Below are 144,179 nucleotides of genomic sequence, written 5' to 3' on the forward strand. Positions count from 1 at the left end.
TCTACCATGCTACATAGGTCTATGCTTTCAATGAGATTTACCTTGAAAATTCAGCATTTTTCTATAAATAGCATTAATATTTCCCATTAAACCAAAGCTGACAGAATCTCACTCTAGCCTTGGCATATAAAACAAATTTCTTATTCGTTTACAAAGTTTGGGGTAAAGAGGACTTGAAAGTACTAATTCCACCAAATAAAGATTTTTTTTTCATTTTCTAAAATTGAAATACTCTTCTAGAGTTTATGGCTGTAGTTCTAACTCAGGTTTAAATGTAGGACAAGTCGTCTGTGTGTTATGTGTTGTAGGTAGTTAGGAGTTAGGATATTTTTTCAGGAAAATATTGTAATTGTGGCAGATTATGCTGCAAGTTAATTTAAAATTGTGGATTTTGTGGGCCGTAGATTTAGTGCTAGCTACTTTAGTTTTAATTGCTCTAGCTCTCATTTCCAACCTACCTTCCTATGGTTTGCATAAAATTAGTTGAAACTTGGCCGCCCTCCATTCGAAGAAATTACGGCGTTGCCAAACTGTGTAAAATTGCAACTTTCTCAATTTAACAACAGAATTGTTTGTAGAATATCATCCCCAATATTCCAGTAGTGCTGAAAAATGTTCAGGGTTGAAGGATAAAAAGGATTTTTTTTTAGAACATCGCGAATATATGTTCTCATTTTGAATATTATTTCTCTCAGAATCATAGGGTGGTGTAATACGGGAGAATGTCTCCTTTCTATTGGTGTCTGTATCATTTCTATCCGACCCATAGTTATTTTTTAAATGATTTATTTATTCATATGGCTTTTATCGGCAGAGAGATCCTTTTAAATGTTCTGCCTTGCCGTATTACCCTATTTCATTTCTTATTCACACTCAAGTTTATAGGTTATAGTTCTTCTAGTTTACAATCTAAAATTTTACAATTTTTATGTTCGTCAATGTCGAGACATTTCGAGCAGAAAACATTAAATTTTCGACATGCCAGGAACTTTTTTGTTTTATAAGATAAGTAGATGGTGTAAGCGAGAAAGTTACTCAGAAATGATTGGAATTATTTGTCCATTTAGAAATTAAAAAGAATTCCCTTTTCATCATTCAACTTTTATGTTTAAAAATAGCGAAATACTGGTGATAAAGTTACTCAGAAATAATTGGAATTATTTTTCCATGTTGAAATTAAAAAGAATTCCCTTTTCATCCTTCAACTTTTATGTTTCAAAATAGCGAAATAGTGGTGATAGCGAAAAAGTTACTCAGAAATAATTAAAACTATTTTCCCTTTTAGAGATCAGAATTCCCTTTTTATACTTCAACTTCTTCAGCATCACTTGAATATCGGGAATTCTACAAACAATTCTGTGATCAAATAAGAAATTTGAGAAATATTCAATTTTACACAGTTTGGTAAGGCTGTAATTTCTTCGGTTGGAGGGCCAAGTTTCAACTTATTTTATACAGACTTTAGTTCTCGAGTTGTGAACAGATATGGTGCAACAGATAACAGACGGGATGTTTATTTTTTACACTCAAGATGAACGATATTTTTTATAAATACAAGTAGGACATATTGGCTGTGTTATGAATATATTTGCTAAAGTATTGTCAGCCTGACAAAACCTGAGAATGCTTTGTGACTTTTTTTCAAACTGTACCTAAATATGTAAATATACTGTAAAGTTAAGAACCTTGGCATACTATTCACTTTGTAAATAATGTGTATTTATATCAGTTTTATTGATATACTGTAGTTTTGTATAGTTTTCAGTTGTATCCAAATGTCATTTCTATTGTGAACGTTTTGTATAAATTGAGACTAAACTATGAAGCAAATTTTCCACTGACATACTACTCTTAGATATTATTATTCGATAAGAAAAGTCAATAAAGTACTTGAAATACGTGTATTACAATACTTGAATCTTGAAATATGAACTGGCAAATTCATGCCTATTAAATCCAATGATCAATTAATATGTCCATGCTTTGTAGCAATATTACAGGTTTCTTATGGTATTATTTGATATTTGTTATTTCTTCTCCATCAATATGTTTATACTTTAGTTCTTGAATGAATAAACTTGATCCATTTCTATACTGATGTTGAATAATAGCCTACTATAACACGCTTCAAGATTGAGATACACTTCTGGTTTTTTACTTTGTTATAAATATAAAGTACACTACACCTTAGCAATTCAGGTCACAAAATATTATTATTTCATGAACATGAAATAAATAAGCCATACCATAACTGAATTGATATAAAATAATATGGCATCAGGGCATCTTATTTTGTTATTTAATGACAAGAATTGTTCATTAATTACCAATATTATTAAAGTTTGCATTTAATGTAGTAAATAGTGAAATATGCCATATTATGCAAAAACTGATAACTCTCCACCAAAAACAGAAAATACTTCAGCTCTATAAATTCTGATATACGGTTTATAATTGAGAAATTATTTAGTAACTTCATAATGTGAATTTATGATAATGTATTTTGTAATTTGTGGTTAGTTTGTTGCAATTTTATTCATTCTTGGTTGAAATTCTCAGTTATGGAGTTGGCTACTGTTTCTTTGTTGCATTTAAATTTGTTATTGAAGTTCCAACAACTTTGATATAAATACACAACAATTATATTTTGAAATTATTAAAGACTGTCAGAATTTATTTTACTTTTTGAAATATTGGTATGCATTTTCTTTTATATGCTTTAATAAATACCATTGTTTATTCGTATGTTATTTCAATGCTCATTCATGCAATTTACTGTTTCTTGTAATAGTTTAGTTGTAAATTATTATTACTACAATAAATTGAAGTGATTGATACATAAAGATTATAAGGTTTTTTTTCTGTACCATGACATAAAAAACAATTAGAAGTTTTTAAAATACCGGGTCTTTGTAAATGATGAACCCATTTTCAAAAATTGGTATTTATTAAAGTAAAAATGCAAAATGTGAAAAGTTTTTTTTAATACCTTACAAGTGTTAAATGCGGCTGCTGCACGGCAAACATCCACGCGGTAGCCAAACTAGTCCCACACGCGAGAAAGCGTATCTGGTGTTATTGAGTGCACGGCAGCAGCGATACAGTTCCGCAGATCGTGCTGCAGCCGGAAGTCACATTGAACACTAGTAAGGTATTAAAAAAACTTTGAAACTTTCTCTTTCCATTGGTATAAAGGTTGTCCATTTTGCATTTTTACTTTAATAAATACTAATTATTTTTGAAAATGGGTCCATCATTTAGAAAGACTCAGTATATGAAAAATAGAACACTGACGTGGTAAAATATTGTTTTAAAATAGTGTTTATTCTATTCATTTATACAACTAATAATATTAGATGATAATTTAATTAAAAATAGACAACATATTAGGCTAGGCCACACCAGTTAGTCAAGACAAGTCATGATCAGACACGTTTAGTCACAATACTTCACATAGTTGCTTATGACGCAACTAACACTGATTAGTCATTACAATTCGACATGTTTTCATAAGCAACTATGTAAAGTATTGTGACTAAACGTGTCTGATCGTCTTGTCTTGTCTTGACTAACTGGTGTGCACCTGGCCTTACTGAGTTACCATTTTATTTTAATAAAATCCACTGAATGAATAATAAACTCAGTGCAAAATAATGAATAGCGTAATAAATTATTAAATGTTTAGTGCCGGTTGCACAAAAGCCGGTTAAATTTTAATCGTAATTAACTCCACAAGAACCAATCAGAGAAGCCGTCTTTTCAAAAAAGCCTTCTGTGATTGCTTCTCGTAAAATTAATCACGGTTAAAATTTAACCGGGTTTTGTGCGACAGAGCCTTAAGCCGCGTTTACACCAAAGTTATTAACAAATTATTGTTAATAACTTAATCCTTATAGATTCTATTAGATTAAACGGAACTTGACAAACACATTATGATCAACATGTGTACTTATTATAAGTTATGTTCAATCTAATAGAATCTATAAGGATTAAGCTATTAACATTTTGTTAATACCTTTGGTGTAAACGCAGCTTATTAATTTAATTTTTTTTAACTTACAAAGTTATAAAAATTTTGTAGTTTGCTGACTGACATGTGTGGTCAGACAATCTATAAATTTTCAATTTTATCATGTGATTTTTTCTGTATTAAAACGACGTAAATTACACCCCTCCATATGACATTGCAAACTTTCAAAATTTCAGTCACTACCATTGAATGAAAATTGGTATCATATCTTGAATGTTGTATCAAGACTAATAATTTATTTAAGTTTACAGACTTCCACTAATATTTCAGGTAAGCTTGATTGATTTCCAATATTGTTTTATTGCTGGTAGGAAAATTTATAAGCATTTATTTTTTGTAAGTCCAACCTATGTATAAGTCAGGCCTATTCAGCCATATGATGTATTAGTTGAATGCCTTTAGATACCGGTAATAATATTGTGGCATTAAGAGTAAATTGCCTTAAAAATGATCTAGTATTCATAATAATTTAAAACTGGTCAATCTTTTTACTTTCCTTGCCCTATTAACATAGGTAAGGAAAGTATTGCTTTCAGAAAAAATTAAGGTACCCCAATTTATAAATCTCTATACGTTTCAAGGTCCCCTAAGTCCAAAAAAGTGGTTTTTGGATATTGATCTGTATATGTGTGTGTATATGAGTTCATCTCCCAATTAACGGAATGACTTGAAATTTGGAACTTAAGGTCCTTACAATATAAGGATCCGACACAAACAATTTCGATCTAATGCAGTTCAAGATGGCGGATAAAATAGTGAAGATGTTGTCAAAAAGAGGGGTTTTCGCGATTTTCTCGAAAACGGCTCCAACAATTTTGATCAGATTTATACCTAAAATAGTCATTGATAAGCTTTATCACAAGTCCCAAATCTCTCTGCCTCAAGTCCCATATCTTTAAAAATTCCAGGAGCTCAACCCAATCTATGCAAAGTTTGATTTTAGATTCTCAACTATGAGGCTTCAGATACAATTTAAACAAAAAATTCCAAGTGGAAAAGATTGAGCATGAAAATCTATACAATTAATGTTTAGTAACATTTTCACCTAACATTTGAAATAAGCTCGAAATTCAAGAAAATGTTATATTCCAATTGCAAACTTGTGGCAACTGTTGATTTTATCAAATCATTAACTATGAAGAGATAGCAGACTTTGTGTGTCTCCAGCGTTATTGTCCGGTCACCAGCTGGCTTGGATCTTTGAATAGTAGACTTGAGATGCGCGTGAACACTAGCGTCAGGTGATAAATTTTCATAACGGCAAGGAAAGTTGTGTGAGTGCGCCACACCAGATTTTCGTGATTTTAGATGATTACGTTTTGTTTTGAAACCAATAGTTTTTTAAGTACAATACTTTATAAATGTTGTTGTTACTTGATATACTCCAGTACAATTATAAAAAGTTCAAGAACGCCAAACAAAATGTTATTACTCTTATTAGAAATTTTTCCCTCATTTCTATATAATTCGACTGATAATTTTCTAGTTATTGACGTTTTTCAAAAATATCAAAAAATTTTAGCTGTTACAGCGTTTTTGGGAAACTCTGTATATATTGGGCTATAATTTTTGACAATATTGTAAAATTGTCCTTGTTGCAAATATTTGCTTTCAAGTGTAGAATTGACTCAAAGTACCTCAATTTCATTTGTGCTTCCAGATGCTGAGACAACTGTTTCACAAGCCATGTTTCCTGATGAGTCAGACGGCGTTTGTGTCACCTCGCCTACACTCGGCCACCCATTTGCTTCCAGCCTCGCACCACACATGCTTCAAGCGTGACACCTGTGTGGTGAAACAAAACAAGCAGCGCTCCCTGCATACGGCCAACACGAGTCTCAAGCAGAAGCTCGACTTGCTGACACTCGTGCAAACGGCTCGCTCGAATGTGGGCGCCGTGCAGATGCGAGACATCAAGAATGCACCGTTGCCGGTCTTTTGGTGCGGTGTTGCCGGATTGATTCCCTACATGGCGCCGGTTGTAGTGCAGGTGATTACTGATTATCAAATGATTCGTTCTTTTTTTATTTGTTACTTGAAGAAAATAAAAAGGTAACTAGTAATTCTGTATAATGAAACTATCAAGTAACCCTATAGAAAAAATATAAAAAATAAAATATTTTATTAGCCAACAAAAACATAAACTGTAGAAAGCTGATTCATGACAGATATAAATTTCGATAAATTTCTCAATAGAAGAAGGAGCGTACAAAACTAATTGCTCTGAACTATAATGCATCAATCAGGCTGAAAATATTATTACTGGGTGTTTCAAAGAATCCTTTAAAATAATAATTAATAATAATTTCTCTGATTGCCAATGAATTGCAACCAGAGGAGTTTATTGACAAAACATATACATAGTTGTTATATTATACATACAAAATTGCTAATACTAAACTTAGTTCTAATTATGATACCCCACTATAAAAATCTGGTGTGGTCCACTCACACAACTTTCCTTGCTCATTGAACTATAAGCCTCAATATCAAACGAGAATAATTTAGGGGAATAACATAATGACGATTGACGGCAACATATTTGCAACTACGATCAGACTACTGTATATGTGTATGTACAAATTGTTTTCAGAGTACTTTTTCCTTTATGTAAATTGTGAAATTCGATGATTTTTTTGAAATTCGTCAAAACAGCTGTTCTACAGATGAAATATCCTGACTATGACTGTGTTCTTTTTATAAACTGCTCTACCTACCTAGCTTATGCACGAGAAGGAGGTTACAAAGTCTATTTCTTAAGGATTGGGTGGACCCCCATTAGTACCCCAGGAAAAAGACTCATGACAGTTGATAGAGCTAATAAATAACTATACAGGGTATGGATTTGAAAAAAATCGTTAGAGCCGTTTTTGAGAAAACCGTGAAAAACATGGCTTTTTAGTCATTATCCGCCATTTTTCTCAACAATATTACGGAGCTCCTGAAATTTCCCCTGAAATGAGACTTAAGTCAGTTGATAGGGCTTATAAATAGCTATCCATGGTATAAATTTGAAGAAAATCGTTAGAGCCGTTTTTGAGAAAACCGTGAAAAACATGGCTTTTTAGTCATTATCCGCCATTTTTCTCAACAATATTACGGAGCTCCTGAAATTTTCCCTGAAATGATACTTATGCCAGTTGATAGGGCTTATAAATAGCTATCCATGGTATAAATTTGAAGAAAATCGTTAGAGCCATTTTCGAGAAAAACGTGAAAAACATGGTTTTTTAGTAACTATCCGCCATGTTTCCTGATGAGTCAGACGGCGTTTGTGTCACCTCGCCTACACTCGGCCACCCATTTGCTTCCAGCCTCGCACCACACATGCTTCAAGCGTGACACCTGTGTGGTGAAACAAAACAAGCAGCGCTCCCTGCATACGGCCAACACGAGTCTCAAGCAGAAGCTCGACTTGCTGACACTCGTGCAAACGGCTCGCTCGAATGTGGGCGCCGTGCAGATGCGAGACATCAAGAATGCACCGTTGCCGGTCTTTTGGTGCGGTGTTGCCGGATTGATTCCCTACATGGCGCCGGTTGTAGTGCAGGTGATTATCAAATGATTCGTTCTTTTTTTATTTGTTACTTGAAGAAAATAAAAAGGTAACTAGTAATTCTGTATAATGAAACTATCAAGTAACCCTATAGAAAAAATAAAATATTTTATTTGCCAACAAAAACATAGACTGTAGAAAACTGATTCATGACAGATATAAATTTCAATACAATTCTCAATAGAACAAGGAGCGTACAAAACTAATTGCTCTGAACTATAATGCATCAATCAGGCTGAAAATATTATTACCGGTACTGGGTGTTTCAAAGAATCCTTTAAAATAATAATTAATAATAATTTCTCTGATTGCCAATGAATTGCAACCAGAGGAGTTTATTGACAAAACATATACATAGTTGTTATATTATACATACAAAATTGCTAATACTAAACTTAGTTCTAATTATGATACCCCACTATAAAAATCTGGTGTGGTCCACTCACACAACTTTCCTTGCTCATTGAACTATAAGCCTCAATATCAAACGAGAATAATTTAGGGGAATAACATAATGACGATTGACGGCAACATATTTGCAACTACGATCAGACTACTGTATATGTGTATGTACAAATTGTTTTCAGAGTACTTTTTCCTTTATGTAAATTGTGAAATTCGATGATTTTTTTGAAATTCGTCAAAACAGCTGTTCTACAGATGAAATATCCTGACTATGACTGTGTTCTTTTTATAAACTGCTCTACCTACCTAGCTTATGCACGAGAAGGAGGTTACAAAGTCTATTTCTTAAGGATTGGGTGGACCCCCATTAGTACCCCAGGAAAAAGACTCATGACAGTTGATAGAGCTAATAAATAACTATACAGGGTATGGATTTGAAAAAAATCGTTAGAGCCGTTTTTGAGAAAATCGTGAAAAACATGGCTTTTTAGTCATTATCCGCCATTTTTCTCAACAATATTACGGAGCTCCTGAAATTTTCCCTGAAATGAGACTTATGCCAGTTGATAGGGCTTATAAATAGCTATCCATGGTATAAATTTGAAGAAAATCGTTAGAGCCATTTTCGAGAAAAACGTGAAAAACATGGTTTTTTAGTAACTATCCGCCATTTTTTCCGCCATCTTGAATTGAATTTTATTGAATTTCTTATTGTCGGGTCCTCATGGTATAAGGACCTTAAGTTTAAAATTTCAAGTCAATCGGTTAATCAGGAATGGAGTTATCGTGTTCACAGACATACATACACACACACACACAACACACACACACACACACACAACACACACACACACACACACACACACACACACACACACACAATACATACATACACACACACAGACCAATACCCAAAAATCATGTTTTTGGACTCAGGGGACCTTGAAACGTATAGAAAACTTGAAATCGGGGTACCTTAATTTTTTTTGGAAAGCAATACTTTCCTTACCTATGGTATTAGGGCAAGGAAAGTAATAATATGTGTCGAGGTCGAAAGAATAATATGGTCGAATATGTGTAGAAAGAATAATATTCTTTTCTAAAACATAAAACAAAGAGAGTTCCCTAGAAGCTGTTTTATAAAATACATGTTTCCATGATTAAATAATACATTTTCATAATATTTCTATACAGTCTACAAACAGTTTGGCATAATTTGGTGCGGAATTAGATAAGTATAGAGCTATCTGCTTTGTCTGATGACAGACAAGGACAGCAAACCAGTGTCAATCAGGTGCAACCTTTATAACGTGAATCTCACTATAGAGTAGCAAAGGCCCGGTTGAATTTTAATCATGATTAATTTCACGAGAACCAATCAGAGCAGTCTTTTTTGAAAATACGGCTTCTCTGTTTGGTTCTCGTAGAATTAATCTACCGTTAAAATTTAACCGACGTACGTACAACAGGCACATTTTATGATTCAATGATTTTATTCAAGCCAAAGTACATCAGTAAATAAGCCAGGTCACATACAACATTCATTATAAATAAAATACAATATACAAAGAAACACATAGTATTGGAATTGGAATCAACTTATTCATTGCCAGTTGATTGAAATCAACATTAGTTGCTGTAGTGAGGCTACGTTTAGTGGCAGTAGAGAAGATAAGTGTGATTCTCTGCCGATTCTCTGTCTTGCTATATCTGATGTAATATCAACTGTTCATTCTTGTCTAAAATAAACAATCATATTTTATTTGTCAAGAGAATATATTTCTCAATGATTAAATAATAAATTTTCATAATTGAGGTAAACATTTTGTTAATTAATTATATCTATACATTGCTTGAGAACGATCTGGATAGAAGCTAGAAATGGATTGCACTAACTGCTTTTTCGAATGATATACAAGTATAGGAACACCAAGATCAATCAAATAAAAAAATAATATAATTAATTAATATAAATAATCATGAAGTGGACCTCACTAAGGTACCATAGTAGCAAAAAGGATAATAAGAATAGAATACATTTTCCTATTAAAATACACTCAATTTTACAGTTTTTAATGATGAGCTTTCTATCTTTTGCCACTGTCATTATAACGTGGACCTCTGTTGACAGGTGTTCACCGGTTACATGCCGTTGCTAGGCACCGCTCAGCTGATGTACAGCGGCACAATCCTCTCGTTCCTGGGCGGACTGAAGTTTGGCAGCATGATCCACTGCGACAAGGCCGACTGTTCGTGGGCCAACATTGGCCTGGCAACTGTGCCGGCCGTGTGGGCGTGGTCAGGCCTTCTGCTGCCGGTGGGCTTCGCCCTGCCAGTGGTCGGCTCAGGCCTGTTGGCCTCACTCGTCATAGACCTGGCAACTAGCAAGTATCCGCCCTGGTTTGTGGCGCTCAAATGCGCGCTTACGCTCACTGCCACCCTCTGTGTGCTCCTGTGTCTCAAACAGTTCATCTTCAATAACCCGCATTACTATGAGGCAGTCGATGCTGACTAAATCACACGATATAAGTCGAAACAATTTAGTACCTTTATTCGTTAGTTTCTGCTACAAGTCGGTGGATGTGATGAAGAAAATCTATACTGAGTACTCAACTTTCTTAATATCGTGTATAATTTCTTAATGTCAAGTATATATCTAATGTTGGAATAAATGTAAGTTTCGTCTACAACAGTTCAACTCAATTTTAATTTCCATTCAGTCATTAATTTCTATTTATATCTATGAGGTGATTATGCATGTTAGAAGAAAGACAATGACTAGAAATGCTGATTTGCATGGATACCATACTAGAAATAGAGGAGACTATGCTTCACTGTATCACAGAACAGCTCTTTTTGAGGAAAACCTACATATATGGGCCTTAAATTTATTAGAAAGCTTCCTACTCACTTGAAAAATTGTGAAGATGTCGATATTTTTGAGGAGTTAAATTTTTTTTGATGGTTGGAGTATTCTATACCACAGAAGAGTTTGTGTGTTGTCATGGTCATATGGGACATATATATGAATCATATATTTATCTCATATTGATCAGGATTTTAGAGTTTTAAATTAAAAAGTTTAATGAACAGTGTTTTTGTCTTTGAACAATCTTTGTCATCGACAGAAAGATTGTTTATTTCATTTGTTGTCAAAATTAACGTAGCTTCTCTTATGTTTTTAATAACAAACGTGCCGCTTGTGCGACAGATAAAAATATGTACTTGAAATGGCTTTCATGTTTGGCATTGACTGAGTTTATATTTAATACCCAAAATTTATTTTTTGGTCAGAGTGAGCTCGTTCGATAGGACTGAAAGTTAAGTCCGGCTGATCCAGTGAAAAAGGCTAGATTTCGGTTCGTTTAATAATACAGTTATTCTGTCACAGATCGGGCAGTATAAAAATAATTGTATTGTTAAGGGAGACGGGTTCTGAGCCTATCCATTGGTTCAGTTAATATTTGTTCTTTTAATATACTAAAGTCGCGATTTAAAACAGTGGATGCCAAAGGGGGAAGCCATTTCAAAAAGGTAGGTGACTACTGAATCATTGTTCTTAAATTTTCATAACCACAAACATTGAATCATCATTAGCTGCAAGCGAGTGTTTTCCCCTTTAATTCATATCAATCATGTTATTATAATAAAATTAATCTTGTTTTGTTCAAATGTATATATGTTAAAGATTCATTAATTAAAGTTCTAGTTATTCTGTTCTTTTTTTGTTATAATAGTTTTTCCCCTCACAAAAGTTATCATAGTTCTTTTCCCCCTTACATATTTGGTGGAGGCTTCTCCCGCCGTTCCTCAGCCTGCTTACATATTTGGTGAAGGCACATCCTGCTTACAGTGTAGAGAGGGTTCCTTTTCGTGATTTTTTCTTTTTTTTTGTAATACTATATGTATTATGAATTTTTGATAATTCCTATACTCTGATTAGAGTCTCTGGGAAGCTTCAAAAACAAACAAACAAACATATACCAGGCGCACACCGACGCGAATATATTGCGAAGTTTTGTTGCGGTGCGAATTCAATTCGGAGAACTTGCCGTGCGGAAATTTAATACCATTGCGTTGTATGTGCTGACGCAAACCAATGCGTTGCGAAATATTCGCAACTTTTGCTACACACAGCATTTGCAGCGCTTTTCCGCGATGCGAATTTTGTGGTGAGTTCTGGAACTACCGTACACTAGTTTTGTCTGCTTTTTAAACAGTAAGAAACATTGCACCACCACAAGTAGGAAAATTGTGAACACAAAACAATAGTCGGAGATTATTTATACATATCCAATATTGTATGATCTAAAGCTGCGTTTACACCAGAGTTAATAACACGAGTTATTAACTTGACTGAATCGTCAAAAATTTCTCTTGACAAAAGTTAATAACTCATGTTTCTAACAGAAAATTCCTTGTTATTAACAAGATCTTGTTATCAATATAATTGACTTCCATATGATTTCATTTAACGAGACTATTCATATGATAATTATAACAGCCAGAATAAAAAGCAAAAAATTGTCTTCAAATTTGAATTGAAACATGTGTGTGATCATTAAAATAATGATCTTCATCTGATCTAATGTAAATAAATTATAATGCGTTTACACCAGAGTTTAAAACAAACGTTTTCAACATAAGTTAATAACATTTTCTTTTGGCTGCTAGTTTTGTTATCAACAAAAGTTAATAACTTTGTCACGTGTTTTGTCTGCAGCTGTAGTTATTAGGGAACAGCTGTTGTTGTAGGGTAGGGATGCTGGGCGAGCGGGTTGCGGGGAAGATAGTAACCTGTTATTAACAAAAGTTACCGACTCTCGATGGATAACATAAATCTTGTTAATAACAAGGAATTTTCTGTTGAAAACACGAGTTATCAACTTTTTTCAAGAGAATTTTTTGTCGATTCAGTCAAGTTTGATTAATAATAAAACTTTTTTTTAACTTTTGATTAAACAACTCATGTTATCAACTCCGGTGTAAACGCAACTCAACATGATGTCCTTCCTCAATTGTGGTACAAGAGTATGGTATTCTCAGAATTAAAGTCTATCTTTATTAATGGCATGCACCCACATTTTTTTGGCCTTTCATCTTTTTCAGAGTCTGCCGCCACAGCAAGTAATAATAGGGCTTCTGATGATATCATGATGAACCTCAGTAAATTGAGATGAAGTAGCCTACAGTAGTACCGTAAATTTTAGATGATAAAAGTGCTGAACTGTTTGGTTAGGACAACTCGAATATTCCCGCGCTCCACATTGCGATTATTTTGCTTCCCAGTGTGCGTGCCCCAGCGTTGCGAATATTTCGCAACGAAAACTTCGTTTGGATACCGCAGTCTGAATTCTTGAAAATTCCGCAACGAATTTGTACGCATCGGTGTGCGCATACCTTTAGTCTATTTTTTTACAATGCTGCGGAAAATTTATGGCCCAGTACGACAGGGGTTGGAATGGCGAATCCGTTCCAATTTTTGGAAGGTTCATGCCCTTGACCAATAGCAGTACTCGCCTACTAGTATAGCTTCTGCTGCTCTTGTATTTAGTTCCAGTTTATCAGAGATTGACAATGGTGTAACAACCGAAACCGGTCTTTCTAACATTCAATAAAATCTGTGGTTTTTGACAATTTCTTGGTATTTTTATTCAATCCGTTCCAACAAGGAATTGGAGGACAGACCATGGTTCGATTTATAAAGGCTCAAAGAATCCTGTGGTCAGAATCCCTAAAATTGTGATGCGGGAAAGGCTTCACAATACGAAACACAGATGTAGACCCAGGAAAAGATGGCTGGTTGAGGTGCTGAATGATGTTAGGAGTCAACGATAGAGATGCGTGGAGGTTGATAGTTGCGGAGGCCAAGGCTCACCATGGGCTGTAGCGCCATACAAGAATATTTATTCTTCTACAATATAGGAAGGGTTGATTTTGATTATCTCACCATTAAAATTTACTCACCTTGTGGAAGTGACTATTGTCTTCTTATGACTAATACTGAGATGGAACAATCCTACCATAAAAATCAGCTTCAATAGTAAAGCTAAAATTCAAACTTTACTGCCTATAATAAAATATTTAAATTATGTCTACAATAAATGTCGTTGGTAACGATTTTACTTCGCTATTTTCAAAGATTCATACATTTTACAATAATTGTTGATGTTCTCTAGTAATTCATGTTCAAAGTACATGTAAATTATTGTCATGTGATAAATCAGCCATTAATTTACTAGCATCTTGATGATATTTAAGCGATTTAAAAAAGTAGTATTACTAATTGATCTTTTTTGCAGCTAGTTATTCTTCATCAAATTGTAGGTAGATAACAGTATATTTCTATCTTCTGATGAATGCTAGGCTGTTTGTGTGATTACAATTCATTTAGATCTTTTTTACTGTCTAATAGATTGTATAACAAAATTAATAATAGTTTATGTTAGATACTAATTGCTAATAGAAAATTCAACCATAGAGAAAAGATAGCATAAGAAGATTTCACATGGTATAAATGGTTAATGTTCCAAATTTCAAGCCGGATTACTGACGACAACTGTCTTATTATTACTGTTTTGGGCGGGTGAGAGTATAAGAACGGCACAGTATGAGAGACTACCAGCGTCACCATTGCTTCACGAAAAAATCTGGTGTGGCGCACTCACACAACTTTCCTTGCCGTTATGAAAATTGATCACCAGACGCTAGTGTTCCCGCGCATCTCAAGTCTACTACTATTCAAAGATCTGAGCCAGCTGGTGACAGGACAAAAACGCTGAAAACATACGAGGTCTGCTATCTCTTCATAGTGAATCATTTAATAGAATCAACAATTGTCAACAGTTAGCAATTGAAATAATCACATTTTCTCGAATTTCGAGCTTATTTTCAATGTTAGGTGAAAATGTTATTGAACATTAATTGCAGAGATTCTCATGCTTAATCTTTTTCACTCGACATTTTTTGTTTAAATTGTATCTGAAGCCTGATAATTGGGAATCTAAAATCAAACTTTGCATAGATGGGGCGGAGCTCCTGAAATTTTTACAGATATAGGACTTGTGGCAGTTGATAGAGCTTATCAATGACTTCTTTAGGTATGAATTTGATCAAAATCGTTGGAGCCGTTTTCGAGAAAATCGCGAAAAACCCTGTTTTTGACAACATTTTCGCCATTTTAGCCGCCATCTTGAATCGCATTGGATCGAAATTGTTCGTGTCGGATACTTATAGTGTAAGGACCTTAAGTTCCAAATTTCAAGTCATTCCGTTAATTGGGAGATGAGATATCGTGTACACAGACGCACATACACACACACACACACACACACACACACACACACACCACACACACACACACACACACACACACACACACACACACACACACACACATACAGACCAATACCCAAAAACCACTTTTTTGGACTCAGGGGACCTTGAAACGTATAGAAATTTACAAATTGGAGAACCTTAATTTTTTTCGGAAAGCAATACTTTCCTTACCTATGGTAATAGGGCTTACGCTCACTGCCACCCTCTGTGTGCTCCTGTGTCTCAAACAGTTCATCTTCAATAACCCGCATTACTATGAGGCAGTCGATGCTGACTAAATCACACGATATAAGTCGAAACAATTTAGTACCTTTATTCGTTAGTTTCTGCTACAAGTCGGTGGATGTGATGAAGAAAATCTATACTGAGTACTCAACTTTCTTAATATCGTGTATAATTTCTTAATGTCAAGTATATATCTAATGTTGGAATAAATGTAAGTTTCGTCTACAACAGTTCAACTCAATTTTAATTTCCATTCAGTCATTAATTTCTATTTATATCTATGAGGTGATTATGCATGTTAGAAGAAAGACAATGACTAGAAATGCTGATTTGCATGGATACAATACTAGAAATAAAGGAGACTATGCTTCACTGTATCACAGAACAGCTCTTTTTGAGGAAAACCTACATATATGGGCCTTAAATTTATAAGAAAGCTTTCTACTCACTTGAAAAATTGTGAAGATGTCGATATTTTTGAGAAGGAGTTAAATTTTTTTTGATGGTTGGAGTATTCTATACCACAGAAGAGTTTGTGTGTTGTCACCTGGTCATATGGGACATATATATGAATCATATATTTATCTCATATTGATCAGGATTTTAGAGTTTTAAATTAAAAAGTTTAATGAACAGTGTTTTTGTCTTTGAACAATCTTTGTCATCGACAGAAAGATTGTTTATTTCATTGGCTGTCAAAATTAACGTAGCTTCTCTTATGTTTTTAATAACAAACGTGCCGCTTGTGCGACAGATAAAAATATGTACTTGAAATGGCTTTCATGTTTGGCATTGACTGAGTTTATATTTAATACCCAAAATTTATTTTTTGGTCAGAGTGAGCTCGTTCGATAGGACTGAAAGTTAAGTCCGGCTGATCCAGTGAAAAAGGCTAGATTTCGGTTCATTTAATAATACAGTTATTCTGTCACAGATCAGGCAGTATAAAAATAATTGTATTGTTAAGGGAGACGGGTTCTGAGCCTATCCATTGGTTCAGTTAATATTTGTTCTTTTAATATACTAAAGTCGCGATTTAAAGCAGTGGATGCCTAAGGGGGAAGCCATTTCAAAAAGGTAGGTGACTACTGAATCATTGTTCTTAAATTTTCATAACCACAAACATTGAATCATCATTAGCTGCAAGCGAGTGTTTTCCCCTTTAATTCATATCAATCATGTTATTATAATAAAATTAATCTTGTTTTGTTCAAATGTATATATGTTAAAGATTCATTAATTGAAGTTCTAGTTATTCTGTTCTTTTTTTGTTATAATAGTTTTCCTCTCACAAAAGTTATCATAGTTCTTTTCCCCTTACATATTTGGTGGAGGCTTCTCCCGCCGTTCCTCAGCCTGCTTACATATTTGGTGAAGGCACATCCTGCTTACAGTGTAGAGAGGGTTCCTTTGTGTGATTTTTTCTTTTTTTGTAATACTATATGTATTATACATTTTTGATAATTCCTATACTCTGATTAGTCTCTGGGAAGCTTCAATAACAAACACATACCAGGCGCACACCGACGCGAATATATTGCGAAGTTTTGTTGCGGTGCGAATTCAATTCGGAGAACTTGCCGTGCGGAAATTTTAATACCATTGCGTTGTATGTGCTGACGCAAACCAATGCGTTGCGAAATATTCGCAACTTTTGCTACACACAGCATTTGCAGCGCTTTTCCGCGATGCGAATTTTGTGGTGAGTTCTGGAACTACACCGTACACTAGTTTTGACTGCTTTGTAAACAGTAACAAACATTGCACGACCACAAGTAGGAAAAATCGTGAACACAAAACAATTGTTGGAGATTATTTATACCTATCCAATATTGTATGATCTAAAGCTGCGTTTACACCAGAGTTAATAACACGAGCTATTAACTTGACTGAATCGTCAAAAATTTCTCTTGACAAAAGTTAATAACTCATGTTTCTAACAGAAAATTCCTTGTTATTAACAAGATCTTGTTATCAATATAATTGACTTACATATGATTTTATTTAACGAGACTATTCATATGATAATTATAACAGCCAGAATAAAAAGCAAAAAATTGTCTTCAAATTTGAATTGAAACATGTGTGTGATCATTAAAATAATGATCTTCATCTGATCTAATGTAAATAAATTATATTGCGTTTACACCAGAGTTTAAAACAAAAGTTTTCAACAAAAGTTAATAACATTTTCTTTTGGCTGCTAGTTTTGTTATCAACAAAAGTTAATAACTTTGTCACGTGTTTTGTCTGCAGCTGTAGTTATTAGGGAACAGCTGTTGTTGTAGGGTAGGGATGCTGGGCGAGCGGGTTGCGGGGAAGATAGTAACCTGTTATTAACAAAAGTTACCGACTCTCGATGGATAACATAAATCTTGTTAATAACAAGGAATTTTCTGTTGAAAACACGAGTTATCAACTTTTTTCAAGAGAATTTTTTTGTCGATTCAGTCAAGTTTGATTAATAATAAAACTTTTTGATTAAACAACTCATGTTATCAACTCCGGTGTAAACGCAACTCAACATGATGTCCTTCCTCAATTGTGGTACAAGAGTATGGTATTCTCAGAATTAAAGTCTATCTTTATTAATGGCATGCACCCACATTTTTTTGGCCTTTCATCTTTTTCAGAGTCTGCCGCCACAGCAAGTAATAATAGGGCTTCTGATGATATCATGATGAACCTCAGTAAATTGAGATGAAGTAGCCTACAGTAGTTCCGTAAATTTTAGATGATAAAAGTGCTGAACTGTTTGGTTAGGACAACTCGAATATTCCCGCGCTCCACATTGCGATTATTTTGCTTCCTAGTGTGCGTACCCCAGCGTTGCGAATATTTCGCAACGAAAACTTCGTTTGGATACCGCAGTCTGAATTCTTGAAAATTCCGCAACGAATTTGTACGCATCGGTGTGCGCATACCTTTAGTCTATTTTTTTACAATGCTGCGGAAAATTTATGGCCCAGTACGACAGGGGTTGGAATGGCGAATCCGTTCCAATTTTTGGAAGGTTCATGCCCTTGACCAATAGCAGTACTCGCCTACTAGTATAGCTTCTGCTGCTCTTGTATTTAGTTCCAGTTTATCAGAGATTGACAATGGTGTAACAACCGAAACCGGTCTTTCTAACATTCAATAAAATCTGTGGTTTTTGACAATTTCTTGGTATTTTTATTCAATCCGTTCCAACAAGGAATTGGAGGACAGACCATGGTTCGATTTATAAAGGCTCAAAGAATCCTGTGGTCAGAATCCCTAAATTGTGATGCGGGAAAGGCTTCACAATACGAAACACAGATGTAGACCCAGGTTGAGGTGCTGAATGATGTTAGGAGTTTGGCAGTGAGGGGATGGAGAGGCATAGTCAACGATAGAGATGCGTGGAGGTTGATAGTTGCGGAGGCCAAGGCTCACCATGGGCTGTAGCGCCATACAAGAATATTTATTCTTCTACAATATAGGAAGGGGTTGATTTTGATTATCTCACCATTAAAAATTACTCACCTTGTAGAAGTGACTATTGTCTTCTTATGACTAATACTGAGATGGAACAATCCTACCATACAAATCAGCTCCAATAGTAAAGGTAAAATTCAAACTATACTGCCTATAATAAAATATTTAAATTATGTCTAAAATAAATGTCGTTGGTAACGATTTTACTTCGCTATTTTCAAAGATTCATACATTTTACAATAATTGTTGATGTTCTCTAGTAATTCATGTTCAAAGTACATGTAAATTATTGTCATGTGATAAATCAGCCATTAATTTACTAGCATCTTGATGATATTTAAGCGATTTAAAAAAGTAGTATTATCAATTGATCTTTTTTGCAGCTAGTTATTCTTCATCAAATTGTAGGTAAATAACAGTATATTTCTATCTTCTGATGAATTCTAGGCTGTTTGTGTGATTACAATATTCATTTAGATATTTTTTACTGTCTAATAGATTGTATAACAAAATTAATAATATAGTTTATGTTAGATACTAATTGCTAATAGAAAATTCAACCATAGAGAAAAGATAGCATAAGAAGATTTCACATGGTATAAATGGTTAATGTTCCAAATTTCAAGCCGGATTACTGACGACAACTGTCTTATTATTACTGTTTTGGGCGGGTGAGAGTATAAGAACGACACAGTATGAGAGACTACCAGCGTCACCATTGCTTCACGAAATCTGGTGTGGCGCACTCACACAACTTTCCTTGCCGTTATGAAAATTGATCACCAGACGCTAGTGTTCCCGCGCATCTCAAGTCTACTACTATTCAAAGATCTGAGCCAGCTGGTGACAGGACAATAACGCTGGAAACACACGAGGTCTGCTATCTCTTCATAGTGAATGATTAAATAGAATCAACAGTTGTCAACAGTTAGCAATTGAAATAATCACATTTTCTCGAATTTCGAGCTTATTTTCAATTTTAGGTGAAAATGTTATTGAACATTAATTGTAGAGATTCTCATGCTCAATCTTTTCCACTCGAAATTGTTGTTTAAATTGTATCTGAAGCCTGATAATTGGGAATCTAAAATCAAACTTTGCATAGATGGGGCGGAGCTCCTGAAATTTTTACAGATATAGGACTTGTGGCAGTTGATAGAGCTTATCAATAACTATTTTAGGTATGAATTTGATCAAAATCGTTGGAGCCGTTTTCGAGAAAATCGCGAAAAACCCTGTTTTTGACAACATTTTCTCCATTTTAGCCGCCATCTTGAATCGCATTGGATCGAAATTGTTCGTGTCGGATACTTATAGTGTAAGGACCTTAAGTTCCAAATTTCAAGTCATTCCGTTAATTGGGAGATGAGATATCGTGTACACAGACGCACATACACACACACACACACACACACACACACACACACACACACACACACACACCACACACACACACACACACCACACACACACACACACACACACACACACACACATACAGACCAATACCCAAAAACCACTTTTTTGGACTCAGGGGACCTTGAAACGTATAAAAATTTAGAAATTGGGGTACCTTAATTTTTTCGGAAAGCAATACTTTCCTTACCTATGGTAATAGGGCAAGGAAAGTAAAAACAGAAAAGGCAAATTTCCCAGATTTGGTTGATATTCGGGCTATGGATAGAGGTTGACCTAACAAGTGCCATGCTATAATCTGTTATTCACTGAAACATAAAATGTTTCCTCCACTCTCAGATCAGAAAAATCACTCATCCGCAAATGCTTATAACTCAAGAATAGGAGTGAATTTTGCCAATGTGATGACATATTATTGTTCCTCTGTTCAAGTACTATCATTCCTGAGAGTTTGAGCGATTTTAATTTTTGACCATTTTCGCAAAAATCTATGATGGATTTGCATTTTTGCAAAAATTCATGGATATTATGAAAAGAACTATCTGCTTGAAAAAAGTCATTAGAAAAACTATCATTGAAAATTGTAACATAAACGCCCGATACCATGGAAAATTTATGGGTTATTTTTTTATGCTACCTTCCCTCTATGATTCAAGACATAAATAAATTCAAATCGATGTAGTCTTTTCAGTCATAGAACTAGAAGCAATTTTGAGCTATTAAAACACAAAAATCTTCACATTTTACTATTAGGGCCAGGTGTGTACCTATAGATTTGGAGTGGTCATAATATTTTATTCTTATTTAAAAGACAATATTATTGCACTGTCTAATGCAAGCAATAATAGATTATTCTTCTCTCCTTATCAAGACACGATAATCCCCCAATAATTGATAGATTCAGAACGAATTATTAGTGTTTTTTACATAAACAGCAATCGCAGCGGTTCAATGTGTAAGATTCACGTTCAAACTGTCATCAATCCTCATATAATAATATCAATGCGTCCGACCTAACTAATACTGACAGTCTTCAGAAAATCTAAAACTATAGTGAGGTCCACGTTATAATGGCAGTGGAGAAAGATGGGAGAAAACGTTGCCGATCCTCTGTCCTGTCAATGCCTTCTATAGACGGTAGCTGATACAGGTTTATAGATTTACTATTAACTGTTCATTCTCGTTTAAAATTATCAATTATATTTTATTAAGCAAGAAACTATATTTTTTAATAGTTTTCATAATGAAGATGAAATATTTTGTTCATTAATTTTCAATTCTAAATTGTTGAAAGACGATCTGGCAACAGAGCAAAGCGAGAAAGAGATAGCGCTATCCGCTTTGTTGAATGATAGACAAGGATAGCAATACTATTGCCAATCAAACACTGCCATTATTATGTGGACCCACTATATAGTGTTTTCCTCGTGTTAATATTTAATACTCAATAAAAATGAAGGCAAATTCGCAAAATAATAATGTGATACGAGGTTTTTATCTGAAGAGTCACTTGACAAATCGAACACTTATTGCCTACTGAAAGAACACTTGATGTTTTCAGTTTTGTTGTAGAATTCCTATCAATATCTGATGATGTAGCTGAATGAGTGTTCAGTTCACACGTTGGCATTTGAACAACATTGTTAGAATCTTTCTAAATATTGTGTTTTCCCAGTTATGTCATTGTTCAGTATAAAATTGACTAAAGTTTATTGTTGCAATGGAAAGTGCTGAGTTGCAGAACTTGGAATAGAAGCTTCAGTCACCTTATGAAATGTTGGGATTGCTTTTTGTGATATTCCTTATTCCATCCTACTTCACGTGTGAGTAGCATATTTTTTCAGTTTTTCTAATCAAATCAAATTTTATTCTCTTCAGAAACAGTTTACAAGATAATGTAAAAATACATCACATAGCCCATTATTTTCCCATTATTGTTACCATAGGGAAAATAATGACGTTGGTCATTAAATTATGTTGAAAAAATATTATGTTGGTCATTTCTCTCCGATTTCAAGACATTATTTCATAAATTACGACAATATCAATTTCTCAACTACACAAAAAGTTGTTGAATACATATCAATTATGTTGAACTTCTCTATAATATTTTTTATTCATTTATACAATTGGCTAATTGCCGTTAAGTCTGATGAGACCCATAGTGGTACAAAAATAAAATATCACTAATATTTTAAAGTGTTCTAAATTATTTATAAATATTTTTATCAGTTCTTCATAAGAAATAGAAGATGATAGGTATTTAATATTTATTCCAAACACCGGTGCTTTTTGGGTGATTTTTATTGCAACTTGGGCCTAAAATTCAATTAATTTTGAAGATTATTGGATTGTTTTTTCAAATTTATTGACATTTGTTTTTTAATATAATTACAATCTGTTTTTTATTTCATAGTTTTACTATCAAGAATTGAAAATAAGAATATAAGTACTGTACTCTTTTTATTTACCCTTAAGATGCGTTTACACCAAAGTTATTAACAAAATGTTTATTTCTCCGTCCTTAATTTATTAATTCTATTAGGTTAAACAGAGCTTGTCAAACAATTATTTTCATCATGTGTATGATAAGTTATGTTCAATCTAATAGAATCTTAAAAGGACGGAGAAATGAACATTTTGTTAATAACTTAATCCTTATAGATTCTATTAGATTGAACATAACTTATCATACACATGATGAACATATATTATCATACACACATATGTGTTTGTCAAGTTTCGTTCAATCTAATAGAATCTATAAGGATTAAGTTATCAACATTTTGTTAATAACTTTGGTGTAAACGCAGATTAACTAAGAATAGTCCTAACCAAAGAGTTAATATAAATAGTTTCATATAAATGGAAATAACGGATTGTTATGGAGAATTTGTTTTATGTTTCTTACAATGCATTCTTCAGTTACAAAAGAAACTTACTCACTAATAGAGAACAATCTTCTAGCTCTTGAGATGTCGTAGTAAGTACCGAATCTCAAGTAGGGGCCTATGTCATATTATATAATAATAAAGTATTTCATAAGTTGTTAAAGGTCAGTTTGCTATTCATTATTATTGTTATCATTTCCTATAATCACCGAATAATTTTAATTTTACAATAATTTATTTCAATTCATTCAATATGGTTGTACTTCTTTCACTACTTTGAAATTTGATTGACTATGACAATAGTTAATTATGACAAACTATGACAAAATTAACTACCTCACATATGATTTTTTTCAATCACACACAGATGCAGTTGACAATGAGCTTTCTTATGACACTTCCTCGGCATTTATGGAAGATTTCTACCTGGAAAGTATACGTCATCAACTTATGACTGATGAAGATGCATTCCTCAAACGGTGTCTAACTATTTATGACCCAGGAGACAGGGTTCAGTTCATGCTGTATACGCGGTAGGTAAGTTTTCGCTTACTGAAAACAGTTATTATAAATTAGAAAATGAGTTCATCCATGATATAATAGAGAAAAGAATTGGCTTATACGGGATATGAAATTCACAAATTGACGCATATCATCACGGTATTAACATCGACGTGTTATTCTTTCAATTATGAAGAAATACGACTACATCTCTAACCATACAATCAAATTATTCTACATTGTTTAATTATGTACGGTATTTCAATTATAATTATATTATATTCTGATTATAAATTGAAAAAAACTGAAACTTGTCTCACCCAAATATTTTTGAAACCTTCAACAGAATATTTGTTTATGCCGTTGTGCCAAACTATTTATTTTCCATGGTTCACTAATTAATGATCTTATATTTTTCAATAAGTTTTGTCATTTGTATGCTGAATGAAAAAGACTAAGAAATTGTCAATTGTCTTTTTCATTTAATATGAATAATTACCACAATATCAACTTCTCAACTACACAAAAAGTCATTTGTATGCTTTGCTATTGCAGAGAGTCGGTCACTGTTTTCGAAGAGTTATTCCCAAATATTTTTTAAAACCTACAGAATAGTTCTTTGTACACTGTTTATTTTCCATGATTCATCAATTAATATTCCTATATTTTTTATAAGTTTTGTTAATTTATATGCTTTGCTATTTGCAGAGAGTCGGTCACTGTTTTCGAAGAGCTATTCCCAAATATTTTTGAAAACCTTTTACAGAATAGTTCTTTGTACACTGTTTATTTTCCATGGTTTATAATTAATGATCTTATATTTTTTATAAGTTTTGTTAATCAGTATGCTTTGTTATTTGCAGAGAGTCGGTCACTGTTTTCGAAGAGCTATTCCTAGGGAACCTGACGAGCATAGAAGATTCCAAGTTCAACAAATCCAAGGAAACAAAAATAGTCGTTCATGGTTGGCTGAGCAAGGGATACATGAGGTTCAGTAGAGACATACGGATAGGTAAGATATTCTAGCTGGCAGCATCCATTTCACAGTAGAACCTCGATAACTCGAACCTCTATAATTCGTAGTGGAAGCGCGGTCCCTTGAAAAACTCTATAGTTCGTATTAAAGCAATATATTTCGGTCCCGTCGATAATTCGCAGTAAAATCGAGCGCTGGCTTATCGTCAACCTCTATATAATTCATAGTTTTGTAGAGAACTCTCTATAATTCGTATATCCTGGGATTCCCACCCGATTCCTCACCCACACTGTTGCCAAATCGTTTGTTGACTATAAAATATATCACACTGTTGCCAAATTGTTTTTCAACTATGAAGAAATATAATGAAATACCTACGAGAATATTTCATCTTAATTATGAAAATGAACTATTAAATCATGAGAAAATATTATTTGAGATATCTTTGTTAATTTCTAACAAGAATCAGCAATTAATATCACATCAGGTATACCGGAATAAATTGAATCACAGTGATTTAATACAAGGGTGAATGATAATGTTATGTATTTAGGCCTATTGTTCACCACAAGCCAATTTCAGAGTTTTTATTGAGAGTCTTGAGAATCTTCTTGTTCATTTCAATCTTAGAAAGAATCGGCAACCATGAAGTCCTATCTTCACCACCGGCTTCATAATGTGAATCTCAATATAGTTGAAATAATTTAATTCGGATTTTCGTTATATAGTCTAGTTATCAGGTATCCTCATAGAGAAAAGATAGCATAAGATTAAGATATCCATATGATATAGGGCGGTTATGTTGCAAATTTCTCTGTTAACTGAAGCCGATTGTTCTAGTAGATATTTTTCGTGAAGCTTTGTGATATGCTGGTGGTCTTTCAAAAGCCAGTTACATACACATCGATTTTTGAAAGTAGCCGTCCTTATGAATTCTATTAGATTAAACAGATGATGCGTATGTCAAGTTTCGCTTAATCTTGTAGAATTCATAAGGAAGGCAGGAAATTGAACGTCCAAAAATCGACGTGTCGTCCGTAACTGGCTTTACTGAGCCGTTCTTACATTCTCACCCGGCCAAAACAGTAATTATAGACAGTAATTGGCATAAGTTAATAGAAAATCGGCTAGAAATTTGGAGCAGAAACGACCTATAAAATGGGATGTATCCTTATTTATTTATAACTTTGTTGAAGTTCTGACATTGTGTTACTAGTAAATATTTGAGAAAACACTTACTTTTTTTGGGCTGATGAAACTCCTCTTCAGGAGTGAAATGCATTCCTCAATACTCCAAAAAAAGTAAGTGTTTTCTCAAATATTTACTAGTAACACAGTGTCAGAACTTCAACAAAGTTATTATATAGTGTTTCGTCATGGAAAGCAACTTCAACTTATTTATTTATTGGATAGAGCAAACAATAGTCGGAAAAGAAACAACAGGCTTCTGCCCAAAACTTCATCAATTTCCTAATTTTGTCTCAAATTGTACAAATATTATGTAGGTTATGTCCATTTCAATTTCTACACAGAATCATCAATCTGAAACTACCGTATGAATTAGAATAAAACATGTTTATGCCATCTTTATGGTATACTGGAAAAAATGAATAAAATAGTAGTCTATAGTTCGCACCTAGAGCACAAAATGAGATTTTTCCGGCTCGAAATCGATTTTCAAGTCCGAGGCCATAGGCCGAGGACTAGAAAAGATTGAGAGCTGGAAAAACATTTTTGCCCGTGGTGCGAACGCTATTTTTCGCCACACACAAAAATAAACAATACATATATGAGAATAGTTGTTTACTAAGCACTTCCGAAAGCAGAAGTGGAAGGTGATAGCTCTAGCAAATCTGAGGTAATCTGAATATCAGGAAATTGTCCAAGTATTTTTATTTTTATTCTGATTTGTCTAAATAACCTAAAAAATGATGTTCAATTATGTGGGAGGTTGAGTTTATACGTTTTTATTCTTTCAAATGACAATAAGATGATATTATTATAAATGTTTTAATTATTGAATAATGAACACAAATAATGAAAAGTTTTTTGATCAGCTGTTTTTTGATCACCTTTCTTAGTTCCATGTTAGCGGCTGGAAAGGGTTCTCTTTCCGGCCTAGGCCGGAAAGATGCATGTTCTGACGTCAGACGAGAGTCGTCTGCAAACAATGTCTTTCAGATCTACGTAGGGACTGGAAAACATCTGCTTTCTGTGCAGTGTGGCGAAAATGTAATATAATTTGAATTTAATCTATTCAAAACTGTAAATATTTGTTTGAATTTTCTAGCATATCTCCAGGCCCAGGACTGCAACGTGATAAGCGTGGACTGGCCGAGTATGACCCTGTACACGATTGCTAGGCTGAGTGTTGGCAGTGTGGCCGAAAAACTGTCGCAGTTTCTGAAATTCGTCATCAACGAAGTGGGAGTAGACCCGCAGACCATCCACCTGCTGGGGCACAGTCTGGGAGCCCATATTTGCGGCATAGCGGGCAGTAGTCTGCACAATATTACTCTCCCAAGAATAACAGGTTTGTGATTTTGTGCTTGAATTTATCAAATAAGTGAAATATTTCTCGATTTTTGGTTTTCTGTGGTTCATTCATTCTATTTATTTCTTACAGACGAACCTCTGCTCTGCAAGGGTCCAATTGAAAAACTTGACAAACTGAGAACTTTACCTACTGAAATATTGAAGAATATAAAATAGGCCTATAAACCATCCTCAGTAAATCAATAATTAATATGCAAAATTTCAAGTTAATCAGTTGAGTAGTTCAGACATGATGATGCGTCATCATGAATTTCCTATCCCTACGGCTTTAAAACTGTTCTTTTCCCTATTAGATAACTAGCAGATAACCCGTGCTCCGCAAAGGTCTAATAAAAAATTGATAAACCAAAGACTTCACCTCCTGAAACCTTGTAGAATTGAAAATAGGCATATAACCATCCTCGGGAAATTAAGAATTTATATGCAAAATTCCAAGTTAATCAGTCCAGTAGTTCAGACGTGATGATGCGTCATCCCTGAATTTCCTATCCCGTACTTTGTATAAGAATAGAATATAATTTTATTAGTCTTTCAATATTTACAAAAAATACATCGACTTCGTAAAATTACAATCTTTTAAAATCATTATAATTCATGAGTCAGACTTGATAAGCACAATCATAAAATTAACAAGACATAAAACTTAATCAGTCCAGTTTCAGACGTGATGATGTGTCATTCTTGAATTTCCTACCTCGTATGTGTATAAGCCAATCCTTTCATTTATTATATTATAGATGTCTACCTTAAAAATACAAAATTTTAAAATAATAATTCTTGAACCGAAAATTGAGTGGTGAAGCAGTGATATGTAATTTCATAACCTTTGGAAAACATCAAATTTTTATTAAAATTTTGGAGAGAAATGGTACAGGCTCAGCCTAGTTTTTGCACCATGGTAATAATTCATATTATTAATATAGCCTTGTGTTTTGTACAATAAATGGAATAAATAAAAATATAAATTAACAGGTAACTCTTGAATATATATGGATGTGAAACTCTAAAGCTGGGTTTACAAGTTATTAACAAAATGTTAATAACTTAATCCTTATAGATTCGATTAGATTGAACGGAAATTGACAAACATATATGTTCATTATGCGTATGATAAGTTATGTTCAATCTAATAGAATCTATAAGGATTAAGTTATTAACATTTTCTTAATAACTTTGGTGTAAACGCATCTCATAATTATCTGCCTGTTTTTATTAAGACTTTGAGCAAGACATCTTTAATTAAAGTGAAGAAAATTTTGATAAACGAAACACCATAATAAAGTAACTGACTATTTCTCTATAAATTGGAAAAAAATTATACATAAACAGTATCAAAATTAATGTATGTACTGTATTATTTCTATATTATTATTTATTACCTTGATTTTATTATGTGTAATGGGGTATTTAAATTTGGAATTGGTGGGGTTATATTATGTATGGTATTGTGATGGTATTATAAGGTTGTGAGAACAACCCTAGGGGAATCGCTTGGCTTGCGAGAGGTTAAATTGATCTAACTCTATAACTCATGAGAAAGGAACTATATTTTAAAATAATAAACAAACAGTTATATTTTGGAGAACTAAGTAATCGATTTAATCAAATTGTAACTCAAAATGAAACTGGAAACTTAAATAAAAATAATATTGAGAAAACTTTTTAAACAAACAATAGAATAATTACAGGATTTGCCTTCAATAAAAAAGATGAATAATATATAATAATAAAATTGATAATATTAGCTCACTGAACTCACTGAACCAGGAAAATGGTGTCTCGGAAAAGAAGGGTAGAGCCGGCCCGATTATCTGCAGTAGATAGCTCCAGGTCCCGTCCTCGTAACCGACTGACAGAGCCTCTCATTTTTTCCATAATTTTACTTGTCATGAATTTTCACCGTCGTCAGCAATTTATCTATTCATTGTGAAAATGCATGACAAATAATAAAAATTATGTAGCTCTATTACATCCCCGGGTCCCCCTAAACTTCGACCCGAAGTTATCGAAAAAACGGCATCTCTCTAAGTTAATTTTTACACATTTCAATAATATTTCAAAAATTAAAGTCAAAATTACCGCAAGCTAAAATTATTATTATTATTCACAATATTATTCTAATTGGATATTTATATGTAACATAACTTTCAATGAATACCTTAAATCTATGTGAGTGCCAATTCATAAGCTAAATGCAAGTGATATAAATTACATTATAGTGAACTAATTCATAAAAAATCAAACTTAGCCTAACACATCAATCAACTTCAAATCAACAATTCAATACATTCATATCTGAATAAGAATTGAATGGAAAAAATTTCAATTATATTGATGAATAAAATTAAACCTACAAAATCTACGAAAGTAATAAAATTGAATCATAATGCAAAAATTAAACATCAAGTCCGAATAGTATTCGAGTAAGCAAAATAATATTGTGGACCTTGAAAATAAGAATAATAATAATAATTGAAATAGTTTATCTTCTAATCTGGGAAAATATTTGAATCGATAGCATAAAAGAGTAAATGGATACAATAATAGTGAATAAGTAATTATTATTTGCATAGTTTCCTATATCCTAACCCATTATTTTAATGATTTCATTACATACTACTTTACTAAAACACAATATATTCTTAAAGCTCCTGTGGGTAGTCCACAATTGGAGTACGTTTCGGGACTCTCAGTTGATTGCTTTCTTCTTAATATAATTTTGAAGACATAAATACAAGAATATAACAGTTATCAGTGTTTGCCAGACAATAATAATATAAATGATAATATTAGCTCACTGAACTCACTGAACCAGGAAAATGGTGTCTCGGAAAAGAAGGGTAGAGCCGGGCCCGATTATCTGCAGTAGATAGCTCCAGGTCCCGTCCTCGTAACCGACTGACAGAGCCTCTCATTTTTTCCATAATTTTACTTGTCATGAATTTTCACCGTCGTCAGCAATTTATCTATTCATTGTGAAAATGCATGACAAATAATAAAAATTATGTAGGCTAGCTCTATTACATATGATTTAAGTCAAATCTAGACGTTTTGTATTGTGACTTTGAAATCTTGCACCATGTATTGTTGAAAATGTCGTTGTCAATAAAGCAATTTCTATCTTCTATTTCTACTATCCATATAAATTCTTTTTTTTATTTATTCATAAGGCTTTTATCGCCAGAGAGATCCTTTTGGATGTATCACCTTGCCTTATTACCCAATGTCATTTCCTAAAAGCTAGGCTTATTGTGTTTGTAATTGTCATTATTATGTTTTTGACAATAAAAGATTTATTGATTGATTGATATTTACACTCAACTCTATCAATCAACTCTATCAATCAACTCTATCTACAGAAAGCTGTATTTGTTAGAGGTGGCATCTACAGACATATAGAATATTATTGTTGATTTGTTATTATTTGTATAGGTATTATTATTGTTAGTGTGTTTAAAAACGTTACCATACTTTCATGTATGGTACAACGTTCAACGTATAACGTTCATGTATTGATGAATGAAGAATGTTATAAATTGTAAATGTACCTGACCTTGTTATACAATTTGTTTTGTAATGACAATAAACAATTTTGATTTTGATTTTGATTTTCTCAGTCATCAAGTTTTCTTTATGTAAAGTTTTCCATACATCAAGTTTTCAGTTTTTATAGTTTTCAGTTGATAATGTACTTATTGTATAAATTAATGAATAAATAAAGAATAATGTTGTTTATTTGTGATTAAAATGATGTTTATTTGGCAATGTAGGTTTGGATCCAGCCAGTCCTTTGTTCAGCAGTAAGCCGCAGTATCGGATAGATGCCTCGGACGCCGATTTGTGGACATAATCCACAGCAACGGCCATTGGCTCGGTTACTATCCGCCCATTGGACATGTCGACTTCTATCCCAACGGCGGAGCTTTTGTGCAGCCGGGCTGTGGCTACGAACTAGGTAATTTACATTGATTCTTATGCGAGTCTTCACACATGAACACAAAACGATTACCGTTAGCTCTTATGGCAGTGTTCACACATCAACACAAAACGATTACCATAGGAATGTCTTAAGAGTAGAGTAGAGTAGAGTATCTGAGAGTAAAGTGGAGTATCTGAAAGAGTGACAAAGGGTACAGCCGCGTTTACATTAGTCAAGTTTACTTGAATTCAGTCCAGTAGTTCAGAAGTGATGATGCGTCAATCGTGAATTTGCTATCTCGTAGCCTACGTGTATAAGCATAGCCACCTCTAGTACAAGGCCCTGGCCTACGGTATTGCAACGTCGCAGTGTAGGCCTAGAATATAATGCATGATTGGTGAAAAAGATCAGCTGGTATTTTTTTAAATCTTTTCACCAATCATGTATTAGATTCTAGGCCTACACTGCGACGTTGCAATATCGTAGGCCAGGGCCTTGTATTGGAGGTGGCTATGGTATAAACCAATTATTCTTTCCTTTATAATAATAATTATAGACTAGCAGCTAACCCGTGCTCCGCAAGGGTCCAATTGAAAACCTGACAAACTAAAAACTTGACCTACTGAAATCTTGAAGAATTTAAAATAGGCCTATAACCATCCTCGGTTAATTAAGAATCTATATGCATAATTTCAAGTTAATAAGTTGAGTAGTTGAGACGAGATGATGTGTCGAACATAATTTACCTATCCAGTATTCGTTTAAGCCAATTCTTTCCTTTATTATATTTTAGGTTATCAGGTTGCAATCTATTGGAATTGTATGCAATTTTCAGGTTGTAATCCATTGGAATTGCGACCTCTAAGCTAAGCCAATTAATTGCTTCTCACTTTACTACCTAGTAGTTCTGTGAGCAGTACACCTCGCGCAGTTATGAATCACAGCCTACTCTTATACTGTCCATCAGAGTAAATCCTGTCTGTATGTCGTGTCGGCGAGATATCGGTGTGAAAACGGCTAATGGCTGTTGGGGTTGGTGTATCAAAAATGCAAACATCAAAAGCTTATCTCCTTCAAGACATACTGGCAACAGGTCAGCCCGAGTTCAAAGCAGAGAAAGGTCGAGAGACAATAGGCTACTATGTTATTTTAGTTATTAATTGCATGCGTTATAGCTTGCAATCAATAGTTCATTTAATACTGCATAAAAATTGCATTCAATGAGGCATGCAATTAGTAGTCCACACAGCAGCTGATATTTTACCAAGTTACATTGAGATATTGAATTGCATGCGTCATGGCATGCAATTTATAATCCACTCGACAGCTGATTTATGATAAATAATTATTCTATAGTCTGATTTTTACGGTAATATTGGCGTTAGGAGGAGACCTTTTCTTTTTGCATTATCCTTAAAATGCAAAATTTCAAAAAACCCCATATATACGTCGACGCGAAATTCAAAAAGGAACATACATGTTAAATTTCATGAAAATCTATTGCTGCTTAATCATGAAATTCTATAGTCTGATTTTTACTCTAATATTGACGAAGGAGGCTCCTTCCCCTAATATTTGCGTATGGCATATTTCGGTTTATTCCACAGTCTTCTGTCTTATGGTATCCTTCACTGGGCTGGAAGTAGTCATGCTTCTGATGTTCCTTTTCTCCAGATAAAAGTTGTGAGGATAATGTGGGGGCCACATTCAGGGAACATTGTAAACCGTTATTTGTTTTTCTTGGTATACTAGTAGTTCTGTGAACAGTAGACCTCACGCAGTTTTCTAATCCTCAAGTAACTGATGTCACCTGTTTGAAATGTTAACTAACTCAGTCCACGTTTGAATTTGTATTCCATATGATATAATTCATCCAGTTCCGTGATAATCTTCCACCTGATGAAAATTAATTTCACACAATAAAAAATATTATTATAATATTATTATAATATTATAATTTCTTCAGCATTATTTAGTTCATTTGATTATTTTTAATAACCTATTAGATTAGCTTTTTCAAATGTGAAAAATCGAAAAACCTTAAAGATGCATACCTCTTTAAGGTCTTAGATTGAAACTATAGACCTTATAGAAATAGACACGGCTTCTCCAGACATCTGTGTAATCCACTTGTCAGCTGATTGATTATGAATAATTTTAGTAGTTCTGTGAACAGTAGACCTCACGCAGTATTCTCATCCACAAGTACCTGATTGAAACTATAGACCTTCTGGAAATAGAGCAATTAATAGACTGGCTTCTCCACACATCTGTGTAATCACTTGTCAGCTGGTTTATGATGAATAATTCTATAGTCTGATTTTCACTTTAATATTGTCGAAGGAGGCTCCTTTTCCTTTTATATTATCCTTGAAATTCAAAATTTCCAAAAACCATGTATATACGTCGACGCGCAATTTAAAAAGGAACAAACCTGTCAAATTTCATGAAAATCTATTGCTGCGTTTCGCCGTAAATACGCAACATATAAACATTTAAACATAAAGAGAAATGCAAAAACGTCGATTTGAATCTTAGACCTCACTTCGTTCGGTCAATTATTCAATGAATCATTTTAACCATAGTATTAATTGAAGAGACTTGAGATCTTGTCAATATTCCACTTTATTTCAATAAAAATTATTATTTCACAGGAGCATGCTCTCTCAACTCTCTTCAATTATGGAAAAGTTCCACAACATCAATATTCAAACAAACACAAACTTTATTAATTGAATATTTTTCATCAATGTCGGTATTTTTCAGGCTACTGTTCACACTGCAGATCATACAGGTTCTACATTGAAACAATAATCAACCATGGGCCTGGCTTCCTTGCAGCCAAATGTGATGACTACGAACATTTCAAAGATGGAAAATGCTGTTCGGATGTCACCCAAATGGGAGAAAACGTTGATCGCAAGTGAGTTTTGTGAAATACCTTTGTATCTTCTAAATATGCCATAATAATTGGGGGGTCCGGTCTCACAAGATGTCAAATATATAAAGTTAAAATAAATGACTTCATAATGGCATCATGTAGCCGAAACATGTTGCGAGTAAACAATTTTAAAAAATGTTACTTTTGGATTTCTATTTTTATTTATATTGAAGAGTAGCCCTAACAAAAAAAAGACAAAGTTTAAATATAATTATTTTCCTCCACCTACTGTCTAAAGTACTTGCTTTACTCCCTGAAACATAATACTAAAGTGTCACTTTTTCGCTCTCGGTAGTAAAAAACAGAAAAACTCCCTAGGGAGGAAAAGTGACTCCATTTAAAATAACATGGAAGCATCTCTATTTCAAAAACTCACATTGTAAAAAGGTCTAAGCTCAGATGAGAAAGCGTAATAGAGGTGTATGTCATTGAGTCAACTGAATTCAATACCACAACAAGAAATTGATCAACTCATGAAATATAGGTTTGTATGATATTATATTCTTAATATTAGTAGACGATAAAAATTTATAGAATTTTTAAAATATTTTATTGTATTCAAAATACCAGCAAACAAATATTTTTGATCTGCAATTCAAATCTGAAACGCGTTATCTGGAGTCAGCCGTTTTTGGTAGCCGCTCAGCTGATATAATTGTTACAACTTTAGCCGATAGATAGCGCAATCGGCAGTGCCAATCAGCCGACCGGTTTTTAGGTTTTAGATTCTAGGTTATGTTGTTAGGAAACATTGTCACCAATACGTAAGTTATTAAAATGATTTTATTGCAGTTTCTATAAAAAAATGTAGATGGAGGAAAAATGTTGTGTACATCACAAGCGAAAAATACTTTTTCTCCCTCAGGAAAATTGTTGCCCTCGGCTTTGCCTCGGGCTTCAAACTTTTTCCCACAGGGAGAAAAAGTCGTACTTTTCACTCTAGATATACAAATAACTATTGCAATTAATTTGACAAGAAAATAACTATTATACACATAATTTGACAAGACAATAGTGAGTAGCAAGTAGGTTCTTAGTATAGATTTAACAGGTAATTCAGGTTTCATTTCTCTCTCATTTTATATCAGTTGCATAATATCTCAAGTTTCATTTTAGCTATTCATCATCTCTCTATTGATCCATTCATGAAATCATCACAATTAGAAACGTTTGTACTGTATTATCATTCATTCCCTCATCATCACCTGGGCTTAAAATACTTGTGGAGAGTTGCCTTTGTAGATTAATAAATAAATTATCATATTAAATAAAAATACTCATAAATTGTAATTAACCACAGATTTTATCAAAAGTAGAAAGACCGGTTTCGGTTGTAACACCATTGTCAATCTCTGATGAAAAGAAATTGAGAGAGATGTTCAGAGAGTGATCACAGAGTGTGATCTCTGATAAACTTCAGAGAGAGTTTATCAGAAATTGACAATGGTGTAACAACCAAAACCGGGTTTTCTACTTTTAATAAAATCTGTGGTTTTCGACAATTTATTAGTATTTTTATTTAATATGAATAATTACCACAATATCAACTTTTCAAATACACAGAAAGTAACAATAAATTAGCATGTGGTAAAGCTTTAGCATGTAATTTTAACTGTGATCTTTCCATTGAATAATAATTATATAATGTTTTTAATGCGTTCAATCCAAACAAAGCTGACCGTTTGAGAGTAATAACTAGGCCTATATATGTAGGTCGGTGTCTCAATATTTCTCAAGCTCAACAAACATGATTATCACAATATAAGAAATATAGTATAGAATTGTGGGATAAATTATGGGATAAATATTATATAAGAAAATATCCCATTGTGCAAGGCGTCCATATTCCAAATTTGAAGCCGAATTCTTGTTAACTCGAGTCGACTACTGTCTATTATTACTGTTTTGGCCGGGTGTGAGTATAAGGGCGGCACAGTATGAGAATTTACCAGCGTTACATAGCTTCACTAAAAAGAACTACGTGGACTATCGGCTTCAGTTAACATTGAAAATTGAAACATAAACGACCTATAACATGGGATATCTTCTTATGCTTTTTTTTCTCTATGTTATCACTCAGAATAAAAAAAAACATTATACCTTGAAAGAGGGTGTGGCAATAAAACATACCTACTTTTTAAAATAAGGTTACAAAAACGTCTGGAAGATACAAACAATAAAATGATTTTCCTCCACCTACTGTCAAAAGTACTCACTTTACTCCCTGAAACATGATACTAAAGTGTCACTTTTTCGCTCTCGGTAGTAAAAAAACAGAAAAACTCCCTAGGGGGTAAAAGTGACTCCATTTAAATAGCATGGGAAGCATCTCTATTTTAAAAACGTACATTTGGAATAGGTCAGAAGGTCTAAGCTCAGATGAGGAAGAATATAGAGTAGTCATTAAACCAACTAAATTCAATACCTCAACTGGACATTTGATCGATATATAAAATTTATGTTTGTATGCTGAAATTATTATTACAAACTTCATATCACTATACTAGAAAAAATGTATTTTTTTCTTTTAATCCATGTTATTTAAAATACCAGCCAACGAATATTACTTATTAACTAATCAAATTTGAAACGGGAACTTCATCATAGTTGTAGTTGTGGCTGTCATTGTTGTTACTACTTTAGCTGACAGTTAGTGCTGTCGGAGGAGAACTGTGATTACAAGCCAGCTGTTTCTGTTTACTTTTTAGATTATGTTGTAACACATTGTTTGGTCACATACGGTTTTAAAAATTATTTTATTTGCAGTTTTTATAAAAATGTAGGTGGAGGAAAAATGTTGTGTATGAAAAATGTTTTTTCTCCCTCAGGAAAATTGTTGCCCTCGGCTTCGCCTCGGGCTTCAAACTTTTCCCTCAGGGAGAAAAAACAGCACTTTTCACTCTAGATATACAAATAACTATTACTAAACCATTTATAATTTCTTGATGTGGCGTCAAATGATTTAATACCGTGACATGTTCAGGCTTGGCCTGAGACTGATATTTAATTTTTTGAAGACTGGGGTCTAAAACCTGATTTTTATTTCCTAAAAAAATAAGGCTGATGTTGGCATCAAAACCCTAAGATTAAATCAATTGAATGAAAATGCCGTGACAAGGATAGCCATGTAATAGAGCCATAGCCATTGTGATATAGTATTAATTATAAAATTATTGAAATTAATGAAATAATCACGTTTGCAGGGCCAGAGGAATGTATTTTCTATTCACCAAGGATGAGATTCCTTACGGATTGGGCAATCAGAGCATACCAGCACAATGTTGGAACCAGTCACACACAATTTTATGATCACTAGTCTTATAATATTGTGCTTATATCCTTAAATTACCATCTAAGATTTATGTTTTTGTTGTAATATTGTGCTTATCAATAAATTATCATCTAAGATTGTATGCTTTTTTCTAATAGTACCATAGACTTATTATTCTTCATGTATTTTTCATTCTTTATCCTATACTATTAAACGAGCAATTTATGTTTAGATATATAATATCGGGGACCGAGCTTCGCTCTGGAGTACAAAAGCATAAAAAATGTATTAAGAAAGAAGAAATTATAATAACAATCATACAGAAATGTTCTATCTAATCACAGTAAATTGAGATTATAATTCCCAAAGGGAAGGCAAAAGTTTCCCTCACAAAGGCCCAGTTGCACAAAAGCCGGTTAGATTTGAATCCTGATTAACTTCACGTGAACCAGATCAGAGAAGACAATTCCAAAAAGATGGATCTACTGGAATTAATCAGGATTGAAAATAACCCGGCTTTTTTGCAACCGGCACTAAGTACCTGATTGAATGATTACAAAAGTTCAACAGCTGAATCATAATTTTGACACAGTCCACCACACATGAACATTCCATTCACTCACTTCCATCACCAACAGACGACGAAATAATTATTATCAGCTGTTTTTCCAAGGATGATTAATAATTATCCTTTTAATGTCCTTTAGCGAGTTTTCCAAGGGATGAGACCTAGTTCAATTGAATCTTTATATTATAAACCTACACTATGTTCTGAATCTCGTGAGAATCGTTAGAGCCGTTTTCGAGATCCGGTGAAATACAAACATCTAAACAGAAGTTGCTCGTTTAATAGTATGATGTGCCCGGATCTTGAAAACGGCTCTAACGATTCTCACGAAATTTGGAACAAAGTAGGTTTATGATATGAAAATTCGATTCCACTAGGTCTCAACCCTGGGATAACTCGCTGAAGGACATTAAAATGACAAATACGTCCTTGGAAAAACAGCTGGAAATTTTGTCGACTGTTGATGATGGAAGTGAGTGAGCGAGTGCATGTGTGTGTGTGGAACTGAAACCAAATTATGACTCAGCTGTTTAAATATATGGCAATCATTCAATCAGGTACTTAGTGCCGGTTGAATTTCAATCCTGATTTATTCTAGGAGAACCAAACAGAGAAGATTTCTTTTTAAAATGGTTTTCTGTGATTTGGTTAACGTGAAATTAATTGAGATTAAAATTTAACCGGCTTTTGTGCAACCGGGTCTTTGTGTGAGAGATTTCTGCATTCCACTGGGAATCAATCTCAATACACTGTGATTAGATAGAACTTCTCTGTATAAACTATGAATATATTTGACCGAGAGAAGTGAGGTCTAAGATTCAAGTCGACGGTTTGGCATTTCTCTTAATGTTTGAATGTTTAAATGTTGCGCATTTACGGCGGAACGCGATAATATATTTTCATGAAATTTGACAGGTATGTTCTTTTTTTAATTGCGCGTCGACGTATAGCCTATACAAGTTTTTTGGAAATTTTGCATTTTAAACATAATATAAAAGGAAAAAGGAGCCTTCTTCATACGCCAATATTAGAGTAAAAATCAGACTATAGAATTATTCATCATAAATCAGCTGACAAGTGATTACACAGATGTGTGGAGAAGCCAGTCTATTGCTGTATTTCCATAAGGTCTATAGTTTCAATCAGGTACTTGTGGATGAGAATACTGCGTGAGGTCTACTGTTCACAGAACTACTAGTTATTCCTCAAGAAATAAGTCAGCCGGGCGCATGTAGTTTCTCAAAATATAAATCAATAATTACAAATTGGATAAAAACGCTGAATGAAGATTAATGTGAACGGCTACTTCAATCTATTTATCAATAGGATATTGGTTACTTCTAATCTTTGTCCCAATCAATATATCTTTTTGCCTAGCGGTTCACCTTGTGATGACCAACGTCTCTGTGGTGTGTGTGTCTGTGGTGTGTGTGTGTATGTGGTGTGTGTGTGTGTGTGTGTGTGTGTGTGTGTGTGTGTGTGTGTGTGTGTGCGATTATGAAATTGAAAAAACTTATTTCTCTTAAGTTCAATCAGGAAAAAAATGTATACTTTAATCACACAGTACTGGACTCATTGACCCACGAACAGGCCAAAAAGGTCTATGTGGGCTCTTATATTTCATTAAATAGAGTGAATCCACTTGGGATAGGTGCAATAAGATAAGTTATACCACAATAAAATATGCTAAAACATTGTTGAACTGGATTAAACTAGGAATATTATTATCATAAATATAATATAGATATATATGATAGGGAATAGGATAAGGTATTAATAGTATTATTTGTATTACATATCTCAAGTTGTGTATTTGCTCTGTTGAAATATTATTGTAAATTGTGTAAAATTTTGCTGGAATAAATTCAATTCAATTCAATTCAATTCAATTAGGCTATATAATTTCCTCTTTCGTAATAAATTTTCGATGCTTTTGTACTCCAGAGCGAAGCTCGGTCCCCCGATATTTGATATTATCCCACCTACAGTAAACTTTTCTACAGATCGAAATAAATTGAAAATTGCATTCGTTCACAATAATGCTAATTAATGAGTAATTATTATTAGACGAAGATCCCAATTAAATGCTGTAAATCAACCCGAAGACTTCCGCTACAGAAAATTTTGACAACAGGGTCGAATTTGCATCTAGCTGTTTACCCTGTTGTCAATATTTGCAGTAGCAGAAGTCTTTGGGTTGATTTACATAATTCAATTGGGATATTCGTTCAATAATAATTAGTAAACTTTTAATCAGAGTACTAAATTCCCTTTAGTAGGTAATGAATGATGTTGTCGATGAATACAAAAAATCATAGTCTGAGTAGAATATCCAATTGATATTCTACATCCAATTCTGACGTTGAATTGGGAATTTGAAAAGTTGCAATTTTACACGATTTGGCAACCCTGTAATTTCTTTGGATGGAGGTCTAAGTGTCAACTTTTCTCACACAGACTATACATACAGAATTGTTTCACTAAACAAGAAGCATATTTATACAATGTAACCTTCTTCTCTCAATAAGAGAATGGATTGATTAGGATCAATAAAAGACTGACCCGTAAATAATATATTTATTCCACTTTTTTCAAAAATATTCCACAATCATCAAAATAAAGTTACAATTCAATAAGTAGTAATTTGACAAACGAATGGTAACCAATTGACTAGAAATTGTTTCATCTAATTACCTATAGTTTACCTACACATTAAGTCTCCTAACAATTAACTAAGATCTCGCCAGCAAGACCTTTTTTAAACAATAAATTGTTTTTTTTTTCATCAAAAGAATAGAATGGAAAAATGTAATTATTCAAATAAGTAGCCTCTAAAAAAAATATTAATGAATTTTATCAAGGCTGTTTTCCTGAGTTTGTAAAGTTACTCATGAATGTTTCTCTAGGAATCATTTTTTTTTTTTAATTTCCAACTCACCTATCACAAATTACCTTTATCACAGACCAATAATTATCGGCAATCTAAAAGCTACCAATAATATTCAAAACTTCAATTGTTTCTTAGAAATGATAATTCTTCAACATACCTTTCAAGTAACTTACAAGCATTTATAGTCTGAATATTTATTATGAGATCGTCCCTTTGAAAATTAAGAAGTACAGTTATGGGAATCGAACAATAAATGAATTAATAATTCTGAATATTTATCATGAGATAGTATCTTCGAGAATAAAAACGTAATGAATGAATTCTATAAACTTTTAGAAAAGTTTAACAATAGTCTGCAAGATCAAGAAAACCTTTTTGTAACAAATTTACACAACTTCATAATATCAATAAATAACAATTTCCATGAGCTAGGTACTTATAAATATATTATTTACACCAAGTTTATATAAAAAAAAAATATTGAGATATGAGTTGTGAAGTTCTAAAAAAAACTCTATAAAAGCATCAATGCTATTATTTTACAGCAATTTTTTTTAATTGAAGTACTGGACCCAGTATTTAATTAAAAAATATTAAGTTGTAAACATAAGTTTTTGGCTGATATCTCTTTACAAGATTAGTTTTGAGAAATTTTGATTGTTTCAAGTATGAAATTAAAATAATTATTCTGATTAGCCAGAATAAAATTTGAGACATGTGTATGAATATAACAATAAACTACTTCTAATAAAATAATGTGTTTTCATAATGTAATGGTCCCGGTAGTTTAGTTTTACATGATAACATTACATATTTATGTACAAAAGTTGATATGACTAAAGTAGTATTAGGCAGTGAACCTTCAATGTTCCTAAATACATAATTTATATTAAATTTATTCAATTTCAATAATAGTTGAATTGAGAATACTTTGAAAATAAGAAGGGTAGATTTAGTCAACTCCTCAATGCTGGAGACTTTCAAATTTGTCAACCCATTGAAAATAAAAATATATTTGATAACTTAAATTACAAAAACGTTGTCTACTGCTAAGTAAAATCTCACACTAGCTCTGAAGTGATGATTGGAATTTTAATAGTTTATCAGCTTCCACTTATTTTATTATTTCTTATTCCTCTTTAAGTTTACTTGTGAAAACTTTCTTTCCTGTTCGTTCATGTACTTGGAAAGCAGAGTTTGAGCTTGTGAAAACATATCCAAAGAATCGGATAACAGTAAACAACGATAATTATAATAATGTACAACAAACAATCAATTCAAATAAACTTATTAATATTCTAGACTAGACTTTTATCATATCAAGTACCAACCAAAGTTTTCTCTGAATAAATCAGAGAATAATTTGTCTAAATCTTTAGGTGACAACAAACATAACTACTTTACAATATACAAACATTATAAAATTAACAAATCTCTTACAACATTTTGGTTCACTTTTGAAAGGCACAGTTTAATGTCTTTATATATAGTGCTTCTGCACTATGGATTGGGGGTTTGGCAATCATAGCATGTCTATTAATGCGTCGGTTTAATGAAACGAACAATTTCCATCAAATTCAATACAAGTGAAGGACTTCAATTTGATAGTCTACCGTGTTAATAGACTGAAAAACATCAGTTTCCTCTGTTTCACTCGACCATTGACCATTGTTCTTGATTTTTTTCAATGTCCTGAAAGAAAGTTTGAACCTTGCTTAGGCCAGCTTGATCATCTTGTAAAACCTCTTTGTTACCTCTTGTTTATGTCAAGTAAACTGTAAATGGGTGTTGCTGGGTTATAGAATATTTTATCTCAAATATGAAAATTGATTATCAAACCATTAGAAAATATATTTTCTTGAGAGTAAAAGATGTTATTTGAGATAGAGCTGATAACAAGAATCAACAACTCATATTGCATGAATTTTTAAACGGGTAATATTGTAGTCTATAATAAGGTCCACGTTTTAATGGCAGTGTTTGATTAGCAATGGTATTGCTATCCTTGTCTATCATTCAACAAAGCGGAGAGCACTATCTCTTTCTCGCTTTGCTCTGTTGCCAGATAACAATGTAGAATTATTAATTTTTAACAAGATATTTCATTTCAATTATGAAAATGAGAACTGCTGTAATAATAATTAGAACAGCTGTGCTAATAGTGAAGTTGTATTTCTTTTCTGGCTCGAAATTTTGCAAAATTACTCAAAAATTTCCAATTTGTAGAGATTTGAGTGGAATATTTTTGTTTTTGATTAGTTTTTAAATATAAAATCTTAAAATTTTTAGTTTAGTCATAAGTTTCAAAGTGGAAATTGGACTTTTTGAAGGGAAAAGTGAAATCTTAACCTAATTCTTTTTTGAAACTTTTATTTGTAAAAATTTGGGAGTAGACAATTTTGGGCTACCTATGCCTGTTGTCCCAATCATATTATTATAATGTAATATGATCTGTGATTGTCAATGGAATGAATAAATAAGTAAAAAATAAATAAAATGCATTATAAAATAAAATTCCTTGCTTAATAGAATATTATAATTGATTATTTTACACGAGAATGAACAGTTAATATAAATCAATAAACCTGTATAGCTACCGTCAAGAAGGCATTGACAAAACAGAGGTTCGGCAACGTTGTTCTTCTATCCTTCTCCACTGCCATTATAAGGTGGACTTTACTATAGAATCAAATTATTGAATTTCTACATGTTTGAGTCCATAGGATAGTGTTGGTTGACATGATTAGGCACATGGCCGTTAGGTACAGCTGTAGTGCCACCCTTATTATAGGCGGCGAATGTTTTGCTGATGTCGCTGATACCGCCGCTGGGGGGTCCGTACCCGTTTGCCACCCCTTTGGGTGCACCCCCTTTGGCCTTGTGGTGCACCGGTGCTGGTTTGTGGTGTTCTGGTGCTGGTTTGTGGTGCTCCTCGTCATCCAGCTCGAGGTCGTGTATGGTGGTGTCCTGTTCGTGGTGGAGTGGTGTCCTCCCCCTCGGCAGCACCCCGTTGGGGAGTGGCTCGTGGGCGGGTGGCGGTGCAGGGGCGAGGGTGTCGTCGGATGACAGGCGCTCGATTTCTTGCAGCAGTTTCTGGCAGAATTCGTCCTGTACTTGGGGGGAGTCTGTGTCACCGTCCACCTGTCACAATAATATTATCATTTTATTAAATTAACTAGCTTACCCGGTGAAGTTCGTACTGCCAAAAAGTCAATGTAATTAATTCATGTAACACTTGAATTTATATGGTGAATCGTGAAATTTATCTGACAATCAATATTTTCATTTACATCTGAATACGGACTTCCTATGTGCTTAGTCAGTCATGCAGCATTCCGAAAACATATTCTTCTCAATCAATTGGTAGTAATATCTATCAGTAAAGTGTTAAATTAAAAAAAATATAGATAGGTTAAATCGTTGTTTCAAAGATGAATTTAATGTTTTCATAGTTGTTGATTGTCAATAGATGGTCCAGGAAATATGCGATGTACAATGAATTACACAGAATTCCATATTCTTTCTATCTTCTATTTCAGGATGAATATAAGTTGAGCTAAATTCAAAAAGAAAATGTAAATTAATCTGTCATTCTTCAGTAATTGAATGCAATATGAACAACTCTCTTCCATGAGGTGAACAATTTTTTCCAACATTTTCCAGTTTCTCAATGATAGGGGAGTGATAATTTTTTGTATAGATCTTCTAAGTAACGATTAATCTACAGCTGGTACCAATCAACTACACTAACTTCAATTCCAAACAACCGTTTTAATACCAGTACACAATTTATCACAGGGTGACGTGTTTATTATACAGCTAGCAACTTTAGATGCTAAATCATATTATCACAATATGATCTTGAATCATGATTATCTTTCTGTTCTTTGGTAGCCGCTCGTCCGAAAATTTCAAAAACATAGGTCTGTAAAATGGATTATAAATAATTATTATTAGCACCCCTATTAAAGTTTCTGGTCAGAAACCATCCCCAATATTCACACAACATATTCCCAAAATTTCATGCCGTTCTGTCAAGTAGTTTTCGAGTCTATAAGGAACAAACACAAACACACAAAGAGACATTCATTTTTAAATATATAGAATATTAATTATCTAATGAATGTATTGAGTGGATTATTATTGGGAAATTACAGTTGTATTGGGCTGGCCACTAACGACAGGAAATGCTTCACATAAGTTACGGTCCGGGTCCTGTAGCTTTGTCTATCGGCGGAGGGCCACTAGACTACCATACTACCCAAACAAAAACATTCAACATTTTTGAAAATGTATCTTTCCATAAGCAACAGTTGCTCTTCTGTATCTTCTCAAAAGCAACGTGTTGCATCCAAGCAGGAGCTTTTTGGAGTCACATCCTTTCAGCACAACACAGCCTATCAGCTGACATTCGTTCAACAAGCTCTTTCCATTGTTGGTGATACTTTGCAGCTCTCTCATTCGTGAAGAATCTCTTTGTGTAGGGATGAGCTTCCTCCATCCAGGGATCTAGGGTCTCTAAAGCCTGATGTTTTTGCAAGGCAGTGAATATTAGGTACCCTGCGAACTGTACCTTGCCTATATGCCGTTTAAAAGTCACGGAGCTACGGGCAAAGCTACGGGACGCGTAATGTACACATTTTTCTAGGACAAAATGTCTCGTTTTAAGACGGTTTGTCGGGCAGCCATAGAGAACATACATTCATTTATACAGAGTGTTCTGAAAAAGGTGCCCATAAGTCAGGGCGTGAGATTCCTCTCATCAAACGAAGGAAAAAAGTTCTAATCAACATAGGTCTGAAAATGCTTGGTTTCAAGTTATACAGGGTGAAAGAGTTCGTCTGAATTTCAGTTCCCCGGCCGAAAACGAAGCCCTGCGGGTATTTGTTGGCTGTTAATTAAGATGTACAATTCAGCGTACTTTATGTAAAATGAACTGAAAATTTGAATAAAACCGTTTCCAGACCTGTAGCTACAGTAATTTTTAAGATATGTGACGAAATACGCGAAATTTGGTCCCGATATACGAGTTCCTTTAAGGTTTGAAGCAGATTTACTATGTTAAATGTACAATAAACACAAAATATTTCTTTACAGAACTTGTAGAAAATTTAATTTCGAAGAGAAAGATGTAGAATAAGTCCATAATAGACAAATACAACCTTAAAAAATAATCCGTAATCACATTATACAAAACGCATGAGAAGTAGAGAGCTTAACAGATTTTGTATATTCAATTTTCTAGTTGATTTTACATAAAGTACACAAAAGCTGCGTTTACACCAATAATTCTTATAGGTTATATTAGATTGAACATAACTTATCATACACATGATGAAGATGTGTGTTTGTCAACTTCCGTTCAATCTAATAGAATCTATAAGGATTAAGTTATTAACATTTTGTTAATAACTTTGGTGTAAACCCACCTTAAATTGTACATCTTAATTAACATCCATCAAATACCCGTAGGGCTTCATTTCAGCAGGGGCACAGAAATTCAGACGAAATCTTCCACTCTGTATAACTTGGTAACCAAGCATTCTCGGACCTATGTTAATTAGAGCTTTTTTCTTCTTTTGATGTGAGGAATTACGCCCTGACTTTATGGAAACCTTTTTTCAGAACACTCTGTATATACTATTACTTTTTATTTAAACTATTTTCAACTGTAGACATAGAGTAGTGGAGTGAATAGGCCTACTGACAATGACAAGGCGTGCATGGTCGTCGAGTGCCTTGAGCATGGGCAGGGTGCACTCTCTGAACAGATGCAGGCGCCGGCGGAATGCGGCTATACTGTCGTCCAATCGGCCACGCCCCAGCTGCAGTTTAGAGCAGTCCAACAGCAATAGGGTGGGCTGTTGCTCGTACTGAAACACAACAACAAATCATCAATTGTCCGAGCGAATGAGGTCTATTCAATCAATCATTCGGAATTCTAAGATTCAAGTTGACGGTTTTGTAATTCTTTTTATGTTTGTGTATATACAGAGTGAGTCATATGTATTAGAACCCTTCAATAAGTTGGAGACTGTTGCAGATATAATACTGTAACTTTCGGGATAAGTTATTGGTCAAATACTCTACCTTTTGACGTACAACTGAATTTCAACCCCTCGTAAGTGAATGACTTGGGGGTTGTAACTCGAATATTTTAAAATGTAAACACCCATTGTATGGTAAATTATTTTAAAGACCTTTTTGAAACAAGGAAGATGGCATCAAGAAAAATGATTTATGATATCTGTATCCAAAATGTCCATTGATAGAAAAGGATAATAAACTTTTCTAAAATTACCTTTCCTTTAACCCTCTTCCAAGTGAAGAAGAGAAGAAGGAGTGGAAAAGAAGTAAGAAGAAGTGAAGCAGAGAAGAAGTGAAGGAAAGAAGAAAAAGTGAAGAAGAGAGAAGAAGAAGTGGAGCAGAGAAGAAGTGAAGAAGAAGAAGAAGAAGTGAAGAAAAGAAGAAGAGCAGAAGAACAAGAGAGAAGTGAAGAAGAGAAGAAGAAGTGAAAAACAAGAAGAAGAAAAAAGAACAAGTAGAGAAGAAGAAGAAGAGAAGAAGAAGTGAAGAAGAGGAGGAAAGTGAAGAAGAGAGGAAACGACAATTTTGAGCTGATGATTTTGAAGAGAAGAAGAAGAATTTTGGGCACCGGCAATGCCAAAATTGAATTCTTCAACTATTAATGGAAATACTAATGCTTAGTGAAATTAACTTTGGCTGAAATAAATTATGTGGAACAGACAATATCGTTTTTATTTCACCTCAATATGGAGAAATTCTACGACATCTCTGTTCATAGTGTAAATTGAATTACCTTTTCTTCAAATCCTTCGACCTGAGCAATGTCCCTTGGATATCCATCGAGCAAAACTCCTGCCGCTGTGCTATTAGAAGCTATCTGCTCATCAACTATGCGCTCCACCATCTCCTACAAATTAATGCAAAATATTAATATTCGCTCAACTCAAAGATGCAAAGGGATGCAAAGTTGTAATTGACCGAGCGAAGTGAGGTCTAAGATTCAAGTCGACGGTTTGGCATTTCTCTTCATGTTTAAAAGTTTGAATGTTTATATGTTGCGCATTTACGGCGAAACGCGGTAATAGATTTCATGAAATTTGACAGGTATGTTCCTTTTTTAATTGCGCGTCGACGTATATACAAGGTTTTCGGAAATTTTGCATTTCAAGGATAATATAAAAGGAAAAAGGAGCCTCCTTCATTTGCCAATATTAGAGTAAAAATCAGACTATAGAATTATTCATCATAAATTAGCTGACAAGTGATTACACAGATGTGTGGAGAAGCCAGTCTATTGCTGTATTTCCATAAAGTCTATAGTTTCATCAGGTACTTGTTGATGAGAATACTGCGTGAGGTCTACTGTTCACAGAACTACTAGTAGCAGAGAGCCTTAGAAGATTTATAAATAAATATTGTAACTTCAAATCTGGGACAATCCTCGTACGATGCTTGAGAAAATAAAAATATCTTCTGCTACAGGGCAATTTGCACCGTCAAAGCTTAAACTGAATTTAATCAGCTGTTGGCTTAAACTCAAAATGAAACACATTATAACAAACGATAGGCAAACTTGATACGGATCTTATCCAGTTTAAAATGAAATTTAGTTTAAACTGCCACTGTGCAAACAACCGATTTAAAAAAACAATTGCAAAGTTTGTTTTTAAAACTTTTAATAAAAAACACAACAACTATGTGAGGTCCACGTTATAATGGCAGTGGAGAAAGATAGGAGAACAACGTTGCCGATCCTCTGTCTTGTCAATGCCTTCTATAGACGGTAGCTGATACAGGTTTATTGATGTAATGTTTATTGACTGTTCATTCTCGTTTAAAATAATCAATGATATTTTATCAAGCAATAAATTATATTTTTCAATAATTTCATAATGAATTTTTATATTTAAGATGGAATATTTAGTTGATTATACATTGTTGAAGACGATCTGGCTCCAGAGCAAAGCAAGAAAGAGATAGCGCTATCCGCTTGTTGCATGATAGACAAGGATAACAGTACCTACCATTGCAATCAAACACTGTCATTATAACGTGGACCTGACTATAGTTTTCGAATTTCCTTGAAGTTTTTCTCAATTTTTTTGCTTATTTGGGAAGTAGCTTCTTATTAGCTCAGCCAGAAAATACCCATATATTATACAATATTGTTCAATTCTATGGCTCAGCCTATTATAATCAACGTTATTGTCAAAATTTGTTTCCATCAACTATTAATGAATTACATATCAGAATGTTGTTTGAAAATTCCAAACTGAATGAATGTTAGTGAACCCCAAATCGAGGTACAGTTATACCGTAGTGCAAGAGTGATGAAGTCTTGTATTGTGCTGCGACCACTCAGATTAATAAAAAATACGCCCAAAAAATCAATAAAACCATTGATAATCGTGGACAAAGTTCAAGGCTTTACTCGTCTTTACTAGGCCTTGTTCTAGTTCACAGTTCACGCACTACAAAACTTTGCTCCTAACTTCTAAAAAAACAATAAACGAATTATTATACTAAATTAATGATGAGAGAACGATTATGTTCAATTTAGAAATATTCACTGAATGTTTACTGGGAAAATATTGGGAGACTCACCCTTATTATCTGACTACAATAATAAAACGAAATTAGCGGCCGAGTGGTTGGTTGCTCTCCGATCTTCAACCCCAATACAACTGACAGTTGCGTCATTGGAAAATAATATCCAAATCACCTTTCACCTGCTATCTAGCGGCCAAGTTGGCAACCAACCGATAGGGGAGGGGACAAGACTCTCCCTTCCACAGCTAATAATGTTTCACCGTAAATAATTCAGCTTGAAACTCAGTACAAACTCGACCTAAAAGCATTTTAATAATTCCAGATCTTGAACTATTATAGCTCATTACAATGATGATCGAAATAAGTTGGAATCCGATGCGTTGAAGGACTTTCTTTTAATTACCGTTTTGTGGCCATGACTACGCCCAAAAAATGGAAATGACTTTTCCAGAGTTCATTAGACCGCGATTAACCGGTGCGGTAATTTGAGACAAATGATTTGACATTGAGTAAACTGAGTAGAAATAATGAACGTTCAAGCGTAGAAAATAGAAGCCACTGGTTACAAAATATAAAAATAGTATAATATCCTTTTTGGCTCTAGGTACGCCAAAGTGAACTACATAATACCTAATAATAAAGTAAATAAAACACTACCAGTTCTCAGCCAAAGTTGAGATAAAACAGTAGTTGATTGAGATCCACTAAGGCTTCGTGTTCTCAAGCGAATAAAATAGTTATTTGTATATCTAGAGGGAAAAGTGCTGTTTTTTCTCCCTGAGGAAAAAGTTTGAAGCCCGAGGCGAAGCCGAGGGCAACAATTTTCCTGAGGGAGAAAAAACATTTTTCACTCATGATATACCGTACACAACATTTTTCCTCCATCTACATTTTTATAAAAACTTCAAATAAAATAATTTTTAAAAACCTACGTGACCAAACAATGTGTTCTAATCTAAAAAGTAAACAGAAACAGCTGGCTTGTAATCACAGTTCTCCGCCGACAGCGCTATCCGTCGGCAAAAGTTGTAACAACAATGGCCGCCACAACTACAGCTATGATGAAGTTCCCGTTTCAAATTTGATTAGTTAATGAGGAATATTCGTTGGCTAGTAGTTTGAATAACATGGAATAATTTTTTTACATTTTTTTAGTATAGTGATATGAAGTTTGTAATAATTTTAGCATACAAACATAAATTTCATATATTGATCAAATGTCTGGTTGAGGTATTAAATTTAGTTGGTTTAATGACTACTCTATATGCTTCCTCATCTGAGCTTAGACCTTCTAACCTATTACAATGTAAGTTTTTAAAATTATTTATAAAATTATGAATAAAATTCCTGAACAAATTATTAGCTGTGCCAAGATAACAAAAAAAAGTAAAAACAGATATCAATGCTTGGATCAAAATTAACTACTTCTTCTACCTTTGAGAACTATAATAAGTTAACAGAGAACTTTTCTGATTAGTGCGCTCACTTCCCCTACTTGTGCTCTATCATATCCCTTTCCCAATCCTTTCCAAAAATTCCAAGGATCAAAAGCCTTCCTATGACATGGATAGCCATAGTTGGAAGAACTTTTGATCCTCTACCCTTCTTCACCACATAACATGTATAAATTGCCTTCTAAAATTGTAATGTGTCCTCATATTTATGTTATTTATTTTATACTGTAATGTTTTTTTATTGATGTAATTAATTTTTATTTCATATTGATGTATCTTATGTGTGTGTGTGTGTGTGTGTGTGTGAATAAATAAATTGAATTGAATTGAAAAAATTGAAAATAGAGATTCTTCCCATGTTATTCAAATGGAGTCACTTTTCCTCCCTAGGGAGTTTTTCTGTTTTTTAGTACCGAGAGCGAAAAGTGACACTTTAGTATTATGTTTCAGGGAGTACTTTAGACAGTAGGTGGAGAAAAATGTAATTTTAACGAAAAAAATAATGAATTTAGTAGACTACTAATGAAACGACATGTATTCATCATTCTAGTTATGATGCTCTGATCTTAGATGTTTTCTTTTAGTTGAATGCAGGACCTTGACTTATTTTACTGACTAATAAAATATATTTGAGATGTACTACTTGATCATTATTAGGAAGAATCAACAATTAAGGCCAGAAGACCACATTGGGCGTTTTTTCAAGCGTTTCATTCAGGCTCCAACCCAATCAGCCAATCGGAGAGTTTCCTGTCCCGCCGACTCTAGAAACGCCGTCTGAAAGCGCTTAATATGGTCTCGCCCTAAAAATGATATCAGATGAGATTTTATTTGTAAAATAGAATAATTATAGTACCTTTTGAAATTAATTAAATACGAGATTAGGAATACTCATAACCTTATTGAGTTATTAATCTTATCTTATTGTATTCAATTGAAATGGTACTATAATTCTATTTTATAAATAAAAGAAAGGAGCCCTGTATTCATACATTTTAAGCAGAAGAGATTCACCGGGATGAGTTTAAGGCTGTTCGGTAGGCCTACACCTTTTTTCTTATTTAAATTGAATAATCTTTTTCAATGTGATTGTTAAGATCATTATAAGAGTGAGAAAAAGTGGCAACTAAAATTTTTAAGTGGTCTAATAAGCGAGTTATAGGTTGTTGAAGAGCTAAACTCCGTTCTCTTTCCAGATCATAAACGGTTTCGAATTTTCCATTGGAGTTTTTTTATTACATTCAATATATCATTGGCTTTGTTATAATATGCGTTTTTTCCGCGATTAATGCCAAAATAAACAAGAATTTGCATAAAATGTTACTTTTTCATTTATGAACGATATGGGGAATAAAATGTTTTAGTTTGGAAAGATACATTTTTTGAATTTTCAAGAGAAGTTCTAATGATATAGTCGAAACCGTTTATGATCTGGAAAGAAAATGGAGTTTATTTATTCGTGGACAGAATCACAAATCATAAAAATATGATTAGGAAGGAACAACAGGCTTGGCCCAAATCTATTCCATTCCCAAATTTTGATAAATTAATAAAATGTCCAAAAAATAGGTCATGTTTCTTCTGTAAAACGTTCAAGTTCAATTTTCGTCCAAAAATATATAATAGCTAATAATTTTAGCACTTCAACAAGCCATATAACTCGCTTATTAGACCACTTTCTCTCACTCTTACAATGATCTTAACAGTTATATTGAAAAAGATTATCCAATTTAAATAATAAAAAAGTGTAGTGAACAGCCTATAGAAGGTCGAAGAAAGAAAAGTGGAAAGAAATATGCCTTTCTATCATGTTCACAGACTTTATACCGTGAAACTCGCTATAGATTCTTGAATAATGAATAGAAAAATTAGTGAATGAATGAATAAATAGTAGAAATACTAACAGCGGGCGCCATTTCTCCATTGGCAATTGCCTGCCTGAGTTGAGTGAGCTCCTGTTCGTCACTGATGAGGGCCATCAGCTGTTTATCGGCGGCGGCGCGCAACATGCGTCCCACGCTGATGTGCGTCCATCCGCGTGCCTCCTGCGCCACGCGCCCACACAGCGCCGCCTTGTTGCTGCCTGGACCGCCTAAAATAATAATATTTATTTTCAACAAAAGTATAGCAAAACAATGTAATACAGTTGAAAAACGTCACAGATAAATAACAGGAAATATCTTTATATATATTTATAAAAGCGAAATGGCACTGACTGACTGACTCACTCACTCGCAGAACTAAAAATCTACCGGGCCAGGAACGTTCAAATTTGGTAGGTATGTTCAGTTGACCCTTTAGAGGCGCGCCAAGAACGGATTTGGAAAAATTTCCAAAGATACGCTCAAAATCTACGTTTTCCAGCGTTTTTTAGCGTTTTCTCAGCTTTATCGAGAACAAATGAACAGAAAATGATCAAATTTAGTACAGAAGCTCAGCTAGGGCATAATAATTATTAAGAAATTAACAAATTGAAATCTTAAAGAATTTAAAAAAGGCTTATAACCATTCTCAGTATATCGAGAATCTATAAGCAAAATCCCAAGTTAATCAGTTGAGTAGTTCTCAGACGTGATGATGCGTCATTTATGAATTTCCTATCCCGTACGTGTATAAGCCTGTTCTTTACTTGATAGCCTACGGTATGACTCTACTAGCTCGAGTCTGTTTCCATTAGCACAGTAGTGTTAGAGTAGAGTGAGAAGCGGTGGTGGGGGAGGGCAAGTGGTAGAGTACTATCCCACGGTGCTATCTCACTCTACTCTACTAAAAACTAATACTCTACCATGAACGTTTTCATTGGGAGAGTTCACAAGATAGTTAATACTTGCCAAGGAAACTCTACCACTAACTCCACTAATGAAAACCAGGCTTTTGAAGTCTTACTATTCTATACATATACATCCTGATATACTGTCTGTAGTTGCTAATCAATAGATGGCCGTACTTAGAACTATAGTGAGGTCCACGTTATAATGGCAGTATTTGATTAACATTGCTGTTGATATCCTTGTCTATCATTCAACAAGGCGGATAGCGCTATCTCTTTCTCGCTTTGCTCTGCTGCCAGATCGTTTTTCAACAATGTAGAACTGATGATCAATAATTAACAAAATATTTTATCTTAATTATGAAAATTTTTAATATATATCATTAAAGCAGTTAATGGGCCATACGACTGTCATACATCAGCCGGGACCTCATTTTAATTTCTTGCTTCATAGAATATAATTGATCATTTTAAACGAGAATGAACAGTTAATACTACATCAATAAACATGTATCAGCTACCGTCTATAGACGACATTGACTATAGTGAGGTCCACGTTATAATGGCAGTGAAGAAAGATAGGAGAAAAACGTTGCCAAGTCTCTCCATTTTGCCACTGAGTGTACACAGCTGGAACTCAATTCATCCCATTAAATTTGATCTGATAATAATTATCATTTCCTTAGTAAAATAATCAATTTAATGTCAAATTAATCAAAAATATTTATTTTTTCATAATTTTATTCAAAAATTTGCTTTCATAACAGATCAGATTTTTCACAACAGAAATTAAGTTATTTGGTAGGTATTCTATTCCAATTTCTTTTAAAAATAATAGAAAACTAGAAATCCTATTAATTTGAAATAAATAATTCCAATGAAAATAATTTTGAAATAACCTTTCAATATTATTTATACCGGTACGAGAAGGTCTAACCTATACGTGTAGGCTAACTGAAGCATGGATGAAGTTTAGGATGGTTGGTTATCAACTTTTAAAATGTCATTTCAGGTCTTTGTGTTTCTCATACGGTAATGTCTAAAAATTATGTCATTGTTTCAAAAATACATTTTAAATCAATTATACGACTTGTGTACTAAAGTATTTTGATAGAATGAAGAAAAAAATGGCGGCTGAGAATTTGTTTGTCCACTTTTGTACAGTCACTGTCAAAAGTAAAAATAAAATATTCTGGCAAACAGACAACATTGCAAAGCTAGAGAGAGATAGCGCTATCTATTTTGTTGTATGATGGAAAAGGACAGCAACAGTATTGTCAATCCTACACTGCCATTATAACGTGGACTTCACTATAGATAGACGATCGGCCAAGTTGATCTCCTATGTTTCTCCACTGTCATTATAACGTGGACCTGATTAAAGCAGTTGTCATCACAAAGAAAAACGTAAATGAAGAAAATAAAAGTAAGTGTTTTGTGACCTTGATCATTGCTTCAAACGACCTTGTACTACTTGGACTGTCTATTTTTAAGTACAGGGTGATGCCGTGTATTAGACAATCGATCTGGCGACAGTCTATGAGCAGCAATCCTCGAGAGTCGACTACCTACTTAATAACTGTAATTGAAGAATCGATATTCTGCAAGGCAAAGGGCCCACGCCAGTCAATAATAGATACCCCGAGAGACATTGAAAGATTTTCTTTCGGCAACAGATAGAATTCGTCAATCCTAAACAAGTCTATCGTCACCTTGAACCTCTTCCACTATGGAGAAATACTTTTCTATTCCAATAGAGCCTTGGATCACTTGAGTTAAATGCGTCAATGTTGGACGAATTTAGTGTAAAATAGTTCTACTATAGAGTAAAGATACCGTTTACTTGTAGTATGTCCATGCTGCATGAATGACAAATGTTTATCTACCAATAGAGATTAAATATAAGGATACTTATATACCTACTTATATAAGGAACAAGGAGACTACTTCTTCTATATTTCACAGTACAATGGAATATTCAGTTTTCATTTAACACATAAATGAATAAATAATCATTTGTTTCTGGTTCTTTGTTTTTGGTTGAATTTTATCAATAGTCAAGTACTTGATAAACAAAATATAGATACACAGAAAAATGATATAAAAATTGTCAAGTTTTAATAATTTTTACACAATAATTAATATTGCCAAAAATTGTTGATTCAGCCAACTCAATTCTCAATTTTAACATAATAGTTCTGATTTACCCACGATCTTATTAATCTCAATTTGGTTTTTGTTATTTTATCCTTAATGAAGTCTTCTGGAATTTTATTTACTAGTTTATTACTCTGATATTCAAATTGGTGTTTACTACATGTTAAATCTGTAAGAGAAGGCCCAAAAACAAGTAAGACGCTAAGCGGGCCGAAATTGATGGAGAAGTTTAATTGGGATAAAAAACTATTTCTGGAAAGTTATTATTTTGGGAGTTCCTGATGGAAGTTACACCACGCCTGAATATATCATTCAAGCCGTCACTGGGCCTCACGACTGTCATACTTCAGCCGGGACTGACTGTTTAACGTGCCCATCCGGTAACACGGGAGTGACTTGGTCAAAACATTTTGGTGATGAGCGGGTTTGAACCGGGGATCTCAAGGCTGCTACACAAGTACTCTATCCACTAGACTACGGATCACTCCTATTTTATTTTTATTTGGATTAATTCAATTCTGAATATAGTTTAGGTTGAATTTTACCGCAATGACCATGCCGCGCTGGTCGAAATAGTCTGCGACCGGCATGACGTTCTTGAAGAAGTTGGCCAGCTCCATCCGGGCTAGACTAAGCACCACGTGACCCAGTTTGGCTCCGTAGTCTATCTGCCTCTCCAGCACCCGCTGCCTCCACGCCACCACTACTACGCCGTTCACTGTCTCTATCTACAAACAATCAAACAACACTAAATTAAATACACAAAAATTCAATCATACAACAATCTTCACCATCTCTTTCTAAGCAAAACAAGCACAAATTTTCTCTTGTTTTTTTCTCAATCAATTCATTTATTTCACAAACAAACAAGATACAAAAAATGCGCTTGTTTTGATTAGAAAGAGACGGTGACATTGTTGTAATATTGAATCGCATTTGAAAACCAAAAACCAATGCAATAGTTCAAAAGTATAGTATAGTAGTTATAGTACAGTATCTACAATGTAGATACTATAGACTCTGTTCATAGACTCAACTATAGACTCTGTTCATAGACTCTGCTATAGTTCAACTATTTCGAGCCTACTAAATACAAGCTAATTTTAGACTCTGGTATTTATCAGATAATGAATTCGAAGCCAGGCAAACCTATAAGAATTGAATAAAAACACAAATATGTTATCAAATTCTACACAGTTTTATTCTACACGATCATGGTTTCGTGACCACACCGGTCACATTTCCAAGTTGACTGACTCGGTCAGTCAACTGAGTCATGGTCGTGTACCGAATAAAACTGTGTAGAATTTTACAACATATTTGTGTTTTTATTCAATTACGGAACAGTTCTACAATATTGACAATGACTCAGTCGAAACCTATAAGAGATCCCTTGATGTTGTATCCCATGACGAAACACTAGATAATAACTTTGTTTTAGTTAAGGCATTGCTAAGAGTTATCTTTTTGCTGATGATCTTTGTGTGTTTCTGAGCACGCCAACAGAGGCTTCCCTGAATGCTGCTGCACAAGAGGTGACTCAGTCAATTGAGAGGTGGTGCAACTCAAACTTGCTGTGCGTGAACTCCAACAAGGTTCAACATTTGAGATTCACTTATAATAGGAGACTGCTGGTGGTAGATGCGGAAAAGAAAGCCAAATTTCTGGGATTCACTCTGGACAACTGTTTGAGTTGGTCCAGGCACATTGATAAAACCACTGGAAAGTTTAATAGAGGAATATTTATATTAAGAAAGTTAAGGACTTGTGTCAGTGTTGATGTTCTAAAGGTAGTTTACTTTGCTCACATTCAGTCACACCTGTGACTTATGGTGCTGTACTGTGGGGGTCAAAGGCATATAGCTCAAAACTATTTCGTATTCAAAGAAAGGCAATCAGGCTTATTAGTGGTCTGCCAAAACGCGCTCAATGCAAAGAGAGCTTCAAAGGATTAGAAATACTGACATTTCCCTCTGTTTTTGTTCTTCAGTGTCTGACCTATGTGAAGGAGAATTTGAATGGTTTTGTTGAGCAGGGAGTATCCCATGAGCATCAAACTAGAGGCAGGAATAACTTGATCACCAGCCGCTACGAGTATTCTAGCACGCAAAAAACATTTCTATTCATTGGTGTGAAGCTTTTTAATATGCTCTCTGAACAATTTAGAGGTTTGCAAAATCTGGTTTTCAAGCGGAGGCTGAAGATATCCCTAATCAGTAACCCCATTTACACTTTCCAGGAGTTCTATGAACTGGCTAGGACTTTGTAAAGTTATTAATATTATGTTGAGGTACCTACATTAAGTAAATACTGTATCAACTACTGCTACTTTTCATTTTTGTTTTTCGTTTTTATTTGTGTGACTGCATTATATTTCAAGACCAGAATATCTTATATTTGAATATATATATATATATATATATATATATATATATATATATATATATATATATATATATATATATATATTTTTAATATCTTTCTTTGTTTGGACATGATATTAATATATCATGATATTGTAGTTCTTTTAGAATAGTATCTTTCCAATTATTGTATTGTATGTGTGACATTTGCTGTACATTGTGACGCATCTGAAGACCTCAGAAGCGGTTACATTAAAACTTATTCTATTCTTTTCTAAAATATTCTATTCTATCTTCGTATTTTGAACACTGTGTATCTTTGCATGTTTGTACAAAGTAAATTTTTTAGTTTGTCTAAACCACGAACTATTCATCTAAATACCGTGGTCTAAACTTCTACCAACTCTATTCATTCAATCCAGAAAGTGAAGTATTAGTTATATTGTTGCTAGCTTATATTGTATTGGAATGTATTAATTACCCATTAGTTACACTTATGTATGTCAATGTAAACCTCAATACTCTTTCCTGTAAGCATGTGCTTGAGTTGAATCAAATTAATTTTATGACTATATAAACAAATATGAATATACTATATGAATATGCAAATATTATGAATATTCAGTTATTTTAGCAATAGGTAACCACCTCATCATAAATCATCCCCAAGTGGTACAGTAGGAGTGTTTGTTTTGTTCATTTTCCTATTATAAATGTAAATGAATAATGCAAACTGTACCATAGAATAATAAACAAAAAAATTGTAATGAAAAAATAAGTTAAATAAAATAAGATTCTATTGCCGTTAAATTCTTAGAACAATAGACAAAGTCAAATATTGAATACATTACAACAAAAGATAGTTTTACAGCAACTGTACACACAAAATTTCATTAATGAGTCTTTAAAATAATACAGTGAGTAAACTGTAAGTCAATTGAATTTTTCAAATACAGTAATACAAATCAATAGTTATTTGTGCAACTAGTGCGCAAAGTGACAGTTTGCTGCACCGAAAGAAACGTTTACGCCCGAGCCGTAGGCGAGGGCGGAATGGTTTGTTGAGTGCAGCAGAGGAACTTTGCGCACGTATTTCACATTAAGTTTTTCCTACAGTTACCATTGAATATGAAAAGTTGGTAATTATGGGTAAAATTGCCTGAAATGCATCAAATGCTTTTCTGTGTAATTTTATTATTGATAAAAACCTTAATCCTAAAATCCTAAAGTCCTCGTTGTCCTTGGTTATAATATATAATGAATAATAATTAGCGCGTTGTGCTTCGTTGCACCTCTGCTCACTATAGCAGCCACAGCAGTCACTGTTACCAACTTCATTTCGATTTTGCTGCACTGTTGCTCCATATAACCTACTAAGTATTTTGCGTTGCCATGTTGCAAATCTGGAGTGCAGAAAAATTTTTCCCGCACTAGAGCGGAAAAGTGATTCTTTGCGTTCTGTAATCAGTGCAGCAATGGCCACTTTTCAACGTAACTGTAGGAAAAATATATTCCTTACAGCACAACTTGAGCCTTTCTAACAATACATACAAAAATAGAAACCTCTTAACTCTAAGCAACAATTATTTCACTCTCAAAGAACTCTTCAACACTATAAAAAGAATTTATCACAAGCTAATTCAATAACCTCGTCTCAAATTTATTTTCTGTCTCCAATATGTCTCCAATGTCTCCAAATGGGTAATTTATTGTAAATTTTTATACCAAAAGTATAATAGCTTTTTGGATAATCTCTGATAGGGAATATCAATCCTATGACAATTTCTTGTGTTATGGCTATGAGTCCAATGTCTTAATTTTAAATTGGATGAGTTTTTTAACATGCAGTAATACTGTATTTATATAGAAATTCACTATTTTCATTATTCTAAGCTGGACAAAAAGAGGCTTACAATGTGCTAGTCTATGAGAATCAGTTGAAACTCTGACCACCTTCTTTTGCAATAATAAAATATCATTATTATTATTATATAAAATCAGTGGATGATGAAGTCAATGGAAAAGATTGAGAGAGAGAGAGAGAGAGAGTAAGAGAGTTGAGGTAAGTGCTTGAGATGGAGTACCAATGATATTGCCGATAAAATTGATGGATCAGAGGTGAATTTGATAGTCACGCAACCTTGTATTATTCAACCTTCATTCACAGAACACCCACAGTTTTTCCTATCATCTTTTTCGAATGATTTTCAAGGAAATAATATAAAAATCTTGGTGAATCACACTGTTGGAAATTTACTTTCTGGAAAATGTATGTATTAAATGAAGTAACTCATACCTAATAGCTAGTATTGTTATTAATAAGACTACCAGGGTCACATATAGCTTCACGAAAACAACTACTAGGACTATCTGCTTGAGTTAACAGTGAAATTTGCAACGAAACCCCCTATACCATGGGATATATTCTTATGCCATCTTTTCTATATGGTTAAACAGCTTAAAACAACTTAATTTAAACAACTTAATTAACTTTACAACTTAATTAAACAACTTAATTTAAACTTACAACGTGTATCACCTACAGGTAGAATAGAATAGAATATTATTTATTGTCATTAAACACATAGTGCTATAGACATAGTCATCAAGAAACTACATTGGATTAAATTGAACGGGATAGATCGCCGGAAGTTTTGTGTGGAAAATGTGAAAAAAAAAGAAATGGGGAATCTAACTTTGCAGAACATCTGATAACAAATAATCACAAGTTCAAAGTTAAGGAGAATGTTGAGTTTCTGCATGATAATAACAAAGGAAGATCTTTGAATATTCTAGAGGCTTTAGAAATAACAAGAGTAATTAAGGAAAATTCCCAGTATAGTTTAAATGACCATATTCATTTCAACCAATACAACACTACGAATTTAGTTTTATCATAAAATTGTAAGCATACATTAGTTAATAGTTTTTCCATTTACATATTTGTTTTATTATCTTTCACACTTTTTTTCTCGGTTCTTATTTTGTACTGAAAGTAAATTTTGTTATTATGGCGATTCTGCTGCTTGAGCCGCCATTTTGTCACACCGTTGTGGGGGAGGAGACTGTCTAGCTGGGCCAATGGCAGGCGTTCATGCCCTTGACCAATAGCAGTACTCGCCTACTAGTATAAATTCTGCTGCTTCTGTATTTAGTTTTAATTATCAGAGATTGACAATGGTGTAATAACCGAAACCGGTCTTTCTAATTATCAATAAATCAGTGGTTTTTGACAATTTCTCAGTCTTTTTCATTCAATGTCATATTTAGTAAGGTCGAAGACGTATGACTCGCTGAAAACGGCAGAAGAGTTGAACATTGATCTGTTTAGTAACTTGAGAATAGTACAAATAAGTAAATTTATTACCGAATCAGAAGGCTACGACGAAGAGTTTACCAAGAATCTGTTGGGAGAGTAAAGACATATAGAGAAAATGATGAGATAAAGGAATGTGAGAAAAAGGAACATGAAGAGAGACGAGAACGTAAGGAAAAGGAACGTGAAGAGAGACGAGAACATAAGAAAAAGGAACGTGGAGAGAGACGAGAACGTGATGAAATATTTACTTTGCAACTTAAGCAGCGATTTGAATTGATAAATTTGAACTTCGAAACAGAGTTCATGTTAACTATTATCACAATCAAGAAGTTAGTCTTGATGTGGAGTTGGTTTCTAACCATGGTAAGTTGGAAAATTTTTCAAAACCTAGATTTGAATACCGAAATCAATCTAAAAATTTACAAGTATTTGATCTAATTCCTTGTAATGATAACTTGTCAAATCCTTGCAATGGAGAATTATTGAAAATCGATAAACAAAAACTTGAAAGTATTAATGGTTATGTCAGTTTAAAATCTGTAGCCTACAATCATCTGTACATTGGAAATGGTGCAGAGAGGAAGGAAGAGGGTGATGATTAGGTGGAAAGGGAACTTAGATGGAATAGTGGAGAGGAAGATGGAATTGAATCACATAATGAAATCAAGGAAAAACTTGGAGAACGGAAAGAGAGTGTACAAAAAATGAGGAGAGATGAGAAAGACGTGGAAATGGAAGAAAGTCAACGTATGAGTTTGAAAAGAAATGAGGAAGAAATATTGGCTAGTATTAGAAAAAGTGAAATTGATAAGAACAATCATAGATTGAAGAATATGTATGAATTGATGTATACTCGAAACAAAATACGTACAATAGTCACACTCATAAATACAGAATAAAGCAATTCACACAAATCAATATGAAGTCTGAACACACATAACAATAAGCTTACACGAAATATACGAGTTCAATACATGAATAATACTTGAATAGATATTAAAATTCAAATTCAAATTTATTCAAGTAAGTCACAATACATTCCGGTCTATACTCGAATCTACAATAAATTACAGTACAACAGCTAATTATGCAACAAATTTCACATATTATGAAAACTTATTAATTACAATGAAGATTGAATGCAACATTAGAATATTGATAATATAGTATTGTCATGTAACTACATACATCAGCGGTGTTTCAACAATGAATAAATGATAACTTCAATGAATAAATATACACCCCACTATGAACTATATGTGTTGGGGTATAAGTAATTAGTTGCTTATTGCGTGTTATAATTACTATTTACAAACTTCATTCACTGATATAGGATTAAAGTTTTTTATAATAAAATTAGTAAAAATTTATAATACAAACAAAATTATGAAATTGGTAGATAAATATTAATATTCTACTAAGGATAATAATAAGAAAGGTTATTTTAGAAAAATGAAAAACAGTAAAGAGAAGAATGAAGAATAAATAGTTTCAATATTTACAGTCTAACTAAATTTTCACAATTTTCCACCCTAATATCAACCAACCAGGAAAATAAACTTTTCTTGAACCTGTATCTATTGAATTCTGCCCTAATGTAACTTGGTATTGAATTGTAAATTTTTGGTCCCAAATATATGTAGTGTTCATCCTTGGTACTATTGAATGCGTGTTTCTCTGCCTTGTTTGATGGTTATGATCTGCCAGTCTTATGTGTTCGTTGTTTCTCCTCATTCGCGTGATGTTAGCCTGGATGTAGAGTTGTCTTACACTCAGTACTTTACTGTCCTTGAAAAGAATGTTCGTGGGGAATTGATTCTCCTTGAGGCCTATTATTTTTAGTATTCGTTTTTGAAGTTTATAGAGAGGTTCAACATGTATAAAATTCGTAGCTCCCCAGATAATTATGACGTATCTTAAAATTGATTGCACTAAAGAAAAATAAACAGTTTTTAATGTCTCATAGTTGAGGATTTTACGGAGTTGATAGAATTTGTAGAGAAGCTTCCTGATCCGGGTAATTGATAGATTAATGTGCTTGTCCGATTCGAATTTGTTGTCCACTATTGTTCCTAAATATTTTATTTCATTGACTTGTTGAATTGAAGGGCAATCACACGGGTTGTTGGTGCTTCCACAGTGATGAAGGATTATTGAAGAATCCGGTGGTCTCGTCCGTTCTGTCAGAGAAAAGGCTAAAAATTTCGTTTTTGTTGCATATACTGTAAGCAAATTTTCTCTTAACCATTTATCGACTTTCATCAATTCTTCCTGTGCCAGATAGCCTATAATTACATTTAAACAGTGAAATAAGTCATGAAAAAGAAAGACCATACTCAGATCATGCCATTCTTGAAGTGAATAAAGTGGTTTGGCTTTCAGGAACTTGAGCATTTTAAATTTAAATTTTCCTAGCATCTAGTGGTAACTTATTAAATATTTTTATACTCATATAATCAAAATTTATTTCAGTCCAAGTTGACTATCTATGCGTTACCTGCAGCTGATACCTATTTATTGTGACATGACTATGAATATCACTTCTTTGCATTAATTTATCAAGATTGCCTTTAGCAAAAAGCAAACAAGTGGATATTAATCGATTCATCAATTAAAAAGTCAATTCAAGTGAAGTTTGTAACCGTTCTTATTAGAGCTTTTTTATTCAATTTGTTTTTTGTAATATCTACTTCTAATGCTATTTCATGGGTGGTTTATTGATTTAATTTTATTATTTTAGTTGCCTGTCGCACTCTTAGATGTAGGCTATACACAGATGATACAATAACAATTGGAAGAGATACAGTTTTTGGGCATGGACCTGTTGTACCTTTCCTAAAGTATATTAACTGTACATCTTAAATTGAATTTATGAATGAATTAGCAGGTAACCCGTGCTCCCCAAGGGTCTAACTAGTAGTTTTGCGAACAGTAGACCTCGCGCAGTTATAAATCACAGTCTCTTCTAATACTGTCAATTCTGTCCTGTCCTGTCGTGTCGGCGATATATCGATGTATTTAACGACTAATGGCTGTTTGGGTTGTTGTATCAACAATGCTAATAATTTGATGTAAACAGCTATATGCTACTATCATCAAAAGCTTACCGAGTTGAAAGCAGAGAAAAGTCGGGAGAAAATACTATGCTACTTCAAGTTATCAATTGCATGCCTCACTGCATGCAATTAATATTCGACACAACAGCTGTTTCCTCACTGAGTTACATTAAGATATTGAATCGCATGCGTCATTGCATGCTATTTATGATCCACTCGACAGCTGATTTATGAAGAATAGTCTGATTTTTACTATAATATTGGCGTATGGAGGAGGCTCCTTTTCCTTTTATATTATTTAATCTTGAAATAAAAAATTTCCAAAAATCTTGTATATACGTCGACACGCAATTAAAAAAGGAATATAACTGTCAAATTTCGTAAAAATCTATTACCGCGTTTCGCCGTGAGTGCGCAACATATAAACATAAAGAGAAATGCAAAACCGTCAACTTGAATTTTAGACCTCACTACGCTCGGTCAATAAACATAAAGAGAAATGCAAAACCGTTGACTTGAATCTTAGATCTCACTTCGCTCGGTCGATTAAAAACTTGAGTAATTGAAAACTTGACCTACTAAAATCTTAAAGAATTCAAAATAGGCCTGTAACTATCCTCGGTAACTTAAGACTCTATACGGAAAATTTCAAGCTAATCAGTCCAGTAGTTGAGACGTGATGATGCGTCATTCGTGAATTTCCTATCCCGCACGCGTATAAGCCGATTCTTTCCTTTATTATTTTATAGATTATATGTTCAAATAATTACCTTATCCGAATACTCGACAACATCCCTCATGTTCCGGGGATATCCTGACACGAGGTAAGTTTTTGCAGCCGGCGACATTTTCATTTCAAGCATTAGCACCTCCGTTACCGTCCGACTCGACAGCTGACTGAAGTCTTTCATATCTGCAAACACAACATTCCATCATTGAATCGCACAAATTTCTTGTAATTTATACAGGGTGTCCCACGAAAAGCATAAGAGCTGGAGAACATAGAATGTACATGAAATTTGCAATAAAAATGTGTAGTAACATTTTCTTTATCGACATTTGTTTTCAAGATATAGGCCTATCAATTTTTCGATATTTTTACCTAGAAAACAATCATTCAGAATCCAATTCTAAGGATTTGGTTAGGGAGAGGAAGGAATTCCTAATAAGATTCAATCAATTTCCTTCTTTGTTTGACGTTTTTGAACTTTTTATGAGCACTCAATGGTGAAAATATTTATTTGTCGAGTTCAAAGGAAAATTTCAAACAGTTTGAACGCTCATAGAAAGTTCAAAAACTTCAAACAAATGAAAAATTATAGTCAATTCAAGAAAAATATTCCATATTTATTATAAAAATTCATTATAAAATTATTCAAAAATATAATTTTTGCTTAATATAATATTGATTGTTTCAAACAAGAATGAACAGTTGATATTACATCGATAAACCTGTATCAGCTACCGTCCATAGAAGGCATTGGATCGGCAATGTTTGTCTCCTATCTCTCTCCACTTCCATTACAACGTGTACCTCACTATAATTTGAAGGTTTAGAGATAAACAAAGCAGGGTTGTTGGATGTGGGAGTTGGCATTTGGAGCATCGCACGCAAATGTTGTCATTGACCTTATAGGGCTTATGGTGCTAGTGCTCGTGTGTCTCGTGTGAGTGCTCGTGTGTGGTCGTGCGAGAGCCATCACAACTCCCATTCATCAATTGTCACAGATTCGATAACTTGATCACTCGGTCAATTACGATTGCAAGCAATTGCTGAGTGTCACTTATATTACGTGTTATGATTATGAATGAAAATCGCTTCCTGGAATTGTGTATTGATTTTGTATGTAGACGGATATTGATTTCTGTGTTAGCAATAGTTCTGTTTTAATACCACATACACGCTATTCTAAATTGTTCGAAATACCACATTGAAAACTTTCTATTTAAACATTTTTAAGGAAGTTATACAGAGTGTTCTGGAAAAGGGTGGCTATAAGTCAGGGTGTGATTCCTCACATTAAAAGAAGAAAAAACGTTCCAATTAACATTGATCCGAAAATGCTTAGTAACCAAGTCATACAGGGTGGACGATTTCGTCTGAATTTCAGTTCCCCTGCTGAGACGAAGCCCTGCAGGTATTTGTTGGCTGTTAATTAAGATGTAAAATTTAGCGTACTCTGTGTAAAATGAACTGAAAAATTGAATAAACCCGTTTCTAGACCTGTAGCTACAGTAATTTTCAAGATATGTGACAAAATACGTGAAACTTTGTCCCAAAAAACATAGTGAATCTGTTTCAAACCTTAGAGGAGCTTGTTTTTCAGGACCAAGTTTCCCGTATTCGTCACATATCTTGAGAATTACTGTAGCTACAGGTCTGGAAACGGTTTTATTCAATTTTCCAGTTCATTTTACATATGTACATCTGAATTAACAGCCAACAAATACCCGTATGGCTTCGTTTCAGCAGGGGAACTGAAATTCAAACGAAACCTTCCGAATTTTATGACTTAGTAACTAAGCATTTCCGGATCAATGTTAATCGGAACGTTTTTCCTTCTTTTGATGTGAGAAATCATACCCTGACTTATGGCCACCTTTTTCAGAACATTCTGTATATTTAAAGAGTTATTGCATTCATTCAGTAGGGTTACAGAAACTACGATTAATGAGTATTTGTAAGTGTGGATTGTACAGTGTAACTTGGTTATTGCTGCTTCGGCCACGGATATAACGTCATTCATTCATAGGTCCTGTCAAACTACAAGTAATTCACATTGCGAAAACCTCAGATTTATCGTCAGTAAATTATAAAAGCTCTTATATATCGTCAAGAAAATTGGGCCGAGAACTAAATTTTTTCTGAGAGGACTGTTCAAAGGAAATCATAGACTTCTTTATGCAGTAGGTACCTGTTGCACAAAAGCCGGTTAAATTTTAACCGTGTTTAATTCCAAGAGAGCCAATCAGAGAAACCGTCTTTTCAAAGAAAACCCCTCTTCGATTGGTTCTCATGAAATTAATCACGCTTGAAATTCAACCGGGTTTTGTGCAACTGGGCATTATGACTTCCTATGATCATGCTTATAAGTTGTGCATTGTCATTTCCATTTTCGTACTTGAACATAAGGACTTGTTTGTTTATTCATATTTTGATTTTTAGATGTGAGTTTTTAGATGAGATTAAATTTCATGTTGAAGTATAAACTTCCCAAATTACCATTATGGAAGTGTTTTCCATATAGAACTATGTTTCTTAATGTATGCTCGGTTTGAAATAATCACGATTTTGAAACCTCTTTTATGGTGGCATTCTGTTACAGCGTCATTAAAAGTTCGGTTCCTTGAATAACCTTTCAACCAAGTTTCAATGTATCACGCACACAGCTCAGTGGAACACATTAACGCGGACCAATTCCATGAATCAATCACTATTTTTATTGATCAATGAATCGATTGCTGTCTATCGGTCATGTGAAGTCTCCATCAATCATGTTTCTCTACGAATTATTTGGGACAAATGTCATTCATATATGACGAATATTCATTTGGGACAGATTGAACATGAAAATTGAACTAAGGCATACTTACGCGACTCAAGTTGAGAAAAGACTGCTAGTCTCTTCTCGACGCAGCATATGTTTTCAAATGGTGAGGTCGCGGAGACTAGAATCGACTGGTCTGAGTGTCACCATTTGAAAACACAGACTAGAGTCGCAGTCTCTTCTCGACTTGAGTTGCGTAAGTGTGATTTGAGCCTTAAGGTGCGTACACATATACGCGCCGCGAACATGAGCAATTCACTTTTAATCAGCTAATGCCAAGCTTTTTATATCTGCATCTTACCGTTTCTGTAAAAATATAGATATAGTCAGCTGATTAAAAGTGAATTGCTCATGTTCGCGGCGCGTATATCTGCACCTTAAGATGTACGGCGGGTTGCCAAAAAAATGTACCCCTATAGGTATATGACTCACTAAGTGCCGGTTTCCGAGCTCGAGATTCAGCTAAGCTCTAGAATTTGAACATCTGGAGTCATAGAATCGGCTTTCCAAAACGGGGTCCTGGTCGTATTCCACGTTCAAATTAAATTCGGCAAAACTAGAAAATTTAACACGAAATAAAATAAAGAGAAAATAGTGTAAAATTTCAGCTAATTTTTAATTATTTAGAAATGTTTCATTCCGTCAAGGAAAAACGTTTCCAATTATAGAAATGAGGAAATAAAGCGTGAAAATATAAATACAAAAACTGCGACTACGGCCCGCTTCGGAAAGCCAATTCTTTGACTCCAGCTGTTAGAAGTCTTGAACTTGGCTAAATCCCGAGCTCGGAAATCCGGCCCTTAAGTGAGCCGTCCACTAGAACCGTTTTCGTCCGAACTAGCATCGGCCGAAAACTGTCGAACGATCCCACAACAAAGAAACGAATAGATACTCGTCCATTGCATCAGGTTCATACGGCCGTCTCCGGCCGATCAATTTTTCGATCCAAATTGAATGGGATATTCCAGCTCTATCCGGCCGTACTAACTAGTCGAGCTAAGACAACAAAGTGTTACTAACCTAAAATTGTTTCACAGTCTTGTTTTTTTTATGTTGTTCTGTTTTATAAAGTTGTAACTATGGACAATGAAAAGTTGATAAGTTTGTTTCAAGAGAATGTTCCATTGTGAGATGTGAGAGACAAAATAGATCATTGTAAAATCTCAATATAAACATTGTTTATGAAAAATTTTGGTGGCTATGATAGTAATTAATTTAATAATTTTGGCAACTAGACGGTTCCAATGGACGACCATATTCCGTTGAATTAACGGCCGGCAGATTCGTCCGAGTCAGAGTTGGTAACAAGTTGAACCAGAAACGTAAGCAATGATGTACGACGGGTTGCATAAATCATCCCCTTAGAAAAATGATTCACTTTATTCAGTCAGCAAGAGTTGGGGAGTAAATATACATTACTCTTCATCAGAAATGCTGACAACGTAAAATTTGAGAGCTTTGATGTACGGCGGGTTGCCTATATTACTCCGTTTGGGATAGCATTCAGAATAGTTATAGTACTTTTTAATGTTTTTTTTTTGAATGGTAACTATAATGAGGTCCACGTTATAATGGCAGTGAAGAAAGATAACAGAGCAATGTTGCCGATCCTCTGTCTTGTCAATGTCTTCTATAGACGGTAGCTGATACAGGTTTATTGATGTAACATTTGTTCATTCTCGTTTAAAATAATCAACTATATTTTATCAAGCAAGAAATTATATTTTTCATTATTTCCATAATGGAGAAGAAATATCTTGTTGATTAATTATTACTTCTACATTGTTAAAAGACGATCTGGCAACAGAGCAAACCGTGAAAGAGGTAGCGCTATACGTTTTGTTGAATGACAGACAAGGATAGCAATACCATCACCAATCAAACACTACCTTTATAACGTGGACCTCACTATAGCTCTAGTAACCCCCTGGGTTGGAAAACTCGCTCATTAAACTGTTGTTTTGTAATCTTTAAACCAGCAACATTTAATATCATACAGAGTTGGTGAACATTGTGGAACAGCTTATTGTTTCTTCCATAAGAATAAATTGACAGTCGGTTTCTTCGGGGATCCTATTTGAAATGAAAATAGCTATTTTCAAAATAATTACTCTGACGCTCCAACATTTTTGTCCCTCATATCAATTCAAATTCATTCTTTTAATGAAAAGGTGGTCATGTGATACATGATTTCGATACAGACTTTCAGGAGAAAATAAATGGCGAAAACCGTACATTGATATCTCAAACCGTTTCAGTTTGTTGATTCAGTTTGTTGACGTGAAAGTTGTAAACTATGTTGCTGAATTAACCAGCTGAAATGTTATGAATGAATGAATGGAAATACTGTAGTAATTGCATTCAATTAATTCCAGCTGACTGAATGATATATCACAACAAAAATTTTTCATGCACTTTCAATGCTATTATATCCTGAGAAAGGACGGAGGAGTGTGTCAATTTTTTTGTCCAACGAACTTGACCTATAAAAAGGTTCGAAGAGGCTTCAAAATTTGAAGCTGATTGATCAATTCTTTCTAAAGTTATTGTAGAGCATACAAGCAGACGGACAACGACTTTGGCCTTCAGTAAGTCAAAAGTGAGAACTCACTAACGCTCGTTCAATTATAGACCAGCAGGTAACCCGTGCTCCGCAAGTGTCTGATTAAAAACTTGACAAACTGAAAACTTATTATATCTTGAAGAATTCAAAATTGGCCTGTAACCATCCTCAGTGAATTAAGAATATATAATTATATACAAAATTTCAAGTTAATCAATTCAGTAGATGAGATGTGATGATGCGTCATTCGTGAATTTCCTATCCCGTACGTTTATAAGCCATTTATTTCCTTCATTATGTTATAGATAATTGAGTAAATTAGCTTACCATTCCCTATAGTATACTGTTGCAATAAATCAGTCATATTGATATGCACGATTCCGCGCTTCTCCTGGGTTAAATTATCACAATGGGTCACCTTTCCACTGCCGGGGCCACCTATCAACAAAAATCATCAATTATTTCAATTCTAAATAAATTATTTATAATGATAACCGTAATCGAAAACGATTGTGAAACAAACATAATATTGTAAACACCAGATGGATGGAGGCCCGGACAAGATATTTTTCTCGGACCCATCCCGTGTGTTCAGGACACGTTTAATAGTCGGTCCCGGCTGCACGAAAAGCAGTCGTTAAGTCATATCAGAGGCCCTGAAATTGATCAGCTGCGACCTGAAAACTCGGACACCAGACCTACATCACTCGATATTGTTATTGTTATACCATTGTCATATTCCTTGTCCAACTATTTATTTATTTATTCGTGGACAGAATCACAAATCATATAAATATGATTAGGAAGGAACAACAGGCTTGGCCCAAATCTATTCCATTCCCAAATTTTGATAAATTAATAAAATGTCCAAAAAATAAGTTATGTTTCTACTGTAAGTTCAATTTTCGTCCAAAAATATATTTGAGCTTTTTGAATATTACCAACTATTTTTTTTTTATCTATCCTATACTATTGAACGAGCAATTTCTGTTTATATGTTTGGATGTTTAGATGTTTAGATGTTTATATGTTTGTATTGCACCGGATCTCGAAAACGGCTATAACAATTCTTACTAAATTCAGAACATAGTAGGTTTATAATATAAAGATTCGATTGCACTAGGTCTCATCCCTGGGAAAATTAGCTGAAGGACATTAAAAGGATAATTATCATTCATCCTTGGAAAAACATCTGATAATAATTATTTCGTCGTCTGTTGGTGATGGAAGAGAGTGAGCGCGAGTTCATGTGTGTGGGACTGTGTCAAAATTATGTATCAGCTGTTGAACTTTTGTAATCATTCAACCAGGTACTTAGTGTTGGTTGTAAAAAAGCCGGGTTATTTTCAATCCTGATCAATTCAGTACATCCATCTTTTTGAAATGTTCTTCTCTGATTTGGCTCACAAGAAGTTAATCAGGATTAAAATTTAACCGGCTTTTGTGCAACGTGAGGGAAATTTTTGCATTCCTCTGGGAATTAATCTCAATTTACTGTGATTAGATAGAACATTTCTGTATGAATGTTATGAATGTTATTATAATTTCTTCTTTCGTAATAAATTTTTCATGCTTTTGTACTCCAGAGCGAAGCTCGGTCCCAGATATTGAATATAATTGCTGTACGAAGAACGGCATTTAGTGGACAATTAGTATAGTATTCTGGTAAAACGAGGTAAGTCTAAAAGTTGTAGAGGGGAACAATTAATTATTGCCGTTTTCCGACGAGAAATCGCTTTTCTTTGCTATAAATAATTGAGTCAATCAGTGGGGCAGAATTATATTGCACCACTTCTCATCAGACCAAGTCTCAACAAAGACAAAAGTCGAGTATTGAGTCAATTAACAATCGATAAAAAGCTTTAGCTGTGACATTAGAAAGAGAAGAAAAGAGAAAGACAATTCAAGAAGGGAAGGATGGAAGAAAGAGAAGGAAAGAGGAGGAAGGAGGAGAAGGAAAGAGAAAAACGGTTGACACACTGATAGTGAGTTTCATTCTAGAATGTCAGCTACCAATATATGAGAAGCATCGATATATATATTTATGAGGACTGCTAACAACTCGAATATCATTTAAAAAACAGTAGATGGTAGTTTTATCAGTTTTTGCAGCTAATTAGTTGACATTTCTGTGCCAAATGTTCAGGTGCATTGGAGAATTAAAACGGTTTGAGGTTGAGATTCAAACGAATCCGTCAGTATTGAATGAATATGGAACATTGTTGGTGTCTATTAGGAATGCTGACACCGGAAAGTTTGAGCGTAGGCGTCTGCCAATGTCGAACTCGGCTTCTGTTTTATTTCATAAACTCTAAACTAGTACCAAAGCAAATTGAGTGTATTCTAATAGGAAAAATGTATTCTATTTCTACCAACCTCTTTGCTAGTATGGTACCTCTAGTGAGGTCCACGTTATAATGCCAGTATTAACATTAGTGTTGCTATCCTTGTCTATCATCAAACAAAGCAGATAGTTCTATCCTTTTGTAGCCCCGCAATGCTGCGAGATCATTTTTTGACAATGTAAAAATCCTATTATATTAAGCGAGCAATTTCTGTATATATTTTATATTTGGCTATTCATATTCTTTTTTTTTATAATTGGTTATCTACTGAGCCACAAATGGCGACCTCGTGCTCTCCTAAAATTTGAAAATTGTAGATTTCTGTTATTTGTTGTAACACGTGCTCTGAAAATATTGTATTGTAAGAATATGGACACTCGAAGAGCTAGAATAATAAAAAGAACCGTTTCTCGAAACTATTGAGAATACATTTGAATAGCCTACCTAGCCAGACGACAGTGGTATTCTTTCCAGAATAGTTTGAAACAAAATCAATTCTTTTCATAGAAACTTGCTAACAGTATTCTAAACATTATTCACAGACACGCTTACAATAGAAACCACATGGCCTACTGTGTCTTGTGTTAACCCTTGCATATAGCTATAGCATAAGTTGATGGCAGGTAAATGTAGATTACATATAGCAATATAGATATATTATAGTTAGGAGAGAAGTGAAATATAGATATTATGTAGTTTACAATGTAACCACGTGGTTAGCATATGAAGTAATTATATTATTATTGAAGCAATTATTTGATGAGCAATTATTTGAATAAACATGATATGAGTAGATGTCTTTATAAATTAGGTCATGAAGTAGGTTAGGCTATGTAGAAATTATTCAAATAATATATGTTGTACAATGAATTATAATGTAATAATTATTATAAGCTAAGTGAGTTAGTTGAATCCGATTTCTTATGCTAAAGGTAAATTTGTAAAAAGAATTAGGTATCTTTGATTGAAACATGTTTACAATTAGTATAGTTATACAATGAGTATGAGAAACCTGCTTAATTAATTAAGTATCTTATTAATTTGATTTATTCAATTCAGTTGTAATGATGTACTGTATGACATTTTATTTTGTTCTTCATTTCATGTATTTATTAGTGAAGTATTTTTCATATTAGATTTATAAGATTGATCACTGTATTAATCAAATTCGATGAGGATGTATTCAATTGTCAGTATCCAAACTTCAGAGTTTAAATATTGGTAAAATATATGATATAATTTGTTTTAATAATGAAGGGGAGCCATAGTTTAAAATGATATATCATAATAAACATTATAGTAAATTCAAATTGGTATTTGAATTCAGTTTGTAAGCAGAATATTAGGCTGAAGAGTTTGAGTGTAGGCGGAGCTAGAGGGCGAAGGGTGATGAGGGGTGGAAAATCGTGGTGCTAGTATATATGCAGGCAGACCATGTCTTAAGAGTTTAGTCTCTCTTTGTCTCTTGGATTTTGGACAGTGTTCAGTGTAGGAGTGAGTTTTTGGTTTCAGACTCCAATTATCCTAAAGGGAATTGACTGAGCCAGGTAAAGTTTGTATTTAGAATTTTCAATTCTCCTTATTTCAAATCCACACCACCCCACCCTAAAAAGCCCAAATAAGTGCATCAAATTTCATAGCATCATAGTAAAGAGCAAACTTAATTATTACTTCTTTTTAGATTCATATCTATAGACACAGTCTTAATTCATTTATTGAAGCTTATAGTTGAAATTTTCTTGTAAGCACAAATAATATTTTTTTAAAGCAAGGCTCCCCTAATCACAATCATTCTTAAAAATTTATTAATTCTTTTTATTTTTGACTGTAATCATATTTTTAACTAGTGGAATTCAATATTTTAATTTTATATTTTACTCTTCAACTAATCTGATAAATAGGAACTGTTTGTTAAATTTTACTGTATAAAACTAAACTTGAACTGAAGTACTTTCAAAAACTCAATCATCTTGTATATTTTGAATCATTACTATACTTAAATCAATTTTATAAATTCATTTCAATTTAAATTTTATTAATAAATTTATAATTAACCTTTGTTTTGCCTTTCACTTTATAAATTCCCTTACACACGACCCTGATCTATCTCTTTTTATCTTTTTCCTCTATACTATTATTAGTTCAGTGAGTGAAGTATAAGTATCCACACAGTGAGTGAAGTTATATAGTACAGTGTATTTTATCAATTCATAGTAATTGATTGGCGCCGGGCAAAATTCCGTATAGAGTGAGGGAGTTCCAAACCCATTCTGAACAAAAAACGACAGTGGAAAGAGTTCACTACATTTATTTATGGTTATTTATGTCCAACGGATCTCGTAAGCGGCTCTAACGATTTTCACGAAATTTGGAACATAGTAGGTTTATGATATAAAAATTCGATTGCACTAGGTCTCATCCCTGGAAAAACTCGCTGAACGACATCAAAAGGATAATTATTCATCCTTGGAAAAACAGCTGAGACTTTCGTCGTCTGTGGATAGTAAAAAAGTTTGTGAGACGCACTCAGTCTGTAGAAAATCAAAATATCTCATCCCCGAAATTCATAAGCTGACATATACCCAGCTGTAAAATATAAACACGATCATTTTAGAGAATTATTGTGTTCTGTTTATCAATAAATAAAAATAACGAGCGAAGCTCGGTGCCTCGATATTATTATTAATTGAAAAAAAAATCTAATCTCAATCATGGAAGTTTACTATTAAAAAAATCTGGTGTGGTACACTCACACAACTTTCCTTGCTCATTGAACTAACTATAAGCCTCATTCTTAAACGAGAATGATTTAGGGGAATAACATAATGACGATTGGCGGCAACATATTTGAAACTACGATCAGACTTCTGTATAAGTTATGTGTATAGTTGTTTTCAGAGTACTTTTTCCTCTGTGTAAATTGTGAAATTCGATATTTTTTAAAAGTCGTCAAAACAGCTGTTCTACAGATGAAATATCTCGATGTGTTCTTTTTATGAACTGCTCTACCTACCTACCTCATGCACGAGAAAGAGGCTACAAAGTCCATTTCTCAAGGATGGGGAGGATCCCTCATTAGTTTCTCAGAAAGGAGACTCATTCCAGTTAATAAAGCCGATAAATAACTATACAGGGTATGAATTTGAAAAAAATCGGTCAAGTCATTTTCGAGAAAACCGTGAAAAACATGGTTTTTTAGTGATTATCCGCCATTTTTCTCAATAATATTACGGAGCTCCTGGAATTTTTCCAGAAATAAGACTCATGTCAGCTGATAGGGCTTATAAATAGCTATCCATGGTATAAATTTGAAGAGAATCGTTGGAGCCGTTTTCGATAAAACCGTGAAAAACATGGTTTTTTAGTGATTATCCGTCATTTTTCTCAATAATATTACGGAGCTCCTGAAATTTTCCCAGAAATGAGACTCATGTCAGTTGATAGGGCTTATAAATAGCTATCCATGGTATAAATTTGAAGAAAATCGTTAGAGCCATTTTCGAGAAAAACGTGAAAAACATGGTTTTTTAGTAATTATCCGCCATTTTTTCCGCCATCTTGGATTGAATTTTATTGAATTCCTTATTGTCGGGTCCTCATGGTATAAGGACCTTAAGTTTGAAATTTCAAGTCAATCGGTTATTTAGGAATGGAGTTATCGTGTTCACAGACATACACACACACACATACACACACACACACACATACACACACACACATACACTCACACACATACACTCACACAGACCAATACCCAAAAATCATGTTTTTGGACTCAGGGGACCTTGAAACGTATAGAAAACTTGAAATTGGGGTACCTTAATTTTTTTTGGAAAGCAATACTTTCCTTACCTATGGTAATAGGGCAAGGAAAGTAAAAAACGAATTAAATATATTTCTATAGAAGGCCAGTGGCAAGGCAAAGAATCGGCGACGCTGTACCCTATCTTTTTCCAATGCCATTATAACGTGTACCTCACTATAGTTATGTGAGCAGCAGACTTCACGCTCTTATCACTAGACACTTATAAGATATTTTTGTACTATATAACTCAAATCAGATATCAAATCTAGATAGCTCAAGTGGCTTAAAATAAGTTATGACAAGAATAAATTAAATACAAGAATTTAATAGTGCCAAAAAATAGGCTGAAGTAGGGAAAACAAAAAAACTGAATAATAATAGATAACAGTACAGTTTCAAATTCGATTTGATTTTATGAGTTCAGTTTCTTGCTCACATAAGGTTTTCATAAAATAAGGTTTTCGTGAACGTTGCAGACTATTGCGCAAGCCGTTTTTTCAAACAAAACTTTGAATAATGTTAACGATTTGCCAACAAAATTCAATTTTCAATATAAACAAGAAAACTGTCCAAATTCATCAGATAGAAGTTTGCGATCACGTTGATGAATGAATATCAAAGTATTGTTTTGAATGGGATAGCTCACGTATATCAAATTTGTAAATTAACTCCTGTCAATGCAAACCTGAATCGAAATCCATTTAGATGTTATCAAATAATACAATTTCAGTCATCCAAAGAACTTTATAGCGGATTCAGTGGTCAATTCCCTGAAGGTTAACGGTCAATAAAAAATGATCAAAGTTTAACAGTTTGTCTTGTTGTTTTTGCTTATGTATCTAGGTATTATCTATACAGAATGGATTGCTGATTGCTTTTGCAGTAGGTCAATTCCAATATTTTCAATTTCTGTGGGTGGGAATAGTTTCAATGTTATTCAAACAGAAGGTTTGGAGTAATGTGAACTGGTAAACACTCCCACAGTTAATTGAACTATGGAGTAATTATTATATTCTAACAATAATTTTTAGAACTGGTTTTCCATATTATATCAATAAAAGCAATCTGCTTCCTATTGAAAATGACAGAGTGAATTAGAATATTTTGACTTTTGGCTGGATTTTTAAGAAGTTTCCTGTGGATTTTATAGATGTTAAAAAATTACCGGCCAAAGGGTCTCGCAATTGTATTGATCTCCCTTGACAGTTCCATGCATTACGATAGGTTTAATCAATTAAAAATATTAATTAGGACAATTTTGAATATAGTTTTTGTTTAACTTTAAATTCTTCATTCTTTATTGATTCTTACAATACGTAAATCATCAAAATGATAGGGAGAGAAAAAATAAGGTAACCTTGTGCTATTCCTCTCCCAAATTTATATAAAGTTACACATTTCAAGTGTATATTTCTTGTAGTTGCGTAAACAAGATTTATATTTGACTCGCATTGTTTAAGCAACTACAAGAAGATGACACTTGAAAGAAGGTTTCGACGAGTAGGCTACTTGTTGAGTTAAGGTTACACATTATACCGAAATAGGTTACTGTGCATTTAATATAATTATATGTTTCGTATAAATAAATTATTACTTTAACACCAACATGATGAAAGTATTCATAGCCGAAACATGTCTTGTCACAAAGATATGAGTTAAAAGGTGCTTAGTTAATTCATTTACTTAATTTTAATTCTTTTATTTTCATTTTATAGTCTTTTCTCTGCACTTTTGTTTGATGTTTTATGATTCTTCTGTTATAAAGTTTCGATTGTAATTATTAGTTGAATTTAACCTCAACTTTCTGCATTATTTCGAAATATTATGTTTTTCTTTTACTGTTTTGCAACTCTCACCAGCGGGCAAAGATTTTCTTTTTGCTGGTAATGCCTAGATTTTATATTTTATTTCAATTTTATTCAATAAATTATATGTATGAGTAATTATGTTTATTTCATTATATTTTTAACGATATGTCATATTATAAAGAGTTTGTAATATTTTTTTAATATTCTAATTGGCAATAAATAAATTTGAAAAAATATCAAGCTCACTTACTAATTTATTGTATTTATTGTATTAATGTAATGAAAAAAGTGTACTATGATGTTAAATAATGATACACTGTAATCAAATAAATGTTTTAGAATTTTCCATGATTTAATAAAGACACATAACTTGTCTTTTCACTTTTCTAATAAAAGGTTTATACTTACAAAAAACCCTTGGCATTGAGAATCGAATCTTTTTCTAGTAAAAAAGACAACTTATATTGTGTTTTTATTTCATTTCAAAATAATTGTGATTACATTATTTACCCATAGAAATCATTAATGCATTATTATTATCACGGAATTAAACTTCTTATTGTACCTGAATATACGAACAGTTGTTGGGGAGAGCAAAAAAAATCTGTTTCCGCCCAGGATCGAACTGGGGACCTTCTGCGTGTTAGGCAGACGTGATAACCGCTACACCACGGAAACTTGAAAAACTACTCTGTTAAGCAGCTATTTGAGTGAACTGTATCATAGTATAATTTTTAAAGATTCTAAAGGAGAGATAATAATATTATTTTATTATTAAAACTTTAGTAAGTAGTATGTCAAATTTACAGATTGAATTTCTCATAATGGAATAATGATATAATTGTGATTTCAATTATTGATAGCTGTTGAAAAGCAGAAGACAGAAGGACAGAACAGATTGACAGTTTTTGCTTTTTGGTTATGTCTGTGTATGCAATCAAGTACTTGTCTTTTTAGACTGATATAGCTACGTATAGCTGTAGTGATGTTCACGTTATAATGACTGTGATGAAAGATAGGAGAGCAGCGTTACCGATACCGATTTTCTGCCTAGCCATTGCCTTCTATAGAATAAAGCTGATTCCGGTATATCTGATAGTCCATAAAGAAACAATAGTGTAAACAATACGGTACGCTATTGTTTCTCTAAGGATATACGTTCTCAAAAATAATCAATCGTAATATTTTGTTATTCAGGAAAATATATTTTTCAATGATTCAATGATACATTTTCATAATTAAGATTGCATAGGCCTATTCTCTTAATTAATTTTATTTCATTGTAAGGATGAGATATTTCATTGGAGATATGACCATTTAAATATATTGAAAAACGCAAATTGGTCAGTGTATCATTTTTCTCATTTTTTCGGGAGAAATAAAATCATTATCAATTCTGCCTTCTTAAACTTGAATCTGCAAAAGGATTAGCAAAATTCCCTCCCGTTCAGGAATTATCACCACTTAATATATTGAAAAACGCAAATTTGTCAGTGTATCATTTTTCTCATTTTTTCGGGAGAAATAAAATCATTATCAATTCTGTCTTCTTATGCTCCTTGATAGGAGAAGCTCGAATCTGCAAACGGATTAGCAGAATTTCTCCCTTCCAGGAGATATCACCACTTGATATATTGAAAAACGCAAATTTGTCAGTGCATCATTTTTCTCATTTTTTCAGGAGAAATAAAATCATAATCAATTCTGCCTTCTTATGCTCCTTGATAGGAGAAACTTGAATCTGCAAACGGATTAGCAAAATTCTCTCCCTTCCAGGAGATATCACCACTTATTATTTTGAAAAACGCAAACTTGTCAGTGTATCATTTTTCTCACTCTTTCGGGAGAAATAAAATCATTATCAATTCTGCCTTCTTATACTCCTTGATAGGAGAAACTGTAATCTGCAAACGGATTATCAAAATTCCCTCCCGTTCATTGAATAAAATATCACCACTTAATATATTGAAAAACGCAAATTGTCAGTGTATCATTTTTCTCACTCTTTCGGGAGAAATAAAATCATTATCAATTCTGCCTTCTTATACTCCTTGATAGGAGAAACTGTAATCTGCAAACGGATTATCAAAATTCCCTCCCGTTCATTGAATAAAATATCACCACTTAATATATTGAAAAACGCAAATTTGTCAGTGTATCATTTTTCTCATTTTTTCGGGAGAAATAAAATCATGATCAATTCTGTCTTCTTATGCTCCTTGATAGGAGAAGCTCGAATCTGCAAACGGATTAGCAGAATTTCTCCCTTCCAGGAGATATCACCACTTGATATATTGAAAAACGCAAATTTGTCAGTGCATCATTTTTCTCATTTTTTCAGGAGAAATAAAATCATAATCAATTCTGCCTTCTTATGCTCCTTGATAGGAGAAACTTGAATCAGCAAACGGATTAGCAAAATTCTCTCCCTTCCAGGAGATATCACCACTTATTATTTTGAAAAACGCAAACTTGTCAGTGTATCATTTTTCTCACTCTTTCGGGAGAAATAAAATCATTATCAATTCTGCCTTCTAATACTCCTTGATAGGAGAAACTGTAATCTGCAAACGGATTATAAAAATTCCCTCCCGTTCATTGAATAAAATATCACCACTTAATATATTGAAAAACGCAAATTTGTCAGTGTATCATTTTTCTCATTTTTTCGGGAAAAATAAAATCATTTTAAACTTTGCCTTCTCATGCTCCTTGATAGGAGGAACTCGAATCTGCAAACGGATTAGCAAAATTCTCTCACGTTCAGTAGATATGACCACTTAAATTTATTGAAAACGCCAATTGATCAGTGTATTATTATTTTAATTTTTTCGGGAGAAATAAAACCATTATCAATTCTGCCTTCTCATGCTCCTTGATAGGAGGAACTCGAATCTGCAAACGGATTAGCAAAATTATCTCCCGTTCAGGAGATATTACCACTTAAATATATTGAAAAACTTATATTGATCAGTGTATTATTTTTCTCATTTTTTCGGGAGAAATAAAATCATAATCAATTCTGCCTTCTTATGCTCCTAGATGCGAGGAATTCAAATCTGTATACGGATTAGCAAACGTATCTCTCGTTCAGGAAATATGACCACTCAAATATATTGAAAAACGCAAATTGATCAGTATATTTTTTCTCATTTTTTCGGGAGAAATAGAATCATTATCAATTCTCATGCTCCTTGATGCGAGGAACTCGTATCTGCAAACGGATTAGCAAAATTCTCTCCTATTTAGGAGATATGACTACTTAAATATATTGAAAAACGCCAATTGGTCAGCTTATTATTTTTCTCATATTTTCGGGAGAAATAAAATCATCATCAATTTAGCCTTCTTATGCTCCTTGATGCAAGGAACTTGAATCTGCAAACAGATTAGGAAAATTCTCTCCCATTCAGGTGATATGACTATAAGATATGACCATCGCACTCAATATTCCGATTTCTTCCACCTGTTGTTCTATATTCTTTACCATCATGACCTGGCCCTGGTCTGAGGTTTCTCATTGAACGGTTCACCTACCTTGTCTTCCTCTGCATGTTTTTATTTGTTTTGAGGTCTGATATGAGGTTTATTTTTGGAAACTTTGGTGATTTTTTGTTTGGGGATATTCCTGAACATGTGTGGTGAACATCTGAACATCATCACTACTACTAGAGAAGTTACAGCTGATTTGCTGATTGTCTATTCTATGATTATTCCTCAATAATCAGCTCATTATTTGCCATTTTGATGAACTGTGTGATTCTATTATCTTATTACGTGTAAGTTAATTGTGGAATGTTAATAGATAAAAATAAACACTGCCACTCCTACTAATACTAAAGCTGCTAACTAACTGTAAATATCATAGCAGAAGCGTCAACTAGTAATGAAAAAGGACTCGGCGTCCTAAAGCGCTCCACTTAAGGCTGTGCAAAGGCTAAAAATAAACTTTCTACTCGTGATATTTCTCCAAGTTTTTCGATTTGTATATCATCAAGCTAGCAAAATTAAAAAAAAATCAGGAAAACATTTTTTTTCCGATCATTACTTTTTGAGATATCAACGACTGAAGTTTGAATTTTTGGGTCAGAACATTTCAAATTTGGTATGATTTAAATACATGAGATTTAGAGGATGGATTCTTCATGGTATTGTTAATCTAGTAAAACAAAATTTTTTGAAAATACCGGTATCAATTTTTGGAAAAGTTATTCAATTTACCAAGAATAAATCAGCTAAAAGTTATTTTTGGTTATTTTTAGTAAATTGAATAACTATCTTGAAAATTGATATTTTCATAAAATTTTTGTTTTACTAGATCAACAATACCATGAAGAATGTATCCTCTAAATCTCATGGATTTATCTCTTACCGAATTTGAAATGTTCTGTCCCAAAAATTTAAAATTTAGGCGCTCATATCTCAAAAAGTAATGATCAGAAAAATAAATGTTTTTCTGAGAAAACTTTTTCATTTTGATAGCTTGATGATAATATACAAATCAAAAAACTTTGAAAAATATCACGAGTAGAAAGTTTATTTTTAGCTTTTCACAGCCTTAATAAGTGGTCACATAATATAAGTGAGTGCTACTAGCTTCCAATCATAAAAACCAGACTGCTTTGTCGTAATTTGAGTATTGAAAAAGGGATCATTAACAACCAGTTCGTAATTGAAGGTGAAATTGAAGAATAAATAAAATGATAATTATTAAACGAAGATCCAAATTAAATTCTTTAAACCACCACGAAGACTTCTGCTACTGCAAATATTGACAACAGGGTTCACAGCTGCTGCTATAGTGAGGTCCACGTTATGATGGCAGTGAAGGGAGATGAGAGAAAAACGTTGCCGATCCTCTGTCTTGTCAATGCCTTCTATAGACGGTAGCTGAATACAGGTTCATTGATGTAATTAATATTAACGGTTCATTCTCGTTTAAAATAATCAATTATATTTTATTGGCAAGAAATTATATTTTTCAATAATTTCCATAATGAATATGAAATATTTTGTTAATTAATTATTGATTCTACATTGTTAAAAGACGATCTGGCAACAGAGCAAAGCGAGAAAAAGATAGCGCTATTCGCTTTGCTAGATGTTAGGAGAACAACGTTGCCGATCCTCAGTCTTGTCAATGCCTTCTATAGACGGTAGCTGATACAGTTTTATTGATGTAATATTAACTGTCCATTCTCATTTAAAATAATCAATCAAGCAATAAATTTTCTTCAATAATCTCATGTTAAGTGATTATTAATTCTACATTGTTAAAAGACGATCTAGCAACAGAGCAAAGAGAGAAAGAGATAGCGCTATCCGCTTCGTTGAATGATAGACAAGGATAGCAATACCATTGCCAATCAAACACTGCCATTATAACGTGAACCTCACTATAGAAGAAAATTTGATGAGAGTTTTAATAGTAAATTGACGATTTTAATAATTATTATTTATAGATTAGCATAAAAATAGATTTGATTTCTCATCAAATTTCATTAAATAAAATTTGAATTAGAGTTTGATTATTGTTTGACTGACCAAGCACAAAAATGACAGGCACATTGGGCGGCTCAAATTTGACAGGACCCGCATTCTGCATGGGAAACTGGCCCTCGGGTGGTGTGGCGGCGTTGGCGTACCGAAAGATGCCACCCTCATCACTGAACCATGCCCCGCGACCTTTCGACTCCAATTCTTCCGAACCATTTTGATCTCGCTCTGCAACAAAACAGTAACAAATACTATCAAATATACAATACCAATACTAGATGGCATACGGTCAACGTTACCAGCATGTGTTCCGTGCATTTATATGAATGAAATTAATCGGATTTATCGGGATCGGTTTATCGGTTAATTGCAATGCATTGGTTTATCAAGATTTTTTATGGGCTAATCTGAAATTATAATACTATAAAGTTGTCTACTAACGCTTTTTCAGCTTATTAACTTTTTCGTGTCACGTTTTTAGATTCTTGAAGAATTTTTAACTTCATTTTATTCATACAAGTTAAATGAACTTTAAATATTTAACAACATAATTAGAATCGGTGATTCATCCGCTATAAGTATGGAGAATTTTCAAGTTCTAGGTCAATCTTGAGGGGATTAAACGACAATGTATTTGAAGATACAGTGAATGAAATTAGTACCCTTTTTGAAATATTTAATCACAACATGTTTCGGACATTGATGCCATTTTCAAGACTTGAAAGATTTTTATGTTTCTTTCTATTTCTATAAAAGTAGCCCTATACAGAAAAGAGATAAAAAAGTGAATAAACTGTATGGTCAGTGTGGTTACTCTATCACATTTTTACTACACGTGACGTCACGCTGGCGTTCCCCCCACCACTTCGAATCTTACACCTGTGAGTGATCAACCTTCTGTCTACTAACGTTGGCATACGAGATGTTTGTACAAGATGTACTCAGATGTCAAATGATTATTTGCGTATGGCATATTTCGGTTTATTCCACATTTGACATTTTTGACTTTGACTTTCTCTGTAATTTGAATTTCCATTAGCGACGATTAAAGATTGGAGTTGTGCTTGCAGATTTCAAATTGAATTGAACTAAATAGATATTTATATTGAATTTTTTTGCGTAACAGCATGTCTTATGGTATCCTTCACTGGGCTGGAAGTAGTCATGCTTCTGGTGTTCCTTTTCTCCAGATAAAAGTTGTGAGGATAATGTGGGGGCCACATTCAGGGAACATTGTAAACCGTTATTTGTTTTTCTTGGTATACTAGTAGTTCTGTGAACAGTAGACCTCACGCAGTTTTCTCATCCACAAGTAACTGATGTCACCTGTTTGAAATGTTAACAAACTCAGTTCACGTTTGAATTTGTATTCCATATGATATAATTCATCCAGTTCCGTAATAATCTTCCCATCTGATGAAAATTAATTTCACACAATAAAAAATATTATTATTTCTTCATCATTATTTAGTTCATTTGATTATTTTTAATCACCTATTAGATTAGCTTTTTCAAATGTGAGAAATCGAAAAACCTTAAAGATGCATACCTCTTTAAGGTCTTAGATTGAAACTATAGACCTTATAGAAATAGACACGGCTTCTCCAGACATCTGTGTAATTCACTTGTCAGCTGATTGATTATGAATAATTTTAGTAGTTCTGTGAACAGTAGACCTCACGCAGTATTCTCATCCACAAGTACCTGATTGAAACTATAGAACTTTTGGAAATACAGCAATAGACTGGCTTCTCCACACATCTGTGTAATCACTTGTCAGCTGATTTATGATGTATAATTCTATAGTCTGATTTTTACTTTAATATTGGCGAAGGAGGCTCCTTTTCCTTTTATATTATCCTTGAAATTCAAAATTTCCAAAAACCATGTATATACGTCGACGCGCAATTTAAAAAGGAACATACCTGTTAAATTTCATAAAAATCTATTACCGCGTTCCGCCGTAAATGCGCAACATTAAAACATATAAACATTTAAACAAATGTTTATAAATGTAGAAATGCCAAACCGTCGACTTCAATCTTAGACCTCACTTCACTCGGTCAATTATTATATTGTCGTATGTCATGTCTGATACACCAAATATCAAAGAAGTCCAAGGATAATGCATTAACCTCGGAATGTGAAAATGTGACATGTCCTCGGAATTTGAAAATTATTTCAATAGCATTGTGACATACATTTTTTAGACATCAAACATCTTACATGTGACCTTACTGGTCCACAATTCAGCCTTGGAAGATCTCGACCAGTCCATCACGTTGTGAAAGGCCGCAAGGACTTTTTTTGAAATTTTGGCGACTATCAGGGAGCACACGGCTGAATTACAGTCGTCAAATCTTACATGACTGTCGCAACACACAGAATTGATAATGATGCATTAATATTGTATTTCGGACAGAAAAAGAGACAACTTTTTTCCTTTTCTAGTCAATCAAGAGACTTTTTTAGAGTGAAAAGAGACAGACAAGTGTGGGAAGACAGGTCAGGGTGGCTCCAACCTTAAAAGTGTTTCCATTTGGATTGCGTGACTTTTGCAACATTCTGTATTTCCTTGTTTTGTAATTTGTATTGCTTGTATTTCCCTTGTGTTATTGACATGTTTGTCATAAGGGTTTGAGAATATTGGGACACATTCGAAGTAATTGAACATATTTCGAAGTGTCCCAAGGACTTTTTTGAAATTTGGAGAATCAAAATCCAACACTGAACTGTACTAACTTGCTATCCTTGTCTATCATCCAACGAAACGGATGGCGCTATCTCTTTCTCGCTTTGCTCTGTTGCCAGATCGTCTTTTAACAATGTACAATTACTAATGACTTAACAAAATATATTTTATCTTAATTATGAAAATTCATTATGAAATTATTGAGAAAAAAATGTATTGCTTGATTGATTATTTCAAACGAGAATGGAAGTTAATATTACATCAATAGAACTGTATCAGCTACCGTCTATAGAAGGCATTGACAAGACTGAGGATCGGCAACCTTGTTCTATCTTTCTTCACTACCATCTTCCCATTCACAAATATCATTATCTCAAATTGAAATAAATCGTCAACAAATACTCAATTCACCATTTTCAATTACATGTACCATGGTGAGTGCCACGTTATAATGGCAGTGGAGAAAGATAGGAGAACAGAGTTTCCGATCCTCGATTTTGTCAATGCCTTTTATAGAAGGTAGCTGATACAGGTTTATTGGTGTAATATTAAGGCTCAACTCTCACTTACGCGACTCAGGTCGAGAAGAGACTAGACTCTACAGTCGAGAGCTTGTGTTTCGAAATGGGTGAAGTCGTGGAGACTAGAATCGACTGGTCTGAGTGTCACCATTTGTAACACATGCTCTCGACTAGGGTCGAGTCTCTTCTCGACCTGAGTCGTGTAAGTGAGAGTTGAGCCGAACTGTTCATTCTAGTTTAAAATAATTAATTATATTCTATTAATCAAGAATCTATATAATAAGAGAGAGTAGGGTTGTGTTTGTTCGTGTGTTCGTTTGTTCGCATCAAAACATGTCAACTTGTGGATTGCATACCGGAAAAACGGGAATGATTTAGATCTCCAAATTTTGAACATAGATTCTAAAAATATCAATCTCGTGCACCTGGAAGCCCAAATTTCAATTTTCCTTCTAGATTTTTCAGAATTAGTGTTCAAACTTCATTAATCTATACTTATAAAATTCTTATCTCACTGACTCACTGACTCACTGATCACGATTTCTGGAAAACTACTGGATGGATTGCAACAAAACTTGGAATATAAACGTCCTTAAAACTTCCTTAAACGTCTTAGGTGCTCACTAAGTAATCTTTTGGCGATATTTCAACTCTAAGGGTGGTTTTTAAGGGTCTTTTAGCATGTATATTCTTCTTCTCCCAATCTCTCTAAAGGCTTTTTCGAATAGTCAAGCTTGTTAGAGATATCTTGAAATACGTTAATCCGAACTATTTTAAAGATGATTTCAAATTTGTCTCTGAAGGTAGGAGGATAGATGCTTCACATACTAGAACCGGAGAAAGTACTTTAAGGATACCCAATCATCGAACTACTATTTTCACAAAATCCTTCTTAGTCAGTGCCTGTCGTGCGTGGAATGCACTTCCTGTTTCTATCAGGTCCATCGAGAGCCGAGCGAGCTTCATCCTGACTTTAAAAAAACATCTTTTGGAACAAATGACTGAAACTGTCCGGCCCTAGAACGATCATATAACAACCATCCCCCACCCATCCCACAAATACAACCTTTAAACCTGTTATAGAACGAATTATATATATATATATATATATATATATATATTATATAAACTCATGTTATTTCAATTATCCACTGCATACTGCTGTATATTACTGAAAGTTGATTGCCCTGATCTACTTTCGGCCTACTTCATTTTATTAATCAATTATTTGATCTTATCTACCTATATAATTATTTTACTTTATAAATTTTCTGTTTTTTTTTCTCTTAAATATTCATATTGATTAAAACTTTCACAATATTTCCATTAATAAATAAATCCTTAGTTTAAATAATGAAATTAACGTTTTGGTAGAGAGTTAGTGGGGAGGATATTTTTAATATTCTTTCCGAAGATGGACATTGATATGTCCAAACCTCCGCCAATTTATGTAGATGCATAACAATATAATTATTATCTATAGTTATTATATTACAAATTGCTTTTCATATCATATACAGTTCAACAATTATTTTCTTAGTCTATATCATGTAAATTCATCTATAATTTTGCTGTATTGTTAGCTATTGTATATAAGTGTATAAGACAGTATATATTGTAATCTACATAAATAAAGTACTCAATCAATCAATCAATCTCCTTATTATAATAGAAATGTCCATATCATAATATGTTATTATAGATCTATAATCTAGAGAGAGTACCTCTTCGAAACAGTTGTTAACTGGCAACTTAATTAATAATTTTGACAGGTTGGCATTAAGTTGAGATGACTTCATTAGGTTGGCACCAAGTTGAAGAACTAATCAAAATGCATTTATCGAGAACAAATTGATTGGGCACTGCTGCTTCAATCAGAGCTATTCCTGGGAGTATAGATAGTTATTATTTTTCATAAAACAAACTTTTATGACGGGAGTTGCTTCTATCAAGTGATCCTATTCTATCAAGACTAATTAAATTTTGTTTGTATATCCGATCGCGATATCTGCTTAAAAAATTTCGATGAAATTTTAATAATTCAGTATGATATATGGAGGGTATTTTCAAAACTTTAGAAGTGTCCGTTGGGGAATCTGTTTGCAAAGCATGAGGAAATTCGGCCAAAATTTAACTTGGGCGGAAGAAAGGGGTTATTTATTAAAACGGCCAAATAGCTGTTGAAGTAGCTGTTAATACCATTGCTAATCAAACACTGTCATTATAACGTGGACCCCACTATATAACAGGTGGATTGTGTATTTGATAAAGTACCTTATAATTATTTCAATTTGAGATGATGAGATTTGGGTGACTTTATTTCTTGTGACAACACCAATCGATTTACCCAGTATCGTTTCCGTAGCGAAGAACGGGTGCCCCACTACTGTAAGATAAATGTCCCTAGTTTGTCAACACTTTGAATTAACGTGCGAGCCACGTGTTAAAGCAACAGAAGACGTGTTGAGTCATCAAAATCATCATCATAATCATCATCAGGCCACCGCGCTATCTATCGGTTGCCATCAATAATCAACGTCCAACAATGGCATTCAAACAGACCTATCGATTCCCACCAACCACTCACAGTAACACTATGGTCAGGTCCACGTTATAATGGCAGTGTTTGATAAGCAATGGTATAATATTTATATCCTTGTCTATCATTCAACAAAGCTGATAACGCTATCTCTTTCTCGCTTTGCTCTGTTGCCAGATCATCTTTTAACAATGCATAATTTATATAATCAATTAAAAAAATATTTCATCTTAATTATGAAATTATTGAAAAATATCATTTCTTGCTCGATAAAATATAATTGATCATTGACCGAGCGAAGTGAGGTCTAAGATTCAAGTCGACGGTTTGTCATTTCTCTTAATGTTTGATAATTTTAAAATGTTTGAATGTTCGAATGTTGAACTGTTTATATGTTGCGCATTTACGGTGAAACGCGGTAATAGATTTTCATGAAATTTGACCGGTATGTTCCTTTTTTAATTTCGCGTCGACGTATATACAAAGTTTTGAATTTTGCATTTCAAGGATAACATAAAAGGAAAAAGGAGCCTCCCTCATACGCCAATATTGGAGTTAAAATCAGACTATATAATTATTCAACATAAATCAGCTGATAAGTGATTACACAGATGTGTGGAGAAGCCAGTCTATTGCTGTATTTCCATATTTAAGGTCTATAATTTCAATCAGGTACTTGTGGATGAAAAAACTGCGTGAGGTCTACTGTTCACAGAACTACTAGTTTAAAACGAGAATGAAAAGTTAATATTACATCAATAAACCTGTATCAGCTACCGTCTATGGAAGGAATTGACAAGACAGAGGATCGGCAATGTTGTTCTCCTATCTTCCTCCTATCTCTCACAATAGTCAGGTTCACATTATAAAGGCAGTGAGGAAAGATAGGAGAACAGCGTTGTCGAATCTCTGCCTTGCCACTGCCTTCTATAGAGGATAACTGATATCAGTAAATATATCAGTGATGTATGTACACTGTCTATGATACAACAGAAACAAACTATTCTATAGTGAGGTCCACGTTATAATAGCAGTGGAGAAAGATAGGAGTACAGCATTGTCGAATCTCTGCCTTGCCACTGCTTTCTATAGAGGATAGCTGATACCGGTCGGTACATCTAATGTGATGTTTGAACCAATCAATTATGTTTCATTCATCAAGAAAATATAATTTCCAATGAATAAATAAAGGGGTTTTCCTATCTTTCTCCTCTGGACCTCACTATAAAGTCTTAGACTAGAGCAAAGTCCACTCACTATTGCAAGGTCCACGTTATAATATCAGTACTTGACGTTTTTGATGTATTCAGTCATTGGGTTTATTATACTTGTCTATCATTCGACAAAGCAGATAGCGCCATCCTTTTCTATAGATGGAAATTACTGAGATATTTCAATTATTCAAATGCCAATTAATAAATAATAATTATTAAACGAAAATTCAATTAAATTCACCCCGAAGACTTCTGCTACTGCGAATATTGACAACTGGGTAAACAGCAGGATAGAAATTCGATGAGCGCTACTATTCAAAAATTATTTGTCAGACCGGGAATCGAACCGAGTACCTCCTAATTGCCGGTCAGGAATTCTTACCCTTACACCAAACTGACAATCTCTGGATAGGTGCGCTCATTTTATACGAAGCCATAACGGCCAGCCAGTCTACAGATGGAAATTACTGAGATATTGCAATTATTCAAATGCTAATGAATTAATTATTGTTATTAAACGAAAATCCAATTAAATTCTGTAATTCACCCCGAATCCAGAGATTTGAATAATTGCAATATTTCAGTAATTTCCATCTGTGGACTTGCTGGCCGCTATGGCTTCGTATAAAATGAGCGCACCTATCCAGAGATTGTCAGTTTGGTGTAAGGGTAAGCATTCCTGAGAAAACAAGAATGAAGAGTTGATATTACATCAATAGACCTGTATAACCTACCGTCTATAGAAAGCATTGACAAGACAGAGGATCGGCAACGTTGTTCTCCTATCTTTCTTCATTGCTATTACTAGTAGTTCTGTGAACAGTAGACCTCACGCATTATTCTCATCCACAAGTACCTGATTGAAAACTATAATAGACCTTATGGAAATACAGCAATAGACTGGCTTCTCCACACATCTGTGTAATCACTTGTCAGCTGATTTATGATGAATAATTCTATAGTCTGATTTTTACTCTAATATTGGCGTATGAAGGAGGCTCCTTTTTCCTTTTATATTATCCTTGAAATGCAAAATTTCCAAAAACCTTGTATATACGTCGACGCGCAATTAAAAAAGGAACATACCCTACCTGTCAAATTTCATGAAAATCTATTACCGCGTTTCGCAACATATAAACATTTCAACATTCAAACATTTTAACATTTAAACATTGAGAGAAATGCCAAATCGTCGACTTGAATCTTAGACCTCACTTCGCTCGGTCAATAACGTGAACCTCACTGTAGAGAATGAACAATTCACTACATATGACTGTTTATGATTGGTCCTAAGGAAAGAACAATCCCTGCCACCCTGTAGCTCCTAGCTTTTATCATCGGTGGGTTTTTAGGTTACGGTACTTACTTACCTTGAGGTTGGACAGTTTGGGTACGAAAAGCAATCGATACACTCCTCGGCAAAGAATCAAACTTAAAGGCCTTCCTATCATTTCAAAGCCCGGCCATATATCTGTGTATATCTGTGTATACACCACTCTACATGCACAATATGACTAGGTCAATACTACGAGCCTCAATACGCTTTGCGCTATATGCCATTCTATCAATCCATCACTCGTTTATTCTCCATCTATGTAGCTCTGACAATTAAGTGGAGTAAATTCATGGATTTAGTCACTGCATGATTCATAAAACATATTTCATGAGTATGTCATGAAGAGAGCAACTGGGTGACACCATAAATAAGCATCACTATAGTTTCATTTCATTTCATTTATTTTTCGTCACATTACATCAATTTTTGAGTAACACTCATTTGACTGGTGACATGTCAATACTAGAACAAAACTAAAACACTTATTGACATGGGCTGCTTTTAAAAATTAATAAAACAAAATGAATCTTATAGCACCCTTTATTCTTTAAAAAACATTAAAACTAGTTTCTTCTATAAAAAACTAGTTGTTCAACTATTTTAATGTTTTTTAAAGAATAAAGGGTGCTATAAGATTCATTTTGTTTTATTAGAACAAAATTATATTTAAAAGACTTAGTTCTAACTTCTTGAAAGTAAAATGAATAAATACACTCTATGATTATCTCATCAAATTCACATGGAAATGAAAGTCACAAAAAGTTGAGTTACACTCTACAGCCCCTTTTCACAAATTAAAGCCCATTTTCACAAATAATCACATATAGTGAGGTCCACGTTATAATGGCGGTGTTTGATTAGCAATGGTATTGCCATCCTTGTCTTTCATTCAACAGAGCGGATAAAGCTATTCCTTTCTTGCTCTCGATTTGCTCTGTTGCCAGATCGTTTTTTAACAATATGATCAAATAACAATATGTAGACGCTTCTATTATGAGAGAAGCTTCTATATCAAGTGAGAAGAAAAATTGCAAATTTAAAATTGTTTAAATGATCTAATAGCACCAGATCTATATAAATATATGCCAACATTACAAATAAATAATTCAGTTTAGTCTTAAACAATATGTAGGAATATAATTAATTGAATAATAAAAATAATTAAAATAATATAATTATAATTAAAATAATATAATTATAATTATATATACAAATAAATTATAAATTATAATTATAATTAAAAAATTATAATTATAATTTTAATTTTATTTATAATTAAATTATAAATTATAATTTATTTTTATTTTAATTTTTTTTATTTAAATATTAAATAATTTTAAATATTTCATCTTGATTATGAAAATTCATTATAAATCATTGAAAAATATAATTTATTGCTTGATAAAATATAATTGATTATTTAAACAAGAGTAAACAGTTAATATTAAGTCAATAAGACTGCATTAGTTATCGTCTATAGAAGGCATTGACAAGACAGAGGATCGGCAACGTTGTTCTCTTATCTTTCTCCACTGCCATTATAACGTGGACCTCACTATAGTGGCTTTATATATAGTGAGATTCAATTTAAATAGTCAACATATTGTTTGAATAAGAAAACATAGATTTTTGTGTGTATGCTTAGTTGCTTATTGCTATAAAGTCATTGGAAAAAAATTCCTTGCCTAATAAAATATTATTTATTATATAAACGAGAATGAACATTTATTATTACATCAATAAAATTGTATCAGCTACCGTCTATAGAAGGCATTCACAAGACAGAGGATCAGCAACGATGTTCTCGTATAATTCTCCATATAATGTGAACCTCACTATAACTTGATTGTTCTTTCAAAATAAACAGTTGAATGTATTGTTCAAAGTGAGGGATTAGCTACGAAACTAATCAAAAATGATGATCAATTCAAATATGTAAAAAATATATTAAAAACTACTTTCAAATTCTTGTACCTTATAAATTGTGAGAATGTATAAAATGTTATTGGAAAAATGTATCATGTAGGTACGGTATTTCTTAGTAGGTACCTAGTTCACTTCATGATAGACCTTTCTTCACCTCTGTTATATAATAATTCCATAACAGTTGGAATGTATAAAACTATTTTTAGACTTCATTTTTACCTATTTATACTTTCTCATTCAGTAACTTACTCAATTTTTAGCCCATACTTTTTTTAAAAATTACAATATGGTTGCATGAAAGATAACAATGGGAAATGAGGAAGAAAATCAAAGCTTGAAAGAACAAACTCTAAAAATGATTCTTTTTTTAGATTTAATACCTAAAGTGAGAAGAAAAATTGCAAATTTAAAATTATTGTTTAAATGATCTATCTAATAGCACCAGATCTATATAAATATAAGTCAACATTACAAATAAATAATAGGCTGATCATAAAAGAGGAAATTTACTAAGGATCCTGAACAATTTGTAATATTAGATATTTACCCGTCTAGGACTGATTGATTGTGATCTTCGTCCATTTTAATCAAATATAATATAACAGTGTTTTTACAATGAAGTGTTTATAGTTTTTATTCATCTTCATCAATATAGTGACCCAAATATAATAGAAGGAGTTATACAGGTAATGGAAAACAGAGGTTCAAATTAATTGTTTTGCAATAAATCAAGTACAATAAAGCACTTGTGTGTTTAAATATTGTTATTTGACCTGTATAAGAAAGGAACCTGGCAAACTTTTGCAATTTATATATACCTATCTGTAAGAAAATTATCAAATCTGATTGCGGTTCTTACAAAATAGTAAAAATCCTATTCACAATGTTATATAAAGTATATTCAATTCAATTTCAATATTAACAAATAACTATTGAGAATATAAACTGAAATTTAGCTAATAGTAATTTAATGGTTAGCAAATAACTGAATTATACTAGGTGCACCGCGAAGCCATGTCTGTACTTAAAGGAAACCGTGTGTCTAAAAAGTTTGGAAACCACTGCTCTATGCTCAAATATCATGTAGGTTGCATTTTATGTTATTTGAAATTCCTTTTCAAATTAATCTTCAGTAGTGATGAAAGTAAAGTTCAGGTTCTTTAGAAGTTCAAAGTAACAAGGAATCTTGATAATAAATTTTCCAAAATCAATCTGCGAACTTTACTTTTGTCTACAAAAGACCTTTACTTCTGTGTTTTTTCTTGCAGACCTCATTTTAAAGAATAGAGATTGCTGACGGCTCCTGCTATTTATACAGTATATTAGATTCAGCAATCTTCGTTTTCAAAAATAGACAAATGTATGAGGAGGACCAGAATTAAGTTTGTTTTTCGGTAATTCTTCAAAATTATATTTTTAATATGTGAATATTTCCTTTTTTAGTTATAATGATGTGAAATATTTCTTCTATCTTTAGTTTTGAAGCATCTAAATTTGAAAATCAACTTTGTGAAAATACTTGAGGACTGAAAATTTTGTGAATTGAAGAACTACAAGACTTAACCTATTTCTAACACTAAATTTGGGAGAGGAATAGCACAAGATTACCTTATTTTTCCTCTCCCTATCATTTCCATAATGTACTTATTGTATGAATGAATCCTATACTATTAAACGAGCAACTTCTGTTTATATGTTTATATGTTTATATGTTTATATGTTTATATGTTTATATGTTTATATGTTTGTATTTCACCGTATCTCGAAAACGGCTCTAACGATTCTCACGAAATTCAGAGCATAGTAGGTTTATAATATAAAGATTCGATTGCACTAGGTCTCATCCCTGGGAAAACTCGCTGGAGGACATTAAAAGGACAATTATTATTCATCCTTGGAAAAACAGATGATAATATTTTATCTTGTCGTCTGTTGGTGATGGAAGTGAGTGAGCGAGTTCATGTGTGTGGGACTGTGTCAAAATTATGACTCAGCTGTTGAACTTTTGTAATCATTCAATCAGGTACTTAGTGCCGGTTGCAAAAAAGCCGGGTTATTTTCAATCATGATTAATTCCAATAGATCCATCTTTTTTAGATGGTCTTCTCTGATTTGGTTCACGTGAAGTTAATCAGGATTAAAATTTAACCGGCTTATTTTGTGCAATTGGGCCTTCCTGAGGGAAATTTATGCATTCCTCTGGGAATTAATCTCAATTTATTGTGATTAGATGGAACATTCATGTATCAATGTTATTATAATTTCTTTTTTCGCAATACATTTTTTATGCTTTTGTACTCCAGAGCGAAGCTCGGTCCCCGATATTAAATGAATAAAACCATGTGAGTCACCCCCATAGTCGAGTGGATCAGATGCTGGCTTTATGATTCAGAGGCCCGGGTTCAAATCCCGGCCCGGGCAAAATATTTATCTCGGGTCACTCCCGTGTTTCGGATGGACACGTAAATGCGTCGGTCCCGGCTGCCTGGAAAGCAGTCGTTAGGTCATGTCAGAGGCCCTGAAATTGATCAGTTGCGACCTGAAAACTCTGACACCAGACCTGAGCCAGCCAGGTCACTCGATATTATTATTATTATTATTATTATTATTATTATTATATTATTATTATTATTATATTATTATTATTATTATTATTACCCCCATAATACAAAAGAAGTTTTGTTTACCCACCTCATAGACAGCCTGCTAGAGATTGGCTCGTTTTATATGGGAATGAAAATATTCAATTCAATTCCATCTCACTTAAGAGAAATTGAAGACTTGAAGGAGTTCAAAAAAACACTCAGGAAATTCCATCTCACTTAAGAGAAATTGAAGACTTGAAGGAGTTCAAAAAAACACTCAGGAAATTCCTTATTGTATTGTCTTACAGATTAGCAGATTTCCTTGTAGGTTGATGTTTGATTAATGTGGTAGGTTATGTGGAATCTGTTGTGTTTGATAGATGAAGGATATTAGTAATATATTAGATTACAATTTGACGTGTCATATACTGCGGGAGCGCTGCTTTCTTTGATGCAGTTTCATATGACGAACAAGTAAAGTACATAAAAATTAAAATTAATTGTACCTATATCAGTTGAAACAAGTGCTTATTAATTTTACTCATCTTTATCGATAGTCAACCAAATGATAAAAGGTGTAAATAGATCACAGAGGTTCAATTTATATATGAATAGAATATGTTGAAATGTATATTCTGACAATGCAGAAACTCTTTACATGTTCTAATTAATATTGTAAACGAATGAAAATGCAAATAAATAAATAATTTGAATTTGAATTTCAAGTTAATTGTTTTGCAATAAATCAAGTACAATACAACTCTTGTGTTTTGATATTGTTTTAACTGTTTTTATGAGTTTTGCTGAGGGTGATGCCCACATGAGCTCTAGGCTTGTGCGTGGATAATGATGTGGATGATAGTAAGAGATGATTGAATGGGATAGGTACATTGATGATATTTATAGAAAATTCTGCAAGTTTGTAGTAAACCTATTATACTAAAGGGTACATTTATGTCGGTATAATGCATTACTCGAGCCGTTTAGCCACCCTGGATTTGCGAATTGAGCTGTTAGGGTTGGAAACGTTGGGGGTTTAGTTTACAAAGGTTCGTTGTACTCAACTTGTTTGGCATGCCTTGATGTAATAAATTCTAACCGTAGCTCACACTGTATTTTACTGCAGTGACACAATGACCGACTAGTGATATTCACTTTAAACTTTCAGTACTGTTTGGATTCGAAGCATTGATATGTTTCATAAGGATTGCTGACAGAATATCAAAGTGCAACTCACTGTAAGCCGAGCATTCACTTTTAGGACTTGATTTTTTCACATTCATATACACTAGTAGTTCTGTGAACAGTTAGTAGACCTCACGCAGTTTTCTTATCCACAAGTATCTGATGTCACCTGTTCTAGTTGATTCAGTTGAATCACAATTCATAGTTGAATCATAATTTACTCTTAAAAACTGTTATTTGTTTTCTCCATGATCAAAAACTCACTTATGTTAATAAACTCAGTTCACGTTTGAATTTGTATCCCATATGATAATTCATCCAGTTCCGTGATAATCTTTCCATCTGATAAAAATATTTCTCAACTATTTTTCAATCAAAAAAATTAAAATTTCTTCAGTATTATTTAGTTCAATTAATCATTCTTTACTTTATTTTCAATCACATATTAAATTTGTTTTTCAAATGTGAGAATATTGATACTGAGAGGGCACGCATCAAAAAAATTTTGAAACCCTACCTTATATAGAAATTAACACGGCCCTATTTCGGGCCCACAGGCATCTGTGTAATGCATGCAATGAATAATACACTTGTCAGCTGATTGATTATAAATAATTCTATAGTCTGATTGACCCTATCTTCAAAGTAGATGATATATATAGTGATATCAGAGTATGGAGGAATTCCTTTTCTTCTCATATTATCCTTAAAATGCAAAATTTCAAAACACCTTGTGTATATGCATCGACGCGCAGTTGAAAAGGGAATATTCCTGCCAAATCTCATCATTGAATTCTATGAATGCGTTTAGCCGTAATCGCGTTACATACAGACAGGCAAAAGAAAATCCCAGTTAAAACATAGAACTCACTACGTTTGGTCAATAAATTCAATCTATGTTACTATTACCATTTAATAGGTGATTTGTCCAAATCGGAGTATCTAGTCACATATTATATTTCAACTGTCAGCTGCGCTGAATTTTGAATCTCCAAATTTTGTAAAATTATCCTGAATTCGAGAAAGGAATAGTAGTTAAGGATTATGTTCTCCTCCCATTCATTTCAATAATGATGAGTGTGCTTTTAAAAATGTAAAAAACAAAAACAGACAAGCCAAGTTTTGTTTTAAAAACAAATGATGGTTTTACACACACGTACCTGTATCCAAGCAAATTCCCATAGTCCGCCAGGGTTTGGCTGATAGGTTGACGGGGGGCGGGGAACACTGCAAGCCTAACCGGGGTCACCCGCCTTCTGGCCACACATCGCCTAACCACGGTTAACTGACCGAGATCAAACTAACCGTCAACAGGTTTTTATAATAGTGTCACCGACTGATCCACGTTCACGATCAGACAAACACTGAAATTCAATGTTCAACAGACCGGCGAACGAAGAGCTAACGGCTGATTGGTAGACCTACAGTGTCTGTTTGTAACTAACCGAAGATTAACTGACCTACGATCAGACTAGCACTGAAAATCCACGTTCAACAGACGAAAAATGACGAACTAACGGCTGATTGGTACAGTGTGTGTTTGTAACTAACAGATGATTAACTGAACGACCGACTAACAAAAACTGTTGTGAGAACGATGTCAAGGCGAATAGTGTCACCAACTTTCAACTGATTAAGGATCAGAAAACAAAAATTATCACAGAGAACGAACTAATGATTAACAACGGCACTGACTTTAATCCACGGTTAACCATAGATCAACTATTACCATTCTTCTCTCTATGGTTAAACTGACCTAGGATCAGTTATCACGAAAAACCCTCAGTATGAAAAAATCATGTGTTGTGTCGTGAGCAGTGAGTCATCCAATGGCCTTATGCAGATACTCGGTTTAAACGGAGTAATGTCAGCTGTTCGTTTAAACCCCGTATGAAACACAGTATGATAAATACAACCATATTCACTAGTAAACTTGATTTAGCGTTAAACGTAGTGTTAGCATAATATGGCCCTAGGTAACGCGGTCAACAGACTGTTGTAAGGTAGACTGAGACTCAACTAAAACTATGAAATTGATCATGTACGACCTGATAACTCTGACACAAGACCTGAGCCAGCTAGGTCACTCGGCATTGTTATCAAACTATAAAACGTGCCACACAATATATTGAACAAATTAGACAAATACTAATTAAAACGGGGGAGACGCATGTTCAAGATGGACGGACGATGGAACGCGATATAATGTGACGAGCCATCTCTCACAACAGACACTGACCGACGCTGTTTGGTTTGACACTGTCCTTGATGTGCTACAAGACTACGAGGACACCGACGCCCCCCCCCCTTTAGGGGGTAGACCCGCTTTTATAGGGGGGTGACCCCCCATTTTAGGGGTAGGGGGAGGGTCATTGTGGACAGTTAGTCGCCAGGCGACGCGTGTTCTATACGCGCAAACTCGGCGCGTCGCGACGTTTCTTGTGTTTGTGGTCTTGTGTTCACTTCAAACTGACAGCACTTGTTGAGTGTGGTAACATTGATTTCGGTGTAATTGGAATGATGACAGGTCAGTGAGAATTTCACCATACCATTACAATTAGAATAGAATAGAAAATAATTATTATTAAACGAGAATCCAAATTAATTGCTGTAAATCACACCTAAGACTTCTGCTACCGCAAATATCGACAACAGGGTAAAGAGCTAGAGGGAAATTTGAATGCTTACCCTTACTTCCTGACCGGCAATTGGGAGGTACCGGGTTCGATTCCCGGGCTGACAAATAATTTTTGAATAGTGGCTCTCTTCGAATTTGCATCTAGCTGTTTACCCTGTTGTCAATATTTGCAGTAACAGAAGTCTTCGGGGTGATTTACAGCAATTAATTTGGATTTTCGTTTAATAACAATTATTAATTCATGAGCATTTTAATAAATGCAATATCTCAGTAATTTCCATCTGTAGAATAGAAAACATCATTGGCCATTAAGTAAAAAGTTTACAATAGACTTTGTCGTTTCTAAAATATGTGAGGACTCAAAAGGAATATTATATGATACCCCATGCAGTGTTTGTGGAGATTTTGCTATACTCGTATAGAGTGTCCCACCAAAGGCATAACTGCCAAAGATCATGGATTCTGCATGAAATTTGCGACAAAAACTGTTGAGTAAATTTTATTATATGGACCTTAGTTTTCGAGATATTTTTGAAAAACGTCAATAAATAGAAAACTATCAGTCGAAATCTAATTCTGAGGATATGATTGGGAAGAGAAAGAAATTTCCAATAGGATTCATTATTGTTTGCTGTTTGTTTGTTTGTTTGAGCATTCAAACTGTTTGAAATTTGGCTTTGATCTTGACAAATGTACACTTTTTAAATTTGAGCGCTCATAAAAAGTTAAAAAACGTCAAACAAAAGAACAAATAATACGAATCTTATAGAAAATATAGAACACTTTTCAGTGTTGTATTTATGCAAATGAAAGAAAAAAATAATATGTGAATGAAATCAATTTTTAACTATGCACTAGATGAATTTTTGGATCAATTCTGGATGAGATAGAAGAATATTATTTATACAATTTTTAAAAGTGCAATCGAGGATGTATTCCCCATTCGGAATTTCCCCAAATTTCGTTTTTCCGAAAATCGGAAAGGATTCACTCAATAAAGACAGAGAGTTCCGAATTATTTAACTCTATTCGAAATTTTATTATCTAAGAAAGAGGCAAGACCCGAGACCTTTATAGGGACCAAGATGTAGTATGCGAGTTCAAGTGTAGAAGGATCAGATGGGCTGAGCATGTTTTGAGAAGAAAAGAGGACAGCGATCTCAATCAAGTGTTGAAAAGCAATCCGGAAGGACGACGACCGAAAGGAAGACCACGTCGGAAATGGTGGAGTCAAGTGAAGGCCGATATGGAGAGAATTGGAGCAACCGAGGAGGACGCGGAGAATCGAGAGTGATGGAGGGGCCATGGCAGTCAGTAAGTGAGTAAGTAAGTAAGAAAAATCTGGTGTGGCGCACTCACACAACTTTCCTTGCCGTTATGAAAATTGATCACCTGACGCTAGTGTTCACGCGCATCTCAAGTCTACTATTCAAAGATCCAAGCCAGCTGGTGACAGGACAATAACGCTGGAGACACACGAAGCCTGCTATCTCTTCATAGTGAATGATTTAATAGAATCAACAGTTGCCAACAGTTTGCAATTATTTTATAATCAAATTTTCTCGAATTTCGAGCTTATTTTCAATTTTAGGTGAAAATGTTACTGAGCATTAACTGTAGAGATTTTCATGCTCAATCTTTTCCACTTGGATTTTTTTGTTTAAACTGTATCTGAAGCCTAATAATAATAATTGTGAATCTAAAATCAAACTTTGCATAGATGGGGCGGAGCTCCAGAAATATTTACAGATATGGGACTCGTGACAGTTGATAGAGCTTATCAATGACTATTTTAGGTATAAATTTGATCAAAATCGTTGGAGCCGTTTTCGAGAAAATCGCGAAAAACCCTGTTTTTGACAACATTTTTGCCATTTTATCCACCATCTTGAATTGCATTAGATCTAAATTGTTCGTGTCGGATCCTTATATTGTGAGGACCTTAAGTTCCAAATTTTAAGTCATTCCGTTAATTGGGAGATGAGATATCGTGTACACAGACGCACATACACTCACACACACATACAGACCAATACCCAAAAACCACTTTTTTGGACTCAGGGGACCTTGAAACGTATAGAAATTTAGAAATTGGGGTACCTTAATTTTTTCGGAAAGCAATACTTTCCTTACCTATGGTAATAGGGCAAGGAAAGTAAAAAGGCAAGAGAGAAATTTTCTGTCCAAGGACTCGATTTGACGAAAATCTCAAGGAACTAGAAAAGGAACCGAAAATCCATGGTTTTCAGGGCACTCTGTAAAAAGATCCAAAGCTATGAGGTCAACTTTTTGTATTAGCGCCAAAGAACCGCCCAAAATCTGCGGTTTTATTTAGCTGAAATGAGCCTGAAAGTCTGCATTTAACTTTTTTAAGGGAGGAAGCAAGCTCAAATGAAGAATGCAGGCGAGCGAAGCGAGTCTGCTGCTATTAATTCCGGTTCTGAATGTTACAGCCGGTGGTCCAGTGAGGTCCACGATATAATGGCAGTGTTTGATTAGCAATTATTATTCTATCATTCAACAAAGCCGATAGCGCTATCTCTTTCTCGCTTTGCTCTGTTGCCTCATCAACTTTTAAAAATGTAGAATAATTGATAATTAATAAACAAAATATTTTATCTTACTCATGAAAATTTATTATAAAATTATTGAAAAATATTATTTCTTGCTTAATAAAATATAATTGATTATTTATAACGAGAATTAACAGTTAATATTACATCAATCAACCTGCATCAGCTACCGTCCATAGAAGGCATTTACAAGATAGAGGTTCAGAAACCTTGTCCTGCTATCTTTATTTATTAATTTTTTATTTATTTACAAAAAATACATACGGTATTATTTATTAAAAATACATTTAGTACCATTATAACGTGAGCCTCACTATGAAAAAATACGGCGAGCAAAGCGAACTGCTCAGCTGCTAGTTAGTGAAATTTAAATACATCATAATATTTTCATTTATTTGTTTAACAATCATATATTTGAATTTTATGAATTGATTCAAATGAGCGGTAGGGTCTCAGATTCGAGATATCAGTCGTGTCGTGAGGCGACAAAATGGGTCGAAAAGACGACTAAATTTGTTGTCGACTCTCTTTGTTTCAATCAAGTTTGTCACGGTCCCAACAAGGAGGTAGAAAACAGAAAAAAAAGAATATTGAATGAACTGAACTGAGACTGAGGTTAGTTGAAAATGAGTTTTTGTAAAGCCAGTGAATTAATTATTATAAGAATGATTTGAACTTTATTAGATCTTCAAGAATTTATTCAATTTATCTGCTCACATTTTGAAAAATAAACAGCTTTGTGACATAATGAAAACATTGCTTTCACGGCATCAATATTGAACTTAGCAGAAACCTGAAAACGTCAACTGGTGAGCATTTCACAGTTCTAATTAAAATAGAATTATTGGTTATTATATTCTAGATATCAAATATTATTTAATGTTCATTATTTCTGAATATAGAATTTTGCTCATCAACAATGTAGGTACCAGTAGTAAAGATAGGTTAAAGTAGGCTAAATTATAATTTTTTTAGCAATTTATCAAGTCCCAGAGTGTGATACCTTTCTGAATAGACAATATATGTTGGGGTTTTTGAATTTTTGTAATTTTAGGCTCTATGAAGTAGTATAAACTGGAGACATAACCTTACTTGGACAATATTTCAGTTTAGTCATTAACCGCTAGACTAACATATCAGTTTTGGAGTAGTCTTGTTGATTCTCTATTTATTATTGAATTGGTTATGTTCTTGTAAATTGATGAATACATTTTGTCTTATATTGTGTATCAGTAGAATTTTATTAGCCTAGCTCATTAAAAACACGACTCTGGTTTCCATTTTAGGCTTAATTGCATTCATTAGATCTATTTATATTTTTTTATTTAATGGTAAATTATAATCAACTTTTCAAATAAATATTATCATTCTCAAATTTCAATACTTTGAGAAATTATAATCTATATTTATTGCTTTACAGCAGTTGAAAGCAGTCTGTTTGCAACATGTCGGGATCAAGGGGGGATCCCGGTCCCATTCCCAAACGATGGTTGCACTGTCCCCGTAAAGCTGTGAAGATGATGGACGATAAGTTTCTAGCTTTCAAAACACCACTATCTGACAAGTTCGACTGTAAAGTGCCTGAAGAATGTCGATTCTCACCTCGAATGCTGTTTAGCTCTATGAAAATTCACAAAGTGAGTAATAGTTTTGTGTATTAACCAAGCTTATTCAAAGTGAATATTATAGTAAGTCTCATGATATATTAATTGGGACACCAACCAGGCACCAAAATCTGGTATCCTAACATAACAGATAATGCAAATATATAATGTGATTAGAAAAGGACTTTACAACTTTGAAAGCATATAATATTCATTGAAACTACTCACAGAATTGAGAGAGGTGTCATTTTGTTACAAAACCCTTTAAGTTGAAGGTGTGGATGTTATTTTGGTTCGATGTGACAGCCGTTGGTAATGCTATATACATCCCACCGATAATCGAATTCTTGCCACACATGTACCAGCTAATTTTCTATTGCCTAGAAAATGCCAAACTTCTCCGTGGAAATGAGGTGGTGCATTGTTATGCTGAAGAAGATGAACATGTGTCCTTTTACTTTCAGCATGACGGTGCACCAGCTCATTTCCACAGAGAAGTTCGGGATTTCGTAGACAATTGCTTACAACTTCGCTGGAATTTCTTTCCATGCATGGCCACCTTGCTCACGGGATTTAAAATCGATGAATTTCTTCCTGTAGGGTTCCATTAAGGATAAGGTCATGTTCCGCCCCTATACCAGACATTCTTACCTAGATCAGACAATAGACCTTTTGATTTGATTTTGATTAAATTTTCTTCCTGGTGACTCTTTAAAGAGTATAGGAAATCTTCAAGGACTATTATTTGTCAAAAAATAAAAGAATACATATAAACATATATTATATACATCACATTCCACAATGTAAATTACAATTTAACCCTCCCAAAAGCCTCATTCTCCATCCATAAATTCTTGAATAATGTAGCCTAGTAAACCCCGTTTGCTAAATATTTTTCAATAGCTTTTTGAAAATATCCTTATTCTCATTTTCTCTCAAAGCTGACGGCAGTTTACTCATAAATTTTATACCCATATAAGAAGGCTTATTTTCATACTGAGCTGTCCTGTGGTATTGTGCAGAAAATTTACTCTCATTTCTAGTGTCATAATTATGTATGTCACAGTTTCTTATACATTTTTTATCCCTTATATACATAATCACTTCGAAAATGTACAGTGCAGGCACAGTTAGTAGTCCTAGATCTTCAAAATACTCTCTGCAGGACTCCTAATGGCTTAATACCTTTTATTGCTCTCACAGCTTTCTTTTGCATACTTAAGATTTTATCTAAATTTTTGAGACTGGAGCCTCCCCAAACCAATATTGCATACCGAATATGCGATATTATCAGGGCATGATATAATACTGTACATGTTAAGATAGTGTTCCCAGTACTTAATCTTGAAATCTGCCTGAGTGCAAACACTCCAGATGATATTTTACAGCACAAATGATCAATATAGTTATCCCAAGACAAGTTCTGATCCAGCAAGACACCTATAAATTTCACAGACAGATGTTGTTCAACATTCACTCCATTTATTTGAACGTTTATTTCTTCAATATCTCTATAATTATTTCTATGTTTGAACTGCAAGAACTGCGTTTTAGTTTCGTTCACTTTGAGGTTATGTTGACTGAGGAGTTGACCTAGATCTAGATCTAACCAAACAATCTTAGGTTAGGTTAGGACCTCCGAAATCGGATACATTTGGATCCCTGCGGTTGCACAAGCTAAGCCTGATATACTGGTACGAGTGTGGCAAGAAATCTATTATCGGTGGGATGTATGTCGCATTACCAACGGCTGTCACATCAAACCTAAATAACACCCACATCTTTAAATTGAAGTGTTTTGTAACAAAATGACACCTTTCTCAATTCTGTAAGTAATTTCAATAAATATTTATGTGCTTTCAAAGTTGTAAAGTCCTTGTATAATCACTCTGTATTATGGTGATTTCATCTTATTTTAGAACAGTTCTACATCTTAAATATAATAAAAGAAAGAGTTATTGGTTTAACACGTGCGTGATAGGAAAGGCACGTCTCAACTACCGGACTGATTAACTTGAAATTTTGCATAACGATTTGAATTTACTGAGGATGGCTATTGGTCTATTTTAAATTCTTCAATGTTTCAGAAGGTTAGGTTTCCAATCAGACCCTTGCGGATCACGGGTTACTTGCTTGTCTCTGATAAAATTGTTCGATATAAAATTACTTTTTCTTTCATTTTTATGTGTAGTTACTTATATCTGCCAAGTTGGCTCTCATTGCCATGTATGAAAGTGAACTTTTGGCTAATCTTCAAAAACTATTGGACACATCTAATGAAACTGTTTCCATTTTAAAACATCTGTTATATCGGGAGTTTCTGGGTGACGACTTGACTCAGATTTTGGCCTGTTAGGGTACAACCACACTGAAAGCGGAGCGTGGCGTGACGTGGTCAGAGCGTTCATGATACACACAGGAAGCGTCTGAGCGTCAAGCGTCAAGGGCCTAGAAAATGGCGTTGTCTAAGTTTGCAGGGACATTACTTTGTGAGAATAATTGCTTAATGTATTGGATATTAGCTAAGCCTGCTAGGACAGAGTGGGTTAATTTAATTAAACTTAGATCGTAGACTATTTGTTGAATATCACCATCTGTTTAATGTTTTAAGCATGAGTCCCGATTTTTTGAGTAGCCTACAACATGCGAATGTCAACTTCAACCTTCGATTATATTTTGACGAGAGTGAAGCCTGATTTGGAAAAACAAGTCACTAATTGGAGGAATCCAATATCTGCTAAAGAAAGACTTGTAATTAAAAATTAATTACAAAGTTTAAAAGTTTGTGTTTCTTCAATGGTTTCAAATTTTGTTAAATAACTCAATATTATTCTTTACAAATGGTAATTGAGTGGAATATTTCTAATTTATTAATTCAAGCCATCTAAATTCAAAATTTATAGTTTTCTTGTCTATTTTGGACTAAAATTTTATAAAAGTTGTACACATGAAATTCCAACTTTATCTTGGACTTTGTCACCTATAAATTTGGAAGAAAAATAGCACAAGGACTACCTCATTATTTTATCTACCAATTTTATTACATAAGTGTCATTTTCATTGTAAATAAATTAATTCAATTCAATTTCATTTATTACCAATTAGAATATTCAAAACATATTACAAAATCTTTATAATATGACATATCATTAAAAATATAAATAAATAAGCATAATTACTCATATATATATACTTGAATGAAATTAAAATAAAATATAGGCATCTCCAGCAAAAAGAAAAACTTTGCCCGCCATTCCTGGGTAGATGCGTCAGTCAGCAACATGAGAAAACACTGGTCAAAGTGTGGGTAAAGAATGAAGAAAAAGGTATTAAGGTAAAACTCGAAGGAGAGAGTCAATTTCGTTGTTCAACGAACTCGATCTTTGTAATGCTCCCAAGAATATATTACAGTATGTTAAAAATTTTGAAGTTGATTGATGAAAGCATTCGAACGTTATCTTTGAAATACAAACGTCCATTGAATAATAGTTGTGTGTTTTTGGTTTTGTGCTCAGGTGCGAATCGGATTGTGGATAGACCTGACAAACACGGAACGGTTTTATGATAAGCAAGAGATAACAACGGCGTACGGCGAGGACTCGGTCAGATACATCAAACTGCAGTGTCGCGGTCACGGTGAGACGCCCAACGCCGAGCAGACATCTCTCTTCATCAACATCTGTCGCAAGTTCATCAGTACTAAGCCGCTAGAAAAGATTGGTGAGTCGTTCCACTTTATGCCGCTTCTACATGTTGGCCCAATGAAGGCCAATGTCGACCAGCGCAAATTATGCCGCATCTACGTGTTGGCCCAATGAAGGCCAATGTCGACCAGCGCAAATTATGCCGCTTCTACGTGTTGGCCCAATGAACGCCAATGTCGACCAGCGCAAATTATGCCGCGTCTACGTGTTGGCACAATGAAGGCCAATGTCGACCAGCGCAAATTATGTCGCGTCTACATGTTGGCCCAATGAAGGCCAATGTCGACCAGCGCAAATTATGTCGCATCTACGTGTTGGCCCAATGAAGGCTAATGTCGACCAGCGCAAATTATGCCGCGTCTACGTGTTGGCCCAATGAAGGCCAGTGTCGACCAGCGACAAAGTAGATGAACCAATTTTAGCGTTGGTCTTGATTATCCCATCTATAGTGGGGTCCACGTTATAATGGCAGAGCAGAACAACGTTGCCGATCTTGTCAATGCCTTCTTTAGATGGTAGCTGATACAGGTTTATCGATGTAATATTAATTGTTCATTCACGTTTAAAACTATCCATTAGCCTATATTTTATTAAGCAAGAAATTATATTTTTTAATAATTTCATAATGAATTTTCATAATTAAGATGAAATATTTTTTGAAATAATTATTAATTAATCTACATTTTTGGAAGCGATTTGGCAACAGAGCAAAGCGAGAAAGAGATAGCGATATCTGCTTTGTTGTTGAATGATAGACAAGGATAGCAATACCATTGATAATCAAACACTGCCATTATAACGTGGACCTCACTATATCCGATCCGGGCTACAGTTAGTGATTACCGCACGGTGATGAACGGGTTCTTTCTTTACGGGACCAATTTTTCTCTTAAATAGCTCAGCCCTCATGTATCTCGATTCGGCTCCAGTGTATAGTAATGCCAGAGAATACATACAGAATGGAAAGTATCAATTCAAACAATGCATTACATTTCAAAATTTCTTTATTCATAATTTTGTACAGTGTATACAATGAATAGTGTCAAAATATATTTATCTTTGATTAGATACAATTTAAAATAAAATACATAGAAACACAGTTTTTACATGACGCCAAGACTTGAGTGCACCAAGACCACGTCACGTGACTGCGGCGCTATCTTTTTACAAATTAAAACTACCGCTACTATTTCAATGCTAGACTTTCTTTCAAGATGGCGGATTTTGGCGTCAGGATACGGGCCGACTTTCCATTCTGTATGTATTCTGTGTAATGCTCGGCACTTCTTACCGGCAATCTCAACAATTGAGTAAATTAAATTATCGTGAGGTAGATCTACTTCCACCTCTTATTTTATTGTAGATCTTACCACGGCGGTGTCGGACGATTTTTTTCTGATGGCTCTCTCTCTCTCTCTCTCGTTTGGTACGATGGACTGAGAATAATGGACTGAAAATTAACGAAACTAAATCAAAATCAATAGTCATAGGTTATTCAAGACTTTTAAACACACTTGACATAACTAACGGACCATTTATAAAATTGAATAACATACAATTGCAATACAGTCTTGACGTGAAAAATCTAGGACTTACAATGACAAGGACTCTTGACTGGACCAGCCACGTGACTCAGACTTGTAACAGGGTCATTGGGGGGATTATGACATTGAAGAGGATCTCTGACTTCATTCCCTTTTCAACGAAGGTTATGTTGGTCAAGACTCTGATCTTCCCGATCTTCAACTACTGTGACATTGTGACTCTTGACATGACAGACAGGCAGAGGATGCAGCGTGCACATAATTACTGTGTTCGCTTTATCTTTAACCTGAGACGTGACGACCATGTAACTGAATACTTTAAAAGACTTGAACTTATGAAGCTGCGTGAGAGTAGATCACATCATGCTTTGTGCTTCCTCTATAAGATATTGAAAACTAAAACCCCTAAGTATCTGGCAGTAGAGTGCCGTTACTTGGGTGACTTTGGTCGTGGAGGAACGCGGCATGGATCCCATCTGCTGGCTGTCCCAACACATAGGACTGTTATGTACAACAAGTCGTTCCTTGTGACAGCCTGTAGTTTGTGGAATTCTCTGCCTGCTGAGCTAAGGCTTGTTGAGGGACATCGTCGGTTCGGTGTAGCTGTCTTGCGGTGGATCAGAGGTGGTGGACTCGGCTGGAATGTTCACTAAATCTTAACGTGTGTGTGTGTGTGTGTGTGTGTGTGTGTGTGTGTGTGTGTGTGTGTGTGTGTGTGTGTGTGCGTGTGTGTGCGTTTCAAGGTCCCCTGAGTCCAAAAAAGTGGTTTTTGGGTATTGGTCTGTATGTGTGTGTGTGTGTGTGTGTGTGTGTGTCCTTTCTTCCTTCTTTAATTTATTCCTCTCTTTCTTCTTTTCTTCTATCGAAATGATCTATGGATTTTCAACTGACGTTTCTTCCGTTTTCACTTTTCAGTTTTCTCTTTTTTCTTATTGTATTATTTTCACTGATTCAAATTAGAAAGAAATTTTGTTTTTTTTTCTTTCTTTCATTCGCTATTTGAAAATTTTATTTCTTTGTAAATTGTTTTATTTTATCTTATAATCTTTGTTGTATAGTGTTTTAGTTTTACTTAGAATTGTATTGGAGGGTTAAGTGTAAGAGAGGGCCGGCTGCGCCCTAACTTCGCCCTCCTAGGTTTTTAATAAAGGCAGCTAATCAATCAATCAATCAATCAATCAATCAATCTCTCTCTATGATATGTCCAAGCTCTCTCTAGATATGTCCAAAGCTCCGCCAATTTATGTAGATGCATAACAATATTATCTATAGCTATTACCAATTGTTTTTTCCTATCATATGCATTTCAAAAATCAATTCCTTAGTCTATATTATGTAAATTCATCTATAATTTTGCTGTATTGTAAGCTATTGTATATAAGTGTAAAAGCCAGTATATATTGTAATCTACATAAATAAAGTACTCAATCAATCAATCTCTCTCTCTCGCCCTCGTAGGTCAAAAATAAAGGCAGTCATTCTTTTCTATCCCATTCTATCCTTACATGAGCAATTGGTCACACCGCTTGCACTGCTCATTCTCCGGGCAGACTAACCTCCAATGCCTGGCCTGGCTTCTAAGGGTAACCGTCCACTGGAACCGTATTCAATCGATCCGTTCGGCCGTTGGATCGGACGGATCTGCCGGCCGTTAATACGGCCGAATATGGTCGTCCATTGGAACCGTTCACGTCAGTCTAGTTGCCAATTATTGAATTAACTACTATCATAGCCACCATAATGTTTCATAAACAATGATTATATTGAGATTTTGAAAATTGAATAAACAAATATCCACTAAATTAGTTATTCATTAGTTACAATAATCTTACCTTCAACAAATATCCACTAAATTAGTTTTAATTATTAAGCAATCTTTGTTCACAGATTCCTTTGAACATCATGACCATGATATCTTTTGTCTCGCATATTCCACAATGGAACATGCACTTGAACCAAAGTTATTAACTTATCATTGTTCATAGTTACAACTTTATAAAACAGAACAACTTCAAAAAACAAAAACAAACAAGACTGTGAAACAATTTCTAAATTAGTTATTCATTACAGTTACAATAATCTTACCTTCAACAAATATCCACTAAATTAGTTTTAATTATTAAGCAATCTTTGTTCACAGATTCCTTTGAACATCATGACCATGATATCTTTTGTCTCGCACATTCCACAATGGAACATGCACTTGAACCAAAGTTATTAACTTTTCATTGTTCATAGTTACAACTTTATAAAACAGAACAACTTCAAAAAACAAAAACAAACAAGACTGTGAAACAATTTTGGGTTAGGAACACTTTGTTGTCTCAGCTCGACTAAGTTCAGCCGGATAGAGCCGGAAAATCCCATTCAATTCGGATCGAAAAATTGATCGACCGGAGACGGCCGTGCACGGCCGTATGAACCTGTTGCAATGGACGAGCATCTATTCTTTTCTTTGTTGGGGTATCGTTCGGTAGTTTACGGCCGATGCTAGTTCGGACGAAAATGGTTCCAGTGTTCTGCCCACCTTACACTGCCAACAAAATGGTTCAGAGAAGTTATTATGATCGGCTTTTCGTCCAGCGTTTTTCCCGTCTTTTTCCAGTGTTCTGCCCACCTTACACTGCAAACAAATTGGCTCAGAGAAGTTATTATGTTCGGCTTTTCGTCCAGCGTTTTTCCCGTCTTTTTCCAGTGTTCTGCCCACCTTACACTGCCAACAAATTGGTTCAGAGAAGTTATTATGATCGGCTTTTCGTTCAGCGTTTTTCCCGTCTTGCCAAAGCTTGACGGCTTTCTTTACTTCCTCATTCTTAGGCAAACGAGAGTTTTGTCGCCACTGCTCTTCTTCTAATTTTATTTGCTCGAACTGCCTAGCCAGGTTTAGGCTCAACTCATACTTACGCGACTCAAGTCGAGAAGAGACTGCGACTCTAGTCTCTTCTCGACTCAGCATGTGTTTTCAAATGGTGACACTCAGACCAGTTGATTCTAGTCTGCGACTGTGAGACTGAGTCGAGCCTCGATTTGAGTTGCGTTGTACCGTGCATTTTCAATGAAGTGAGGTTAGAAATTGAACTTTGAAGTTTCATCTTCATGGTTAGGCACATTTTCTTTCTTTTTTGTTCTATCATTCTAGATAAGACAATAATAAGAATTAAGTAAAACAATATATTCATGATAATTATAAAAAAATTGAGGTGAAGTGAGGTTAGAAATGGAGTAGCATGGAACTGAAGTAACGACAATGAGCAAGAAAGTCGTAAGGTCGAGAGACTAGAGCATCCTTGACTGGAGTCGTACGATTTTAGTCGAGGTAGTGTGAGTTGAGCGTAAAGGTGCGTACAGATATACGCGCCGCGAACATGAGCAATTCACTTTTAATCAGCTGTCTATATCTGTATTTTTACAGAGACGGTAAGATACAGATATAAAAACCTTGGCATCAGCTGATTAAAAGTGAATTGCTCATGTTCGCGGCGCGTAAATCTGTACACACCTTTAGATAGTGCTTCTTCTATGCTGTTAACGTCAAGTTAAGTTATAGCTGTGATAACTTCTAAATAGTGTGTTTGTCTTTTCGGTCTCAAAATTTTTATAGATTTTCAAAGTTTGGAATTTTCTAATGTGGATTGATTTAATTCAATTTAGAAGTATTTTTTGAATTTTCTAATAATTAATTGTGATTGATTTAATTCAATTTAGAAGTATTTTTTTTAGTTTAAGAATGATTTTTAAATTGAGTGTGTAATTGAAGAATGTTAAGTGGCACATAACCTAGCTACATTTGGACTGTTGTATAAATTAGAATTGGAACCGTTTTGGACGTGGTACTGTGGTACTTTTCTGTAATTTGTGTAATTCTCATTGATTAAATAAATAAACGTCAGCCTCTCAGATATAAAGTTCATATCGTGGTAGGAGGTTCCGGTACATGCGTTGAACTCCACTTCGTTCTGTGAAATTGCCTCTTCGCCTCATCAGTGTTAAGAGTTCCTCGGTATAAGCATCTATTGTTTCACCTCCCTTTGTCTTCGGGCCAATATCTGGTTATCGAGGTCCTCTTCATACAGTTTCACCTCTTCAGTTACTCGACCAAGTTGAGTTAGCCCGGTAGAGTTAGTGTGCCAGTTACTCGACCAAGTTGAGTTAGCCCGGTAGAGTTAGTGTGCCAGTTACTCGACCAAGTTGAGTTAGCCCGGTAGAGTTAGTGTGCCAGTTACTCGACCAAGTTGAGTTAGCCCGGTAGAGTTAGTGTGCCAGTTACTCGACCACTAACTCTACTAGTGAAAACCAAGCTAAAGAGTGGGGACGCTTAGAAACGCATCGTTTTACTCCAAACTCCAAGTTTGTCATGCGTTTTTGGCACAAAACACTCTGTGAGAGTATAGTGGACTTGTTAAATTCTATCAACAAAATACAAGTCTTGTTCACGAGTGATGTGATCTGGATGATTAGGTCAGTAACTTTTGAGACCACCCTCGTATTCTATTGTGTTATGAGGGAGGCTCATACTAGTATTATTTTGTGTTACAGGTGTACATTGTACGCATGGCTTCAACAGGACAGGCTTTCTGCTGGTTTCATTTATGATTGAAGAGTACAACACCAGTGTGGAGGCAGCCATAAGACAATTCGCCGATTGCAGGTAAAACAATTCGTCTTTAAATGTATAAATTCAGGGCTACTTTCTTCTATTTATAAAATAGAATTATAGTACCCATTGCAATTAATAAAATGATCGATTAGATTAACCCCCAGTTTTTCGTACGTCGGTTAACGTTTAATCACGATTAAATGCTGTACTTTAATCGAGATTAGTGCTAACCGATGCATTTTGGTTTCACAAAACAGAAATTTCAAGCGATAATGCCGATTAAACTAACCGGCGTGAAAAATTTTTAATTCTGATTAGTTGGCACCATTTTAACCGCGATTAGTTGAAACGAAGAAAATTTGGTTGCACAAAGGTAAAAATCGAAAAATAACGCTGGTTAAACTAATCGACGTAAAAGATTTTTAACAGGCCATTCACGGGGAATTAAATCCAACTAACGCCGGTTAGGTACCTACTGATAGCTGTCTTCCAATTAGTTTTTGGTAAAAAAACTAAAAAATTCAAAGTATGGGCTAAATATATGAATGAATTTCATTCATTAATAAAATAGAGAAGTGTATTTAGCTGATATTAGCATTCAAAATAAGACTCTGATTTTTGATGTTAGTTTTCGATCTGTTGTCGTTGTTAGCAGCATAGCTCTTGACACGCAACAGACAGAGCATTTTTATGGCGCATGCGCGCATGCCTCTGTATTGAATGGTCAAATTCACCGCTTCAATTACATAACCTCATTTTTACCTTGAAACATACCTATCATTATCAGTTTTCTATTATGTAAATATTCTCTCTTATAAGAATTGAAATCAAACTCATTTTTTCTTTGTCTAATAATATTGGACCATGATCTCGTTTGTTAATATTTTTTCAGTTTCAAATTCACCGCTTCAATAACATAACCTTAATTATTTTGTGTCAGTTATATGAGGAGACACAACAGGTTTATGCCCAAAACTGTCCCTTTTAAAATTTATACTAAAGTCCAAATCAAAATCTAGGTTAAGCTACTATCACTCATCAAAATAACAATTTATTCACACTTTAAAAAACAAACACATCATCAATTACAAATAGATATACAATGAATTCTATTTAGAATGATATACTATGTTTGCTAAAATATTTGTTAATATACTATGAACTATTCTACACTAACAGCATCTAGTTACTATTTTGGAGTAAACATGTTTTCTAAAAAAAGAGAAATAAACAAAAATAATTTTCTCTTAATGAATTTTTCTTCTCGTGAGATCAGCTGGATGATCCCACACACATGCACTTGTTCACTCACTTCCACGGTATCGACAGACGACAAAATTTCACAAGCTGTGAACAAATCACAAACCGATTCACGCGTGGATGTTTACTTAGTGGATTGTGCTGGGCTGGGTGCAGCATTGCCAACCATGCTTTTAAGAAACTTCCCACGGCGTGGCGTGAATTGGGCTGAATGAACTTTAGTCTGTATATAGCTTCAAGCCCGGTCCAGACGCTCACGTTTAGCTTCAGTCTTTTGCTCAAGCAAAAGTCGGAGCATGTAAGTCGGTAAAACGGATGGGTCTTCAAGCTTAAGTCGTCAAACTTAAAATGTATCGGCCGGGAATCTTTTTCCATCAAACCGTCCGTCCTTTGCCTATCCACCAAAACCTAAATCGCGTACCAGTAAAAATGGAGATAGAGAAATTGTGATTTCAGATTCGGATTCAGCGCCCTAAAATTAATAAAATGCCTCGCAAGTACTTGAAAATAAGCAAGTTTTATTATCGATTGTATGTAACGCCATTTAACCCTTTTTTCTTTCTTGATTCTCATGATACTCTCAGAATTTGATGCTGATATTATGATTTACTATCATTTTTTTTTTTTTTTTAAGATTACGTCCTAAAGACTCCAGTCATGGAGTATAAGACAAGTCATGTTATTACATAATAATTCTAACACTAAGTAGTTCAACCTAGTTTAGGTTTGAAAGGAATTCTTGTACACTATAAAAAGCTCTATCAACTAAATATTTTTTAATTTGTTTTTTGAAAATCTTCAAATCATCATTACTTTTCAAGATTTGAGGTAGCTTGTTATAAAATTTCCTACCAATATAATCTGGTTTTTGTTCAAATAACCTACTATTGTGACCCATTATATGATAATCTGCTCTGTTTCGCGTATTATACTCATGAACATCTGAATTCTGGATCACACCACTCGTTTTCACATGCATCATGGTATATTAAGATGTACTATATTGTTGATAATGACACATAATAATGGAGTATAATACATAAAGGAAATTCGAATACTATCGAATAGTATCGAATAGATAGTGATAAGAATACTATCTACAAAATTTCAATCCATTTACAATCACTGTGTCTCGAGATATGACATGTAGGCTAAACAAAGCCATGTAGCGATTAACAGTAATGTTTTTATTATGTTGTTAAATATAGCATTATCCAATTGAATCAGCGAAAAAATACGATATAATTATTACTCATCTACCGGATTATGTCAACCGTATACAATTCAGACTCAATGAACCATATCACAATTCATATTGAAGTGACACATTACCTCTAGCTATTTTGGACTGTTGTAAAAATTAGAATTGGAACCGTTTTGGGCGTAAGTTAGCCTGTGGTACTTTACTGTAAGTTGTATAATTCTGAATGATTGAATAAAAAAATAAATAAACATATCAAGAACTGAACTTATGAGCACAAAAATGGGAAAACGGACTACATAAGACGGATGCGTGTGGACGCAATTTTACATCCGTCTTTTGCTTGAACCAAACGATCCGTCTTTTGCTTGAGCAAAAGACTGATGGTCAACTTGAGCGTCTGGACCCGGCTTTAGGCTCAATTCATTTATTGTATTGTGAGAATGAATTTATTATTAAGTGATATTTCTAATCTTAACCACTGCTCGTGGTAATGCAACTCGAAAATCATATCAATAGCTATTGTACCAACATGTTATGGGTAGGGTACTCAGTACTGAAGAGAATCAATCAGAGAAGTCAAGACGTCTTTAATCAGCACTTAATCATGGTTAAATATTTTCTAAAATGTTATATTCAATTGAGCCACAAAAAATATTTTGAAATTGAATTATTTGAAGTTTGATCCAATAAATGGGATGAGGAAATACACAAAATTGAAATTTATCTCTCTACATATTTATATAGATCACTGGTTCCCAATAAGTTGTCCGCGAAAGCTCTAGAAGTGGTCCGCGTGGAGTCCGAGGGAAGGAAAATTGATGCTTTAAGCTTTATTAGTGTTTTTTAAAGTTATATTTTTGATTATTCAAGTATAATCAATTTCTCTTCGAAAATTATATATCAAACTCATCTTAAGTTCATAATATGTTTCCAATCGGTAAAATAAGTGATAAGTTCCAAATGTCTCATGTTATGAGATAGGACTTGAAAGTTTGTTTGGAATCTTAATGGCGGATTTGTACCATGTGACCGAGCTAACCAATCAGAAGCGTGACAGTCAATGGCCATACTGTGGGTAATATAGTTACTGTAGTCATATGTAACTGCATCATGGAAGCAAGCAACGCTCCTGCAGTCATAATATGACACGTCAAAGTGTAATCCAATACATTACTAATAACCTTCATCTACCAAACACAACAAACAAGAAAACACAAAATATATACACATTCAATGTGATCACACCCCAATGCTATATGAGATGATGGATGGATATGCAGATTTATTGTAGTTTTTGAAACGTTTGTCACGATTTTAGACCACCGGGCATCTATAAGCAGGACTATCTGAACGAACTGTTTTCGCGGTATGGTGATGTAGAGGACACTCCACTTGCTCCCACTCTGCCCAACTGGTGCTACGGTGAGTCATTTATATCTATAATATAATAGAGGAAAGAATTGGCCTATGAACGTACGGTATAGGAAATTCACGAATATGTTCTCAAATAGTTTTTATAAAGAGAAATAGCTTTACTTTTTGTGTAGTTGAGAAGTTGATATTGTGATAATTATTCATATTAAGGGTGTGCAATGGCTAAAAATAAACTTTCTACTCGTGATATTTTTCAAAGTTTTTCGATTTGTATATCATTAAGCTATCGAAATGAAAAAGTTTTCTCAGGAAAACATTTTTTTCTGATCATTACTTTTTGAGATATGAGCGCCTAAAGTTTGAATTTTTGGGACAGAACATTTCAAATTCCGTAAGAGATAAATATCCATGAGATTTAGAGGATAGATTCTTCATGATATTGTTGATCTAGTAAAACAAAAACTTTCTGAAAATATCAATTTTTAAGATAGTTATTCAATTTACTAAAAATAACTTTTAGTTGAGTTATTTTTGGTAAATTGAATAACTTTTTCAAAAATTGATATTTTCAGAAAATTTTTATTTTACTAGATCAACAATACCATGGAAAATCCATCCTCTAAATCTCATGGATTTATATCCTACCGAATTTGAAATGTTCTGACCCAAAAATTCAGACTTTAGGACTCATATCTCAAAAAGTAATGATCAGAAAAAATGTTTTCCTGAGAAAACTTTATCATTTTGATAGCTTGATGATATACAAATCGAAAAACTTGGAAAAATATCACCAGTAGAAAGTTTATTTTTAGCCTTTGCACAGCCTTAAATAAAAATTCTAAGAAATTGTCAAAAACCACAGATTTATTGATACTTAGAAAGACCGGTTTCGGCTGTTACACTGTTTATCAGAGATTGACAATGGTGTAACAACCGAAACCGGTTTATCTAAGTATCAATGAATCTGTGGTTTTTGACAATTTCGTAGTATGTTTATTTCATAGAAATAGCTTTTTTTCATCAATCTGCAGTCAAGCTGAAAATATAAAAGGGGTTCACAAACTATGAGAGAGGTTCACATACAAAGTAGCTGCAGAATATTTATGTTTTTTATTGTTGTCATAATATTTGGTAGTATAGTGAGGTCCACGTTATAATGGCAGTGTTTAATTAGCAATGGTATTGCTATCCTTGTCTATCATTCAACAAAGCGGATAGCGCTATCTCTTCCTCGCTTTGCTCTGTTGCCAGATCGTCATTTAACAATGTAGAATTAATAATTAATTAACAAAATATTCCATCTTAGTTATGAAATTATTGAAAAATATAATTTCTTGCTTAATAAAATATAATGTATTATTTTGAACGAGAATGAACAGTTAATATTGCATCAATAAACCTGTATCAGCTACCTTATATAGAAGGCAATGACAAGACAGAGGATCGGCAACGTTGTTCTCCTATCTTTCTCCACTGCCATTATAACGTGGACCTCACTATAGTTGAAGGGATTCCATTCATTCACACACTGTTACAGTGTCATTGATGAGTCTGTGATGAGAGATGTTGCATATTTTGTAAATTAATTTTACAAATTTTTAAATTTAGTAGTAATTAAACGTTTTAATTAATTTCAGAGGAGGAAGACGAGGACGATGATGGAGATCGTCATGCACATAATAATAGGAAACGTCGTCATGATAATCATAATTCAAATCCGCAGAATAATGATAGAAACAGTGGGTGAGTGAATTTTTTTTAAACATAAACCCCTAGTTGCACGTACGTCGGTTAACGTTTAATCACGTTAAAAAATTTTAATTCTGATTAGTTGGCACCATTTTAACGGCGATTAGTTGAAATGAAGAAAATTTGGTTGCACAAAGGTAAAAATCGAAAAATAACGCCGGTTAAACTGATCGACGTAAACATTAACAGGCCATTCACTGGGAATTAAATCCAACTAACGCCGATTAGGTACCTACTGATAGCTGTCTTCCAATTAGTTTTTGTAAAAAATCTACAGAATTCAAAGTATGAGCTAAATATATGAATGAATTTCATCAGTTAATAAAATAGAGAAGTGTATTTAGCTGAAATTAGCATTGAAAATTAGATTCTGATTTTTGAGGTTAGTTTTCGATCTGGTTCGTCTGCAGATAGCACGACACTGGCGTCAGACAGAACATTTTTATGGCGCATGCGTAATGAATAGTCACCGCTTCAATAACATAACCTCACTTTTGTGCCATTTGTTCAGAATAATAACATAGAATAATTACAGTGTTGCCGGATTATGAAACCCTTAAAGTCTTGTTTTACGGAACAGAAATGAATCCGTAAAACTAACGCTGATTTGCTAATGTTCATATTCAACAGAGTACGTGCAACTGGCCCTTAAACTATTACAAAATTACGGTAACCAAAAATAATATAATCAATTGAGTGAGCTGGCTGGCTCAGGTCTGGTGTCAGAGTTTTCAGATCGCAACTGATCAATTTCAGGGCCTCTCACATCACCTAACGACTGTTTTTTAGGCAGCCAAATATTTATAAATATAATATTCATGAATAGATCTCTACAATTCAACAAAGACTGTCTATTTCTATGACATTGTTTTGGAATGTAATATAAAATTTTTCGTATCCATTCAGCATACCGCCATTTGAATGAATTTCAGAGCAAAATATGCGTATTATAGTACCATTATTTTATAAAAGTCGAAATTTTCCACTCAAATTCGATTTATAAACACTCGGTTTCCGAGCTCGGGATTTAGCTAAATTCTAGACTTTGAACAGCTGGAGTCAGAAAATTGGCTTTATGAAACGGGGCGCAGTCACAGTCCACGTTTAAAATAAATTTCGAAAAACTAGGGAATTGAACACAAAATAAAGTAAAGAGAAAATAGTGTAAGTTTCAGCTATTTTTAAATAATTAGGAATGTTTTATTTCGTCAATGAAAAACGTTTCCAATTTATTATAGAAATGATAAAATAGAAATTTTCAAAAAAATGCGACTACGCCCCGTTTCGGAAAGCCAATTTTCTGACTCCAGCTGTTTAAAGTCTAGAACTTGACTAAATCCCGAGCTCGGAAACCGGCCCATAAAGATCAATAAATATTGTTATTCGTTATATTTTGTCATAACGTACAAACGATTTGACAGCAGTGTGGAGTTGAAAAGGATATAGCTATTTGTTTTGTCTAATAATAATAACAATAATAATTGACCGAGCGAATTGAGGTCTAAGATTCAAGTCGACGGTTTGGCATTTCTCTTAAGTTTAAAAGTTTGAATGTTTATATGTTGCGCATTTACGGCGAAACGCGGTAATAGATTTTCATGATATTTGACAGGTATGTTCCTTTTTTAATTGCGCGTCAACGTATATACAAGGTTTTTTGAAATTTTGCATTTCAAGGATAATATAAAAGGAAAAAGGAGCCTCCTTCATACGCCAAAATTAGAGTAAAAATCAGACTATAGAACTATTCATCATAAATCAGCTGACAAGTGATTACACCGATGTGTGGAGAAGCCAGTCTATTGCTGTATTTCCATAAGGTCTATAGTTTCAATCATGTACTTGTGGATGAGAATACTGCATGAGGTCTACTGTTCACAGAACTACTAGTAATATCGAGTGACCTGGCTGGCTCATGTCTATTGTCAGAGTTTTCAGGCCGCAATTAATTAAATTCAGGGCCTCCGACATCACCTAACGACTACGTTTTAGGCATTTGGGTTCGACAAGGACAATAAGCTATCTCGATGACTAACGGTTTGTGTCCTGTGTCCGCCAACAAGATTGGAGTTTTGTCTATAATAGGATCCTTATTAGGGAACAAACACATTGAAAGCGGAGCGGAGCGGACGGGAGCGGTGCGTGGCGTGGCGTTGAGGAGCGTTGTGAACAATATCATGTTAAGTAATGAGCGAAAACACACTGCCTGCGTCTACTCGCAGAGCGGAGCAGGGCGTCAAACTTTGGAACAAGCTGGTTTGTTTTTGGAGCGTCTACAAGCTGAGCGTCAAAGTGCGAGTGCCCTACTAATGTACATATTAGTGGTCTACTGTTGTACATAATAATGCATTTTTTCTACTACATTTTCCCACCATCTAGTACATTAGTATATTTGATGTTTGCCCAAATTCCCCTGTAATGTGTATTATTTGCTTATTGAAAAAAAAATCATCTATTGCACTTTGAAATCAAAAGTAAGGCTATTCTAATCCATTGCATTTATATTTCTATGAAATATAGTTACCTCACTGGTATTACAAGTCTTCGTTCAGCAGATATTGGATTCCTCCAATTAGTGACTTGTTTTTTCAAATCAGGCTTCACTCTCGTCAAAATATATTCAAAGGTTGAAGTTGACATTCGCATGTAGGCTACTCAAAAAATCGGGACTCATGCTTTCTTAAAACATTAAACAGATGGTGATATTCACCAATAGTCGACAATCTAAGTTAATTTCATCAACCCACTCTGTCCTAGCAGGCTTAGCTAAAATCCAATACTTTAAGTAATTATTCTCACAAAGTAATGTCCGTGCAAACTTAGACAACGCCATTTTCTAGGCCCTTGACGCTTGACGCTCAGACGGTTCCTGTGTGTATCATCAACGCTCTGATCACGCCACGCTCTGCTCCGTTCTCAGTTTGTTGGTACCCTTAGGGCCGTTTGCACAGTATAGATTACTAAACTCGATTAAGTTAATCGAGTTTAAGTTAATCTGAAAGTTTAAACTTGAATCGGTTTTCTCAGTGCATTTACTAATCCAGTTTAAGTTTAACTAGTTTAGCGTTAAGTTAATAGAATGTAATCGTTTATAAAATCAGGAAGGGTAATTTTTACAGGAAATTCGCTATTTGTTTATAAACCATCAGTAAATGAGGTTATGTAGCTACTATTTCCTGGTTCAAAATCCACAGAGCTGTAAGCTGTACGGTAATAAAAGTGAAAAGCGATCAAGAAATTCTTCAAAAAATGATGAAATGCTTTATTACTATTATAAACAAACTTATATTTAGTTGGCACCAAAAAATATACTCTAAAATGTAAGATAAAAACCTTATTTTATTATGAAAATCTACATAAATCTACTTCGGTCTTCCTCGTTTATTAGAAATCTCTCGAAAGCAAAATATCTCAGTTATTTGTTATTAAAAACATGTTTTCTAATCAAAAATCACTGATAAAAATTGTCTTATTTTCTATCAAGTGGCTTATTTAATCAAATACTAAATTGTCACTTGCTTTACTCAAGCAAAACCGTTTAAAAAATTCTCTTAATAATTGGTTAAAAAATTTAATTTTATTTTTTTATTTTTTTCCAAAAAACGTGACATATCATCCCAGAAATTTAAATGATTCGTTTTTTGCACAATTTTTCTCAGTTCCAAAATTTCTTCGCAGTCATCTTCATCAATCGCATTAAAAACTTCTATCAATACCTGTCAATTCTATCAATAATGATTCACTATAACCTAAATTATTATTATCGCCTACAGAAGCATTAAAAACAAACGTCGAAAAATAATTTACTATTAGCTGTTTCCCCATAAAATTTTACAAATGACTAGTTAATCCAAATTATTTGGTTTAAACCTCCTGTTTTTGAGGTTTAAACTTTCCTTGAGTTTAAACTCAATACAGAGTTTAAACTGATACTGCGCAAACGGAATTTTAGTAGAAAAAAATCCAGATTTGGTTTAAGCTTTAGCTAAACTTACACTGTGCAAACGGCCCTTAGTTGATAAAATTTAACAAAACTAATGACAGTCACTGTGAACTTTATACGTGATCAGTTTGTTGAGGTTTATCAATGGATTTTTGTTGTTTTTGCAGAAGTAGTCGCCAGAACAAGATGGACGGTGGACCTCCAAACAAAAAACAACGCTTCTCGGACTCGTTCGTGAAGAACCCGGTGTTCATGTCAGGGGTGCCTGGCGTACATCCCGTTCGAGACACCTGCAAGATGAATGATATCCTCTCGCTCATCAAACGCATGTGCAACTACTCAAAGTCAGTCAATTTCCTTAGAATTACATGTAAATAATCTATATAATATAATAAAGGAAAGAATTGGCTTATAGCAAATTCATTTTATTGAGCCAAAAAAACATACAGGCCAAGTCAAAACATAAAAAATAAATGACAGAATGACAGTGTATAATTAAAAAATTGAGCATATAACTATGGTAAGAACATATACAACAGCAACACAGAATTCAGGTGTCATCACTAAAAAATTCATCCACACTATACTATGCCTTATTCACTAAGTATGCATATAGTTTTCTCTTAAAATTTATTGATGGGTTATATAAACATTTTGGTAGCTTTTTAAGCAGTCTCAAACCAATTACACTTAGACTTTTGTCAGAGAATCCTGTAGTGATTAATAAATGGGTGCCCATTGCGACGAGTAGAATAACCATGGGCATCACAGTTATCAATGTTTGATAATATTTATGACTAATATAAAGTCTTAAAGAGGGAGATGTTACAGATGATATTTATTATTATCATATGATTTCAATACACTAGTTACCACAACGTTAATAACAGTTTAGTCTTGAATGTATTAAAATAAAGATGGTTGATATGAAGAGTATTATTTATTCAATATCTAACAATTCTTTTTTAATGAATTAATCTTATTAGCAATAAATAATACTACTTTGTAAATATAAATACATGGAAAGGTGATTAATTTTAGCTCTTTAAATGCATTCCTGCACGATTGATTGTAATCCAGGTTTGCCAAGTACCTCACTGCACGTTTTTGTAAAATGAATAATTTCTGATAGTTAAAACCAGATGTACTTCCCCAAAGTTCTACGCCATATACCAGGTGAGTGTAAATGAGAGAGAAGTACACACACCTAGCAATATCTCTATTTAGAAAACTTACTATATACCGTAATACAAAGAGACCCTTGCTAATCTTACCAGCTACTTTATCAGCACGATCATTCCATGACAATCTTTTGTTATATGTTTAAATTTTTTATTTTACATTGTTATTCTGTCTATTTTTATGTTTTGACTTGGCCTGTATGCTCTTTTTTGGCTCAATAAAATGAATTTGAATTTTGAAATTAACGAATGACGCATCATCACTTCTGAACTACTAGACTGATTAACTTGAAATTTTGCATTTACATTTTTTATTCACCGAGGATGGTTATAGACCTATTGAAATCTTGAAGAATTGAAAATAGCCCTATAACCATCCTCAGTAAAATATAAAGAATCCATAGTCTAGTTAATCAGTTGAGTAGTTGAGACGTGATGATGCGTCATTCGTAAATTTCCTATCCCTTATGTGTATAAGCCAATTTTCTCCTTTATTATACCGGTGCGGCAGCGAAACTTCCTTTTTTAAAGTGAACGCCATCCAGTCAGCTGATGTCGTAGAAGAGCGAAATTGGTCTCATTAGAGAGGTCAGAATACAAAGTTCTCTTCCCGAAATGTCCAGTAACCATCATGCTTTGGAACAATGAGATGCGCGCATTTGCCGTTGAGGATTATTTTTCGAGCGGATGTTCTGTGATCACAACCCAGCGCGCATTTCGAAATCGCTTTAATTCAGCCCTTTGGCTACTGTCCCGGACCGGAAATCAATTGTTACGTGGGTCACTACGTTCATACTAACTGCAAGTGTGACAAGACGAAGAACTGAAGTCCCTCGGCCCATTAGGTCACATGAGAAAATTGAGGCAGTGAGAGTTTCAATGCTGCGATCACCACAGCGTTCTGTGCGCAAACATGCGTCATCTGCTCTTGAACTTTCCGATCGTTCTGTGAGACGAATTTTTCATGATTATCTTCATTTCCATCCATACAAGATGGCAATTGTGCAGGAACTTTTTGGACGTTACTTCAATCAATCCAAATCAAAATCTTTATTGCCGAAAACATTAGAAAACAACAGGTAGTTTAGAAAACAATAGTTTAGTTTAAACTCAATTATTGAGGGAACACTTTCCAGGACGCCTCATCTCAATTTGGAGCAATTTGGAGTGGCCAGCCCGATCTCCCAATTTGAAACTTGTGATTTTTTCTATGGGGGTTTTTGAAATCCCTTGTTTATTTGAACCGTCCAAGGACCCTACAAGATTTGAAGACCAATATCAGGGAAGAAATTGCTAACATAACGCCTGCAATGCAGGAGTCATGACAAACGCCAGAAATCGGTTTACTCAGTGTATGGAGAATAGGGGACGTCACCAACCTGATTTGATATTCAAAACTGATTGAAACTAAACTTTATATATGTGTCTACATTACAAAGAATGAATACAAACTTTCTGATTCATACAAAGAGTTTTATTTACTATTAAAAAAGGAAGTTTTGCTGCCGCATTCTGTATTATAGATTATAAATATAGATAATATTTTATAATATAGAAATTGTATCGTATGAAATAATTGTTCTGTTTATAGTGAGGTCCGAGAAAAATATGGCAGTGGAGAAAGATAATAGAACAGCGTTGCTGATTTTCTGTCTTGCCACTGCCATAGAGAAAAGATGATATAAGAAGATATCCATGGTATAGGTCGTTTATGTTCCAAATTTCAAGCCGATTTCTTGTTAACTCAAGTCAACTACTGTCTGTTTTGTTGGGGTGAGAGTGTAAGAACGGCACAGTATGAGAGACTACCTGCGTCACATACAACTACTAGGACTATCGGCTTCAGTTAACAATGAAATTTGCAACATAAACGCCCTAATACCATGGGATGAAGCCCTATACCATGCAATGAAGCATGCAATCGATAACTAACTCAATCAATCAATCAATAGTTTATTTTCCTTCATACAATGCATACATGAATGTCTATAGTTACATAAATACAATTGACAATTAACAAAATAAGTTAAAAGTAGAATAGTATTATTATTAAATACGGAAAGTCCCTGAAAAGGTTAAAAACCTGAGCGCAGGGGCCGAGTGTTACTAAAAACAAAATTATTTCTAAGATAAATAAAATTGGTGGATTCCTATTAACATCTAAATTTGAAAAAAATACAAAGAAGGAAAGTAGAAAAAAGTAAGAAAATACGAGAATAAAATAAAATAAAAAGCAGACATTCTTGAATGATTGTGAACTTATCCTAGTTACAATATTACAAGAAATTACTTATCCTAGGATGTGAAGAAGCAATCCATAAATCTATCTCTCTCAGAAGTCTTCCATTCAAATTATCTGTTATAAAAAGAGCAGGTATCACATTTATAAGCTTATGAACAATATAATCAAACTGTCTTCTACAAATGGATAGAACTGCATTGTGTGGTTCAAAGGTAATGGTTGAGGGACAGAGATTGTAAGGCGATATACGGAGGTTGAAAATTTCTCTATGTTTATTAATGTAAATAATGAAATTCTTTATATACAGCTGCTCAACCGTCAATACATTCAATTCAATAAAAATACTGTCACTTGGAAATCGTTTAGGTTTGCCCAAAATTGCCTTTAATAATGCTTTTTGGATGGTGAATATCTTATTGAAGTGATTCGAATAAGATGCACCCCAAATTTTTATACCATACTGGAGATGAGATAGTAACATAGTATTTTCTCTCGACCTTTCTCTGCTTTCAACTTGGGCTGACCAGTTGCCAGTACGTCTTGTAGGAATTCAGCTTTTCATGATAGTAGTTATTTATACAACTGATGATTAGCATTGTCGATACACCAACCCATACAGCCAGTAGTTGTTTTCACACCGATATCTCACCGACACGACAGGACAGGTCGTGCCCTGTGGGGACAAAATAGGACAACATTTACTCCGATGGACAGTATTAGAGGAGGCTGTGGTTTATAAGTGCGCGAGGTCTACTGTTCACAGAACTACTAGTATAATGTCAAGAAAGTTTCTCTTCCTGAACAGTATAGAGTTCAAGTATAGACTATTATTCGATAGTGTCAAAGAATTGAGTAGAAGATTACAATTCAGTTGAATAAGTTAACAATGAAGGGCCGGTGGTTTCCGAGCTCGGCATTTAGCTAAGTTCTAGACTTTAAACAGCTGGAGTCAGAAAATTGGCTTTCCAAAACGGGGCGTAGTCGCAGTTTTTATAACAGTAGTCGCAGTTTTTATTTTCTCATTTCTATAATTGAAAACGTTTTTCCTTGAGAAAATTAAAAATTTCTAAATAATTCAAAATAGCTGAAACTTTACACTATTTTCTCTTTATTTTATTTTGTGTTTAATTTTCTAGTTTTTAAAAAATTAATTCAAACGTTACTTTGACAATGACTACGACTACGCCCCGTTCCGGAAAGCCAATTTTCTTACTCCAGCAGTTTAAAGTCTAGAACTTAACCAAATCCCGAGCTCGGAAACCGGCCCTAAGTCTATATCGGTCTCAAAATTTTATAGTTTTTTCAAAGTTTGAAATTTTCTAATTAATTGTGATTGATTTAATTCAATTCAGAATTATTTTTTTATTTAAAAATGATTTTTGTGTGTTTTGAATTGTAAATTGAGTGTGTAATTAAAGATTGTTAAGTGATGCATAACCTACCTACATTTGGACTGTTTATAAATTAGAATTGGAACCGTTTTGGGCTTATAAGCCTGTGGTACTTTTCTGTAAGTTGTGTAGTTCTGAATGATTAAATAAATAAATTATTGTATCAATCATAATTATTTTCATTCGTTTTCAGGCTTGGATTCCCTGGTGGGCAGCCGATTTCCATGGATGTAGATAACATGCATAATCTAAAAATAAAACCATATCGAGTCTCGTGGAAAGCTGATGGAACAAGGTGAGAACGATTTTATCTGTCCTCATTATTTTACTATACCATACCATAGAGAAAAGATAGCATAAGAATTATTTGCAATCAGCTACCACCTATGAGTTATTAGTTCTCTCCTCATAAAACAGCAAATTTTCATGGTGTAATGTACTACATAAGAATACATTTTATTCAACTTTTATCTAAATTTAGTTTACACAACTTACATAATTCTTTTCAGAATTAAATTCTCTACAATTTTTATTGCGAAAAATTGTTTACTGGTCATTAAAGAAAGTTATTGGGCATCAAACGTAGAAGTCTGTGTTTTTCTACTTAGATTTTTTGCATATTTCAACTTTTTTCTCAAAAACTACTCACACTACAGCTTCCAGACTAGTTTTATTCAATTTTTCAGATATTTTTCCATATGAATCCAGCATGAGTTTTTCATAAACTAGTCCCCAAACAATTCAGCATCAGTGTATTTCACCATAGGAACTGAATTCCGGGCGAAATCTTTCACCCTGTATAGCTCGCTAATGAAGCGTTTATGGATATATGTTTATAAGAACTTTTTTTTCTTATTTTTACCTCTACTATCACGTATTAAATTATTTTACCATAATTATGAATCACCCTGTATATATGAGAATAGTTGTTTACTAAGCACTTCCAAAAGCAGAAGTGGAAGGTGATAGCTCTAGCAAATCTGAGGTAATCTGAATATCAGGAAATTGTCCAAGTATTTTTATTTTTTATTCTGATTTGTCTAAATAACCTATAAGATGATGTTCAATTATGTGGGAGGTTGAGTTTATACTTTTTTATTCTTTCAAATGACAATAAGATGATATTATAAATCTTTCAATTATTGAATAATGAACACAAATAATGAAAAGTTTCTTGATCAGCTTTCTTAGTTCCATGTTGGCGGCTGGTAAGGGTACTCTTTCCGGCCTAGGCAGGAAAGAAACCTGTTCTGACGTCAGACGAGAGTCGTCTGCAAACAATGTCTTTCAGATCTAAGTAGGGACTGGAAAACAGCTGCTTTCTGTGCAGTGTGGCGAAAAATAATTACTATAGTGAGGTCCAAGTTATGAATTGAATTTAATTATTTCCATAAAATAATACAACATATTATAGAATATAATACATACACAGGGTATAGTAACTACAAAAAATTCAAATTAATTAAATAACGCAATACATAATAGTGGGAATTATCCCCATTACTTTTATAAAACCATTACTACTATTACTAAATACTATTATTATTATTAGTTATAGATCTATTAATATTATACGGAAATGTATTATACGGTGAATGTGCAGCATACCAATACCCTGATCATGAAATAGTTATAATGACAGTTTTAGATTAGCAATGGAATTGCTATCCTTGTCTATCATTCAACAAAGCGGATAGCGCTATCTCTTTCTCGCTTAGCTCTGTTGCCAGATCGGCTTTTAACAATGTAGAATTAATAATTAATTAACAAAATATCTCATCTTAATTATGATATGAAATTATTGGAAAATATAATTTTTTTCTTAATAAAATATTATTGATTTTTTAAACGAGAATAAACAGTTAATATTACATTAATAAACCTGTATCAGCTACCTTCTATAGAAGGCATTGGCAAGATAGAGGTTCGGCAACGTTGTTCTCCTATCTTTCTCCACTGCCATTATTGACCGAGCGAAGTGAGGTGTAAGATTCAAGTCGACGGTTTGGCATTTCTCTTAATGTTTAGATGTTTGAATGTTTAAATGTTTATATGTTGCGCATTTACGGCGAAACGCGGTAATAGATTTTCATGAAATTTGACAGGTATGTACCTTTTTTAATTGCGCGTCGACGTATAACCAAGGTTTTTGGCATTTCAAGGATAATAAAGGAGCCTCCTTCATACGCCAATATTAGAGTAAAAATCAGACTATAGAATTATTCATCATAAATCAGCTGACAAGTGATTACACAGATGTGTTGAGAAGCCAGTCTATTGCTGTATTTCCATAAGGTCTATAGTTTCAATCAGGTACTACGTACTTGTGGATGAGAATACTGCGTGAGGTCTACTGTTCACAGAACTACTAGTAACATGGACCTCACTATAATTGAATGTCAGACTTGTAAGTAATAAATGCTTTTCGATCGTCGTATTTTTCAAGTAATGAATGATTTTTTTATAATTTGTAATTGTTTCTTGTGATGTAATTGTTTGTTATTTATTTGCAGATATATGATGCTTGTATCGAGGGAAACCGAGATATACTTTGTGGATCGTGATAATAGTGTATTTCAAGTTGATGGACTGAAATTCTTGATGAGAAATTCTCAAAGACATCTCACCAACACACTTTTGGATGGCGTGAGTACTAGATCAATATTTCATCTAAAGCATAGTTTTATATTTGAAACGTTTCAGAATAAATAAAAGAAGTTTAATTTTACTCTGCCTTTGAATAATACAACAAGCATATAATGTACAAGCATATGGTTCCAGAAAATTATACTGGCAGCAATTTTGTATAGACGCAACCAGTTTAAATTTCTTTCAAGGATACATTTTATAACACAAAGGCAATAAAATGTAAATAAATAAATTTTTCTAAAAAAATGGATTCTAGTAACACTCATTCCAAGATATCAGCATTCCAGTGAAACATCTATACTGGCGGTCTAAAATGAATCTCACTTATTATTAAATACAGGGTGGTGCAGAGAAAACGCATGTTTTTCGAATCGCTATTACTCGGCGACGGGAGGGGTATTGCCCTGGAACGAATGTTGGCAGACGGCCCATTTTATGTCTTTTCAGTTGCTATGAGCGTTGGAACGTACAACATCGTGTGTTCGCTGTTGAGCAGTTTTTTTAGAGACAATGGCCCATATGAATAAAACCAGAGCAAATGCTCATGAGCAAGAGCATGGAGCATAAGGTTTTGCTCATGAGCAAAAGGTAGAAGCAAAAGCATTTGCTCATTTTTATATGAATAAGCTTTACCTTATACTCTTACCTTATGCTCCTGAACTCTGGAGCAAATGCTCACGTATTTTAGAGATTTTTCATCAGCTGATTCGCTTTTGTAGCCTTAGTTTGTTTTTATAGCTCACGGAAGCGCTGAATATGCAAGTAGGGTGCACCGCTTGTGTTTGCGTCGTCTGCTCTGTTTTCTATTTATGAATAGAGTTTTAGGTTAGTTGAGTTTAGAATTTTGAAATAATAGCGTGAAAAAATGTCATCTCTATAATAATCTTCAGCATATTCTTATAATATCAATAGCCTTCTTATAATAGTCCACACTCTCATCTTCTTAAATGCCTATCTCCTATTTTGTGATGGCTATCTTTATATCTTTTGTATTTATTCTTTTGTAGGGATAATGGTGACATATATATCATGGTTGAATCTAATAAGAGTTTTATAGTTCTCAACTATTGGTTGTGATCATATCTGGTATAGTTTCCTGTTCCTCATACGGATTAGTTGAGCCATTTTACTATGAGCAAAAGGTGATAAGCTGCTCTAGACTAGACTCACCTTTTTTGAAGCATTTGCTTCAAAAGTTGAGCAAATGCTCCAGTTTATTCATACAATTTTGAGCAAAAGCTTTTACTTTTGAGCAAATGCTCAAACTATTTTTTTGATGAGCATGAGCAAAAGGTTTTGCTCACGTTTATTCATAGAAAATGAAGCAAATGCTCCATATTTTAGAAGTATAAGCAAATGCTCAACTTTATTCATATGGCCCAATGAATCTGTAGTCACAGTGCAACGCATTTCCGTCAATATGTTAGAGTTGGACGTCGAGGTGCAGTGCCTAATCGAATTACTGTACTCTGATGGATTGCAGCGTCTAGAAGTACTGGTTCTGTAATGAAAAAGAACCCACCTGGTCTTCCCCGTTCAATTTGTACTCTGGAAAATGTAGACCGAGTCAGTGTCGTCTAGTCCTGATACCATGTCGTCTAGTCGATCGTCTAGGACTAATAACAACTGCTGTTCTGACTCGGTCTACATTTTGCGGAGTACAAATTTAACGGGGAAGACCTGGTGGTTTCTTTCTCATTACAGAACCAGTACTTCTAAACGCTGCAATCTATCGGAGTACAGTATTTTGATCAGACACTGCACCTCGACGTCAAACTCTAAAATATTGACGGAAGAGCGTTGCACTGTGACTACAGATTCATTGTTAAAAAAGAACTGCTTGACAGCGAACACACGATGTTTTACGTTCCAACGCTCATAGCAACTAAAAAGGCATAGTAAGGATTGTCTGCCAACATTCGTTCCAGGGCAATAGCCTTTCCCGTTGCCGTGTAGCAGCGGTTCGAAAAACATGCGTTTTCTCTGCACCATTCTGTATTTCAAGGTACATTCCACAACATTAACTTTTTGATGAGGGCTATTCCTATTTATCTGGAAATTGAAAATCTGAGTACCATTTTTTAAAACTTTGATTCACATGTTTCAACATATTAATGACATTTCCAAGTGATTGAATCAGATTAATCAGCAATCATTTTTTCGAAACATGTTGTGAACAAGTTTTTTAATAAAAGGGTACTTATGGCCGGTTTCCGAGCACGGGATTTAGCTAAGTTCTAGACAGCTGGAGTCAGAAAATTGGCTTTCCGAAACGGGGCGTAGTCGCAGTCCACGTTTAAATTAAAATTTCGAAAAACTAGAAAATTGAACACAAAATAAAATAAAGAGAAAATAGAGTAAAGTTTCAGCTATTTTGAATTATTTAGGAATATTTCATTTCGTCAAGGAAAATTTTTCCAATTATAAAAATGAGAAAATAAAGATTATCATAAAAGCTGCGACTACGCCCCATTTCGGAAAGCTAATTTTCTGACTCCAGCTGTCTAGAACTAAATCCCGAACTCGGAAACCAGAACTTAGATTTTTAATTTTCAGATTTCAATTTGATGTCGTACTTTTTTCTTTGTTCAAGTATCATTTCATCTAGTTTATTGATTTTTCAGTGTGTCATTTTTTGTAGAATGTCGGCTTTTATTGATTGTGTATTTGTTTGTAGGAAATGGTGATTGAGAATCACATGGGTAAGACGTTTCCTCGCTATCTAATCTACGATGTGATTCAGATAAACGGTAATGACGTCACACAAAAATCCTTCTTCCCCGACAGGCTGGGAATTATTGACGTGAGTTTGGTTTTATTTCAAAAATAATATAATCACAAACTATGTAATTATGAATGAGAGAGAACAAAAGTCTAGGCCCGGAACTAAAGGGTCATTCAAATAGAGCGCCGGTTTTTAAACGGCTGGTAAATTTTCGTTTATCGGTTGGCAACAATGCGTGACCTCGATTCTATTTCTGGTAACATTCCGATTGTCAATTCTGATCGTATTTCTTTAGATCTTGCAGTCTGTGTCTAACCATGGAGAAGTTTACTTGTGCGCAACGAGTGTTAATCGTCAAAACGTTCTATCAGAATGGAGAGAGTTATGCGGCTACTGTCAGGCTACTTCGCGGTACTCTAGGACGAAATGAAGCACCGAATGAATCAACAGTTCGCAGACTCATGAAAAAGTTCTTTGAGACGGGCTCAACAGTCGACCTTAAAAGTCCTGGACGTCGTCGTTCTGTCCGAACTGAGCAGAACATTGCGTTAGTTCGTGACAGTGTTGCTGTTAGCCCAGCGAAATCAATTCGTCGCCGTGCTCAGCAATTGAGATTGAAATGTTCTTCTGTACGGAGAATTCTTCGGTACGATCTCCAATGTCACCCCTACAAAATACAGTTGACGCAACATTTGAAAGTGACAGATCACCAGAAAAGACGACAGTTTGTCGACTGGGTATTGGGAAAACTGCAGGAGGATGACAGCTTCGCAAACAAAATCATCTTCAGTGATGAAGCGCACTTCCACTTGAACGGTTTCATTAATAAACAGAACTGCCGTATTTGGGGTTCAGAAAACCCTCGCATCATTTCAGAAAGAGAAATGCATGCACAGCGAGTGACAGTTTGGTGCGGCTTTTGGTCAGGTGGCGTCATCGGCCCTTATTTTTTCGAAGACCAGGAAGGTAAGCAGTGACAGTGAATGGAGACCGATACCGTTCGATGATTAGGGAGTTTTTATGGCCTCATTTGGATGGAATAGACATTGACGAGTTGTGGTTTCAGCAGGATGGTGCCACATGCCACGCTGCCCGCGAAACAATTGTGTTGCTCAATGAACGGTTTCAGGATCGCGTCATTTCTCGTAATTCCGATCATCATTGGCCACCAAGGTCGTGTGACTTGACGCCTTGTGACTTTTATCTTGGGGTCATCTGAAGTCATTGGTGTATGCTAATAAACCCCGAAACATCAATGACTTGAAGGAGGAAATTCGACGGGTTATCGGCGAAATGGAAGTGGAAACTCGTCGTGCAGTAATAGGGAATTTCATGGACAGAGTTGATGCGTGCCAGCGCAGTAGAGGAGGACACATTCATGACATAATTTTTCATACATGAAATCGGAAGGTGAGATGAACATGTTGATGTATTTATTTTCAATTTTTCGTTTAAATTAACCTCTTAATTTGATATATTAAAACCGGCGCTCTTTTAGAATCACCCTTTTCCAAAATCTTTCAAATAGCTTAATATTTTACAGCTTTTTAATGCTCATTGAGTGAGATTTCTTTATTTAATTTAGGCTTCAATCTATATAAATTCGAAATGTTATGTTTATATGTGTTTACATCGAAAATTGGACAAGTGAAGGAGTGACAACAAAAAGGTTAAGTGACAACCTACTTTCTAAACTGTGTGTGTCGTCACCTAAATTTGGGAGAAAATTAACACAACGATTGCCTAAAGCTGGGCGCACACCAGTTAGTCAAGACAAGACTAGTCACGATTAATCACAATAATTCACATAGTTGCTTATGAAGCAAGGCACACCGATTAGTCATTGAAATTAGACATGTCTTCATAAGCAACTATGTGACTAAACGTGACTAGTCTTGTATATGACTAACCGGTGTACGTCCAGCCTTAGGGTGGGCACGCGCCAGTTAGTCAAGACAAGACTAGTCACGATTAGTCACAATAATTAACATAGTTGCTTATGACGCAACACACACTGATTAGTCATTGAAATTAGACATGTCTTCATAAGCAACTATGTGACTAAACGTGACTATTCTTGTCTTGACTAATCGTTGTAGGTCCAGCCTTAGTATTTTATCTACTAGTGTTTTCACATCAGTGTTCCCATCAGTTTGTTTTATAAAAAAAAATGTTGATATTTAGTAACATGTGCCAAAAAATATGTTATTATTTTCACTGCTAAAAATTTAAGAATTTCATTCACCAATTCAACATTTTATTTTATAGAATTCAATTGTTTTTAAAGTTTGTAGACGGCATGGCCTGACTTCCAGTTGGAAACAAACTAGAAATCATTTTTGAAAGTAGGAATATTCTTGGCGAATAAAATATATGAGTTATAATATTCATTATTATTAACCAGAATTAACTATTAATATGAAGTCAGATTTGCCGGAATTACATGAATTGTATCTATCGACTATCTGCCCTATTACCATAGGTAAGGAAAGTATTGCTTTCCGAAAAAAATAAGGTACCCCAATTTCTAAATTTCTATACGTTTCAAGGTCCCGTGAGTCCAAAAAAGTGGTTTTTGGGTATTGGCCTGTATGTGTGTCTGTGTACACGATATCTCATCTCCCAATTGAAATTTGGAACTCAAGGTCCCTACAATATAAGGTTCCGACACGAAAAATTTCGATTAAATGCAATTCAAGAAGGTGGCTGAAATGGCGAAAATGTTGTCAAAAAAAGGGGTTTTCGCGATGTTCTCAAAAACGGCTACAACGATTTTCATCAAATTTATACCTAGGATAGTAATTTATAAGCTCTATCAACTGCCACAAGTCCCATATCTGTAAAAATTTCAGGAGCTCCGCCTCATCAATGCAAAGTTTGATTTTAGATTCCCAATTATCAGGCTTCAGATACAATTTGAACAAAAAAAATCTCTAGTAAAATTGAAAATAAGCTCGAAATTCGAGAAAATGTGATTATGCAATTGCACACTGTTGATTCTATTAAATCATTCACTATTCAGATAGCAGACCTCGTGTGTCTCCAGCGTTATTGTCCTGTCACCAGCTGGCTCAGATCTTTGAATAGAAGACTTGAGATGCGCGTGAACACTAGCGTCAGGTGATCAATTTTCATAACGGCAAGGAAAGTTGTGTGAGTCCGATTTTTACTATAGTGAGCTCCACGTTATAATAGCAGATCTCATAATCTCAAATTGAAATATTATAAGGTACTTTATCAAATACACAATCCACCTGTTATATAGTGAGGTCCACGTTATAATGACAGTGTTTAATTAGCAATGGTATTGCTATCCTTGTCTATCATCCAACAAAGCGGATAGCGCAATCTCTTTCTCGCTTTGATCTGTTGCCAGATCGTCTTTTAACAATGTAGAAGTAATAATTAATTAACAAATTATATTAATTAGCTGACATTCATTCAATACGCTCTTTCCATTGTTGGTGATACGGTGCAACTCTCTCATTCATGAAGAATCTCTGTGTGTCGGGAGCTTCCGCCATCTAGGGATCTTGAGGTCTGATGTTTTTGCAAAGCCGTGAATATTACCCCGCGAACCATACCTTGCCTAGATGCCGTTTCAAAGTCACCGAGGCAACAGGACGCGTACTGTAAATAGTGTCACTAATGGCCGGTTTCCGAGCTCGGGATTTAGCTAAGTTCTAGACTTTAACTAGCTTTAAACTCTGGAGTCAGAAAATTGGCTTTCCGAGTCAGAGTGTTAACGTAGTCGAGGACTCAAATAGACCCTGGAGTTTAGAGATCACGTTAGACCCTGGAGTAGTTTATAATTTCGCTTTCTGAGTGAAGGGCTGATAAGTCCAGGACTTGAATTAGATTCTCGCCTCTTTCCGAGTCAAGGATTTATCGAAAATCGTTAAGTCCAGGACTTGAAACAGCGTGATTTTAAACCCTCGACTGGGGTAGGGTTTAAATTCAAGTTCTAGCAAACACAGCAAACACATTTTAGTTATTGTTTTGGAGTAGATAAAAAGCCAGATGTCATGGAATACCTAAATTATTTGGATTAGTCCATCTAAATTCATAATTTATAGTTTGAAAGTTCATTTTAGAATAAAATTTTATCAGAATTATGCGTAAAAACTAACCTTATTTTATGACTGACATAACCAAAACATGTTCAAGAAAAATAATACAAGGAATTTATATTCCAATCTGAATGTTATTAATCAATGTCATATTCAACATATTAATAATAATAACAATAATCAATTATTATTTCCGTTTTTTTTCAAAACAAATACGTTTTCAAACTCAATAGCCTAATGCAATTTCTATTCCAAATTCACTGGTTAGGATCAATGATCAATAATAGCATACGGTAACGTAAAATGAAATGTTTATTCATTCACCTTTCAAAGGTTTTGCTTTGAATAGGCCTACAAAGAAATCGAATCGTATTTTTACAAAATAGTTTGGAGAGCATGCTCATTTGAATTATCCCGCTCCAATCAGCTGTTTCCGTTCTGCTATGATGCCAACAATACAACAGCAAAATATTGTGAATTTCCCTCATGTCTACTGCGTTAAGGTCCTGGACTCAAATAAAGTCGAGAACTTGATAGACCCCGGAGTTTAGAAGATTAAATCGTGACTCAGAAAGTCAATTTAGACACGAGAGCTTATTTTAGTCCTGGACTCTGTAAGTCCAGAGCTTATAGATCCCGAGCTCGGAAACCGGCCCTATAGCAATCATTTATATTTCTATTGCAGAAAGAGATCATATACCCGCGCACAGAGGCGATGAAGAAGGGTGTGATAGATCGCAGCCTGGAGCCGTTCAGTGTGCGCCTGAAGCAGTTCTACCCGGTCAGTGCAGCCGCCAGTCTGCTCGGAGAGAAGTTCGCCAAACAGTTGTCACACGAACCTGACGGCCTCATTTTCCAGCCATCCAAAGATGTGAGTCATCAAATAAATAAATACTTGTAGTTCCGTGAACAGTAGACCTCACGCAGTTTTCTCATCCACAAGAAGTATCTGGTGTCACCTGTTCACCGGCTTCTCCAGACATCTGTGTATAATGCTTGCAATGAATAATCCACTTGTCAGCTGATTGATTATGAATAATTCTATAGTCTGATTAATCCTGTCTTCAGAGTAGATGATATTATTGACCGAGCGAAGTGAGGTCCAAGATTCAAGTCGCCGGTTTTGCATTTCTCTTTATGTTCTGCATTTACGACGAAACGCAGCAATAGATTTTCATGAAATTTGACATGTATGTTCCTTTTTGAATTTCGCGTCGACGTATATATAAGGTTTGAAATTTTGCATTTTAAGGATAATACAAAAAGAAAAGGAGTCTCCTTCTAACGCCAATATTACCGCAAAAATCAAACTATAGAATAATTATTCATCATAAATCAGCTGACAAGTGATTACACATAATGTGTGGAGAAGCCAGTCTATTGCTCCATTATATTTATTATATACATAGTATTTCCATAAGGTCTATAGTTTCAATCAGGTACTAGTGGATGAGAATACTGCGTGAGGTCTACTGTTCACAGAACTACTAGTTCTATAGTCTGATTAATCCTGTCTTCAGAGTAGATGATATTATTGACCGAGCGATGTGAGGTCTAAGATTCAAGTCGACGGTTTTGCATTTCTCTTTATGTTTATGTATATATAGGTTTTTTTTGAAGTTTGCATTTTAAGGATAATACAAAAAGAAAAAGAGTCTCCTTCTAACGCCAATATTACCGTAAAAATCAGACTATAGAATAATTGTTCATCATATATCAGCTGTTGAGTGGATTATTAATTGCATTCAGTGACGCATGCGATTAATATCTCAATGTAACTTGGTAAAAAATCAGCTGCTGTGTGGACTATTAATTGCATGCCTCATTGAATGCAATTTTTATGCACTATATGAACTATTATGAGCAATAGCGCAATGCAATTAATAACTAAAATAGTAGTATTGTCTCTCGACCTTTCTCTGTTTTGAACTAGGGCTGACCTGTTGCCAGATGGCTTGAAGGAGATTAGCTTTTGATGTTAGCATTTTTGATACACCAACCCCAACAGCCATTAGCCGTTTTCACACCGATATCTCGCCAACATGACATACAGACAGGATTTACTCTGATGGACAGTATAAGAGGAGGCTGTGGTTTATAACTGCGCGAGGTATACTGTTCACGTAACTACTAATACAGAGTTGAGCAGAGGAAACTTATGTTTTTCGAACAGCCAGTACTCGTCAACGGGAGAGGGTATTGCCCTGGAACGAATGTTGGCAGACGACCCATACTATGCCATTTCAGTTGCTATGAGCGTTGGAACGTACAACATCGTGTGTTCGATGTTAAGCAGTTTTTTTTAGAAACAATGAATCTGTAGTTACAGTGCAACGCTTTTGCGTCAATATTTTAGAGTTGGGCGTCGAGGTGCAATGCCCGATCGAAATACTGTACTGTACTCCGATGGGTTGCAGCGTTTAGGGGTACTAGTTCTGTGATGAAAAAGAAACCACCTGGTCTTCCCCGTTCCCCGGAAAATGTAGACCGAGTCAGTGTCGTCGAGTCGATCGTCTAGGACTAGTAACAACTGCCGTTCTGATTCGGTCTACACTTACCGGGGAACGGGGAAGACCAGATGGTTTCTTTTTCATCACAGAACTATTACTCCTAAACGCTGCGACCCATTGGAGTACAGTATTTCGATCGGGCACTGCACCTCGACCCTCAACTCTAAAATATTGAAGGAAAAGCGTTGCACTGTGACTACAGATTCATTGTTTCTAAAAAAAAAAAAAAACTGCTTAACATCGAACACACGATGGTGTACGTTCCAACGATCATAGCAACTGAAATGGCATAGTATGGGTCGTCTGCCAACATTCGTTCCAGGGCAATACCCTCTCCCGTTCAATCAATTTATTTAGCCTGGCGATACAGTAGTACATAAGGCTTCGTCACAAAATATTTTATATTACGAGTACTGGCTGCTCGAAAAACATAAGTTTCCTCTGCACGACCCTATAGTGATATCGGAGTATGGAGAAAATTCCTTTTTCTTTCATATTATCCTTAAAATGCAAAATTTCAAAAACCCTTGTGTATACATCGACGCTCAGTTAAAAAAAGGAATATTCCTGTCAAATCTCATAGAATTTTATATGAACGCGTTTGGCCGTAAATGCGTTACATACATACAGGCAGACGAAAGAAAATCCGAGTTGAAACATAGACCTCGCTGCGTTCGGTCAATTATATTGGTCATAAATATTTCCAGAATACATTAACCATGTCAGACAAGCCTGAAAACAATGAAAGGTTTACAACAAATCTTAGAAACTATTAGTAAAAAATATACTCAATATTAGAATGTATAGTATCATACATCGTTGTGTTTTTCTCTTATTAAAATTTTATAAAATTGATGTTTTGTGCTATTTGCAGCCCTATATCGCTGGAAAGTCTCCAAACGTATTAAAATGGAAGCCGCCGAGTCACAATTCTGTCGATTTCAAGCTCAAATTGGAAAAGGAAGAAGGAATGGGGTAAGTTTTATAATCCAACCCATTTCATCCTCGATTTTCAATAAATATTGTAATATTTTAGCCCCTAATTTGTATCTTTTCAATAGTGAGATTCAAGTTCCAAAATCAGCATCTGAAAGCCAATCAATCCACTTCTATTGTGCCACTATTCTACGTTTTACAGGGTGATTCTTAATTTTGGTAAAATATTAGAGTTAAACCCCTAAGTCACCCCCTTATTAGAGGTTGAAATTCAGTTGTACGTCAAAAGGTAGAGTATTCAACTTTACAACTTATCCTGAAAGTTACAGTAGTATATCTACAACAGTTTCCAACTTATTGAATGGTTCCCATACATATGACTCACTCTGTATACAGGTTGATTCTTAATTATGGTAAAATAATTTATACGTGATAGTAGAGGTAAAAATAAGAAAAAAAGTTCTTATACACATATTTATATCCATAAACGCTTCATTAGCAAGCTATACAGGGTGAAGGATTTCGCCCGGAATTCAGTTGCTCTGGTGGAATACACCGATGCTGAATTGTTTGTGGACTAGTTTTTGAAAAACTTATGCTGGATTCATATGGAAAAAAACTGAAAAATTGAATAAAACTAGTCTAGAAGCTGTAGTGTGAGTAGTTTTTGAGAAAAAGTTGAAATATGCGAAAAATCTAAGTAGAAAATCACAGATTTCTACGTTTGTTTGATGCCCAATAACTTTCTTTGATGACCAGTAAACAAAAATTTTTTCTTTGAACATTTAACTTTCATTAAAATTTAGTTTTCACAGCTTACATAATTCTCTACAATTTTTGTTGCGAAAAATTATTTGTTCACTGGTCATTAAAGAAAGTTATTGGGCATCAAACGTAGAAGTCTGTGTTTTTCTAATAATAAGAAAACAAAGATATTGTCAAATTTCACTAAAAATTTATTAAAAACTTAAAACAGAACCATGGTTTCACGTTTCACGTAGTTTAATGAAAAACACATTTTCTGTGTTTTTCTACTTAGATTTTTTGCATATTTCAACTTTTTCTCAAAAACTACTCACACTACAGCTTCTAGACTAGTTTTATTCAATTTTCAGTTTTTTTCCATATGAATCCAGCATAAGTTTTTCAAAAACTAGTCCACAAACAATTCAGCATCGGTGTATTCCACCAGAGGAACTGAATTCCGGGCGAAATCTTTCACTCTGTACAGCTCGCTAATGAAGCGTTTATGGATATATGTGTATAAGAACTTTTTTCTTATTTTTACCTCTACTATCACGTATAAATCATTTTACCATAATTAAGAATCACTCTGTATACAGAGTGAGTCATATGTATGGGAACCATTCAATAAGTTGGAAACTGTTGTAGATATACTACTGTAACTTTCAGGATAAGTTATAAAGTCGAATACTCTACCTTTTGACGTACAACTGAATTTCAACCTCTCATAAGGGGGTGACTTAGGGGTTTAACTCTAATATTTTAAATTAGACACCCATTGTGTGGAACATTATTTCAATGGCCTTTTCAAAACAAGAAAGTTGGCATCAATAAAAAAGTTATATGTTACTTGTATCCAAAATGGCGGCTGATTGAATGTTTTAGTTTTTAAATAAATTATTGGTAAAGTAATGACAACTTCAATCAGCCGCCATTTTGATACAAGTATCATAGTACATTTTTATTGATGCCATCGTTCTTTTTCTTTGAAGGCCTTTAAAATGATGTACCACATAAATGAGTTACAACCCCTTATTTCTTTAAAAACTAAAACTTCAATCAGCTGCCATTTTGGATACAAGTATCATAGAACATTTTTTTTTTTTGCTGCAATATTTCTTGTTTTATAAAGGCCTTTAAAATGATGTACCACACAATGGGTGTTTACATTTAAAATATTCGAGTTACAACCCCTAAGTCACCCCACACAATGGGTGTTTACATTTAAAATATTCGAATTACAACCACTAAGTCACCCCCTTATGAGAGGTTGAAATTCAGGTGTACGTCAAAAGGTAGTGTATTCGACCAATAACTTATTCTGAAATTTACAGTATTAT

General features: G+C 34.0%; 4 protein-coding genes and 1 non-coding gene across 9 annotated transcripts in view; 3 read left to right on the plus strand and 2 right to left on the minus strand.

Annotated features, from left to right (window-relative positions):
* Positions 1–15,786, plus strand: part of LOC111053047 (transmembrane protein 69) — a 21,370-nt gene extending 5,584 nt beyond the window's left edge. Inside the window, exons 1-4 of one of the 4 annotated variants that reach the window (XM_039425219.1) lie at positions 4,114–4,300; positions 5,691–6,020; positions 10,123–10,458; positions 15,560–15,786. In XM_039425219.1, coding sequence (XP_039281153.1) covers positions 5,691–6,020; positions 10,123–10,458; positions 15,560–15,607 — 714 coding nt within the window. In that variant the 5' untranslated portion in view covers positions 4,114–4,300 and the 3' untranslated portion in view covers positions 15,608–15,786. Of the gene's footprint in view, positions 1–4,113; positions 4,301–5,690; positions 6,021–7,270; positions 7,581–10,122; positions 10,686–15,559 lie in introns of those variants that run through there. The other 3 variants (XM_039425218.1, XM_039425220.1, XM_039425221.1) reach the window with 3 other exon arrangements.
* Positions 15,787–21,895: 6,109 nt separating this feature from the next.
* Positions 21,896–37,624, plus strand: LOC111053046 (inactive pancreatic lipase-related protein 1-like). 2 transcript variants are annotated; one of them, XM_039425223.1, is made up of 7 exons: positions 21,896–22,252; positions 23,688–23,857; positions 24,685–24,833; positions 27,088–27,330; positions 31,124–31,308; positions 34,039–34,195; positions 37,417–37,624. In XM_039425223.1, the coding sequence occupies exons 2-5, from the start codon at positions 23,814–23,816 to the stop codon at positions 31,201–31,203; spliced, it is 516 nt and encodes a 171-aa protein (XP_039281157.1). In that variant the 5' UTR covers positions 21,896–22,252; positions 23,688–23,813; the 3' UTR covers positions 31,204–31,308; positions 34,039–34,195; positions 37,417–37,624. The 2 variants fall into 2 exon arrangements, with proteins under 2 accessions (XP_039281157.1, XP_039281156.1); XM_039425222.1 differs by having other exon boundaries at positions 21,913–22,252; positions 23,688–23,853.
* A 2,991-nt stretch (positions 37,625–40,615) lies between these two features.
* LOC111048840 lies at positions 40,616–100,438 on the minus strand. Its single transcript, XM_039422984.1, has 10 exons — positions 99,362–100,438; positions 84,252–84,431; positions 71,077–71,187; positions 65,409–65,551; positions 56,446–56,628; positions 55,587–55,602; positions 52,878–53,065; positions 47,763–47,876; positions 46,651–46,815; positions 40,616–44,083 (listed from the first exon to the last, which is right to left on the minus strand). The coding sequence occupies exons 1-10, from the start codon at positions 99,381–99,383 to the stop codon at positions 43,646–43,648; spliced, it is 1,560 nt and encodes a 519-aa protein (XP_039278918.1). The 5' UTR covers positions 99,384–100,438; the 3' UTR covers positions 40,616–43,645.
* Trnav-aac lies at positions 79,313–79,385 on the minus strand. The gene has a single exon. It is a non-coding gene; the product is annotated as a tRNA-Val (tRNA).
* A 3,550-nt stretch (positions 100,439–103,988) lies between the features above and the next one.
* LOC120350672 (mRNA-capping enzyme) overlaps positions 103,989–144,179 on the plus strand; it is a 46,221-nt gene continuing 6,030 nt past the window's right edge. The window contains exons 1-12 of the mRNA XM_039425225.1: positions 103,989–104,221; positions 104,833–105,049; positions 108,532–108,736; positions 114,801–114,912; positions 118,644–118,747; positions 120,337–120,442; positions 124,559–124,735; positions 129,399–129,500; positions 131,719–131,851; positions 134,532–134,657; positions 139,335–139,520; positions 142,034–142,134. Coding sequence (XP_039281159.1) covers positions 104,858–105,049; positions 108,532–108,736; positions 114,801–114,912; positions 118,644–118,747; positions 120,337–120,442; positions 124,559–124,735; positions 129,399–129,500; positions 131,719–131,851; positions 134,532–134,657; positions 139,335–139,520; positions 142,034–142,134 — 1,544 coding nt within the window. The 5' untranslated portion in view covers positions 103,989–104,221; positions 104,833–104,857. The remainder of the gene's footprint in view (positions 104,222–104,832; positions 105,050–108,531; positions 108,737–114,800; positions 114,913–118,643; positions 118,748–120,336; positions 120,443–124,558; positions 124,736–129,398; positions 129,501–131,718; positions 131,852–134,531; positions 134,658–139,334; positions 139,521–142,033; positions 142,135–144,179) is intronic.

The sequence above is a fragment of the Nilaparvata lugens genome, chromosome 3 (assembly GCF_014356525.2).
Source record: "Nilaparvata lugens isolate BPH chromosome 3, ASM1435652v1, whole genome shotgun sequence".
NCBI classification, from domain to species: domain Eukaryota; kingdom Metazoa; phylum Arthropoda; class Insecta; order Hemiptera; family Delphacidae; genus Nilaparvata; species Nilaparvata lugens.

Excerpts from the sequence above, each read along its gene's own strand:
- LOC111048840 (XM_039422984.1), bottom strand. The coding sequence starts at position 99,383 with ATGGGAATTTGCTTGGATACAG. Across the intron at positions 71,188-84,251 it reads GCCTGTCATTTTTGTGCTTG|GTGGCCCCGGCAGTGGAAAG; the intron begins GTCAGTCAAACA and ends TTTTGTTGATAG. Across the intron at positions 44,084-46,650 it reads ACCATGCACGCCTTGTCATT|GTGGACGGTGACACAGACTC; the intron begins GTCAGTAGGCCT and ends TTATTGTGACAG.
- LOC111053046 (XM_039425222.1), top strand. The coding sequence starts at position 22,204 with ATGTTGGGATTGCTTTTTGTGATATTCCTTATTCCATCCTACTTCACG. Across the intron at positions 22,253-23,687 it reads TATTCCATCCTACTTCACGT|ATGCAGTTGACAATGAGCTT; the intron begins GTGAGTAGCATA and ends AATCACACACAG. Across the intron at positions 27,331-31,123 it reads TACTCTCCCAAGAATAACAG|GTTTGGATCCAGCCAGTCCT; the intron begins GTTTGTGATTTT and ends TTGGCAATGTAG.